The sequence below is a fragment of the Dermacentor andersoni genome, chromosome 1 (genome assembly GCF_023375885.2).
Source record: "Dermacentor andersoni chromosome 1, qqDerAnde1_hic_scaffold, whole genome shotgun sequence".
Taxonomy (NCBI): domain Eukaryota; kingdom Metazoa; phylum Arthropoda; class Arachnida; order Ixodida; family Ixodidae; genus Dermacentor; species Dermacentor andersoni.
This window is the reverse complement of record NC_092814.1, coordinates 348410443-348535017: the sequence shown is the minus strand read 5'-3', so window position 1 is coordinate 348535017 and position 124575 is coordinate 348410443. Positions and strand designations below refer to the sequence as shown.

At 46.7% G+C, this 124575-nt stretch overlaps 4 protein-coding genes across 4 annotated transcripts; all 4 read left to right on the top strand.

The window, feature by feature from the left end:
• The first annotated feature begins 13945 nt into the window (after window positions 1-13945).
• Window positions 13946-35696, top strand: LOC140219509 (muscle, skeletal receptor tyrosine-protein kinase-like). Its single transcript, XM_072289347.1, has 8 exons — window positions 13946-14003; window positions 15180-15312; window positions 15961-16112; window positions 19366-19511; window positions 24163-24295; window positions 31023-31195; window positions 33482-33587; window positions 35632-35696. The coding sequence occupies exons 1-8, from the start codon at window positions 13946-13948 to the stop codon at window positions 35694-35696; spliced, it is 966 nt and encodes a 321-aa protein (XP_072145448.1).
• An 11664-nt stretch (window positions 35697-47360) lies between these two features.
• On the top strand, window positions 47361-53387 carry LOC126516565 (hemicentin-1-like). The gene is made up of 6 exons (XM_072289345.1): window positions 47361-47382; window positions 47794-48123; window positions 48686-48865; window positions 50386-50499; window positions 52211-52513; window positions 53221-53387. The coding sequence occupies exons 1-6, from the start codon at window positions 47361-47363 to the stop codon at window positions 53385-53387; spliced, it is 1116 nt and encodes a 371-aa protein (XP_072145446.1).
• A 1438-nt stretch (window positions 53388-54825) lies between these two features.
• LOC126516739 (hemicentin-1-like) lies at window positions 54826-102243 on the top strand. The gene is made up of 14 exons (XM_072289343.1): window positions 54826-54973; window positions 62116-62394; window positions 67381-67653; window positions 70450-70785; window positions 72997-73287; window positions 78404-78664; window positions 79119-79394; window positions 82185-82328; window positions 83619-83744; window positions 88839-88986; window positions 93882-94021; window positions 97471-97655; window positions 97951-98167; window positions 102020-102243. The coding sequence occupies exons 1-14, from the start codon at window positions 54826-54828 to the stop codon at window positions 102241-102243; spliced, it is 3048 nt and encodes a 1015-aa protein (XP_072145444.1).
• A 15-nt stretch (window positions 102244-102258) lies between these two features.
• On the top strand, window positions 102259-114902 carry LOC140219508 (uncharacterized). The gene is given in 4 exon segments (XM_072289342.1): window positions 102259-102571; window positions 102649-102973; window positions 102975-106227; window positions 114867-114902. Coding segments are annotated over 4 exon segments (3927 nt in total).
• The last annotated feature ends 9673 nt before the right edge of the window (window positions 114903-124575 follow it).

The window sequence follows — 124575 nt, the reverse complement described above, 5'->3', positions numbered from 1 at the left end:
TGACACGCAAGTAAGAGTCAGTAAAAGTGGTAGTATCACATTTTTTTAGTGTAATATATATTGTGAAACATACATAAACAAAAACCTCGACGGCGCGGAGACAGGCCTGGAACACTTAACGCTTTTCTCACTCGTAAAACGCTAGCAATTCTAGAGCAATTAGCTGCAATAAGCTTAGCAGATCAGTTTTGGATGTGCTGCAACTGGAAAGCAAGGCATTTAGTCGACGGATTCTATGCAGATTACATTTACTGAAGATAAGGCACGCAAAAGTGCTGTAAAGTAGATGGCATGATTACGTTGGACGATCAAGAAAACGAGCAGTCCGGTTAGCATTATACATAATGTTATTGATATGTTTGCCAGGTACCCTATTTGGTGTACATGCCGACCAATGGCACCATTTATTCGCTATAGAGTCATAGCATGTGCCCGTACGAGATGTAGTAATTTCAATCTTCTAAACACATTAAGGCATGTAGCGGCAAAGGCTATATCGACGAAAGAACCCCTTTGTTAATTTTTTTAACATGTATGGAGAAGCTGGCCAGAATTCTGTGCGGACAAAGTTTTTTCAATAGTAATGAAATGCATATATCCGCTGTCCTCGACTTTTTTTCAATGTTCTTATCGAAAGTTGAGCAGTTGTTTCGAAGCTTTAGTTTGCAAGAATTCTGCTATCTTAGGAAATCTTGTTGAGAACTTGGGGTTAAAGTCGGCTTTATTACTGTGATTACTGTACCATGGCCGGCTTGCAGCTCCTTCGTTCTGATAGGTATGCACATTTCCGCAGACTATGGTCCTGTTGCTGCCTTTTCCTTTCGCCACGTTTTGTATAGTTATGGGTGTCCCTCTTCTTCAGATGGCAGTGCGCATTAATTTGTACTCTTCTGTTCTCTTCCTTTATGTACCCTGCATGGTTACATCAAGCTTAAGTGCCAGCTCCACCCAGCTATCTCTCGTCCCAAACAATTCCTTTCAACAGCAGCTGTCCCTGCTAAAGTTTCAGGCGCGCCAGCATGGTTGTTCTCAAAACCACTGCTGCGCCTTTCAAATCTTGGTCACAATAAGGAATCAAGGATGCTGTCGTATTTACTTGCATAATTATTGCACTCGCGTAATGATCGCATCCCCCCCCCCCCCCAATGTTGATGTCAAAATTCGATTTTTTTTTCTTTCCCGCGTAATGACCACACGCCGAACTTGTCGCAGCGATATGTCATGTGCCAAGCCTAGATGATGATGATTGTGTTTACCGTGTGTCGAATGCTACGCGAATGACTCTTCGAGAGTTACCAAGCGGTCTGCAGGTACCAAACAGATCCTTAAGCAGATGCCCCATTTCATTCCTTTCATCACTTTCTGCACTTCCATGAAAGAAGAATCTACAACCAAACTTGTCTTGGCTTTATCGTTACTAGGCTTTTTAATGGTTGTAGTCAACAACAACAACAAAAAAGGCTCCTTTCGATTTCTCTCGTCTGCACTCATAGACACGCAACAAATCGCGAGCCGCAACGACTGTCGCCACGTTTACATTGATATGTTAGACGCGTACTTTATTCATACGTCGGCGCGTGTAACACACCTACGATATTCGCCCACGCTTAGAAGAAACGTGGCGTATTAAAATTGTAGTGAAGACAAATGCCGCTGTTCTCGTAGCATGTCCGCCATGTGTTTCTATGTCACTGGCAGCTGAACTTGCCCATCTCTGCTCCTGTCTCCTCAAAGTGGACATCGCTACGTTATTGCCGCAAACTTGCCGATATTAGCGATATTATTCATTACTGATACGGAAGAAACTGTTTCCATGCACGTAATGTACTCACTAGAAGAAAAAAAATCGCGTTCGACGCGTTTGGCTCGCTCTGTCGGCCGCCATTTTAGTTTTGATGTCCCGCGGTGTTCCAGCGACCGCCGCGGTGTTTGTTGAGCTGTTGTCATCCCGCAGCATAGGCGGGTATCGTATATATGGTAAAACTTTAGTCTGGTCCTTCGGAAGGCGCGTCAGCACGTAGTGGGCTGCCCCCACGTCGGTATACAGAAAGGCCGAGTCTATCTGCTGCGTGGCGGGCCCAATGGACAGCTCAGCAAACGCGGGATAAATTTTTTTTTTCGCGGAAAATTTTCCTCGTGTAATAATCGCACCCCTAAATTTTGGTCAATTTTTTTTAAGTGCGATCATTATGCGAGTAAATGCGGTATGATGAGGTCTGAAGCAACTCGTGTCATCAAACATTTCTGAAGCAGGAGCCCCTGCAACATGCCTGACGGATGGATGTCCTTAGCTGCCTCAGGGGTTGCTTTCGTTGTTCCATCTTTGTCGATTCATCAGTTTCAGAATCGACAACAAAACAACGTCGACGGCTGCTAAGGTTCCTGCCATTAGTGAAGCCGTTGGCTATATATCTCAGGAACCGCCTCAGACGTGGACTGCATTTTGTGATGCTAAACGAACACATCGCATTATTTACTCTGCGTTTAGACGAGAACCAATCGCTTATTGCTCATGAGGCGGCCCAACTATACGGGTCTGCCTGGCGACATGGGCATGCACCGCATATCAGTTCATTGGGTTTGCGGACACTCTGATGATGATGAAATTGAGCTCGTCGAAGCATAGGAAAAACAGGTTCTCCGCCAAATTCAGATTACATTTCTATCCCATTTACGAGGGCCGACGCTAACGCTATATCGTAGTACAGTTAAACATCGATATACCGAACTGCAGGGTAAAGGCCTCTCCCATATTTCTCCAACTACCCCGATCATCTACTAATTGTGGCCATGTTGTCCCGGCAAACTTCTTAATCTCAACCGCCCACCTAAGTTTCTGCCGCCCCCTGCTACGCTTTTTATTCATTCATTTTTTATTAACAATTAATACGCTTCCCTTCCCTAGGAATCCAGTCCGTAACCCTTAATGACCATCGGTTATCTTCCCTCCTCATTACTGGTCCTGCCCATGCCCATTTATTTTTCTTGATTTCAATTAAGATGTCATTAACTCGCGTTTGTTCCCTCACCCACTCTGCTCTTTTCTTAACCCTTAACGTTACACCCATCATTCTTCTTTCCATAGCTCGTTGCGTCGTCCTCAATGTAAGTAGAATCTTTTTCGTAAGCCTCCAGGTTTCTGCCCCGTACGTGAGCGCTGGTAAGACACAGCTGTTATACACTTTTCTCATGAGGGATAATGGCAACCAGCTGTTCATGGTCTGAGAATGTCTGCCAAATGCACCCCAGCCCATTCTTATTCTTCTGATTATTTCAGTCTCATGATCCGGATCTGCGGTCACTACCTGCCCTAGGTAGATGCATTCCCTTACCACTTCCAGTGCCTCGCTACCTATTGTAAATTGCTGTTCTCTTCCGAGACTGTTAGACATTGCTTTAGTTTCCTGCACATTAATTTTTAGACCCACTCTTCTGCTTTGCCTCTCCAGGTCAGTGAGCATGCATTGCAATTGGTCCCCTGAGTTACTAAGCAAGGCAATATCATCAGCGAATCGCAAATTACTAAGGCATTCTCCATTAACTTTTATCCCCAATTCTTCCCAATCCAGGTCTCTGAATACGTCCTGTAAACACGCTGTGAATAGCATTGGAGAGATCGTATCTCCCTGCCTGACGCCTTTCTTTATTGTGATTTTGTTGCTTTCTTTATGGAGGACTACGGTGGCTGTGGAGCCGCTATAAGTATCTTTCAGTATTTTTACATACGGCTCGTATACACCCTGATTCCGTAATGCCTGCATGACTGCTGAGGTTTCGACTGAATGAAACGCTTTCTCGTAATCAGTGAAAGCTATATATATAAGGCTTGGTTATAATCAGCACATTTCTGTATCACCAGATTGATAGTGTGAATATGGTCTATTGTTGAGTAGCCTTTGCGAAATCCTGGATGGTCCTTTGGTTGACAGAAGTCTAAGGTGTTCCTGATTCTATTTGCGATTACCTTAGTAAATACTTTGTTGGCAACGGACAGTAAGCTGATGGGTCGATAATTTTTCAAGTCCTTGGCGTCCCCTTTCTTATGGATTAGGATTATGTTAGCGTTCTTCCAAGATTCCGGTACGCTCGAAGTCATGAGGCATTGCCTATAGAGGGTGGCCAGTTTTTCTAGAAAAATCTGCCCAGCATCCTTCAACAAATCTGCTGCTACCTGATCCTCCCCAGCTGCCTTCCCCCTATGCATAGCTCCCAAGGCTTTCTTTACTTCCTCCGGCGTTACCTGTGGGATTTCGAATTCCTCGAGACTATTTTCTCTTCTATTATCGTCGCGGGTGCCAGTGGTACTGTACAAATCTCTATAGAATTCCTCCACCACTTGAACTATCTCATCGATGTTAGTAATGATATTGCCGGCTTTGTCTCGTAACGCACATATTTGATTCTTGCCTATTCCTTGTTTCTTCTTCACCGCTTTTAGGCTTCCTCCGTTCCTGAGAGCATGTTCAATTCTATCCATGTTATACTTCCTTATGTCAGCTGTCTTACGCTTGTTAATCAACTTCGAAAGTTCTGCCAGTTCTATTCTAGCTGTAGGGTTAGAGGCTTTCATACCTTGTCGCTTCTTGATCAGACCTTTCGTCTCCTGCGATAGCTTACTGGCATCCTGTCTAATGGAGTTACCACCGACTTCTATTGCACACTCCTTAATGATGCCCATAAGATTGTCGTTCATATCTTCAACACTAAGGTCTTTTTCCTGAGGTAAAGCCGAATACCGCTTCTGTAGCTTGATCCGGAATTCTTCTATTTTCCCTCTTACCGCTAACTCATTGATCGGCTTCTTTGTACCAGTTTCTTCCGTTCCCTCCTCAAGTCTAGGCTAATTCGAGTTCTTACCATCCTATAGTCACTGCAGAGCACTTTGCCTAGCACGTCCACATCTTGTATGATGCCAGGGTTAGCGCAGAGTATAAAGTCTATTTAATTTCTAGTCTCGCCATTCGGGATCCTCCACGTCCACTTTCAGCTATCCCACTTGCGGAAGAAGGTATTCATTATCCGCGTATTATTCTGTTCTGCAAAATCTACTAATAACTCTCCCCTGCTATTCCTCGAGCCTATGCCTTATTACCCCACTGACTTGTCTCCAGCCTGCTTCTTGCCTACCCTGGCATTCAAGTCTCCCATCAGTATACTGTATTTTGTTTTGACTTTACCCAACGCCGATTCCACGTCTTCATACAAGCTTTCGACTGCCTATGTACCTCTTATTAAGTTTCACAACAAGACATGCGACTCTCTCGTTAATGCTATAGAATTCCTGTATGTCACCAGTTATATCCTTATTAATCAGGAATCCAACTCCTCGTTCTCGTCTCTCCGCTAAGCGCCGGTAGCACAGGACGTTCCCGCTTTTTAGCACTGTATATGCTTCTTTTGTCCTCCTAACTTCACTGAGCCCTATTATATCCCATTTACTGCCCTCTAATTCCTCCAATAGCACTGCAAGACTCGCCTCACTAGATAACGTTCTAGCATTAAACGTTGCCAGGTGCAGATTCCAATGGCGGCCTCTCCGGAACCAGGGATTCTTTGCACCATCTGCTGCGTCGCAGGTCTGACCGCCGCCGTGGTCAGTTGCTTCGCAGCTGGTGGGGACTGAGGGCCAGGGTTTGATTGTTGTATTCATATGGGAGGTTGTGGCCAAGTACTGCACCAGGCTGGCCAATCCTGCTCTGGTGAGGGAGTGCGTTACCGGTTCAGTCACCGGTATCAGGCCGCACTCCAGGCCTGTTTATAGAATTTTTATCAACGCGTGGATTTTGTTAATCCGATGGAAAATTGCGCGGCACCGGGATTCGAACCACAGTCCTCTTGCACGCGAGGCGGATGGTTTACCCCTACGCCACAGTTGCATAGACTCCCAATTTGGGAGTCTGCACCGTTGCAGACTCCCAAATTCATCAAAATGAATTGTTTTGTGATTCAAATTTGCTTTTTTTCGATCGCCCAATAATTCGAATAATTCCGAAGTCCCTTTCCGTTTAAGAAATATTGATCGGCGACTGTACTTATTTGCATAAAATGTCGAATTTCCATACACCGAAATTTTGATATAACGAAGGAAATTGCCAATTTTACTGACTTCGTTACGTCGAGGTTTAACTGTACATCGTGCGTGTCGCAAACGAAAGCTACTTGTCTCATCCAGGCCACCTTCATCGCCGTCTTAAGTTGCTTGATTTTGAGCTACAATTCAGTATACCGTGCCACATCCAAAGAAGCCACGCAAGCTTACTACACAGTTTGAGATTTGGCGTCACCTTTACCCTACACTATCACCATCTTATTCGCCATGCAGACAGCCTACACTGCGATAACTGTGCCATGCCAAACACTATAGACCATGTGATTTGTGTGCGCGCGCTGTGTCTGCGAGAAAGACAATCAATGTGTACATAGGGTCCATTATGAAAGTAATTCGCATGATTTTATTATGACGCGACTATCCATAGCAGCGTAGTAAAACCGGTCGGGAAATGTGGTGACGGTTCTGCCCTACACATGTCCGCATTTGTGGTACATGGGATAGTGACTGAGCATCTGGAAATGCGCAAGGTCTCCACGAAGCTTGTGCCGAAAGTGTTGACGGAAGATCAGAAATAACTTCAAATTTTGTGCTGTCAAGAATTGTTGGATCTGATTCAAAATGAGCTGGACTTTCTTAACTCTGTCGTAACCGGAGACGAATCCATGATGTTCGAGTGCGACCCAGAATCGAAAAGGCAGAGCAGCGAGTGACCCACAACATTATCCCCCGTCCCAAAAAAGTGCGAATGTGCAAGTCTCGCATCAAAGCGATGCTCATTGTCTTCTTTGACGCCCGAGGAATTGTCCATTTTGAGTTTGTACTGCAGGAAAAAACTGTCAACTCAACCTTTTACCTGGACGTGCTCAAGAGATTGAAACGCTGGGTCGCACGCGTGAGGGCTAACATCAAAGACATGGTCAAGCTCCACTATGAATATGCCCCTAGCCACACGTCCTTCATCGTTACCAACTTCTTGGCCCGTAGCAACACCCGGTGGTCCCCCATCCCCCTTACAGTCCCGACTTGGCTCCGTGCGACTTTTTTTGTTTTTGTTTCCCCGGCTGAAGCGAGCGCTGATAGAAAAACATTGGGAGACCGTGGAAAACACCCAAAAGCATGTTACAGCGTTCCTGAGAGACATTCCCGTCGAGGACTTTCAGGGTGCCTTCCAGGCGTGGCAGACACGTCTCCGCAAGTGTATTGATGAAGGGGGAGAGTATTTTCAAGAATTTTAACCATTTGTGCAGGTCCCGTCGATAAATCTATTTGTCCCAAAATATGCGCATTACTTTTGTATTGGACCCTGTATAATTGGCACGCATCGACCACCAAACATTATATGAAAGCTTTCTTTTTGTCCATGGCCAGGTTACGAAGGCCATTTTGGCTTTTTTGAGAGACAGTGAGGTGTATATGCGACTGTGATGAGCGTTTTAGGTTTTTCTTTCATGCTTCTTCTCTTCATATCATCATCTTCGCCTTCTACTTCTCCTTTTGCTCCCCTCCCTCATGTGCTAACCCTGAGCAGCCGGCTAGAACACAGTAGTTCAGAACAACATCTCAGCTTATCTCTTGTAACAAACCCCTCTCTACCCGCCGTTGCAGCCCACTGGCTATGGCTTCGGTTGAGGTCGCGGGCACATTTCTATGGGACGAAATAAAAGAAAACGTCCGTGTATTTAGGTTTAGGCGCACGTTAAAGAACCCCAGGTGGTCAAAAATTATTCCGGAGTCCCCCACACATCGTGCCTCGTTATCAGATCGTTGTTTTGGCACCTAAAACACCAGAATTTATCTTTTTTTTTATTCTTCCTCACACAGCTTTCGATTCTATCACAGTTAACACCAACTGAGATGCCACTTTACAACCGTTACAGTGTGTTTGAATGTGAGCTCCTGGGCGCCAGTGGAAGGGAAGAAAATGGGCAGATGGTTGCTACAAGTGGTGTCAGTGAAAGCGGTCAAATCTAAGACGGCATGGCGAGATGCCTACGTGGGAGGTCATGCATGCAGTCACTTGACATCTGCTCCAGTAATACTTGCTCGGCACGTCAAAGTCATTTGAAAGCTGCCGCTGACAACAGTGCACATCTCCGAAGGAAATTGCAATGCCAGGCTCCTTCTGTTGCAGACATTCAAGGCAGGGAGATGACAACATATTTTGGCAAGCAAGTAATTTCTTGTAGTAGTGATGGTGGCGCTTTATACAGCGCTGCAAAACCTCGTGTAAGTTGTATGCGAAAATACACAGGGGTCACAGAAAGCGGCAGTTGAATCAATCAACAGCGGCCCAGCCAGTCAAGCCTCAGTCAAGCCTCAGCCTCAGTTTCAAGCCCCAGTCATTGTTTCTATGGCGTGATTTGTCTTCGTTCAGGTAACAAGTAGTTCCAATAACAGCGTCGAACACAAGACTCAAGAAGCTGTTCCCCTATGAAACTTTGGCTCCAAAAGGAGGCTTTCATCCTTGCACGGTTTTGATCAAGTTTTTCGCATGAACGAGGAGAGCACTGAAGCTGTCACATTCCTAGTTTTGGAGCATTCCATGCTGCTAAAAAAAAGGTGAAAATGTGCTAACATGAAACTTCAAACGTCCCGACACCAGTGTTGGCAGGGCCAAAGTGCATGATGAGCAACCACTGTAACACTCTTTCCGTTCATACATGTGGGCCGTCAGCCTACGTCGGCTGATGCCAGGCATCAGCTGGAATCTCTAGCGGCGAACTTCGACAGTGCATTGGGACACGGGTGTCACTCATTTTACCAATGTCTGCTCCCCACAGTGCCTCCCCAGATCAGCTCGCTGCCGACGTCAGGCGGCGAGGAATCCGCGCACGACGCATCCGAGAGCGTGCATGTTGTGGCAAATGAGACGCTAACCCTCCAGTGCCGGGTCACGGCACAGCCGGTAGCCACCATAGTATGGATGAAGGAGAGCACACCTCTCAAGGCCGACGGGATCCACCGTCAGGTAAGTAAGCGTAATTTTGTCGACCCACATACTCATTTGTGTTTTCGCGTTTCCACGTCTCGTACAATGCATTTTTCAACGGAAGTCTCACAAACGCTTGGCGAACAGTAGCACAAAAAACCACTTACTTCTGTTGAGCAAGCCTCAGGAAAACGTTATGCGGACCCAACGCATATGTTGGAATCAATGCGACGTGAACCAATGTGATGCGTACAATTGTATTTATTTTCATCCTATGCAACACCGTAACTACCGGCCATTTAAAGAAGCAAAAGTCTTAGGAGCGCGACATCACAGCTCGTCAGCCCAGAAAGCCACTCGAACTCTTCTACTGTAGCCGAAGGCGACAGACTCGGGTGCCTGACTTTTTTAATGCGTCTGAAAGTGCGATCAAGACTCTTGTCTTCTCTCTCTCTCTCCCTTTCTCTCCTTCTTTCTTTTACTCCCCCTCCCCACGTGTAGGGTAGCAAACAGGAGAATGTCTAGTTAACCTCCCTGTCTTTCCTTCCTCCCTTCTCTCTTTCCCTCCCTCTCATGCAATCGTTATTTTTATGTACGGCACAGGTTATAACTTTATTGTGATAGAATGTTTGCCTTTATATTTATGCTCTAAACTGTTCACAAGCTATGCCGCAATGCAAACACCAATTCAGGAGGTTTCACACTGTGAGATGTCGACGCAGAGATGTCACGAGGGCGAAGACGATGATGATGCTTGACGAAGTAATAATTCTGAGGAAAGGTGTATGAATAGAGAAGTACGACGCATATATATATATATATATATATATATATATATATATATATATATATATATATATATATAGAGAGAGAGAGAGAGAGAGAGAGAGAGAGAGAAAACATCTATACACTTTGTGTCAGCGCGGAACATAGCCGCTCTGGAGGACTGGCAAATTATAGGCACATACACAGTGGCACACACACAGTTGACCAAGATTGGGTAGCTGAAATATAAGAAATTTGAGAAAATCAGAAAGCCGTAAAATATTATGCGCTCCCCATTAAAACAATTTTGTCCTTTAGCGATGCCTATGAGCCTACGCTACTTACGTACATGTCGTATGTACAGGATTTCTGTTGTGAGAGGTGCGCTCACACCTTGTCGGTTAAAATTATGTGTTATTAAAGTGGGGAGCATTCAGTGGCTATACCCAGTTAACCAAGAATGCGGTAACCGTAGTAGAAGAAAATTCAGAAAAATCAAAGAAACTGGTGAATACCACGTAGTATACCATTCTGATGGATGTTAATTTAGAGACACCTATGAACCGGCAATCGAGAGGTTTAGGTGAGCGCTTACAGGGGTAGGACATGTAGACAAAGAAAGATTCGCTTTAAAGGTCATCGTCGCTTACGCTATCTTACGCTCAGCGGACGATGTTAAGAATGCAATGCGTGTGCGATAGAATGTGGGCAAGCACTTCACCCAGGGACCTTCCTATGTTAAAACTTCAGACACACACTTTACAGGAACACATGCAAACTTGCGTCTCAGAAGAAAATATTTCTATTGTTTTATGAAAGATCAACTGATTTAAAAAGCTTAACATGGAATGTTTTAACGCTTGAGCCTTCGAGCGAAGTGGTCATGTGCATTTATGCATGGGCCAAGATTCTCCGCTCAATGGTACAAATCCTCCCAAGAGCAAGTGCCTACTTTCTTAGCCATATGCCAGCCTTTTTTTTTCTTGAATTTAACACCTGCTCCACGAAGGAGCCTTCTAAATGGCGCCTACAAAAAAAAAAGCTTTACTTCCATCAAACTCGTTAATTCCTAAAACATTCAGTCAACTGATCAGTCTGAGTGACATCGCTTTTAATTAAAACATGTACGTAACATCTCGTATGGGGCTCTTGCATTGCCCAGGGGGCGCTGCGAAAATGGTGCTAAAAAGCGCCTTCGGTCCTGAACTGGGTAGTACCAAGCTCGGTCGTCTGCTTCGGAAAGCACGTTTACAATATGGACCCGTTACATTCGATTGTGTTGTACCACGCCTTGCAGCGCATATAGGGCGCCGAATATTTTTTCAGGGGTGGCACGCTGCGTAAAGGCAAGAAATTATGCAACGCCGAATACGTGTACGCCGTTCAAGAGGTAAGCGGCGAAGTTTTAGCGCGGTGTCAATCGCAAGCGAAGCGAGTCGCGTACGAAGTTGAACTTCAGGTAAGGTTTGCAAGCTGCTAGATTCAGGCGCACAAACGCGAGGAAATGCTTGCTATAAATGAATTCACAGCAGCGATAAGCAGACATCATGTGTACGGAACTGAGTGAGCGCACGACGGTACGCGCCGCGACGGCAGCGGTCTTTCGACGTGCCGGGAAACGGCGGGCCTCCTGCAGTCTTTGTTGACTGCATGCCGATAGACAAGTAGTTATGCCTGCACTGTAGTAGCGGCCATCTGTCCCTTTAGCAACTAATAAACAACTGATGCAATGCATATGAGCTCGCAGTAACGTACGTGCGAATCGCGCTGCAGCGCGAGCTCGTGTGCTGCTCGCTCGATGTAGCTTTTAATGACAACGCTCGAGCACCGATATGCTGCAATCAATACTACCTTGCTGCGCTGCCTCAACGTGCTGGCTTGAGGTGAAGGATGAGCACATTTCACTCTCTAACCTGTGCTACTTGTAGTGGGGTAGTGAATTGTCACCTAATCAGCCCGACCATTTGTGCTCATTTGCACACACCTGGTCACTTCAGCACTTCGCACCAGTCGAGTTGTTAATTGTCGCTGTGGCCGGGTCTCGAATAGTGAATCACCAGCCATGCCTGCTGCTATGTCGGTCAGCCGTCGGGACTGTAGGTGCAAAAGACCGAATTTTAGAACGCAGATAATAAAGCAAGCTTCAAGACAGACGAAGCAGTCAGCATGGCGCGAAGTTTCGCTTACCCAGCTCGACGAACTGCAGCTATCTAGCGCGCCCGACGCTCCGCTTCGTGAGGCCTTGAAGGAAAACTGTAGAGTCTGATGTTGGGATTGAGGCCTTCTTATTCATGGCAGCCCACGACGCTGCAGTAACGGTGGTGACGCTTTTTTGAGGCTGAGCTAGGTCTCTCTGGATCGGCATCGCCGATTCCTTCTGCTTCCAGCATTACGTCTCAAGTAGAGTCCGTTTTTGTTAAACTGTAGGCTGCAGCTAGCTCGCAGCGTGGTCGGCGTGGTCTGTGAGAAGTGACGAGCCTTTTCGCATTCGCAACAGGGTAGAAAAAAGTGCGAATCGACGCAAAACTCGGGCTAGAAACGTGCTTCGCCACAGCCAGGGCTAAATACTACCCAAGCTGGTACTACCCAGATAACATTTGGCGCGCCGCCACCAGGCGCCGCTACTATACCTCAAACTCCAGCGCAAGACGCCCATATGTATTTAAGACCAAATTAAATTCATGGTTGGTGTCCTTATTTCTTTCATTTCTTTCTGTAATGTGTAACGAAATGATCGACATAGCTGTCACGAAATGTAGCGATGTTGCGAAATATAGCTGAAGGTAGCCAAACCGAAATTACTGACAAGATAGAGGAGCTATTATCTTGAGGTGCCAGGTATGGAGAGGCAACTCAGGGCTCCATAGCGGTCGAGGTCAGTGTGTAGGCTTCATAGAAGTATATCCCACTTTGTATTACACTGTACAAAGATTGTGTAACCAAAAACGTGAACGTTGTTTTTTTGTTATTATTTGCTGATCACCGAAGATGACAGAGAGAGGGACACGCTTCAATGATACGCAGAAGTCACAAAGGGCCACCTGTGTGGCTTTCTTTTTATATAAAGGGGGGAAGTGGAGGCATCCATTTGAATGCAGCGCGTAGCTAGTATGGAATTCTCCAGCTGGACGACCAACCGCGATCAGAAAAAAGAATTTTACACTATCGAAAGGACCTACCGTCACAGAAGAAGGCCGTGCAAGCACTATTACGCTTTTTGCGATCTACCGGCCTTTGTGAACGTCTTTAACTGGAACGCCTTTTGTGTATGTGTGCCTCCGCGTGTGCGTGTTTTTCTTTTAACGCTTTCCTCTCTGTCCTTTCTAACCCCTATCTCCCGTCCCGAGTGTAGGGTAGCAAACCGGAGACTGATATCTCGTTAACCTCCCTGCCTTCCATCTTCATCTCTCTCTCTCTCTCTCTTCTACCGCAGTTGTTTCTCTAGGAAAATTGAATATGGCTTCGCTTTGTAGCTCTGTGGTATCGGTTCATGGGATGCAATGTTTCCGTATCAAGGAAAAAAAAGACAGATATATTCGTGTTTACACTTCGTGTCTGGGGCATAATGAACCTTCACACACGGAATCCCAATAATGAACCTGTTACCTCCGCCAGGTTTCGCCAGACGCGGAGACGCTGACAATCGACAACGTTGAAGTATCTGACCGCGGGAAGTACACCTGCGTCGCCACTAACGACGCTGGAACCGACGAGAAAGACTTTCACGTGAGCGTTCTCGGTAAGCTTAACTAACTTTAATTAAATTATGGGGTTCTATGTGCCAAAACCACGATCTGATTATGATGCGTGCCGTAGTGGAGGATTACAGAAATTTGGACCACCTGGGGTTCTTTAACGTGCACCTCAAATCTAAGTACACGGGTGTTTTGGCAATTCGCCCCCCATCGAGATGCCGCCGCCGGGGCCGCGATTCGATCCTGCGACCTCATGCTTAGAGGCCTAACACCATAGCCACTCAGCAGCCACGGCGGGTGTCTCGGTAATCAAGCTTTGGTACCGGCTTCCGCGCCTCGTCGGGTTCCACGTGACAAGAAAATGTTGCCGTCACGGGACGTCGAAGGCTGCGACCAAATGCAGCACACTTGCTATTTCCGGTGCAGCCATTTACTTTCAAGGAACATAGAGCACACTCTCGGGCTACATGTTGAGCGAGCATATTTGGTAAAGTATTTACTGCCATGGACCTCTTCCTTTGCGTTTCTCCTGTGGACCCACAGCTTCCAACGTCTATGGTTGGTGATGGGCAACATTTTAATCTTTATTACGCTCACAAGGGTTGCAATGTGGGCTTGTTGGTAATGCATCTTGAAGGGGTGTACGGTAGCGCGATTAAAAGACGCGACAAAAGACGACAAAAAGGGACACACAGCGCTACGTGTGTCCCTGTGTGTCTTCTTTTGTCCCGTCTTTTAGTCGCGCTACCGTACACCCCTTTATTATGCTGGTCTTTTAGAACACCATATGTAGAGTTCTTTTTTTTATTGTTATAAAAATAACTACTGTTCAATTCTTTAAATTGCATAATTCCACTGATGCCAAAAATTCTGCCTTTCGCACTGTATAAGACTTAACTATATCATAACATGCTAACAAACACTGACACCAAGGACAATACAGGGGAAAAAACTTTTGCTTAATAACTGAAATAAAGAAACGATAAATTAATGGAAATTAAAGTGGATGAAAAAGCAACTTGCCGCAGGTGGCGAACGATCCCACAACCTTTGCATTTCGCGTGCGATGTTCTGCCAATTAAGGCACACCGGCGCCGTTTCCCCATCCACTTTCTTGCTTAAACATAGATGCTCAAGAAAGTGGGTGGGGAAACGGCGTCGCTGTAGCTCAATTGGTAGAGCACCGCACGCGAAATGCGAAGGTTGTGGGATCGTTCCTCACCTGTGGCAAGTTGTTTTTTTATCCACTTTAATTTCCATTAATTTATCGTTTCTTTATTTCAGTTATTAAGCAAAAGTAATTTCCCCTATGTTGTCCTTGGTGTCAGTGTTTGTTGGCTTCTAATGCTATGACTAATAAAAAATCAGGCCCCTCGGTTAACCCCCTTTCTTCTAGTTTATTGTATACAACTTAAGCAACTTAGCACGATTACACTAATCTCTCTGTCCACGATTCGGCGATTGTTTTTAGCTTACTACGACAAAAAATCATTTTTACTGGAATTCGCGACATTATTTCAGAACATATATTTAGACTACTTTTACCACCGTACGGCCTTATGTGTGAGAGAAAAAAAGGCGGGGAGGGGGGGGGGGGGGCATTTCTCTTGATTTGGCGAAGCTTTTTTATTTTTAATTGTCTAGCAAACGGTATGTATTTCGACAAAGGTCTCCCTATAGTGACAGGTCTAAATAAAAGGAAGCGCACTTGACGAAATTTGCTTGGTCTCTGCGACAGTGCCGCCAACGATAGCAGGCCCCGCATTTGTGGACGTCGACACCGTGGAGAACCGGCACGTGTCGCTTGAGTGCAGCGTTGAATCTCTGCCCCGGGCCACGGTGTACTGGACTAAAAACAGCCTGCCTTACCTGTGAGTTCATGCCTTCCCGCGTTTATTCAGCATGAATGGTGCAGTCCTCGGTACTGCGAGAGAGCATGTTTCCATGCTAAAATAGAGACAGTTCAGTCCAGACGCTTGGAACATATTATATATCAAACATGTCTAACCTTCCCAAAATCTGCTTAACATTTTATTATCTTTAAAACGCAGCTCGCGGGTGGTGCGGCAATCATCTGTGAAGCATCCCAGGACCAAGTGCGAAATGAAATTCGCGGTGGTTTTCTCGTGACCAATCGGGAAGTCCGCTTCTGCTCGTATAAGTGCACTATCGTGTCAGCAATCGTGTCGCATAATCGGCCATTCGATAAGCGGGGAGAATTTCCCGTTACCACGCAGCTCAAATGGTAACACAACTACTCGAAGAAGCCCTGCACTAAATGTTAGTGTTCCCTTTTGTAGCCGTCACACGTTCGAAATTCCACGACCGAGACAGTGGCCATAGTTTCAGCGTCGCGTAGAAGAAACATCACCAGAACAGTGAGGCTACGCGTAAACTACATGGTGCGTGTCGCCCACTTGTCCGTTCAAGCCTTTCGTTCGAGGCTCATGGCGTCTGTGCCTGTTCATACGTAAATGAATGTAAGCGCACGCTACGAGCTTTCACCTCTGTCTTTTCAGCGTAGAAAACGCGGACAGCGAACTGACCGCCAAGTACGGACCTCGGGTGCTCTCGTTTCCGGCGATCCAATCGTCCGATCGCGGCACCTATTCCTGCATCGCCGAAAACGAAGCCGGCCTGGCGGAGAAGGCGTTCCGCATCGAAGTTCACGGTAAGTCTCTGGCGCTATTAAGAAAGCGTGAAAAAAATTAATTTGTTTTGCATAGCAGCAAAGCACGTGGTACAGCGTCAACATAAAGAGTCGTTAAATGTCGGGTAAGTAGTTCAAGCGTTGATGTGGCACACATAGAAAATGAGTCACAAAAGCTTTGTATGGCTGTGCGATATATAATATAGCCCGAAAAAGACCTAACATAAAGAAAGCTTACAAATGTTGCCACCAGGAAAAAATAACTTTTTAAAAGAACAGGCACCTGCATACACTGCTGCCGTGAGTGGTGCCCCTCCAAAATCTAATGAAAACTTGTTTCCCTAAAGGCATACGGCATTCTCGCCATGCCATGAAGAAGACCAGCTATCAAAATGTGCAGGCACTGAAGCAAAGTGCGCTCTTGGCGCTCAATGTTGCTGGAAGAAGAGAGCTTAATTAGTTTCATGAAAGACATCAACGCATTACTGGAAGTGGGATGTTGGTGCCTTTGTCACGACACCTAGTTTAGAGTGAAACTAGATCACACTTGCGTCCGTCGCCAATGCACTTTCGCAAAAACACGTAGACAGGCTGGCGAAACTGTAATTAAATCCTTTGTAGAATTTTTCTAAAACTGCAGAAACTTCAATCAATGCAGTTATGATTTGGTTCGGGGAACAGGCTTAATAGTTGAAGTCGGACACGCCTCCACGGACATTCCACGGGCATTCTGGCAGTCTTACATTCTGTTGTTTTTCAAAAGACCGTGTCTACTCGAACCTAACGCGCATTCTTTTTTTTTTTTCGATAGAACGGGTCCAAAAATTGCGTGCGCGTTAGTATCGTGTACGACCCTAATTGTGCGGTACCATATCGCCATCGACATTTCAAAATGGCCGCCTCGTACGCGCTTCAAGCCTAGCTACCGTAGCTCCCACCGTCCGTCTTCCCGTTTTCTGAGTTTGCTCTATCAGCATGGAAGTGCCGACTGTGAAGACACGCCGAGTTCATCACGATGCCATAGTTAAAAAGAAAGTGATCACGTGTGCGGAGAGGGACGGAAATCGGGCCGCATCACGGGTTTTCAGAGTTGCCGAAACTTGCGTGCGGGACTGGCGCCAACAGGAGAGGCGTTCTACTACGGCGGCTGCTGCGTATACGGCGCGGCCGCGCGGCCCCTATCTTGAAAGCCACCTGCGATGGAGACACAGTCTACGCCCTCTACGATGGTGCTTCTACGCATCTCGTCGCTTAGTCCGCGTTCAAGCGAGAGGCCGCACTAAGGCCAATTCGCTCGCTCCTGCTACCGCACTTCCTCACTCCAGCGTTTTGATAAAGAGTTTCCGCTGTCATTGAGCGAGACGTGTTCATGTTTGCTTGTGCGCGCGTGACACCATGCGTGTTAATTTAGTTAGTAAGCGAATGTTTAAAAGTTTATACGATCGGTAAAACTATTATCCTTACTTTTCGTACAGCTGTCTACTAATTTGATATCGCAACCGATGCTTCGCCTTTCAAGCGAAACTGCGACTTTTTTTCATCTGTGGCAACTTTAGTGCATTGAGAGTAAATCTTGTGTTTTTCCAAATGAAAGGAAGTTGTATTTCTGTATGAAATAATGAGGTGCGCGGTACTGTGAAGGACTTTTCTTTCTTTAGGTCGCGGCAAACGGGTGCGCGTTACATTCGAGGGCGCGTTAGAATCGAGGAATTAAGGGAATCAAATAGGGATCGTATTTTGCGCCTTCAGTAATTATCTTCGTAAATAGTCATGAATACTACGACAACCGCATTTTGTTTGCACTGAAAACAAAATGCAGGTTCAACGTTGTTTTGCCAACGACAATCAATATGAATGTGACATTGGTGTTCACGACAGCATTCACCACGTTTCTTTTCAGTCCACATTACCGGATTTGAAAAAGAAAACAAACGTTATTTTGGTCCTCGATGTTTCTGTCACTTAGTTTGCGTATTGTTATTTTCGCCAAATTTTTGTCTGTGTTTACTTTAAATGAGCTGCTGTAGAGTGATTTAGGTTGTAGCCACATCAGCTAGTTCATTTCTCTTAGTGCGGCAGGAAAAAAGAAACACAAGGTGTCATAAAAAATTTGAAAAAAAGAAGGCTCCCACAGCGCGGATTTAAGTGACCTCCTTGGCCAACTTTGCACGTATGACCCCGTCACTTCTCAGAAGCAGTTTTGATCTTGTCATCGAAGTGGTGCCGAGGTTCTCAGACTTCGCTACCTTATCACCATGTCTACTTTACATGTGCGCTTACAGACACCCATAGAAGCGCTTGAACAGACAGCCACCTTTACACCAAATATCTTCACGTTACGATCCCTGCCTGTAAATCAGTTCGCCTTCTGAATTACGCCGCGAAGGGCGGAAATGCGACAGTTTCGGCGCCACAGACCACAGGACGTGCTGCATAAACATAAGCGGTTCTATTAACCCAAATACTACTGCATTATACATGGCACCTAGTGACCCGAGTATCTCACCATCGCCGTCATGGCGAAGATTCCAGGTGGCGGTTCCACTCATAAACATAGATTACGTATATGCGTGCGAAAGTAGCGACAAACTTAGACCATACGGGTAAGGAGGGAGAGACCGGACCTTCGTAGCTCAATTAAGTATGTAGCACGCACGACATGTGGAGATCATTTTTTTTTTTTTGTCACAGTAAATAGGTTCCAAATATGTTTAGACAACAAGAAAGAACAATAGTTAGACAAATAGTTAGAGAACAAGTTAGGGACCGTGAAAAGAGCAATGAAACGAAAAATTTGAGGCGTAGCGTAATAAGTCAGGAAGAGAGCAGTGTAGATCAGAAAGCAAACGGGATAGCCGACATTCTAGTTGACATTAAGAGAAAAAAAAATGGAGCTGGGTAGGCCACGTAATGCGGAGGGCAGATATCCGATGGACCATTAGAGTTAGAAAATATGTGCCAAGGGAAGGGACGCGCAGTCGAGGACGGCGGAAAATTAGGTGGGGTGGTGAAATTAGAAAATTTGCAGGTGCAAGTTAGAATCAGCTAGCGCAAGACAGCGGTAATTAGAGATCGCTGGGAGATGCCTTTGCACCGCAGTGGACATAAAGAGATTATTATTATTATTATTATTATTATTATTACTATTATTATTATTATCATTATTATTATTATTATTATTATTATTATTATTATTATTATTATTATTATTATTATTATTATTATTATTGTGATGGTAATGATGATGATGATGTCCTGTGTGCTAATATTGCAGTGCCTCCGAGGATTCAAGTGCCCGAGGCGACTGTCTCCGTGGTCGAGCATTCGCCCATCAAGCTGCGGTGCATTGCGTCTGGCGAACCGCAGCCATCTGTTGTTTGGATGCGCGACGACATTCCACTGGATAAGAGGGATAGCAAGGTGCGTTCCTGACATGTGGTGGTTTTGAGCGCTAGAAGCAGAGTGCATATTGGCAACCAATTTGTTTCACAGCGATGGTTGGTAATAATATATTAATAATGTGATGGCTTCGTTCACATATAGTGGCACCTGTCGCAGACATCATACTTTCCACAATCGATGTTATCATGATCCTGTTTCCTTGCAAAATAAATCGACAGCAAACAAAACTCTGCTTGCTACACACTAGGACGACTACGAGCCCTTTAGTACGAGTTTCAGGGGCATCATCCTCGTCGTGCTGATCATTTATCGTTACCGTCGTTTCACCGCTGCTGTTGTCGTCGCTACCGTCGTTCCTGTCTAGTTCAAAGTGTCCTCTTCATTTGTGCCTTCGCCTTCACGACATCATCCCGCCATTCATCGTTTTCACGCAGTTGTCGTCATTGTAGTCGATGTCGTCCGGCCAGCAATCTTTGATATTTGTTAGCACGTCAGGCTTTATTTTGAGCGTCTTTCTGTATTTTTATCCTATAGTAAGGTAAACTCGCTTTGAAACTATAAGTGACGTAATGGAAAACTAAAACAAATTTACCGCTAGATGTTCATCTTCGAAATGTTCAGAACTCGCATTCACAAAAAGCTCTTACGATAGAATGGTTCGTAACATCAAATTCCAGCCAATCCTGATGCTGGACATAATTAGCGGAAACCGCCGGCCAATGGGAACGATTATTTAGGAACGAAATGCTTGGTCGATTCTGCGCCATTTCTGTAGGAAACACTCCAAAAAAGTATATGTAGTTGAAGAAGGTACTACCTCCGACAGACACCATTTCTATAATTGCCAGGAAACCACATATAAATGTTGTAACTTTGTAGCTCGCATTTGTGCAGTGGAAGGGAAGCACATAATTCAGTGGCCAGGCTATCTTCCGTATGTTTGTGTGCTAATACAGTTCAACCTCGTTATAACGAAGCCGGTAAAATCGGCAATTTGCTTCGTTATATGGAAGTTTCGTTATATTGAAATTCGACCTTTTATGTAAATAAGTAGCGTCACCGATCGATTTTTCTTGCACGGGAAGGGGCCGCAGAATTTTCCGAATTATCCGCCAATCGAAAGAAAGCAAATTTGAATGCGAAAACAATTCGTTCTGATAAATTTGGGAGTCGGCAACGAATTATAGTTTGATGCCACGTACGTCGACGATTTCTTCACGGCGGCACAAATTAAGCGAAGCCAGCCACACTTTCGCGTGCACTTCGGCCCCGCGGCTGATAGCGTCGCCCGCACTGGGACGGCACTATCAGGAAAGGCACCGGCAGCGGGAAGCGAATGCATTGCAGGCCCCGTTTTTGTGAAAGACTGCAGTGGCGTTAAGGTGTATATAGGGCTGTTCACGTGGGCAGTAGTTAGAGCAATAAATATTGAGCATCTTGTTGGACTTACTGCAAACACTTTCCTCATGGCCTTCAAAAGATTTTGTGCAAGGCGTGGAACACCGTGAATAGTATACTCTGGCAACGCCACTACATTTAAGAAAGCTGCACGTATAAGCTAGCTTCCATGCACCAGTTGTTGAGGAAAGACGAAGCCAGCCCATATTGCTCTACCCACGGCGTAGCTTGGAAATTTATTGCAGAGAGAGCTCCTAGGTTGGGGGGGGGGGGCTTTTGGGAGCGGTCAGTTAGGATTGTGAAGATGTGCCTTCGCAAGTCATTGAGAAAGGCGTCTGTTGAACTACAGCAACTGAGTGCTTTGCTGATTGAACCTGTTTGGAACTCCAGAACCATAACTTTCATTTACTCTTCTCCTAAAGAGCCAGGCATTCTAACCCTGTCTGATTTTTTGTTAGGCAGCCGTCTCCTGTGTAATCCTAGAACTTCATATGAACGGGGAAAAATGAATGCTGAGCTGCTCAGTTTGTGGCTTCACAGGCAGCTAATACTGGAACAACTGTGGAAGCGATGACTTTGTGAATGTCTCCTGACGCTTCGAAGCGTTCACCGGAGGAAAGCATCAAAAGTTTATTGCATAAATAAAGGTGACGGCGGGATTATTCGCGAGAACAACGCTCCAAGAATGTTCTGCAAAAGTGGCGTATAGTGAGCGACTGCATCTAAAGTAAAGATGGCATCGTTGGTGCATGTAAAGTTAAAATACCACGTGGCCAACCGCTGGTCCGACTTGGGCAGAAACTGTACCCTTCAGAACTCGTCCCCTCAGGCCCCGCAGCGTGTTAAATATTAGAGGAAGAGGAAGACGACGGGGACTAGCGCGTTCAGCAGAGGCGGCGAGCTCGTGTTCACGCGCTTCTTGCCAATATGGACGCGCGGCAATTTTGCGTGTATTCGCGGGCTTCTTTCACACCCGGACAAACACTCTTATGTAGCACGTATTCAACAACAGAAAGCTGTATGGGGAGGTTTTCATGTTCCTTTAGAATTTTATCATCGACACTTTTCGTCTAATTCTAATATGTGATAATTCGAATAATTAATTAAGAATAATTATGTAATTAGACAGAATGCAAGAAATTATCTGAGTATCTCCAAGCGACGGTAAACGACATTACCTTGGTTCTGTCCAGCTACGCGACATTTGCATATATTTAAATCTTGTTGCATAATAGTTGGGACGCTCTGTATATAGACACTTTCCACGGCAATCCCGTGGGCGCTGCCATGTTTGATCACGTGGTAACGCGTCCATTCCTTGCGTAAACACACTCCGTTGCCTCTGTGTTTACGATGGATGTGTATGTCGCCGGTGCGTCTCAGGAAAAGCTCGGTTTCAGCGGATATCGTAGACGGTGACTGAGTGGACGACATCAAGCTTTGACGACGGCTTCAGAGTAGATATAAGCGCCTTCAGAGCTCATTACGCCTGGTTCAAACATTGCGAGCAGCGTCTGTGCTTGTACTAAAAGCGGGGCTCCAAATGTATTCCAAGCTGTCCAAACTCTCCGCTTATGAATTAAATCAGAATCAGTACGCTTTGCTGTTCGTTCTGTATTTGGCGGACACTTTGAAGTAGCGGCTTGTCACGTTTCTGACTCAGTAATGTTCCTCGGTACGATAACTATCGGATTGCTCATTTCCTGCCTAATCGCTCAAGGTTATGCTCAGCGGCGATAGATTTGTTCCTGCTGTATACAAGGCTTGGAACGTAGGTGTTGTGTACTTTGTGATAGCATGTGTAGCAAAAATGTATTACTGCTAGTCACTCGCTTACTCCGTTGACCGTCACGAAACGTTCAGCTTCGAATATTCGTGTGCTGTCGTCGTCGTCGCCATCACCCATGCTTCAGCGCATTGATTCAAGAGTTCGCCCATTCAAGTATTCTTGATACGATGGAGACAGAATAGGCGTAAGTTTCCGCATAGGTTGGGGTGGATGTGTGCAGCTAACGTGTGAGAAAATTACTATGTTAGGAACGAGCGCAACTCTCTTTGTCACCGTGTAACGAGTGGTACTAACACTTGCCGACGTAGGCTCCGTAGTTGAATTCCTTTCTTCGGAACTCAGCGATACAACCCTGACGGATCAGTCAATTTTTTTCTATTCTCGAAGAAAGACGTGCACCGCGAAGGGCCGGCATCACAGGCAGTCCTTATATAGCGGTGCTCTATAAACTTGGCCAAGCAGACTAATTTCGTTCTTAATATGCTAGTCACTATTTTTGCAGTCAAATAATGCACATAGCTTCCATCTATCGCTCCACATTTTGCAGGATGAATGGAGCGCAGTCTGTTGTCGCACACCCAGTTGAATTTCCGACAGCTGGTCGCGCACAGCAGTGCAGAAACGGTAATGGTTTCGCATTCGTGCGCATTCGCTGGGGCGACGTGCACCGCGCCGCCGAAAGCGCCATCTCGTACCTCTAGAGCAAACTGCATCGCGAAAGTGGGCTTATAGCTCAAGCAGCAAAAGCGTCATGATTACCACTTCAGTAATGTGGTCTTTCGCTCATAGCTCGGTTGCTATTCGCATTACCATCCACAGTCATCGTGAGACGAGTTCTGCCGCAATTATCCCTGCTCTATTTTTTTTCCTTTCTCACCCTGCACCAACGCGCGCCTTTCTATACCTCACCCCCTTCACTACGCGGAGTAGCATGTAAGTGCCTACGTATACACAGGTAGAATTATCTGCATTTAAATAAACAGCTTTCACTCTCTCTCTCTCTCTCTCTCATTTGAGAAAAGCGTCGCTTTACATAGACTCAACGTATGCATGAGTTCTTTTTTCTTGGTAATTATTTAATCTGTCCTTGATATAGTAGTATAACTTACGTCCACCTACCATATCGTCCACCTACCCTGCAATGAAAGACAAATCACCTTTCCAGCAAAAGGATTTTTTTATCGTCTAAAAAAACAACAATAAAAAAATCAGCCTGCACATTTAATGCTTGTAGTAGGCAGTCATTGAGTGCAGTTTATTGTGCACCAATCTTTCTATATGCAATCTTTCGATAAGGATTTATGTTACGTACACTCTACTATCTTCCAAGCTGCATAATAAGCGAATTTTTCTTGAACATATGTAACTAACAATGCCAAAGTCGTAAGTGTATCAATGTCTCGCTTTCCTGCCTCAGTTTTCTTCTTTTTTATGAAGTAACACTGGACAGATTTCAGTGTGCGCAATGATATTTTTGCACAGGACGTAGCCTTTGCGGAGAACGGCCAGATTCTGCAGATTCCGAACGCGACTCTCGCTCATTCGGGAAGGTACAGCTGTGTGGCCAGAAACGCAGCCGGCATGGCCGAGGAACAACTGATGCTCACGGTTCTCGGTGAGTTGACGAAAATTATGGATTCCGTATCTCTTCCTCTGAGCACAAGTGTTAGACGGCGTGCTTTTACTATATATTGTTACGGTACATTTGGACAGGACCATGCGCGCAAGAGGGAGACGAAGAGGAAATGGTAGACTGTCTCCTGGAACTGTCACCTTTGTTTGAAGTAGTAAAGGCAAGGCGCAGAAGACCAGGACTCGAGAAGAAGGACACAAACGACAGGACCGGCGCCCTAACAGACAAACGGACAGCCGCCGGTCCTGTCGTTTGTGTTCTTCTTCTCGAGTCCTGGTCTTCTGCGACTTGCCTTTACTACTTCAAGCATGAACCAACTAGCCCAAGCAAGAGTTTTACTTGTCACCTTTGTACCAGCCTGCGCAATTACGACTAACTTTCCCCCATGTAAATAGTCGTAAATACATTTGTGCATCGGGCTTTCTCTTCGTAACACTTGTTGGAGGTGCGGGGTAACGACTCAGATCGGAGCTTCGCGGTGGCCGCCGCGATTGAGATGGCTCAATCCAATTTCACAACAAACCGTAAAACTTGAAGCTTAAAAGTAATGAATTTCTCTGAATTGATGATATCTGGTAATAAATCATTTGGCGTAGATACTAGTAAAGATTTGTTTGTCTAATTAGGAAAATATTATAAAAGTAAATCACTCCCTGCATTACTACATTTTTCGGTCTTCATGTTCGGCTTACATATCATTCTTTGCTCTACCCGGCTGGGGTTGCGCTCCTATCCTTAAAGGTGCCCTGAGCAGTTTTTGAACATAGTAAGGAAACATAGCGGATCTGTTAACGCTCGAGGCTCCTATGATCATGTGAGCCAAATATTTTCGAACTGCACGCAACAGGGAATTCACAATCTCGTGCCAAAGCAGTGAAAAATTGCTAGCCCTCGCTTCCGCAATGTCGTCATGCGGCGTCATTGTAGGCAGCTAGACCCACAACATCTATTCGGTGATTTCTTTATCGCGAGTACATTCTTGGTAGTACACTTATAGTTCGTCTGAGATAAATAAATGAAAAATGCATATGTCTGCTATCTCAAAAAGACAGAAGAGCCATTTCATCTTTGCACTGCCAGTCTACACATGACAGTTACACGTTACTGCGTCAGCTGCGCTTCGCCTCCGAGATGACAAGCGTAGCTTAGATACCGCGGTTGGCACGGGGTGCCCCCACGAGCCATCTCGCCGCCGAGATGTTCAACCTTCGAGCTGTGCCAGCGGGGCATTGCTTCCTTGAGCCCCTTGTCGTATCTCCTGTGTGGCTTCCAGCGCACTAGGGAAAGGTACGGGCACGTGGCTGCTGCACATGTGTTACAGCGCCAAGTAGTCCGGCAGCATTTGACATCGCTTTTGGTAGCGTGGAACAGACGCTGAATCGACGGAGCTTCCACCTGCGACGGTTTCGTACTTCCCCAGACGCAGAAGGGAAAAGCTGTAAAATAAGAAGACCTTTGCACTCAGTGGTGTGTTCTCTCTTATTTAACTATTGCTGATAAGGTCTTTCTGTTTTCTCTTCCTCCGCCTAAACTAACGTAGATTAAAACGCGGGACTCTTTACAGAAGCGCTGTAACTTGTGTGCGCTTTGCCTCCGTAGCTTTCCCTTCATAGCCACAGAATGTTGTCCGCGAGCATCGTGGAAATGATTGGAGAGAGAAAGCCGCTCATCAATCTGATAAGTTCATGCGTGCTTGAAGGATTAGAACAATCTTTTTGCGGTGAGAGATTCGCGAGCCGATGTAGTTTAATAGTGATGTCATTCTATGATTAGTTAATGAAGTGTTTAAGGGCAACCTTTTTTTGGCCACTTGACGATGCCAGCCTTTTTACATGTTTGTGCATGAGTCGAAACAAGAATACATTGATGGCGAGATCGCGCGTAGCTGCCACCTGGCGGACACAAACTGAACCACACATAGTGTGACACGGCAGGTCACGACGCGCGCGCGCGCTCGTCGAGACCGGCCGTGAGTGTGGATGGCTCCTCGCGTCGTCTGCTAGCTCTTACCTGTTTAAATGCGCGCTTGCGGTGTGCGTATCCTTCAAAGGTTTCCTCACCAAGCCCAATTGTCAATTTTAGTTATGCTCTGAAAGTTCTAGAACGTCGTCTAGGGATCGTTTTACCGAAAGCGTTTTTTTTAGATTGATTCATTATTGGAGAAGATAGAAGAAATTTAATGCCCTGTTCCCATACCACCAAGAGGCAAGCGCGATTGCCAGCAGAGAAACTCACGCTCTGCCTCGAGTAGCATCTGCAAGCTACGTTCCTTTCCACCTTATCTCGTACGGGAGCAGAGGAGCCACGTCGGGTTCACATGGCGAGCCCCGCCTCCTTTTTTAATGCGATAGCAATTGTATGGACACTCCAGGAGCATTTTTGTTGTTGTCGCCGCCGTGATGTTCCGTATAAAGTACAAGCGCGATAACGCAGTCGCCGCGCGCCGTATGCTGAATTTGCGAGTGAAAGCACGCGAGGGGAGCCGACGATCGTGGCTCAATCTCGTGGCTCAAGGAAGGCGGAGAGCAAACGCGCCATCTTCCGTCGCGCGAAAGGCCGTGGAGGGATGGGACGAAGGGAGAAAGGGAGGGAGGGTGGGGGTGGCGTTGGGCTCCAGCAGCCACTGCGTATTTTGCGACCGGGCGCAAGTGGAACTGACGATCGCGGCTTAATCTCGCGCGCGAAACGGAGGAAAGTGGAGAGGCAGTGCTGGATGGAGGGGGGCTTCTGCTCCGCCAGCAACTGCGTACTTTGCGCGGCGGCGCGCGGTCGCGCTCGCCGTACCTTGAAAGCTATCTGCGGACGGCCCACACCTTTGTGTGTGCTGCTTTCTTGCGGCTCTTTGCGTGGAAGCCGATAGACAGCACGAAGGTCACATGGCTCGCTGCTGCTGTTGCGCTTGCTCACGCCAGCGTTTTGACAGCGAGTGTCCGCGGACACCGAGTGTGATGTGTTCATGTTTGCCTGTGAGCGCTGACACCATGCTTGTTAATTGAGTTAGTAAATGTTTGCAAGTTTATATGGTCGATAAAACTACTATACTTACTTCGTATGAATGTCTATAAGTTGCTATCGCAATCGATGCATCGCTTTTTGGACGAAACTTCGCGTTTCGCATTGGGCGATTTATCGAAGTAACGTGCAATGATGAGTGACGTTGCTAGGAGAGTGTTTTACGTCACAGTGTTTGCGCGTGTTACCTCGACGGCTCCCTCGCTGGGAGCGCCGCTTCCTCGAGAAGGAGGACGTGCCGCGTTTGGTTTGAAATTTCGCATTTTTTCGCGGGGGGCCGCGCATTGCTGTAATGCTTTGCAGATACAATCGCCAGGGCGTGAAGTATGTGCTCCGCTTGCCTGTTTAAAATGGCCAAACCTGGTGACGGGCGTTTTAAAGACTGTATTTGTTCCGTGGTTGTAGGATAGTCGTAAATGCTGATGTACCTTTTTTTGACGACGTAGAGAACCATATTTGGCTTTGTGCTATAAGTATTTTCCGCCGTAATAACATCCGTGATTTCATGTGTCGAGCGCGCGATGTGTGATCGTCCAGCCCTACATTGGTCACAATCATTTCAAGTTTGTTGCCGCATTGTGTTTCAAGTACATCAGAAGAAAATATTTGGCATCACTCTAAAGAAATGGTCCAGTCACTGCGAGAGGTGAATGCAGCGTTGCGGAGATTCCTTGTTGCGATGTGCTGATTATTCCGCCATCTTTAATTGCGATACCACAAAATATGAACGAGGTGGTGTAAAGATCACTGAGCAACAGGGGGAAAATAATCTTAAGCACTCATGTGATATCGCGATCGAGATACGCTAGATATTAGGCGCACCATTGTATAACTGTCACTTAGTGGTTACGCGATCATCCTTAGCTGTTCCTGAGGTGTTCCATTATTTTTGTGTGGATATGCCACTACGCCAAAATAATTTTGCCTCGCCGGTGAATTTTGGCACTATATGGCACTTTGATTCTCTTCTATAAAAGCGAAGCCGAAATAGTGTAATACGAGAGGAGCATGTGTAACATGACAGCTACGAGACGCAGGACGTCATAACACTGAGTTGCTGGAAGGCTGTTGTAATGAGCTTTTTAGCATGGCGTATATATATCTTCACGGAAGGCAGCACTCATTATTTGCACAACCCGCCGTGGTTGCTCAGTGGCTATAGTGTTGGGCTGCTGAGCACGAGGTCGCGGGATCGAATGCCGGCCACGGCGGCCGCATTTCGATGGGGGCGAAATGCGAAAACACCCGTGTACTTAGATTTAGGTGCACGTTAAAGAACCCCGAGTGGTCGAAATTTCCGGAGTCCTCCACTACGGAGTGCCTCATAATCAGAAAGTGGTTTGGCACGTAAAACCCCATAATTTAATTATTTGCACAAATGAAACAAAAGAACACTTTTCGCCTTTGAAATAATCGAAATTTTTCGTATCGTTCTCAAGCTGTAATAATGCAAGGACCGATTTGTGGCTAAATCCCACCTTTTTACTGTTATCGCAATAACATTAAGAAAAAGAAGGCGTGTGCGCGCCCACATGTAGATCCTGCCACTGCGCTGTCATTCAAAGGGGCATAGCTCGTTCAACCAAATTGAGTAACTGTTTCGTAATTGACAAATAAAAGACGGTTGTGTATGCATACAAGCAGTGAAGTCGAGTCACATTAATATGCTACTTTAGCATTTTGATAATCCATGCAATGATAGCACAAATGTGCGGTTGAGCAACAGCGGTGCCAACACAGTACGCAGAACGCGAAGTTGAGTGCCGGGCTCGGAGCCCACGTGATACGGGCGAGCTGGCATCGTTATCGACGTTGGTCACCGTGAACTGCGAGCTGCTTTTGCTGCACGAAGCGCGAAGCCAGTGGTAGTGCGCAGCGGCGTTGAGGAGGAAGGCAGAGGCATCGAGCAGAGTTCATTCTTTCGAGTAAGCGCTAATGTCGTCGCGGCGCGCATACGCGTAATGACTCGGCTATTTTCACATTTCGCGCATTTTCTTTATGATGCGGAATAGAATAATTACGCGAGAGATAGCACATTGAAAAACAATTGAATCGGGTGTTTTAAAGGACAATGATTACTTTCCAAAGTTTGCGCCCTGAATTCAGTTATTAAGAAGTTCGCTAATTAATCTCATATAATTATCCGTAGTTCAATTCTGAAAAAAGAAAAAACTGGTGCGCTACGTCGCTGCTGACATACCGTTTTTTGCGTCCTCGTATACTGTACACATTATTTTTAAGAGCTTGGTTAACGTTAGCTGGGACAGCCTGTATATGAGTCACGTAATGTTAAACGGATAGAAAGATGTGAGTTTACCGACCAAAAGCTTCGGTAGATATCAGAGAAGTCACAGACTGCACTAAATGGAAAAGAATTAAGCAGGAGCTCTTAGCGCCAATGAAGGCCGCCTATAAGCGCTTCCAGCAGAGAGGGAGAGAAGTTTAATATCAAAGAAAGGCTCAGAGGTGGGACTTCCAAGAGATGCATGCAAGTCTTCAAGCCTGCCGTCTTCAGGGGATCCAGGCAGGAGGCTGATTATGAAACGGAGGTAACCCATTTGAATGCTTTGATCCCTTTGTACAAATTTAAGTGCTCAAAACTGCGTCGCACGTTAGATCTGATTTCGTCAAAAATGTTACCGGTCACATGTAATTAGTTAGTGAAAAAAAGTAATTGAGCTACAGGGAGCGCTACCGAGAAAATAAAGTAATTGTTAAATTACAAAATTACCTCAAAACGCGCTTGATCGCAGGTTATTAAATACATGCATTTCGTTACGTACAAGTCTCATGTAGACAAAGAAAAATCGACGACGATCCAAAACCATTAATGCAGATCGTGCATGGAAACTTCAACTGGGCTCGGAGTGTCTTACACGTACTATCAGTGCCGTGCCACGTACGTATTAATTCTGTAAGCCTCGTGGCGAAGGAGGCTCGGAAGACGCTATCCTTACTGTGAGATCCTTATTTCCTCTCAACATGAGAATCTGCTTCTGAATAGGACTGTCGATGAGAAGTAGAATAGTTTTTTCTAGTAAAATATTTATTTTGTTCGGAAACAGGGTTCAAGGCGTTCCTGAGATATTTCAAGGCTGGCTCAGAATTGTCGCGCCTCAGTGCTAACGTTCGCACAAATTAGGTTCAAGGTGGGCTCGGAAAGCCTGGTAATGTACGCGCTCAACAGTATTTATCTGTTCATCTATGTTGTTAAAGCAATGAAAAAGGTCATCCCCTTGAATGTCATATTTACTCATTTGGAAACGCTTGCTTCCTCAATGGCAAGTTCGTTCCTCTTCGCTTAACATCACGCTTTCGCACTTCGTATGAGCAAAAACATAAACGACGCCGTAAACCGACCATCAGGCAAGTTTTATGGAGAGCAGCTAGTTATTTATGATCTGAGTGATATTTTCAGAAGGAAGTGTCGTCGCAGTATGCCTCAACAGAGTTGTGGGAGATGGAACTTTACCAGTGTTCAATATCCGCATTCCTTGGCATCCTATCTCGTGCACAGCGATCGCGCGTGGGGTAGTTTTGTTCATGCCTTGAGTGCTGGGTAAGTTTGACTTCTCGAGACACAATTTACGGCACTCCGAGATGCGCAACGATTTAAACGACCGGCGGTCTTGGCGTAGTCTGTGTCGGGATTGTGGCAGGAAATGCAAAGTTGGCGCTCTGTTTGTGACGATCGCAGCGCCACCGCACATCGCCAAGCTGCCTTCGCCGGCGCCCGTGGTGCTCGGTCGGCCGGCTCGTCTCGAGTGCCGCGTGGAGCGGGGAAATCCCCGATCGAAAGTCGAGTGGACCAAGGACGGCGAGCTGCTGGACGAGCGCCAGCCGCTGCTGCAGATCGCCGATGGCGGAGAGGTGCGCGCACGAGGCGGCATGGCGCAGGAATGTTCCCTACATACGAACCACTCTTTCACTTTCGCCCCCCCCCCCCCAATCTCCCTTGCTCCTTTGTTGCATCGAGTGAAATAGGCCGTCGTCGAACTGTTACAGTATTAAGCTTGTGCTACGATTACTTTGCCGTTGTGTCGGAGTTGGGATACACCCGAGCCGCCCACCTGACTAGCGTCTGTGCACCTATGGTCCGAACCATAGACCCTTGTTAGATCTTATCGGTCGTAGGCAACCATACATGCATATATATCTTGCATGCAGCCAAGAGTGTGCTTATACACTCATGAAGGATCCGCAATCAAGCTAGTTGAAAAAATCAAGGTTCTTGGGTATCACATAGAAGCAAACAATGCTAACTGTAGAACAACACAACATATCTCGAATAAAACAGATGAAGGCATTAGGTTTCTAAGGAGAATTACCAATAGACATAAAGGCTTAGGAGAACACGGTGTTTTGATGCTAATACACGCCTTGGCTCTCTGTCACTTCGCTTATGTAGCTGAATTATTCAAATGGAAACAGGCAGAACTTAACAATCTTAATGCGATGCTCAGGAAGCTTGTTAAAGTAGCCCTAGGGATACCCAGTAACGCTGCAACCGACTAACTCATGAGTCTAGGGGTGCACAACACAGTAGAAGAAATCGCGGAGGCCCAACAGCTAGCGCAACACGAAAGACTGACAAAAACAAGAACTGGCAGGAACATATTACAGGCAATAGGGGTAGAACTGAATAGATCAAGCAGCCCAATAGAGGCTGAAGTAGAATTAAGGACTGCAGTTAGGAACAAGGTCAGAACTTACCCTCTCCCCAGAAACATGCATCCAGTATATAATATTAAAAGGAGAAAGGCAAGAGCTAAAGCACTCTTGCCGGAAATAGAGCAGCAGAACCAACTGGCAGCTATACTTGATGCTGCCTGGGTGAAAGGCAAAGAAGCATATACGGCGATTGTATCAAATTATCAAGGGAAGGTATCAGACGCTACCACTATATTTACCAAGGACCCCATGGTGGCGTAACAAGCAGCAATTGCTCTAGCCATCAGGAGTAAAAAGTGGACCTGCATTCACAGTGATTCGAAATCCGCTATAAAGTGTTTTGATAAAGGCTATGTAGCTGGAGTTGCAGTTAAACTTTTTGAAAACATTGGGATTATGAAAACTGAAATGCGATGGTTTCCTGCGCGTATGGAGAAAGTGGACGAGACTCGGGTAAACCTCAATGAGGTTGCTCATGACTTGGCACGAGGACTTGCTAACCGTGACAGTCACAACCGAGCCGTTCACCACCAAACCAGGGAATCTAGAGATCATTCAATACCTTATAATGACATTTCCAAACATTACTATTTAGCACGCAGGCAATTTCCATTGCCACATTCAAAACTGAACAGGGCTCAGGCAGTCTCACTGCAGTCTGCAGTTATTGCAAACAGGTACATATCCCACAACGTACCACATTAATAAAATATATCAAGAGAGGGAAATTAAGATGGACTGCAACGATTGTAATGGCATCATTGAAATCATACACATGCTGGCGGGGTGTCCCGCGAACCTCCCCAACTTCGTTGACGAATGGACACAGTGGGAAAAAAAGGATTCAAAGCCCATTGTTTCAAGAGCAACTAAGGGCCATCCAGAGGGCCCATGATGTCGCTGAAGGGCTTGGCCTGATAGTGCCAACGTGGGAGCGGCCCGTCTTGGCTTAAATAGTCGAGCCTCCGGACCTCATTACAGCAAAAGTTTTCACACACACACACACACCAAACATTTTTTGCAGCTGGGCAAACTTCACAATAACAAATGTGCGTTCAGCGGAGGAGGGGTGAGTGCAACGGGGAGGGGAGTGTGCAGCGGGTGTATGGGAGAGGAGGGTGGTATTGTTGTATGGAGTGTGTGCATATATACATATATAATAATATATGGGGTTTTACGTGCCAAAACCACTTTCTGATTATGAGGCACGCCGTAGTGGAGGACTCCGGAAATATATACATATATATATATATATATATATATATATATATATATATATATATATATATATATATATATATTGACTCCATTGGTCAGTGCAGTAAAGCCATGGTTGATCGTATCTTGCTTAAGTTTTGGTTAAGAGGCTATAAAATTGAGCACCTGGGATTTTTGTAGCCGAAAGCAGCTGACAACGGGCAGATGATGAATGCCCATCCATTTTTTTTCGATAGTCACGTCTTTTCGCTCTCGCAAACGTTGCAGGTGGTGCACGTTGTACGCGCCACGGAGGACACGGAAGGCGCGTACGCCTGCCGCGCCACCAACGCTGCCGGGTCGGACGAGCACACGCTCTTCCTCAGCGTGCTCGGTGAGCTGCGTCCATCCGGCCTAACAACTTGCCGCAGGATCGCTCCTGACGGGCTGCCTCGATTATTAACTAACCTTCGCCGAACAGAATATTTCAGTCTGTGTGTAAATGGTCAGAGTATTGGCTTAAAAATGTCGGTGCGACGAGGTCATTTCATTAACTGAGTTATTTTAACGACCTTATCGTAAGGGTTCATACTGCGGGCGGTTGGTAAAGTTTCCGCCAAAATAGCAAACTATTATTATTATTATTATTATTATTATTACTATTATTATTATTATTATTATTATTATTAATATTATTATTATTATTATTCACAGGCACAGCCTTCGAAACCGTTTCAATGCTGCTGGAGCGTTTCTGTGACCGCACTATTGAATCAGCTTTCCTGTTCATCCGCCCACTTTGTAAAGACCTCGTGGCAACATCACAACGGCTATGTGCTTTCTGGACTATCTACAGGCTTACAGTCTGCAGGATTGTAATGATGAATGTTGTTTATTCTAACGTATGCAGGCGCAACTACCCCTATAATATCACAATACCTTAAAAGGCCATCACTGACGTTGTGCCGTATTCCTATCGCGCGAGTGTATAGTTGCACACGTAGACGGCAGCACTGGATGCTGGCACGTGGAGTGGTCATTCACGCATGTACGAGAAATGGCTAATGGGGGCAGGGCGACTTACGCAGTGGCGTTCGAGTGAGTGACACTATCGTAGGAAGCGTCTCGCCATAACCACGTATCATCACTGCTTTTATTCTAAGAGCAGCCTGTAACACACCTTCGCATTTTTGCCACGCGATAACACAAGTGCAGCAAGGAATGCAACCACGAGTCAACCGTCGATCCGGCAACTAGCTTTCATTTTTATTCTTTGATAGGTTTCGTAATATCTTATTAATGGTGACGCAGAAGAAATGGCAACGATAGCAGTTATTTCGTTAAGCAGGATACACGACGCTGCTGCTACTCATGAACGTACTTCTGTCGAAAATTCCATCACCCTTTTCTCGTTATGAAAATTGTCGCGGAGACACGCTTCAGTACACTCTAAAAACAGTTGCACCCTTTGGGGTGTATATTTGTCCCACAACAATAATCGGCATCTGTCTTGCCCGCGTTTCCTTTCTTTAACGCTACGAGCCCGGTACTTCCCAGTCACGAACGGCACGCGCGTTATCAGTGTGACGCAGCATTCTCGACAGGAAAGTAGCGAGCGCCGAGTTTTCAAGAAAGGAAACGCAAGCAAGGCAGATGACGATTATTGTTGTGGGACAAATATACACCCCAAAGGGTGCAAACTGTTTTTAGAGTGTACGTAATTTTACTAGAACAGCAGTCATAATTAAGGAAACGAAACGGTCATGTTCTTTCGTAATGGTTTGGTACAAGCAGCACGTTACGTAGGAGACAGAAATAGTCATCCGACCTGGGAGACCAAACTACGCACCCTATGCCATCAAACCGAGCATACTACCTGCTATAAGCCAGGCGAAGATATAACGCCTGCACTGGGGCGCTGTCAAACGCCACTTCGTTATCCGCCGTGGTCATCTCACGCGCCGCACCGCGCCTTGATCAAGACGTGGTGCCTGCGACTTTAGCGCCCTCCACCGGCATTGGGCTCCACTTGTTTTCTGCCATATTCGCAACTTGGCGAATCAAACTCGGAAACGCGAACAGCAGGAAATAGTCATTGAGAATTCATTTATTTATTTATTTACCTACTTGAAGTCATCGTGCATGGTGGCACCCCTTGCAACCAAACAAACGATTAAACCGCAGAAACCTCTTCTTTTTGAGGAAAGTTGAGTTCAGAGTTCGGATCGCTGCTAAAGGCAGCGCTTTTTGGAACAATCAGAACGCGTTTTCTGTCACGACCTTTCTCGTAATCAAGGCAAACGATAAACGCGCATAAACCTGTGTTCGAAGTTCTCTCACAGCATTAACGCATCCTCTTGGTCTTCATACCATACGCGTGCAACTCTAAAGAGTAAAATGACGTTTGAAATTTTTGCAGTACTGTCCCCCTTGCTTAGACAAATCACTTCTACAGAAATCCGGCAACCCACTCCGGGGCGCTGGCCACAAATGGGACCGGTGAGAGAAACAAGAAATGTACGTTAAAAAAAATCCTGCATATTTTGAAATTAAAAGATGGCCAATGTAGATTTGCGGTTAATAATGGTAGCAAATTAAGTATTACCCTGAAGGAAATTAGACCTGCAGAAATGTTAAATTTGGCGCGCTATTCTTGTTGGCTCAATACACGCGGTTGCCCTAAATCAGGGGAACATATTGACGATCCTGATGGCTCAAAGACAGGAGCCTAAAAGAAGGAGGAGAAAAATTATATTTATTAGTCCCAAAGAGGCCCGCACCTCCTTTGTGGTCCCCTGGCCCATCACATTCTTCGTGGGCTGCGCCAGAAGTAGCAGCAATAATTTTTCGAAGAACACTCCTCCTATCTGCTGTTTTTGATGGTAGCTTTGAAATAAGTAATATATTGTTGCAAGTGGAGGTCGCGTTGTTTATTCGACGGATGTTTACTTCTTAAAGGGCCTAAGTTAAGACAACCTGTATGATGTGGTGTCAATAATGGATGTATTTGTGCTTTCCCTATAATTGAAACTCCCTATTTACAATTAAAGGGCAACTCTGACATTTTTGTTTTAAACCATGTAAGTATATCGTCATTTTCAAACGACATTGACCGTATTATTACTGGTAGGGTGGTTGAGTTTACTTAAAAGTTCATTAATAATCTTAACCAATAAGCGAGATACCGAAGCTGATACGGGTAGCTGCTTCATGTGCTGTCATGATGAGTCGATTAGGTCAGATCCTACACTACCAAAATCTAAACATGCAGAATGCATGCTTAACACGCAGTACACGTGGCGATAACGCCAAATAAGCGAAAATGATGCTGTCCCCTGATGACACAAGGGGCTTTTAGAGATTTTGCAAACTAGACAGCGGCAATTTCAACGACGATTTCAGCGACAATGGCGGTGCAGTCTCTGACGTTACAAACACAGGGTGGCCAATAAAATTTCTTTAGTCGGGAACACACAACCAATCTTTGAAATTCATTTTCGGGAAAACTGACTTGCAGTCATGCTGTTTGGCACCGATAATCAGAGTTCAAAAGAGAACGTACATTCTAAATTTTATTAAGGTAAATGGACATCGAAAAATCGCCCGAGTTGCCCTATTAGAGAGATTGTCCAACAGTCGGGCGTCTTAGGCAAAATTCATTATTGGAATAGACCGTCAAAGATAAATTAAACCAAGAAGAAAAGAAAAGAAGGAGTGGGACTGAACAGTCACGCGCGTATTAAATGATTTGTATGTTTGAATGTAAAGGAAGAAAGCTACGAGAACACAAGGTCTGATAGTCAGACGTCGCCAAAAAAAAAAACGAGTTTTCTGTAGCTTCGTCTGCATGAACTCGTGGGTCTAGCCGGTTGTTGTGCTGGCTCATGCGAACCAAACCATATTTAGATGAATCTTGCCAAGCGGGTTGGGCGTGTCAACTTACGGCACTTGTCTCGACGCTCGGTTGGTGACCAGACCTCGACCCAATGACCAGACCTCGACCTGACAAGCCCACTCGACCACACTTCTTCGGATTCAGGCCTACATTTCTTGTGGCAATGCATGCAACCCTGTTAGTACGCTCAAGGATGTATGCCCCACAGTAAAACGGCACATGGATATTCAAGGGGACGCAAAGCAGAATTTCAGAACCCCTTCACTCTTCTGGACCACGATCCTCTCTTCCTTTCACCTATATGAGGGAAAGAGAGCATGTCAGCTCAGACCCCATCGCAAGCATCTAACACGTACTGCGTCTCGTACCAACGCAGTGCCGCCGCGCCTGGTGACCGACAAGAAGCAGCGCGTCTGGCGTCTGTCCCAGGGAAGCGACGTTCAGATGGAGTGCTTCGTGTTCGGGCGCCCAACCCCTCGTATCATCTGGTACAAGGACAACCAGGTCAGTGGGTCATCATCGTCCACTTTCATTGTTTTTACTGCGTTACCATTAGGACCGTCAAAGTGAAAAAAGGATATATATATATATATATATATATATACATATATATATATATATATATATATATATATATATATAGAGAGAGAGAGAGAGAGAGAGAGAGAGAGAGAGAGAGACCGTTTTACTGAGGGCGCCGCCATTTTGCGATCGCAGCGCCGTCTATTGTGGGGCGCCATGCTGGTATGTGGGATTGCGCTGGAGGGTGCACGGCGAACGTGCTGTTAGTGGCAAGCTTTCGCGCTTTCCAGAAAGTTGTCAACAAGTTGTTTGAATTGCAAAACTTCTTAGCGTGTCGTCACTAAGCTTTTAGCGTCGATATAGCCGCAATATCGAAAGGCGACGAGCCGAGAGGCGCTCCGGCAGGTCTCCCTACGCTCGAAATAGGAGGCGAGTCAAGTCTGAACCTGCAAGCTGATGCCTCGTCCGGGATGACAATGGACAAGTCAGAGGTGCGCCATGAGTGAGGCCGCAATGTTCTGTGCATAAGAGAGAGGGGATCTGTCCCATGACTGCCCCCCCCCCTCTCGCACCGCCTCTATTCCTCGCCTTGCTTTCACATTCAAGCTTTCCCTTTCATCCATGTCACTCTTTCGGAGCCCACCTCCCGAAACTTTCCCTTCTGTGGGAAAGGGGATGGGGGGGAGGGTCGTCAGAAAATTTCGGAGCAGTTTCGACTCCCTAATCCCTTCCACACCTGGCTACGCCAATATGGGCGAGGGTGGGTAATTAGATTTCCGAAAGCTGCTTGAAAATAATTTTTAAGTATCGTCCTATATAATACCAGTAAAAAAATATACCACCTGTTTTATATACAGTGCGTCGCAACTATCATGCATCAAGATTCAAAAGTATGCAAGTACCACGTAGCTGGACGGAACCAAGGTGATGTCTGCGGTAGCTTGAAGATACTCCGATTATTTTTCTGCGTTCTGCCTAATTACATATTTAGTCTTAGTCTTAATTAGCTAATCAACTTTTCAAATAATATAATTCGATGAAAAGTGTCAATGAGAAAATTGTAGAGCAACATGAAAAACTCCTGATACAACGTTCGGTTGCTCAATACGGGCTACATAAAGGTGTTTTTCCGATCGTGAAAGAAGCCCGCGAATACACAAAAAATTGCCGCGCGACTGGCCACTCGAGGAATTCAATTTGCATTCAATTTATGGCACATGTTGCAATTACGAAATTGAAGCCCAGCAGTAGCGACACCTGCTGTCTTAACAAGAATTGTAAATTGAGTATCACATTCGAGATCTTCCTCAAAATTTACTAAAAATTTTATTGGCGTACCAGTTGAGAACACATTCAACTGCTAGAGCAAGGCTTCAGGGAAACTAAACTAGAATTCGTCTGTATTTCTAGCTCATTTTCAGGAAAGATATCTTGGGAGTCATGCCACTGTTAGGATTTCTGCTAAGCAGGCATGACTTCCCTATTGCTCGGCTTCAGTTTTGCAATTGCAATATGTGCAACAAATTTAAAAATGAAATAACATTTAGTGAATCTTTTTAATTAGCCACCTGGACATTTCAGTTTGTCATGCAAGTACCGTCTGCCCCTTCGGGAAACCGTCCTGAAATTTAGTTGGGGGATGAAGCGCGAGGAATACAACGACAAAAAACACAACAAAAAACACAAAAAAAAACGGAACAGTAGACGAGCGCTGACCTATATCTAAACATAGGCCTATCTACCGGAGGGGCAGGCGCGTCACTTCCCCCCCCCCCCTCTACCGGAACTGGCGGCGGCAGGGGGAGTAGGTCATTCCCCCCCCCCTCCCCCCTCTTTGAAAGCCGGGAATACGGCACCTGGAGTTCCAACCGTGATCACTTGAGTCTAAAGAACGCCACTTGAAGCCCTCATAATGTGGGTCTGGGTTCTCCACTAGTTACACCGGGAGCCTTGGCCACATTGGTTCTTAAGCGCCCTCATAATCGGTATGTATATAGCACACAGGGTCTGCTCGGTTCCAGCGGGCAAATTTCCCCACCTCTGCAAATCTGTAGTCTTTCGAGTCTTGATCTAGGCAATAAGTCGGGCTACTTGGTCTGCCAATAGTGAAATTGAGGTTCCCAGTACTTTCAAGACTACTTTCATTTATTTGGCCGTGAAAGGTGTTCTCACGGTGAAATTAAGGCAACACGATGCGTTCGATTCTCACTGCCAGCGCTCTTCATCGCGCCAGCGTTATGACAGCGAGTGCTCGTGGTCATCGAGTGAGATGCGTTTATAATTTACCTGTGCGTGCGTGACACTATGCATGTCAAAGGCGCATCTACCAGTTCTGGGGGAGGCGTGCCCCTACCCCCCACAGTCAGAAGTGAAAGGGAAAAGTAGGCCATTTGCGTCCCCCCCCCCCCCCCCCCAACATCCACTCTACACACACACACACTTATGAAAGCGAGCACTGTCGGCTGCACACTGAGAAATACAACAAAACAAGAGCTTATGGCAAGTTTTCTCACACAATTGCGCTCACATAAGTACGATTTCTTTATTACCTATCCGCTGCTTGGGCAGCTAGAATTGTTTTTTGGGCGTCGCCGCCACGTGCTGTAGCAGATGAGGCTCGGCTGGCCGCACTAAGCAGTTAAGGGTTACCGTACTTCTAGGTGTGAGACGCCTGCGGGACGTGCCTTACAAGCCTGAATTGCTGAAAACGATGTCGCTAGGCCGTCCAAAATAGGTTTAATCTACCAGCCCGTGCTTGTTCGGGCCGTTTAACCTAACCATCTTTGAAGACACAAAATCAGACTTGCTATTTATAATCTACCGGTCCTTAATCAGCGTTGCTATTTTAGCAATCTTGTAGCTAGATTTAGTGAGTGTTTTGTCTGTTTACAGCAAAGTTTTCTATTTAGCAACGAGAGACACTTTTATTGACTTGAATGAACAATTAGCCATACTGTAACGACTTATAAGTTAAAAAGGTTGTTTGAAAAATGGCCTTCTAGAATGCAATTTAGTATTCAAAAGGTACACGTAAGCAGCCGAAACTCGCTGTACGGCGCATAGGCTGCGAGACCATGATGAAGCAATGGTTGTCTTCAGACTAGTGTCCTTCACATTGTTGTTATTGTGCTTCACAGCACAGTGGTCATCATAGCCATCATAGTGCTCATCAAATTGAAGTTTCTTTATTATTTACAAAGCCTATTTGAATGCGTTGAAACGCTGCAGGTTCAGCGGTGTCAGTAAATCCGCTCGATTGGTGCACGTGCGCAAGCATGTCAGAGAGCTAATTTACGAAAACCAAATGGAATAAATTTTCTGTTCAGATTTAGAACTCAGCCGCTGAATAAGGCATGTAGACTGCGTGAAAAAGGCGTAAATATCGGAACAGCTCAGCTCGCTCACGCGCGTCTTAATAAATCGCTTCCGTTTCTTACGACTTTTCGGAGCAGTCCGTACTTCACGGCGGCTTTCAAATAGATCAAAGGCAAAAATGTTGTCTCTGACCTGTAGAAAGCTCGCATAATTGTCATCGCCGCGTTGACAACACGCGGCCAAGCGCGTTCCGCGGAACTTAGTTTTGCTACCACAAACGTGGAGAAGTACAGACAATTTCGGGATAATATGCAGACTAAGCGCATTTTCACGCCAGAAAAACTACGTTGCTTGTGTTCTTTTGAATCGAGCTGTATTTGTAGCCTTCCAATCTGACGCTAATAAAAAAGTTAAGCTGTCACAATCCGTTATGTGAATATTAAAGGTAGGAGATCGAATATCGACTTTTTTCGACTACGCATATAATACGAATCATAAGTAGCTCATACTGAATCGAATATCAACTAGAAAAGCGTAGACGCACGTATTTACAGCAGGAATGTATATATATATATATATATATATATATATATATATATATATATATATATATATATATATATATAATTAGGAGCATCCTCGTACTGAACAGATAGTCAACTCTCACGCACAATTAGGATCGTCCCAAACACAAGATCACTACAACCGTCATGAAAAGAACTGCATGAATAGCGGCCTACAGAGCATGGTGGCAAACAACCTTTCCAAGAATGACAGGCTGCTGTGTGACCTACTTTCCAAAAACTCAAAATAAATTGTTTTGAAAACAAAATATCAGAAGTTATGGAAAAGGAAGAGTATGTGTCTGTCCTAGACACAACAAAATGCCTGTTACAAGCAAAGCATCGCTGGTTGTAACGTAACAGATTGAACTGCTACGCGGCTAGACTGCAAGAAAGATTAATTGGCAGGTCAGAAGCAAGAATAGCCTGTCGTCATGTTTTGGACGAAGAGAAGGCGAACTAAGGGGCCCGGTTTTGTAAGAACGCTCGCACATGTTTGTTAGCCAGAACCATATGAAACCAGCAAACAATGAAGAAAAGGAAAGCATAGGGGAAATTATTTATAGTGTTCAATTGAAGTGTAAAAAGGAGGAACTAAAGCGAAATGGAGGAAAAAAAAACAAATTGCTGGCTGTGACCGCCGAACCGACATCCTCCGAATTACGCGCGCGTTGCACTACTCATTGTGCTACGGCGACGACGGCAGTTCCTACGTCCTTGCATTCTTGACTATTTATGTATGTGTACATGATCTAACCCGATGGGTGTTAACGAACGCCTCACTTCCACCGCAAAACCGAAAATAGAGCTTGCGTTACCAATCTTGTTTCTGCATTGCGTCAGAAACTTCGTCGCTGTTTTACTTCAGATAATTGTAATTTACGATACCCTGTTCAGTAGGTGGAAAACAGTAACCCGACTTTAACAGTCGGTTGCTGCAAAATATCAGGTTGGTTTTGATATTCGAGAATACCGAATAGTTCATTTTTGAAGAAAAATAAAATATTACGCACCAATTATTCGTATTCGTAACGTGGAATGTTCGCCCGCTCTATAGTAAGTACTTTGCTAAAGCTAAAGCCGTCTATACTCTGCTGGTAAATTCACCGTTTCCCTTCAGCTGCGCAACAGTTGCAGCTGCCTTCAGCTGCATTAGCCCAACATGACACGGCTAGGTAAATGATCTATTTCACGTTAGCTTATATGAGAGCGTTTCAGGACACCTACGTGCTAAAATGTCTACTTCATAGCTATAGCAACAATTTTAGTAACTTTTTTGTGTCACTTCAGCGACGTGCTTCAGAAAATATTGGCAATACTAGGCTATTATGGTTCATAACGTGGAATCTAAAACCAGATCTGTAGATGACAAAGATAACGTTCACAGGCAGATATTTGTGCCTTTCTAATTGCACTGCAAATCGGGCAAGCTGCAAAGGCAGGCGATCTTTACAGCACGTGCCATCTGGGCCCACTCTCAGTGTGCTTCGCGCAGTCATGAACTTCTGTGTAAGCGCCCATGAATATTTTACAATAAATGAACATGTAATTAACACAGTAAATAAAAGTATGTGTCATTGTTTATTGGTCTGCGGCCCCTAAGGCGGCATGTACCTAACCTCCCTCCCACCCGCGCTGCGCGACGGCTCGCTAAGCTCCGCTTGGCAGGCATCCTCCGCGTCGGGCTTTATATATATATATATATATATATATATATATATATATATATATATATATATATATATATGTATATATATATATATATATATATATATATATATATATATATATATATATATATATATATATATAGACAGAGAGAGAGAGAGAGAAGACAGCCAGGGCTGAGTTAAGGCAATTTGTTATCATACCCCGCTTCACTAACTTTGAATGAGCCTTGCCAAAATGTAATGGGGCCTTCTTTGACCTTGAATGAATGAAACCACGTTTATTCCACATAAGAACGCGCCGAGGGCGCTGCGGTGGAAAGGGAGGCGTATTATTGTAAAAGGGGAAGGGTGAGGCTGCCTTCGTTTTATTAATGAACGTCCTGGAGGCAGCTAAATGGGGGCCGCATGACTCTTGTGGCTGTCGCGGAGCCGATCGCCACAAGTCTTTATGACAACGAATGCATGAAGACTTTGACCTTCGGCGGTAATCCCAGCAACCGTGTTCGGCGGTAATCCCAGCAACCGTGGTCATGAAACGGATCCTAATGCCTAGAAATTGAAGCTTTAGGTTGGCTGGCAGTTCACACATGTATTTTAGTCCCTCGCTTTCATCCTTAAAAATGCACCCAATATTATTAATCATCTGGGATAAGTTCACGCCCATAGCGCCTTTCAAGATAATCAGAAAGTGATTCACATATGTACATATATTCACGACCATTCCGGGATATTCCTTCACCCATTCAGTAAGCTGACATGGTGGCTATCTTGGACCGCCACCACATATTCGCAAAATTGCATATGCACTGCATGGCTTCTGCACCCTACTGGCCACTCTCTTTTTAAAGCGCTAAAGTTGCCATATAGCTGCCATGGACAAACAAAAGTATTAGTCGATAACGATGGCAGCTGCACGTCGCGTTTCGTCATCTTGATCAAATGGCAAAATTGCATTTTGCAAAAGTTCCGCTTCCCGGCACAAATTTCAAAACACGTGACCTCTAGACAGCCAACCGTTTTCTTCCTTGGGGTAAACGCTGTTGGACAAGTTATTGCACACTGCACTAATGATCGGTTTTTGAGTGTGAACACAAAGCGAGAGCACAGACAAAAACAAATTTTCTGTTCAGCGACTGCATCCATTGACAATGTACCCAATTTTGCAAACTGTTTCATACCTTAACTTGGCGCATTCTCTGTCATTGCATTGTAATTGACTGGCCTTTATTGTTGCTCAGTGGCAATTCTTGCTTCTCTGTCATTGGTTTTATTTTCATAGCCTACCAGTGCACAAATATGTACGGCGACGGAAAGACGGAGTGATAAAAGACAATTGTAGTGCTATTTCAACAAAAGTGTATTAGAAGATATGCATACATACCTATATATACATGGTACTGAAATAAAAACGCGCAAATACCGACACGAATAGAACCGAAACGACGTCGGAAACGCCGTTTTTACCGTTGTGCTTTTCGTTCTGCTTGTGTACGTGTTAGTGTGCCTGCGTTTCAGTACCTTCAATCCTTGTTGCCAACTTGCACACACGCACACGCACACGCACACACACACACACACACACACTCACTCACTCACTCACTCACTCACTCACTCACTCACTCACTCACTCACTCACTCACTCACTCACTCACTCACTCACTCACTCGCTCACTCACTCACTCACTCACTCACTCACTCACACACAGACACACACACACACGCGCACACGCACACACACACACACATCTAGAGAGGGAATATACACAAAGCTGCGGGAGCGTTGTCATCACGGTTGGCTGCAGCAAAGTTATTCAGATTTTTACAATATTGAAATAACGGTCCACAACCCTTCCAGTGCGGAATAAGGTGTCCTGTTGCGCTAATTCAAGCGTTCTTGCAGTATTCTCTGTGTCTATTGTTTTTGAAGACAAGGTCGTCCTTGATGACTTCATGTGGGTTAGATAGCTAGGGCTAGATAGATAGGTTAGATAGGGCTATCTTAACCTCTTAACAAAGCAGGCAATTCAATTACTTTGTAATGTCGAAGCGATTCGCAAAAGTTATCACAATGTATGTCTGAAAGAGACGAAAGCTATAATTAGTAGCAGAGTAGGTGAAGTTTAATGGTATGGGCGTAACTAGCGTCAATATTGTCGAAAATTAACCGCATTGCACCAAAGACAGCACTATCTTCCGGATCGGCCCACCAAGCCTCTTGGTGAAGAAAAGAACGGTGTTTCAACCAAATTAGGCCCGAAAGAAGGCAATTCGACGTATAGGCACGTAAAGAAAAGCAAATGAGAAAACTCGACGTGAGTAAAACAAATTTAGGATGCGGAAAGAAAAATATGTACGTTCTGATAACGGTACGAAGACAGTAACGCAAGTAATAATATTCGAATAATGCAACAGTGCTTCTTCTTAAATGCTTCCAATTTAAGTATACATATAAATGCGTATACCCTGTACGTCGACCTTGTTTTATTTCGCGTCGACTTTGGTTGACACGCCTTTCGCACGACTGAAATGTATATTGACCGAAAACGTGCATCGACTCAGACAATTACGATACCCAACATCAGAGTTTGCCCCCCGCGAGTCCCTGTCTATCGCACAAAACATCAACGAAAACATTACAGTGGCCCCCGTACCTTGGAATATGCACCGCGAACACCATAAAGGCAGGCGCGCTGCACGTGCAATGACACTGCACCGAGCACACGGCGACGACCGCGACATCTTCTATACAGACGCCACGTGCTACCCCGAGAGAGAGAGAGAGAGAGAACGGAAAGACAGGGAGGTTAACCAGAGATTATCTCCGGTTGGCTACTCTGTACTGGGGGAGGGGCAAGGGCATGCGATAGGTGAGAGAGAGAAGGATTGAAAATGCATTGCAGCTAAAGTGGTAGCGGTGGCCGACTGGAGGGGCGAAACAGTACTATCAGCCACAATACGTACCGACAACTGCTTCCATGGAAGCGGAAGAATGTGCCATAGCTCTCACCATCAGCGCTCAACCCCCAGAGTTGATAATATATATTCTTACAAATTCACAGCAAGCATGCCGAAACTACGCACAAGGCCGTATTTCCCCGATGGCTCATACATTGCTGCACAAGAACCAACTATCCCACTAGTTCACCTAGGTTGGTCACCTGGCCATGCGTCTCTCCCTGGCAATGAGCGCGTTCATGCGACAGTCCAAGACCTCACCCTCCGGGCGCCAGTGGAAGGCCACTCCAACCCAGACAAGGTGTAAAAGATACCTTTTACATACACGCATATACTACAACACTACGGACTATCCCGTATAATGTTCCCTCCACCACACGTGAAACTAAACCGTGCAGATGCAGCCGCTTGGCGCCAGCTACAGACTAATACGTTCCCCAGCCTTCCTCTCCGCCACGCTTTTCACCCTATACCCAGTATCCCGACAAATGTCCTTTCTGTGGAGGGCACCCAGACCTCTACCATTCTACGTGGGATGCTCCAAACCATCCGGCCTTCCTTCAATATCCAATGCCTCCCGATCCCAGTGGGAAGCCGCTCTTTCCAGCATAGCCATGGACGACAAGCGATACCTGATTCACGGGGCCAGCCGGATAGCAGCAACAAATGGGGCTCTGGACTTAGGGCGCCACCCTCTGGGACTTCCTCATCAAATAATAAAGTTTTCTACTACTACTACTATTTCTATGTATTTCCCTCCTGTGTTTAGTATTATTTCAATGTGCAGCAGCGTGCTCACGAAGCTTTTGGTCTCGCTCAAAAGCACCGCTATTTTTTCTTCGCACATATCTGGCAGGAAGTGACGGAGAAGCCGGGCCGCGTGAGCCTGCTGCAGGACGGCCAGACACTGTACGTGACCCGGGTCTCGAGGCACGAGGCTGGCCGCTACGCGTGTGCAGCCGAGAACGTTGCCGGAAACGTCACCGCAGAGTTCGAGGTGCACGTCCACAGTGAGAGGGCCCTTTTGTAATATTCGCGCAATCCTGCACGAGAGCTGAGGCTCGAGGCCCACCCGCACGCCCTGCCACCGCCGGAAAACGGCACTTGTCTTGCCACTTGTTTTTGTCAAACGGCACTTTTCCCCGATGTCGTGCCAAGATATATATAGACCTTTCTAACGAGGGCTCCCTGGGCACCGCCATAATACCTTCTGGACTCCTGTGAACCCGGGTCAGGCCCTGCTCAACATGACTGCAGAAGCGATAAGAAGTTCGCCTTGTACTCACGCGCAACAGTCTAGAGAGAAGGAGATGCTGTCTCTGCTCGAGAGGCACTGCATTGTGGAACCTTTCTTGAAATACCCGTGCAAATAACTTAATAGATGCCGAGGGCGAACAATTGCCGTACGAGCATGCTGGCATTTTGTCGCAGTTGTAGATTCCGCCTATACACTCGCCAGACACGAAGCTCCAAGTGTGTACGCACGTTCACTGTCGCATTCTCCTTTCCGCTCGTGTGCTTTTATTTAGGTGTGCGTTAAGCAATCCGGCGTGGTCAAAACTAGCTGGGAGCACTGCACTTCGGTGTCCCTGAAAGCACTGGAACGTGAAGCTTGATTAAGTACTGTCGTTTGCTCCACTACCGTGTATTATTTCGCAGTGACAGCCTCGCTCTCTGCAGGTCCCCCCGAGATTGAAGGAGACTCGGCTGAGACCGAGTCATCGAGCACCCAACTGGGAGCGTCGCTGGAGTTGTCCTGCGTTGCCACGGGAGATCCTGAGCCCGTGGTCGCTTGGGTCCGCGAGGGTGTCGCGTCGCAGCAGCTTTTCTCGACGGCCCCGTCTTCCGGTGTCCCCACCGCCGCGGACCCCTTGGTCAGGGTCCACGGTCATGGACCACGCGCCACGCTCGAATTTAAGCGGGTGCGAGCCTCGGATGCCGGCAATTACACCTGTGTCGCCACCAGTTCGGCGGGAGTTGCGCAGAAGCGTTTCCTCGTTGACGTGTCCGGTCAGTGACCCACGTTATGTTATACGCGATAAGGAAATTACACAGAACGTATTTTGCATTTCTGTTAATGCAAAGAGCTGGACGCTCATTTGTTCCCTATGTTTACACTTTAGGGCCATTCCAGATGATTGTGACATCGGGGAGTAGCGTTTCTGGCATTTTAAATATGAAAGCAACATTCTTGCCAGGCAGGGAAAGTACAGATCTTCCTTCGCCTGGAAAATTGATGGGAATAAACACGTCACGGCGTGCAATACCAACGCAGTCCATAGGAGTAAGCAACGTTGGAGTTGACGGTATAAAAATTTAATTTCCGTAATCAATGTAGCTTCAAGTAGGCTTGCCGCTCGGTGCATTTAATCGTGCCAACGAAATGTGAGCCCAGTGGAGTACACTTCCTGTGATATTCTGTCATCGTCTGCTGTCGATTGCTGATGGTTTTGCTAGCAAGTTCACGAGCTAGCTCGTGTTTAGGTGTGTTCTGCCTGGAAGCTACCGCATACACATATGCATCGATTCATTCGTTCATTCATTCCTTCATTCAGTTTCGGCCTCGTTGCAGTGCCAGCATCCATAACGAAGCCCAGCGAAAAAGGGCGCGAACTGAGCGTCGCCCTAGGAGAGAGTGCGAAGCTCGAGTGCCGAGTCACCGGTTCCCCGGAGCCCTCGCTTCGCTGGATGAAAGACGGCGCACCGCTCTTCGCCAACGACCTCCAAGATTCGCGCTTTACCTTCCTCTCAGGTAAGACAATCGACTGTGGCTGCCACCCAAGGGACCCAACCGTGTCTTGATGCCGAATGGCCTTGATCGAGGCTATTGACAAATTCGAAACATGCGCCTTCGTGTACGCTTTTGTGACGCGCTATTAGAACAAATTCAAAAGCGAATAATTCTAAGACGACTGGTTTGCCTCATTGCGCTTCAAGGTTCGCCCACATTTGTAACACTGGCTTGATGTATGCTACAAAACGCACTTTAGACCTACGCTGTGCTTAGGAACCGGATGCATATAGCGATGAAGTGTCGCACTCTTGTGTAATTACGCGTAAGAGGCTATATAATGAACAGCTTTTTTGTATGTTCAGATTTCGATTTATGCTAACGACACGTTCGTAGGCCACATTCACAAGACCACCATGAAAGCACCTTCCTGTCGCGTCTCTCGTCTAGACTGCCCACAGCTTATGTCTTTTTTGTCAAGCACTAGTTAAACCTAACCTGAAAACTTTTGCTCTTAGTTACCATGACTTTGTCCATTTGTACTTTGGTACAGAGAACTAATCGGTACAAGAAGTGGTCAGTTGCATCGAATGACATTATTTTTTAACCCTACACTGAACCCGCCTTCTGATTATTATTCTCGACGCCTTCTTATGGTTCACGTGTGCGTGTCTAAATTTCACTGGTATGTTTCAAGATGAGACGCCGTGGGTCATCATAGCAACAGGGAAGCTCAGCTGCACCTTTATGTGTTCTCACACCTAAAAAGTGGAGGCTCGTCTCTGGTACTTTTGTGTAAGGGCATATTTGTGACAAGGCTGTGTCAGACTAACTTTCTTCGTCATAACAAAGCGGCATAGGAGTGATCGCCAAAAAGCCTGTTTCGAGCTCTGACAAGGGCCAAAATTCTGCGGTCCATAGTTTCGAATTCATCGTTCGGCTGCTACTCTTCTGATCGGAGAGCATAGCGATAGCCATTGAGTAGTGAACCTCCCGGACGAGCAGCCTCAACAAATGCGCGTAGCCCGAGACTAGTGTATAATTGCACACTCACTTTAAAGGCCCCGACATCTCTGTTTTTCGAAATACCATAATATACGCGAATTAAAATCAATGTCATTCACAGTCTTCCTGCCTAGGCACTAGGTCCTGTCAAATGTGGCTACCACGGGGCCATTAAACTTTGCCATGTGTTCATGTTCACGGAACGCTGCCTGCTCGTAGATACTCGACGTCCATCAGTAAAGCAGAGTTTGGTGGCCTTAATAACGAGAGAGCTGGTCGGCTTGCACCGACACTGCTACACCTTGGTTTATCTGCAGTGGTATGCATCTTATCCCATTACTTAAGTCCGATCAAATTACAGCTATTTGTAGTATTTCAAAGCTGGTTTACACCGATGATTTCATCTAGCTGAATAAATGTGAAGCAAAGCGTGGTGGCTATATACCATGTTGTACATTCTTTGAAGCGTAATTCCAGGTGGTACTGTCAGCTTGTGTGTCTAATCGGGCTTGGCGAACATTTCCTTATCGTTCAAGGTGGACAAACTTTGCTTGTACAAGTTGCCACGGCTTCCGACGCTGGTGTCTACGAATGTGAAGCGTCTAATCCTGAAGGCAGCGACGAGCTTCAATATGTTCTGTCTGTTATTGGTAAGCATGGGCATGCACACATGTATAACAAATTTATTTACTGTCTTGGATCTAGTTCTGGTCTTGGCGGATCTCTCATGAGTATTTAGCGTTACAAAATTATGGGCGTCTTTATGTGTGAAACAAAGTGAGCAGCCAGAGACGTGTTCGGCCTGCTGTATGTACGTATTATCCATAAGGTTTCACCCATTATTTCTTCTATTACATGCAGCTTGACGTCTCGTTCCTGCCACATGTCGTTTAGTTCGGCCTCAGAATGTATGCCCGTATACAGGTTGTCCCAACTATCATGCGCCACGTTTTAAAGATATGTAAATGCGACATAGCTGGACAGAACCAAGGTAATATTGCTTGCCGTCGCTTGGAGATACTTAGAGTGTTCTTGCATTCCGCCTAATTGCATAATTAGTCTGAATTTTTAATGAACGTCTCCAATATTATAATTCGTATAAAAGTGTCAATGAGAAAATTGTAGAGCAACATGAAAAACTCCCGATACAGCTTTCTGTTGCTCAATACGTGCTACATAGAGGTTTTTCTGTAAGCGTGAAAGACGCCCGCGAATAAGCGCACAGTGCCTCAAGCGGCCAGTCGCGCGAATATTTTGCTTGCATTCACGGGCTGCTTTCACGCTCAGAAAAACACTTCTATGTAGCCCGCATTGAGCAACAGAAAGCTGTATCGGGAGTTTTTCATGTTGCTCTACAATTGTCTCATTGACACTTTTAATTTAATTATAGTATGCTAGACGTTCGTTAATCAATTCTACGGCCGTTCTGATCGACTCAAAAACGACGTACTTGCAGAATTTGACAATACGACGAAATCGGACAGCGCCGCGGGAGAGCAACTCTGTTAGCTAAGGTGCAGCCGCACGCGCTTCCATCGCAGAAGCGCTGACATGTGCTTGTATAGCGCAGGAGCATCCACACATATGACGCGCGAGGATCGACAGGCTCGCACACAACGCAGGGGGCCCGTCGGTCACTCTGCGTCAAACATTTATACGCGTTAACTACGTAACATTCGCATTCCATTGTTTCTCAGACTAATGCCCGCATCATTCCCAAAGGTAAGGTAAGTTCTACGCGTTGTGGCATTAGCTGTGTGATGTGCTGTATTACTAGTGGTCTACTGCGACATTGGATATCCGAAGTGGAACAGTTCAATTATTCATTATTGAGCAAATCCATGAAATAAAATCTTCATTGAAAAGCCGTAAGGTGCGCTGCGAGGTACCTGAAACAATATTGCTCTACCAGTTCCATTTCTTTCTGTCGCACGCGAAGCCTTTGTGGCTCTCTCTTTATTCGATCAGTTGGCTTTCAGTGATTCTGAAGAAAGAAAACGAAAATACATGAAAGTGACTTCATCACAAAACAGCTGACACAGTGTTCGCCAATGCGCCTGGCGCCATCGCAATGAACAACGCTGTCTTTAGGTATTGTTGAGCAATGGTTCTGTTTTTCTTTTCATGTGACGCCCTCGGCAAAGATACGTTACGACCTCATACACTGCTGGTGGCGGAACATTTGCGTTCACGCGGGAAAAGCAGTGTTCTTAAATTTCTCTGCACGTACATAGTAATTCCAGGTGTACTGTACGGCGCGAAAATGGGCTTCTGGTCAAGGCGTCTTTCTCAGTCAAGGTGTCCTTCTCCGGACAGTCAGGAACGTTAGGCGCGTTGCTGATTTCTTCGTTCTGCGCCCAGAGCCACCGGACTTCGGCGCCAAGACGGGCACCACCGACGTGCTGATGGCGAGGCAGGGCGACGACGTGGTCGTCCGCTGTCCGTTCCTCACCAAGGACGGGCAGCTGCGGTCGGCAGTGTCCACCAACTGGCGCCTGGATGGCCGCTCGCTGGCGCCGGACCGGCTTCCCGCAAACCTGGCTCTGCCCACGGCAGACGAACTCCGGGTGAGCCACGTTCAGCCCGAGGATGCCGGCTACTACACGTGCACGGCCACCAACGCGGCGGGTGAAGCCAGCTTCACCACTTTCCTGGACGTCCTGGGTGAGCGAGGCTTTGTCGCATATGACGCTTGTGTTTCTGCGAAGACTTTGAGTAATATTTAAATCTAGCAGTTCTGAAATACAGGATGGTTCATTTGAGGACAGGCCGTCAGTGGTAGCGACCATGGGGCGACGGGTGATATGTGATAATTAGTGGCTGATTAGCAAACATCCATGGATTAACGTTCGCGCTTCTAATTTCAGCGGGGACATCGTAATCGGTAAATTGAATCGAGCTCTCTATATAAGCCATATCAACTTTTGGATCTGCAAAAATGCGATTACCCCCATAATTGTAGCACGACGAAAAACCGTGACGGGGGGGGGGTTATGCTACACGAGCGCAAAGCCACGACACTCAAGCCGGCGTTCAGCTTACGTCGCCCAGCAGCGGGCAGCCAAGGCGCTGCAACGCGCTGGCTACCGGTAAACAGAACGTCGGTGACGTTCTGTGAAAAAAGTCATCCAAACGGCTCGTCGCCTTCGAGGACGCGGCTTTGTGCTCGCTGTAGCCTCCCAGTTTGTTTCGCGCGCTGCGATGGCCGAAATTGTTCCCGCTTCTTGGCGGGGACATCCATTATTGCCGGTTCTGACTGTGTAATGGCTAATTGTCGCTAAGACTGTTACGGGAGTCGGAGTGATGCAAAGAAATGTTCCGGGATAGCGTCACATGAGCTTATGACCTCAATCGATACTTCCGATTTTCAGTGCCGCCTTATTTTGAGGAGCCAGACGCGGAGGAGGTCTTCGTCGTGGAAAGCGGCAGCGTGACGCTGGAGTGTTTTCCTCGCGGAATCCCCGAACCAGTCGTCTCTTGGTCGCTGTACGAAAACAAGGCGAGTGCCAGGCTCACCATGTCTCCCGACTATAACTAAGATACTACTCCATCACTGCGTTTTCGCGTAATAATGTGCGTGATTCCGCAACTATGACAATCTTTCAGTTGGGTAACTTACTCAATCGGTCATGGGAGTCGCAATCAGTGCTTGAAGTCGGGGGGGGGGGGGGGGTCCAACAGAGCCCGCCCCGCCCCCTCCATTGTTTTAAAGGAGGGGATCGCCTCCCCCCCCTCCAAAGCAGGTCAACTGTAGCACTGCGGCACCCATTCGAGAAGCGTTGGAGGTGATTTTATTACCAACAGTGCCTTGTGCGGAGCTATTCTAACTCTCAGATTTTTATTACTTATTTATACGTTATTAAACGGTTGATGTGGCATGAGGAAAAACATGAAAGAAGGTATAGTTGTACTGCTGCGCGCATTTCCCCGAGGCACCACTGATTCATGACACAGCATGCTTTCACACGAGCCACCTGAGCGTGAAGCTACCTGCTCGTGAATTAGGGAAGTTTCACCTTGGTTCCGTTAGGTTACCAGTTAATTTTCATTCCTTTAGTTGTGCATTATGAGGGCTGTGTTATACCAAAGACTCATGCATTTTGTCCAGTTTTATGGGTAAGTAGGTGCCAAGCCGTAAAATATATTGTTGTAATGCCTGAGGTTGTCGACGAGGCAAGGCAAGTAATGTTCTGTGTTGCAGCTAGACGTATTTGATTTGAGTTCACATACCTTTAAGCCTTTGCCTCCAGAGTTATTTTTGAAAAATCGTTTCAGAATGCCATTTTTCAAAGTGTTTGATTGAATCGCCGCATTAAATAAATGCCCGAAATAGACCCAGAATAATATGTTTATTTGCTCTACACCCATAATAACTTAATTCTAGAGAAAGTTGGCTTCACTACACTGTTAGAAGTTGGCTTTTTCAGTGCCAATAAAGTAAACAAACGTGAACATGAAAGTGAATCGCGCGCCCACCCGGGTCGCTGTATACAAGCCATCTGCGACATGTACAGAGTCCGCCGCGCACTCTGTTTTCGCTTAGTTCGCTTTGATGCGGGCGACAGCACGAAGGTCAATTCGCTCGCTGCTGATGGTGCGCTCACTCACTCCAGCGTTTTGACAGCGACTGTGTGGTCATCTTTCATGTGTGCGCTGCTATTGCGCATATCGCAAATTGGAGAGGCCTCAAGCCAGGGTAGGTAGTGAAGGTGGGGGAAACGCTTGTTTTTTATTGCTTTCTTTAAACCATGTTGTTCAACCGACGCTGGGCAAGAAGCTGTCGGTTCCATTTCTCCCTCTTTTTGAAGCACAATTCTTCTGGGTTTAAGACGTTCACTGCATGCTAGTGCAGTCGATATACAACATTACAGAAACGCTGCTTTCCCCATCGGTATTATTGAAGCTTCTGAAAAGCCGCCGCCGTTACGGATGACAGGAATAATCTAGTGTAACACACGCCGCTCCGTGTAGGAGAGATGATTAACGTTTGCCTCCTGCAGCTTCCCGATGAAGGTTCTTTCTTCAAGCTGCCAAATGCGAGCGCCGAAGACGCGGGCCATTACGTCTGCCAGGCATCCAATGACGCCGGAGTGGCCGAGAAGGACTTCATCCTCGTTGTCCTCGGTAGGTCGCTTTCCTTTGTACGACGGTGTGCACGTGATAAATGCCTGCTGCACTGGTTCTTACGGAAAAAAAGAAAGGAGGAGGTTTCCTAGTTATCAGGAGCAATGACGCGAAGATCTAATGCGATGTCCTTCTCCCGTAACACAAGTGATTTGATATGGGTCCGGATTCACAAGGCCTATAATTCTTAAGAACTGTTTGTCATTGGCCTGCAGCCTTCAGCAACGTTACGTTCATTCACGCGATTGCCTAAAGCCACTTCTTAAGAACCGCTCCCGCAAATCGCTCTATATTGTACAAATTGATGAAAAGAAAAGGCTGAATCTTCCTCCACTTGGCGGATTTCCGTGGAAATTATTCGCAATATTCAGTGTACAAATTGCTTTGTAATTCTGTCCCACATTTTCTTTTCTTCCTGTACCAAGTTTGTGTGCAGAAATAATGCGCACCAGTTCATAGGCTTTCCAATTACCTTGCAAGCTTACCCTGCTGGAGTTAGAGCACTGCACAAGCAATTTTTTTCTGGCCCGGGCCAGTCCCGAGCCCGAAAGTGCGATGCGCAGGCCCGACCGAGTACCGCCCAGTGGTCTTAAACCTGGCCAGTACCGGGCTCGGCCCGGTTCGGCCGTTACCCTCTGAGCCTGAACGAAGCGTGGTGCAGTTCTCGGTTATTGTGAAGATGCCAGCTGCTCAGAGATTCTTCGCTAGACATCGATTTGACTGGTATCAAGTTTCTCACTGAAGTTTTTGCTGACAAAGGCGCAGTTAATAAAGAAAGAAAATTAGATCGTCTATTCATTATGCTCGTGCGTTATTGTGCATATGAAAGCCAGTGCTGCATTAGCCAAATAGCTGTCCAGCAATACATAGAGCGAATGCATAGGTGACTACACTCGTACACACCACTAGCCATTTCGTCTCACTCTTGAATCTTGAAGAGCTATTCCAACATACAAGGCTACAATTCTACCAAATTAAATTGGCCTGAATGTAAATTTACATACGTTGGTCTATTGGCATCTTCAGGATTCCATGTTACAGCGCCGCTAGAAGCTGCTCTAGCTCCATTATAATGTAGTCAGACGATGCGCAAGCGTAACACGCATGTGCGACACATTCTCACATAGAACAAATAATTTCTATTTCTTTTCTCTGATCAGCAGTTCAAGTATCGGATTTTCGTAATGCGAGGTAATTCCTGCTGTTTATTTTTTTTAAACATTTTGGGTGTTCAACGCAGTGCATCTACAGTGTTGACAACGCACTTCTTTCTTTTTCTGCCAAGATGGCACACAGCGAGCTGGCGTTGTGTGTTGCAGGTCGAAGTGGCGTTTAGGGCAGGAATCCTCCAGCCACGTTAATGAGTGCGTCTGGTAGTAGGAATGAAGGAAAAGGGATTTAGTTTACATTATTACACTGGCTCCAGATACAGAAGCCCACTCCGGGAAGGAACGCATCGTATGTGCCATGCAGCAGGAGGCGACTGCACTTCTCTACGAGCGCCTAGGGCACCGGCTGCTCTTTCACACTGGCGGCTCTGTGTCGAGTGATGGCTCCGGTGCTGCTGCGTGCACGGCGCCGGACATTTCCGCTACGCGACAGTGCCGCCTTCGGTTTGCTTCGTCTTCGACGGTGGCCGAGCTCGCTGTGATCGACCTTGCAGCTGACCTACTTCTACAGCAGAGCGGTGTCGTTTCCGCTGCGATCTTATCTGACTCGCGTGCGGCACTGTGCATGCTTGCTAAGGACTATGTCGGTCTTCCGCTTGTGCAGCGGGTCGGTTCAGAACTCCGCCATCTCGTCGGCCGGGGCTGCGATTTGGCCTTGCAGTGGGTCCCGGCGCACATCGGCTTACTGGGAAACGAGGCGGCCGACGCCCTCGCTAAGGACGCTCACTCCGATCGCTTCCCCATCGCCATCTCCGTCACCCCCTTCGACGTAGCCAAGACGACGATCCTGCGCACGCTCCGCGCGCAGCACCTGGACCCGCGCGTTGCGGCAGGTACGCCCCCTCGCTTCCTCCCCCGTGCCGGACTCCCCTGCAAGGACCGTTCGTTCTTCCTTCGCCTGCGTGTCGGCTGCTACATGACGGCCACCAGACTACATAGGCTGCAGGGAAAGGGCAGCCCCGTGTGCAGCAACTGTGCCGATGTGGAGACGCTCGGGCACCTCATACTTCACTGTCCTGATTTCAGTGTGGAGCGCACGGACTTGTGTTCTTCGTATCGGCGTTTGGGACTGCCTTGCGACACGACCAACGCGCTGCTTTTTCCTGTTGCCCACTCGTCTATCGTCAAGAGTGCGCTTGCGGCACTACTTGACTTTTGCAGTTAGACACAACTAAGAGCGCGGCTCTGAGCCCCGCATTCGCTTATGTTCTTTTCTTTTTTTGCCGCCTCCTCCTTTCCTCTCTCATCTTTTTCTCCCCACACCCCTTTCCCCGTGCAGCGCTGTTGAGGTGTCCTCCTGTGAGAGACAGTTACGGCACTGCACTTATCTCTTCCGTTATCTCTAAAATCACTACACACACACGGGAAGGAACGCATTAAATGACTGAGTTCACATCAGGACTCGTCAGCCCACGCACCAAAGGTCACCGCTTTTAAAACCGTCGCCTTCCCTAGGCGACTAAACTAGGGAATATGACTATATCTCGGCCAATCACAATCGTCGAATCGGTCGCAATATCACTCCCACGATGTCGCACCGTTCCGCCTCCTATTTCGCACGCTCACCCCCGCAAATGGCGCAAGCGCGTAGCGATCTGTGAATCCGAGGTCGACACTGTTCCCACGGTAGCCTTCGACGTTGGCCCCTTTCATCAATTAGTTCAGCTTGTCAGGGTCAGGTTCAGGTAGAGTGATCTTCGCGGTAGTTGTCACCTCCAAGAGATCTTCTTTGTTTGCGCGTCACAGTCTGTGTTGGGCCCCAGCGTTGTATGGACGCGCGCTGATGAAAGGACTGCCTCGTGGAAAATGTCTAAGGAATGCTCATCATCCTATTGAGATGTAACAGGTTCCAGAAAGAACAAATATAAGGCAGTGAACACGCGTAGGCGGCGCCATTTAATACGTCAAAACTTATTTAAAAATGCATTGGCAGATAACTTTTTTCCGGTGTTCTGTTTTAGTTTTCATGTCTCCTTCCCCGACATTGCAAGATTTAGCGTCGCCCGTGTTGATTTCAAGTATTTATCTAAGAATACTTGAGAGGCTGAGTTCAATTACGTTGGACTAATTTATGCGAGAAACCACGGTCCCTTATTCCATTCACTTGAACAAAGAGTGAAACTAAATAGAAACCAGTAGAGACGTTGCACTACGCCTTAGCACGGAACATAATCTGTGAACGCATATGACAGAGAATTTTTCTGCTGCTACCTTAGTGAATTATTTCGTTGCTCTGAGAAAGCGTGCAAAATGTGCATTATTTTGTTCTTGCATCAAAATGACCACAGGTAAGGCCTATAATTCGTTGCTGCCATTATTCATTGCTGCCAAAAGTCTTCGTATTTTTGTGCAAGAACTAAATTGTATAACGACTCTGCTTTAAGTCTTCTCTTCACGAATGCAACCAGCTTCACCGAAATTTATTTGACTGCTTGCACAAGTGGCTGCTATACGAAGAATGGATTGGTGAACTCAAGATAGTCTACGGAATATTTTTTTTTCTGTGAGCCTTCTACTATTCTAGCAGGTGTGGCATCTCGTTAACGCCATCGCAATGCAAATGTCTAACTCCGTGCTGTCTGGCAAATACTTGTCTAGCGCCATTGTCTGTTGACTTATCCTGTGTGCTCTGTTTGGTGCCCTTGACACCACGATGAATCTAACACGTCTTCATTTGGTTACAATTCTGCGTCGTCTCGCCGCTCGTGAAATCCTTCCTTCGCCGCGACTCCCCACCCGGCCAATGCACTTCCCCTTGTTGCCTGGCAGTGCACTGTCACTCATTTCGCAACCGGTATTAGAACGTCGGGTCGTCTATCTCTCATCTGAGCACACAACTCACCCCAAAGAACACGTGGTCGTCATAATCTGAAAACTACGTTGACCATAGTTTTCCAGTATGACGAAGACGGAAAAGAGTGGGGTGTAGGTGGGCGCCAGTAGCCACTGGTACCTTTTTGCAAAAGAGCGAGGTGCGGCGCGAACGTATAACTAGCGGAGTGTACCCCTGATGTTTTGCGACCTGCTTGCCCCTGCTTTCTCATAGGCCGTCAAGCCCCACTGAGCCTAAATTCTGTAAGGGTGTCAATATTTATAATCGACAGTTTGACTACATTTCATTATCGTCATTTCTGCTTCATCAGCTGACTTTCGTCATACCATCGTCGCGACGCTTTTCACGCCGACCCAGTGAACCAAGTTGTATAATAGCTTGGCACACTATAGTTATGTGATCGTGGTTCAAATGCCGCCGTGGTCATTGCATCATCGTCATTCTAACTTCGTCATCCGAATCTCGTCATTCCCTCTACGTCACGCCGTCGCATTCATACGGTAGTCATGAATGTGTTGTCATACCGTCGTTGTGAGGCCGTTGTTGGCATCATTTCAGCTTTATCTTCTGATTTCCTTTATGCCGTCATCGTCACGCCTTTCACGCCGACCCAGTGAAATAAGTTAATAGCTTGGGCCACTATCTGTGTGCTCGTGGTTGTGAGGCCATCGTTTTCGTTAATTCGTCGTCATTCAAGCTTCATCATCCGGCTCTTGTCATGCCATCTTCGTCACGCTATCTTCGTCGTCCAGTCGTTATGTATTCGTTTTCATACCGTCCAAGTGATGACCTCGTGGTTGTTCCATTGTCATCACTCCATCTTCGTCATCCGATTCTCATTATGCCGTGGTCCTCACGCCATCGTCGCCATACAGTTGTAATGCCATTGTAATCATACGCTCGTAGTCGTCCCATTGTCACCATATTGTTGTCAGGCCATCGTCGTAATTGTGCCTCTATCATAAAATCGTCGACATGCATTCGTTGTCATACTGTCGTCGTGATCACGTCCTCACGCCATCGTCGCCATACAGTTGAAATGCCATTGTAGTCATACGCTCGTAGTCGTCCCATTGTCACCATACTGTTCTCAAGCCATCGTCGTAATGTGTCTCTGTCATACAATCGTCGGCATGCATTCGTTGTCATACTGTCGTCGTGATCACATCCTCACGCCATCGTCGCCATACAGTTGTAATGCCATTGTAATCATACGCTCGTAGTCGTCCCATTGTCACCACATTGTTGTCGAGCCATCGTCGTAATTGTGCCTCTGTCATAAAATCGTCGACATGCATTCGTTGTCATACTGTCGTCGTGATCACGTCCTCACGCCATCGTCGCCATACAGTTGTAATGCCATTGTAGTCATACGCTCGTAGTCGTCCCATTGACACCATACTGTTGTCAAGCCATCGCCGTAATTGTGTCTCTGTTATACATTTGTCGGCATGCATTCGTTGCCATACTGTCGTCGGGATCACGTCGTGGCCATTCCGTCGTCGTCATTCTGACTTCCTCATCCGACTCTCGTCATACCGTCGTCTTCACGCCATCGTCAGCACGCCTTCGTTGTCATACCGCCATCTTCATTCCATCGACGTCATTTTTATCGTAATTCTATCGTCGTCACTGTGTCATTCTCATAGAGTTGTCGTCATGACGTCATGCTCATGGCCGACTTTGTCAAGCGAATTCCATAGCAACGTGGCCCGATATCTGAGAACAGTGTGTGCGCATATACCCATGACAGCACAAGTCTCAGAACGACCACTGCACGTTGTAAATAAAAGCCTTGTCATAAATAAGTTGTGTCGCTACAATGCTTGAATGCAAATTTCATTACAGTCAACAGTCATCATGAGATGGCTGCTGGCTGAATGTTTTTTTTTTGTAATTTCGCGGGATTTTATTTTATGTTGGAAGGAAAGACACACAAGACCTGCGTTGCTTTAAACGCTGGTATCAATCATTTCTCCACATCCACCACAAATTTCCCATGGGCACCTTGTCGATTAGGCAAGTTATCAAAGTTTAGCTAATTAAATCCATATACATATTCTTTTGCAAAATACTTTTGGCAAAAATATACTGATGAACATGAGCAAAGCCTATTCATTGCCCGCCCGCCTTTCTTGCAAAGGCATGCATGTTTTCTTTTTGTCTTTTTTTTTAATTCTTGGGGACATTTGCTTTACATTTAGTTTTTTTTTATCTAGCAGAATTTAGCATACGACCTCCAAAACGATAGTGTCATTCAGATTCTGCAGATGTAATACTTGTAGAAGCACGATGTGCAAATCGCTACTTAAGAACATTTCATCGATAGCTTTTTTTTTAATTAATCAAATACGGCCACATGTAAGCGTGAACGCGAAGTTTCAGTGAGCGCTCAAGGCATGTTGATTAGGATCTATTCAGCAGCCCTCTGAAACAACTGTTCAGAAATACATTGGTGTGATTGCAATATTCTCCCCAAAACCTTCCTCACGAAGTGTAGGATGAAACTGCAATGAGCGCTTATATATTTCGTGGCAAACATCTCGAAGCTTCTCTGCACAACTATCAGCATTCAAAGCGCACATGCCTTGATGCATTAACCGGCTTCAGTGTCACAACTATAGCATTTGGTCGAAGCGATAGGGAAACTTTCTGAATTGACTAAATGCTCTTTCCAAACTGCCGCTCAGTCATTGCCTGTCTCTCAGAGAAATACAGCTGAAAGAGGCAAAATTACTCTGCATTCTATCATAGATGCTCTGTTCAAAAGAATAAAGATATCGGATGGCGTTTTGAAGAAGGCGTACCTGCCACAACTGAGTGTATCAGATACTTCATTTCATGTTCTTGAAGCTAATGTTCTATGAGAAACTGAGCACCGCAACAGAATTTACATTTTGTCTACTCAACAGATAGGAAGACCGCCACTCTTTCGGCATGTGTCTAAAAGCGATGCTGCAGATATTAATCAGCGTTTTGCTCACCCACGTTACGCAACTGGACTGCAGTACTTTCCGACGAGCTGGAAAGTTTATTGCATCGCTTGCACGATAAGGGAAATGCAGTATGTCCAGAAGCGTACTGATTCCAACATTGCAGTTAACAGCACTTAACCGATGAGAACCCCACCTGTACCACAGTGCGTCCTGGTTTCAACCTGACGGAGTTGCGCACCGACATCAGTGTTTTGGAGGGCGAGGAGGTGCAGCTGCCGTGCCCGGCGACTGGCGTTCCCGAGCCCCGCCGCATCTGGTACCGGGAAGGACGCCGCCGCGTCTACCCGGGCCCCTCGGTGCAACTGTCGAGCGACGGCACGCTAACCATCACCCCTGCGCGAGTCCACGACGCGGGGAGCTTCACCTGTGTGGCACTCAGCGAAGCGGGAACCGCAGAAATGAACGTCACGCTCACTGTCTACGGTGGGTTCCGGAATTAGCTCGACAGGTTGACTCAATTCAGGAGCGCTACCGTGACTTATGATTTGCCTGTAAACACATCTAAGAAGTTACTTTTGGCATTTCGCAAGTTGCTTTCTTTTCCTTTGTGTACTTTATTTTTCTTTTCTTTTTTTTTCTCATTGAGAGGTCGTAGCAGTTGCGTGGGTGTCCTGACCAGACGCGATAAGAGCAGAGGTCCCAACTTAAAATGAGGCAGTGTGAACACCGCGCAGTGCATGGAGCCTGCCGGATCTCGGCAGGCTTGCTTTCACAAGACTAGCTTTCAAAAAGGCACAGAGAGTACTCCGTACTGCTACATATACAATGCAATAGAAGTCAGCACCTCCAGGGCACTAACACATCTCTTCACGAGATTAAGAATGGTAACAGATCGATCTGCAGGCTCCCAGATCACTTGACTGCGCACGGCGTACAATATAGACTGCGGACGTACGTCTTCGATATATCAAGGAAAACAGTGAGTTAGACTTTGGCATTCGGTGCACTGTGCCTAGATCCTGGGCTGTCGGCTGCACACTACAAAAATGTGCGCACGTGCTTCGCGTTGGGAGTCACCGGCCGAATTCACAAAGCTTGTTGTTTGTAGGTGCTGTTTTCCATTGGCTGGGGACCTTCGCTAGTTATATAGGGGGCATCAAGATTCGCTGGTAGCAGCTCCTACGAGATTTCGTGTGAGAATTTTTTTTCAAACGCGGCTTCATGGTTCTGGGCCTGGTGTCCTCGCAGAACTTCTCTAACATAGTGCCGTCCATGATTTATTGTATCTATGGCAATCACGTCGTTATCATGCCGATCTCTATCAAGTTGCTGCGGATACACGGCCGCCGCCCAGTGAGAAAGCTCTTTTATGTATAGAGGTTTTGAGAATACGTGTCCTGGAGCCGCGTGTTTTGGCGTCGAGTTAAACGCTGTTTTTATTATTTATATGATTCACAGCCGCCGTTCGCTGGTGTGCCGGCTCATGGGAAGCATGCCTGTGTCGCTGTCTTCTTCGCAGGTCATTACGTCTAGCATGCCATTCGGGCGTTGGCCAGGCCCGTACTGCTACAGCAGCTTCAACTATTTTGCACATTAGCCCGGACTGTCGCAGCTGCGGCGCAGAACATGTTTCTCAGGTTTTGCGGCTAGAATCGCTAATTGTTCGCAGCGCGAGAAAGAGGCTTCAGAATGGACGCAGTGTGTTTATCACTGTATTGGTAACAACTTAAGGGCACAAGAAAACACGTACTCACATGCATACTCAAGAAACGGCGTCCTCTTTTTGCGTGGGTGTATTTGTATGCGTGTAGTGTGCAAGCTCTGAAGTTGTTGCCAAGATGAATCGCCAACTAGCTCAACTACCAGTTCTTCTATATAGATCACTGAGCGGTGTGAAAAGATGTCAGCCCTGGCGCACGCAGTGGTAGGACATGGAGAGAACGGCTCGCAGGTGCTGTGTACAGAGTGGCGCGGTCACGAGTGAAAAGCACGCTGAGGGCTCAGTTTCACACCATGCCACTCATTGAGCATGAACTGTGGACTACGAAAGTTAAGCCTTCACAATATGTTAGCGCGTTATCATGCCGCCGAACGTTCCAGAGGGCAGGAATCCGCTATTTAAGTGGGTTCACACACAGTCCGATGCAAAGCTACCTGAAACCGCTGAACTCGGGCTACTTTTACTCAGGAACATTACCGCTAACCAAGTGGTATTGCAAGTAATGCTAAAAAGAAAAAAAAAACGTACCTAAATACTTGTTATGAAGCCAAGTCTCATAAGGCAGAGCGAAAGAGCCGTAGAGCTTAAATCGTCTCTCACCAGGTTTGGTCACTGCAAGCAAACAAGCTCTGTGCAATAATCACGAAGTGATGATTGTGTCTGCGAAGTATTACACCTGTATATACGCCGAGAACATAGCTGGAAACTGAAGCGAAAGCCCTCGTGCCATTGCTATCAGAGTATGCTCGCCAGAATTACAACGTCACTGGTCACTCCTGTCACATCATAGGTAAGTCCTGCCTGCAGCAACAGGGAGACGAGATTTCCCGTAAAACGCAGGCGGCGCAAAACTTCCACTGAACCGCGCTAAACTTTTGATCAATCGACTCATTGATTGTAACATCCCAAAGCAACACGGTCTATATGCCAGACGCCGTATAAAGGGCCTTAGGTTCTAAAGCGTAGACCAAAAGTTCTATACAAGCGCGTGATTGCAGCCGGAATATGGCCGCCGCGACCGGTAATCAAACCACAACTTCGTTCTTAGCAGCAGAATGCCCAAGCCATCGTGGTGAATCAGGAACCATCGTTCAAGTCCCTTTGCGGTGTATGGCAGAGAGTCTGCACTTTATTTTACACCGTTAGACCATTAAATTCGTTGGCTCCAGTTATTCTGTCGTCTTCCGCAGGTACCGCGACGTTTATCGTCATTGATGTTTATTGTTTAAAGGTAACCAAAAATAATAAAAAGAAACCCTGAGGGCCCACTCTGAGTTTTCTATACCGCTAACACACACGCACACGAAACGACTCCACTGCACTGTCTTAAAAACTAGGCCAAAGCTTACCACCACTTAGTTTGTCACGTTTCGCCAGCTGCGCTTGCTTGTATCAAAGGCAACCTTGAATATTTTCTTTTACACAGTGACGTTTCCATACCTGGCATCCCTCAACAACTTCCGATTTCGCTGACACTGTGACGCGTTCGCGTACGCTCAAACCACCTCGCGTTTTCTGTTAGATACCTACAAAGTAGGCGAAGCCGAGAGGAAAAGGGGGACAGTTATCATCTTTGTCAATGCCTCTGCCCCATTGTCAAACTAAACGCCGCATGCAACAGCCGCGTCACATCACGGAGCAGCTTTGCGCCGATCCTAACTGTCTTGCATGCGTAATCATGCAAACGACAATTAAAATTTGCAGTCGGATATATTGGAGCACAGACACGCTAGAAGAATTCTTCCAACTGATACTTTGCAGAAACACGACTGCCTCTAACTTTTCAATTCAAACATACCCACTTACTGCTTTCAACAAAAAGTTAACTATTCAACTTTAGTTAATTGGGCTGTTGACAGAGATAATTATCATCTCACTTTGTGTCCCTCTGACCACATAACTTATTTTCACAGGTGTTCTTCCCGTGCCTCCCAGTGCCCAGTTTTAAGAAAAGCATAAAGCTTAATTTTGAACACCCTGTATAGACCCTTTTCATGGCGATCCTGTGGGCACCGCCATGTTTGATCACGTGGTGATGCGTCCATTGCTTGCCTCAGCTGATTCCGCTGCTTCCGTATTTAAAATGCATGCGCATCATGCCGATGCGGCTGCGCAAGCCTCTGTTATCGTAGCCGGTGAATGGGTGGACAACACGAAGCTTTGTCCACGGTGTCAAAGGACATGTAAGCGCTTTCAGAGCTCAATACGCCTTGCCCAAATGGCGAGAGCAGCCTATACGGTGTGTGTTATGAAAGCCGGGCTAGAAATATATTCCAAGTTGTCAGAATTTTCCGGTTATGAACTAAAATAGGGATCTGTGTGTTTTACTGTTTGTTATTTATTTGGCAAACTCTTTCAAGCAACCATTTGTCATGTTTCTGACTCACTAAAGTTCCTGGGTGTGGTCACTGTCTCATTGCTCATTTTCTGCCTAATTGCCTGTGGTTCTGCTCAGTTGCGATAGATTTGTTCCTGCTATATACAAGGCTTGGAACGTAGATGTTCTCTACTTTATAATAGCATGTAGGAAAAACGTATTACGGCTAGTCACTCGCTTACTCCGTGGATCGTCGCGAAACCTTCAGCTTCGAACATTCGTGTGTTGTTGGTGTAGTCGCCGTCCCTCATGCTTCAGCGCATTGACTCAAGTGTCACCCATTCATTTATTCTTGATACGTTGACGATATAGGGGGCGTAAGCTTGCGTGTGAGGCAGGGAACTCTGCCTAGAGGCTATGCCATGGACAGTTCAGTCGGGCAAGAATCCTAGATACTTCGTCTTTTGAGATTGTCGTTAAACGACTGCAATGTGGCATGTCTACAGCCACCAACGACACCATTGCTTAAATCGCCGTTGTCATCGTGAAGCTACACAAAGCGACATCAAGCGACCAAGCTGTGCCACGATTTCGCTGTTTTGCTAGTTGGTTCAGACGGCAGTCATCATGGCTCCATTTTCTAGCCCTAGGCTCTAGGAATGCCTGGAGGAATGTGGGTTTCAGCCATTTCACACATTTCCAGTGCTTAAAAAAGGCAGCAAAAATGAAGAGAAGAGGGAAGACGCAAGGACAGGTAGGACGCTTTAAGCCAGGTACCAGCCTCCTATTGTCATTGCGTCTTTCCTCTCCTCTTACTTTTTCCTGTTGCTTTAAAGTGCTGGAAATGCTTGAAATGTCAGTTTTCGAACTAGCGCAGCTGTGCGCTTTAGATATCAGCCATTTGACTTTAACACGACGAACATTTTGGGGTAAAGTCGGACACTATTAACCGTTATGCCAAAAGGTGATTGTCAGGATTACAATGAGTAAGTTAACTTATAAAATCGACATGAAGAGCTTGAAGCGTGTGTCCAACTGAGCCGCTGTTTAGCTGCAAGAAATTGTAGCTAAGAGAAAATTTCACTATTTCGCGATGTATATCTACGAATAAACTGGTTCCCCCTCCTCGAATTTAGGCTTTTAGCATCCTTGAAATCCTTGAATTGTCCTTGAATATTGCTTCAAATGTTCTGTACAAACCCTGGTACTACTGCCCTAAATTTAATCCTCGCGAACTTTATTGTTTCTTAACTATGCCACTAGAAAGAAGACAAAAATTGGAATGTCTTTCTCGATACAGTGGTCAACAATATGGCTGGAGTCCTGCTCCCATGTAGTGCACCGTCATATTCTTAAACCTTGGCTAAAGTTAACTGGCACGCCTTGTGCACATTGTGTAACATCTATCCTTGGTGACCACTTTTTCGTTCAGTGCCTCCAAGCATCCGACCCACAACCGATCCCGGTCCAGTGGTGGCGGTAAAGGGTCACCCAGCCAGGCTAGCGTGCGAGGCGAGTGGTGTGCCAGCGCCCACGGTGTCGTGGTTCAAGACGGATGCCCACGGGCTCGCTAGGCTCCGCGTCGGAACTGGACCGTTCCTGGACTTCACTGGGGGTGTCTCGTCCGAGCACGAGGGCTGTTACGTGTGCCTCGCTGAGAACGAGGCAGGAAGCCAGGAACGATCAGTTGTGCTCATCGTCATAGGTAAATAAATGCTCTTTGATATTGTTAAATATTTCGTTGTTTTTTTTCTCAACCACAAGCTGCTGCGCACATCCGAGTGTATCACTACAGGACAACGGTATTGTTTTATTGTATGCAGAAATGAGATGACGCCGGAGCCTGGCATTATTCAGATTTTCACGGTCATAGGGAGATTGCTTAAACTGTTTTAAGCATGAAATTATTTTAGCTCCCGTTGTCGGCAGTTTCAAGTGACCTTGAGCCGATAGCCTGAGCCGTTATCCGGGCGTCGTTGCCAGAAAAAAACGAGATCATCCGGGCAACCAGTCAAAACTTAAAGTAATGCTGTCTCTGGCCCCCAACACATCGTACAGGACCACATTACATGCTCTACTTACTGCCCAAACAAGTTACAAAAAAATATTGCTTCCGAGTTCTTCCTAATGTTTGTTCACAATATCACTCAAGCTGTGACTTCTAGTGCCCTGAAATTTTATTTGACATTTCCAATAGCGACGTTCAAGAATGTAGATACCGGGTACCATATACTTCATTGTCTTCTTTTGAACGCCAGTGGTCCGTGAGTTACGCTGCGCGGGTTTTGCGTTGCCTCGAGAGATGGCGACACGCAGGCGCTTTGCTTCTAGCTGGACAGTGCGCTCTGTCTCCCCGGCGTCTTTCGCTGCCTGTCGTGCCGCCTTCAGCCGGTTTTCTTCTAGCTGGGCAGCGTCCACGTGGACCAGTGCATAGCATGGCGTGGTGCGGTGTGGTGTGCCGTTGGGAACATGCGTTACACCCATTTTAAGATAGTGGCTAGTATAATCTCCAACCAATATGCTTTGCCTTAGCCATTTTATGCTTACATCTGCACTCGATCTCAGGAGAGCCAGCAATTTTTGTACAGAGTGATGATTTTTAAACTTTATGACATTTTTAAAAATAGTCTCGCAGCATAATTCTTGTCCTTGAGCTGGATTATTTGAGCAGTCGGACATTACTAGCACGAAAAATTGAATAATTAACTTCCTAATTAATTACTTAATTGCACATATTGCAATTTACGAATTGTAGCCGGCGACGTTCCAAGACGTATCCACTAGCAATGAATTTCCAGGATGACCCCAGTTTCAAGATTCACCCCAAACTGTGAGACGAAATACATGGGCGTCCCAGTTACTTTTGTGCTTCAATGCATAAAACATCGTTTTCTTAAAAAACTTTGCGGAACAACAGTGCGCTTTTGAGCAAGGTGAATGGCTCATATCTCCGAACTGGCGTCATTCTGGAAATTCATTCCAAATGGATACGCCTGGCAATCTCACCAGCTACAATTCTTAAATTGAAGTCTGTGCCGTAAAGTAAATCGCTTAAAAGAATATTTGTGAATTTTTGTTAATTAGTTGAATATGTGTTTCCATTTCTCGGGCAAGTCATACCCGCCTCTATGAATATAATTCAATTCAAGGACTAGAATTTTGTTATCTGTAAGAGGTAAGTTTTTAGAATTCCATAAAAGTTAAAAATGATCGCCCTGTATAGCACTATCATTCAGTAGGTCAGATCCGGTTTGGCAACTATGGTGCGTATTCAGGGAGACCTCCCTGTATAAGGTATAACGATGTGCCGCCAGATACATTTTGATACACCAATAGCAACGGTTATGTAAAAGAATTAAGGAGTCATTTTTATACTTCTTTATTTTTACTTATTTGTTTATATTTTGTAGAAACCTTAAAAGACACAGCAAATGAAGCCCGTTAAAGATCAGCGGCTACTCAGGTTATTCGCCTCTGCTTCGGCACGCTCGGCGCTGTTGCAAAGTCGGGAGGCCGTGCGGCCAACGAAGTTTCAATGCATGGTGCCGCGCCAGGTGCCGGGAGAAAGAAATTCCGAGCGACGTTTAAGAGAATGAAAAAAAGGATTATATTACAAAAAAGTACATGGTTGAGTGTTGCAATACGGCTCGAACTATCGGAGCACACTATGGTAGCGTCTTTGCATGTCCGAGTGTCTCACTGTTTCCGAGCGTACCCCTCCGCTCTGAAGGGCCGCCAGGTACCACAAGCGAGCCGCCTTGAAGCAAACGATGAGGCGTGACAACTGCATGTCGCCGGGGTCGCATTCCCCGCTCTGAAGGGCGCTGGGCACAACGGTGCCGGTGGCCCGGGTGCGGAAGGCTACGCCAGCACCCGGGAACGTCGGCACCGTTCCGGAACAGAACGCGTTCTCAGTTGATGCATTCTGGCCGAGACTTTTTCGAAATTTTCACAATCCAGCATTTCGTATGAGCCGTGTAGTATGAAAAAAAAAAAAAACTACGGTTTTACGTGACCAAACAACGATCTCATTGTGAGGCACTCGGTATCAGGGGACTCCGGATTAATTTTGACCATCTGTGGTTCTTTATCGTGCACCCAATGCTCGGCGCACGCGCGTTTTTTGCATTCCGCCCTCATCGGAATGCAGCCGCAGCGGCGGGTGTCCAACCCCGAGACCTCGAGCTCGGCAGCGCAACGGTAGCCACTGGGCTACCGCGGAGGGTTAGTGCTATTGAGATCGGACAGTATAACTAACGCAGCTTCCGAGTGCTTGTACTCGTGATAAGTTTTGTGTATCTGTTGTTGCTCTTCTTTTAATGGATTGACCTTTTTTTTGTTTTTCGCGTTTTTCCTATCGCTTCCTATTTGAGACAAGCGAACAATGTGCCCTTTTCGGGGGCAGTCGCCAGCTCGTCTCTCCGAGTATTTCGTTTATATTGGCTTCGCGATAACACAATCAATCTACAATAACCAATCTGCGGCCCACAATTCTCCGCAGCGCCACCGACCGTGGAGCGCGCCGATCCCGTTGGCGTCACCGTGCAGGCGGTGGTCGGCCACAACGCGTCGCTGCGCTGCTCGGCGTCAGGCAGTCCGCGGCCGGATATCACGTGGCTAAGGAACGGCGCCCCGGTGCCGGCTGTTCCAGCAGAAGGTGTGCTTCGTACTCCCTCCCCCGAGGCTGACCGCACGCCCAGGGTGTTCGCGTCCGGAGAAGGCGCAGAGAGCACGCTCAACATCGTCGCCGTGGAAGCGGACGACGCCGGACCGTATCTGTGCGCGGCGACCAACAAGGGCGGCACGGCGGTCGTCGAGTACCACGTCGACGTGGTCGGTCAGTAATCGGAGCCGGAGGGGAGGGGCTTCTTGCGAAACTACCGCGAGAACTCCAAGGGTGAATTCCTCTCTGCAGCGAGATCGTTGAAGCAGGAAATAATTACCAGCCGTACTCTTCATTATAATATGCTCTCCAAGCAGCTGAAGCTCACTTGTTGTACTAGGAGTATTTGAATAGGGAAATTTCGCATCGAATCAAATATGAATATTTCAGGAAGACGACGATGGAATACCGTATCGAATATCGAACATTTCTATTATATTAAACAATATCAAATGTGACGCTTGCGCGGAGTCCGTGTTGCAATATACACAGTTAAACACACGGGATATACACAGTTAAACCTCGATATAACGAAGTAGGCAAAATCGGCAATTGCGTCGTTATATCGAAATTTCCTTGCATAGACATTCGACCTTTCATGGAAATAAGTTCAATCTCCGATCGATTTTTCTTACACAAAAGGGGCAGCAGAATTTTCCGAATTATCGGGCAATCAAAAAAAGCAAATTTAAATAAAAAACAATTAATGTTAATGAATTTGGGAGTCGGTGACGAATGATGTGGTTTCATGGCATGCCGACGATATCTTCACATCGGCGGTACGAATTAAGTGAAGCCAGCCACACTTTCGCGTGCAATCTGCCCCCGCGGCTGATAGCGTCGCCCGCACTGAAACGACGCTATCATGAAAAGCGCCGGCAGCGGTGAGCGAATGCTTTGTCTGCCTCTCACTCCAACGGGTTGGCGAAACTCAAGATCATGCAACCTCCAATACTGAACGAGCAGTAAGATAGCTTACATGATGCCACGCCGTCTCAGCACGCTTACTCTTTGCACACGCGGCAGATTGCCTCTAAAGCAAGGCGCGCGGAAGCATATGCGCTCAGCCGCGCGCCTTGCTACACAGCCATGTGTAGCCACGGCCGAGACGCGCGCCAGTAATCGCGACGCCACCCTTGTCGCCCGGTGCGCGATTTGAGAGGTGCGTTTTCAAGCAGCCGCTTGTAATTGAACCATTTGACCATGGGCGTCCACGGAAGTTTCCCTTTATTGCCTCGGCATCCCTTTGCGGCGGAAGCGAAATTTCGTTGTATTGAAATTGTATGCAAACGCACTTCGTTATACGGAGGTTCTAAATACATCATGTTCTATGGACAAGAGGTTATGAAAAGTTAAATACTTCGTCCTATCGAGAATTTAGTTACATTGATGTTCGTTATGTCGAGGTTTAGCTGTATATACATTATTTCACACGTACATGTAATACGATTAGCAACTCTATATGCTGAAAAGTGACGACGTTGTAAATGAGAAAAAAAGGTTTTCAGTTAAAACGTGGCATCATTTGCAAAAGAGAAGTGCGATGCTATATACAGCACACTTTATGGTTTTAAGGTGACGAAAACATGGTGAGACTGACGAAATAATAAGTCAAAATACATTTGTACATAAGATGCCTAAATTTTTATTGATTGACAATAAATTATTAAGCATCTGCCACGTGCAATCGTTGGGGACCACCTCTGCATAGTAATCGCTGCTGAATCATCAGAAACAGTCAATGGTTTTGTCGGTATTGAGACTCCAGCAAGTGTCAGACATTTTGTATTCGAAAGAAATGAGTTTTCGTTTGCTTCGAATAGCAAATTCTGGTATCGAAGTCCAATCGAATAGCAGATACTATTTGTTTCGCTTCGAAATTTCCCATATTCATACAACCCTAATAAATACCTTTAAAGGGTTCAAAGAAGAGCGTGACTTATACTCTCAGCACATCCGCACTGCGTCCGTGGATGCTGTAAGGCCCCGGCGGGGAGTTCTCATTTCTTCCACTTTCGTTTCGCCCCCCCCCCCCTTTTTTTCTGTGAAGCTTATCCGGAATGTAACCCCCATTCATAATTAATTCTATGTTTCAAACCAGACAAGAAGAAACAATTATTTTCCCTAAGGCTTTCCTTCGCTTTATTGTATGTCGACTTTACTTGGTTTTTCACTTAATACTGAGCTCCTCGGTGAAATTGGTTTCCTTCTCTAATTGCAAACATACCTCTACTGCGGTGTAGTAGGAAGAGCTGCGTCATGACTGACAACGAGTTGTAGCGCGGGCAGTATCTTTAAGCACCCGAAACGGAATTCAGCGTCTGCATTGTCTGTAGCTTACTCGTTCCTTCGCCCCCCTAAACCTCCTCCTCTCTCACGGCACAGTGCCTCCGCACCTCGTGAACGGCACTTCCGAGGCAGCCCGAGACGTGCCCGCTCACACAGTGGTGCTCGCCCAACACCCTTTCTCTCTGGCCTGCGACGCCGACGGGGTCCCGCTGCCCACCTTCACGTGGAGCCACGACGGGCTTCCGCTGCCTCGCGAATCGCTCACGTCAGTTCGGGGCAACTGGCTGCACGTGAGCGCGGCACAGCCACACCACGCGGGCCACTACCTCTGCGAAGCCAGCAACGTCGGCGGTGCAGTTCGGATCGCGTACAACGTTACCGTCTGGGGTACGTATACGAGAGAGAGCCGGTAATAATTCGACGCGCTTAGCCCGGCGAGGGTTGCTCTATCTACAGCCGGTCATAAATGCTGACAGGTAAGAAACGTGCCTCGACAAGAGAGTGACAAATTCTTGTCCCATCGCATGCGTGTTTCTTTCGCGACAATCTTGCGTCCTAGTCCACCAAAGTCTCAACGCTGAGGTACGCCTAGTGTTTTAACGTGAGATAACTCCTAATCATGCTTGTACTGCCATGCAATTTTTTTTCGCCTCCCATCACGGTTCCCTAACGCCGGAACACCAAGATATCCAGGTATATGGGACATCTGGCAGTTCGCATGCTGCACCACTACGTGTCGGTCAGGTGTACTCCTTTTTCACCTCGTTCATAGTCATCCTGTGTCTTCGATCTCTGTTGACTGAGGATTGGTTTCTTCATTGTTTCGTAATTTTCCCCTCGGAAACTCATTTCGCTTTGTTAGTTCTCAGGTCAACCCTATGAACCTTCACTGCATTGCACGAATACTTTGCGCTCCTATAGCAAGTTAGTGCATCGGCTGTAGCTTAGTGTCATCTTTTGACAGCAAATTAACTATTTAAGTGTAATGTAGTATGCCACAAAGGAACAGACACATAAACAAGATAAGCACTGTCTCGGGACAATGCCTGTCCGGCTTATTTTTTATTTATTTACAATACCTCAAATACTCCTGCTGGACATGAGGGGCGAGTACACAAATTAGCAGAAACATGATACAAACTGCAGTAAGCACAGAAATGAGTTACAAAAGCAGCAAGGGAAAAAAACCTTAAAAGCAAGAAATCAGCGCATAGGCTAACAAAGAAAAAAAAGAAAGAAAACGCAAGAACTTATCGAACATAACAATCGACAAATATTGAATGTAATGTGTACAAAAAAGTGGCAGTAACAAATTTCTAGGTATGGAAACACGGTAAGTAAAAGGCAGACAACTCGATAAACTCAGTAAGATGTCGACAGAAACATGGTAAGGAGAAGGCTACAGATACTACGAACAGATGACTTAATCAGGTAAGTGATTCCATGGCAGACTTAAAACACGCAAAGTGAGCATGAACAATGACGGTGACTGGAATATTATTCCAAATGACGGCTGCTTGAATAAAGAAGGAACGACGATTCATGGCGTCATAGTCTTCCTTATCATATTGTGTTGCTGTTTTAGTCCTGGTGTTGTAGTGGATCGATTTGCATTTGCACGTGCCGTGAATGACTGCGTCGTCGCTGATGTTAACGGGGAGAAACTGTCAGGTTGATGGGGGGTACGTTATCACAAAGTCAAGAATGTTAAAAGACTGCGCTGTGCGCCTCGTTGCCGAGTTGATTAGTTGCGATAGGCCAAATGTAAGGCACGTGTTTGCAAAACTGACTTTCTTCATTTTGTTGTGATATTGTGTAAGCTAGGTCAGACAAGGTAATTAATGGAAAGTTAAAATCGCTAAAATAGTGAAAGCAGCCTAGGGATACAGAGAAGTTACCTTGTGTGATGCATCACGAAACAATGACGTAAGAGAGCGGTCACTGTCTGGGGGACGGTAGCAAGCCCCGATTATAATGGGTGTGCTCAAGGCCTTGCAGATGACGAAAATAATTTTTAAAGAGGAAGGAACAACTACAAGGGCGTGCTCCCGGGAGTGGGAAGCACTTATAAGAACATTGGTCCGAGTTTGTTGTCACGGCCATGTCGAACTAAATCACTCGGGAAGTATGAAATCAAGCTCTTGGTCACCAATATAATGAACTTGTCAAAGTTTCGGTAGGTATTACGACGTTAGATGAGATGAGGACGACTCAAACAGCCTGCCTAGGGCATAACTTTTGGGTAGAACAATTCGATATTAGTAAAAAGAAACAACAGATCAGTTGCAATTGCTACTACCAGACCCGCCGTGGTTGCTCAGTGGCTATGGTGTTGGACTGCTGAGCAGGAGGTCGCGGGATTGAATCCTGGCCACGGCGGCTGCATTTCGATGGGGGCGAAATGCGAAAACACCCGCGCACTTAGATCTAGGTGCACGTTAAAGAACCCCAGTTCGTCAAAATTTCCGGAGTCCTCAACTACGGCGTGCCTCATAATCAAAAAGTGGTTTTGGCACATAAAAGCCCATAATTAAATCATTGCTATGACCCGACTTTGACAACGCTTGACTGGTACGGTGGAATATGTGGGTATCACTTCCAATTATTAGTTTGTTATAGCGAATCCTGAATGAAACATTCTGGCTCTTTCCGAAGTCGACAAAACGTTTTTTCAAGATAACCGACATTTTACCGAGTACTATTGCGTAATGCTAATACCGGATAACTTCATTCTATGTCCCATCACTAAAACAATCTCTGCTTGAAGTGCAGAAATTTTACTACCACATGATATTTTCTTTCGGAACAGAAAGTGACATGGCGGTGAGTGCATTCAATGGTCAAGTGGTGATTAAAAACGCAGCGATCTATCAGTTTTTTCCCGAATATGCCTAAGTCTCTCGGCCTGTATGAGCAAGCTCTTAAAATATCAAGCTTTGTCTGCGCGCCCTCTCCTTTGCCTCGTCTGCGCGGGAGGTTAACGCAACGAATTGGGTAGCTTGACTTTCGGCAAGTGTCTGAAGACTTTCGACCCGAGTTTTTATAGTGGCAAAAGAACCACCATCTTTTTATATTTTACCAAATCGTTTTGGATGGTGTGAAGAATTTGGTCGCTTTTACTTAGCTTAGTTTTTAGAGATCTTATTTAATGTAAAAGCGTTGATTGTTCGGACTTCAGTTCGCTGAGACCCAATGCTAGATCGCAGCGCTCGTCACATGCGGCAGGATTAGCTTGAGTACCGGTAAGACCGGGATTTTCTTCAGAGTCTCCTGTCGAAAGGAGCAAGAAAGAAAGGACATCACCATAGTCTATAACTATCGTGCAACTTTGTTGTGGGCCTGTCAGCACAAGACCAGCATAACGCGTACGTGGGGAGAATAAAGAAGTCGTTTGTTACCTGCATGAAAAGGACAGGATTCGAATGAGCATAACCTATCACTGGCGCGCAACCAAGCCCACTGAAGAGATTGCTGATTCCGGGATGTATTTTATCGAGTAATAGGGGCGCTGGTGGTGGTGTGAATAGTGGCCCTCCTTGGAGCATGCACAGGTAGGGATGCGATGTGTGGCCGATTGTTGACATCACACAACTTTTCCGTTGATTCTTGAGTTGTTCAAGGTTGCGCCTGAAACTGCGAAGCTTGTGCTGTGGCGACGAAAGGGTATCGATATTTCGGTTCGTAAAACGCAAATGGATACGTAAAGCGCGTAGGGTATTGTCATTGCGGGCGCAATGATGATGTCAGAACGGTAAGCTGCTTGAAAAGCACGCGATTCCACTGAGCATAACCCATCGCTAGCGTGCCACCGAGCCCCCTCTTATGTCAGCTCATGTCACTGGATTGCAGCGCATTGTTTACAGCTCCAGCAAACGTAGCAGTGGTGTTGGGCAACGTTTCCATTTTTCTTGGCTTCATGACGAGGGTAAACCGGAGGATGACGAGACTGCCTAATGATGACGCGATAACGACGACGACGGGCATCACGTTATCGGAAGGACACATGAACGCACAGTTCGGAACAGACGAGTGACCAGGTTTCAACTGCCATCACAGTAAAAGTGCTCATTTAAAGCTGTCGCTGGACAGACGGACGGAGGGACGGACGGATGGACGGACTTTTTAGTGGATACTGGAGAGGTCTGCCTCGCGACCTGCGTGACATGTCACTCCAAATGAATGCGATGAACTTATATGCACTGTGCCCGTCACAGATATACAAAATACACAAAGCACATTTCAACATGCAACATTCAATCTAAAGTATATATTCCATCTCATCTGAGTAAAGTACCTCATCTCATCTTAGAGACCAGTGTCTCAAAGGGGGGCTAAAGTGCTTTCGTTGCGCTAGATGCACACGCAGCATTAGTCCATGGATAACAACAATAACAGTGTGTGATGAATATTCAGTGCAGACATTACGGCTGCGGTCACTTTGCAGTAAACATTCAAAATTTTGATACAGTCTAGGGATCGGTTTACAGCGTACTTACGTTAGCTGAGGTCGGCAACCCAAAATAACATTCTTTGGGGGTGCAAGTGCTTACCCCCTTTCAGGTCGCTCCTGCCAGCTCCCTCACAACAGACGTGGGAGGAGTTGCTCAGAACGCCGGATCAAAAACTACAAAAAGCCCTCGTTGCCTGGAACGAAAGGGATGGCCCTCCTCGTGAGGGCCATCCTAGGACTCGGGCCTGCCAGATCATAACTGAGCAGAATCTCAATAAAGTTGTTGAGGCCGGCAGATACGGCAGCTGAGGTCGGAGGTTTGCAGACTCACATAGCTGATTCAAGATTGACTTCGATCCACAAGAAAATATACGGGAGAATGGCGCCACAGTAACTCGATGGAAGGGCATCGGACGCATAAATGCGGAGGATGTAGGTTGGGCTACCATTTACGGCAAGTTACGTTTTCGTCGAGTTCTATTTTCCTTGTCCGTACTTCTTTATACATTTTAATTTTAATGAAGAGTTCAGTTTGCCTGTGTTTTCGTGAATTTATTGTTTATTGGCTTCATGTGGTTGTCACTAACAAAATCATGAAGAGGGCCTCAGTTCTCCTTATTCTTCTGGCCTAAATAAAGAAAAACAAGGCACGTAATTTATCATTGCAACAAGTTGTCGGTGCATTCAAAATTGAAGTGTACAGTGCTCACGGAATCAAACGCGTCAATTTAGGGCTAAGTAATGCGCATACTTTCGCTTCAACCGGCTGCAGTTCGTGTCACATCGACGTAAATCTGGCGCGTACACTTACATCGGAGCCCTCGTCACCTTTGGTGACCAAATTTCTAGCGACATGACATTGTGCTCTCGCGTACTTTGCACATATGTAGGGTTGTACTAAATGCTCCGTGTCCTATTTCAATCCGTGAGCACTGTACATCTGTGTCCATCTTGTAGGATACACTTGCGTTGTTTGGCGAACATTTAATCACGCCAAGATTACAGACATCCATCTAACCAGCATGCATGTATTTCATGTGTTCCTTCATGCAGAGGCGCCGCAGATCTCCGGCAGCCAGACTCCAGTTCGTCTGTCCACGGTCCTGGGTGAAACGGCCACCCTTGAATGTCCTGCCGTGGGAACACCGGCTCCCGTGTTGTCCTGGACCAAGGACGGACATCCCTTGGAGGCTTTCAACGCAAGCGAATCTCTGACGCTAGACGCGACTCGAGAAGAAGACGCCGGCATTTACGCCTGCACAGCAGTCAACGATGCGGGAGTGGCGACGCGAGAAATTTCACTTACCATACTTGGTAAGGGGCTGATACACTGGACCCATTGCGCTAGCTTAGTGGCTATGGCCTTGCGCTGTTGAGCAGGAGCCCGAGGGTTTGATCAGGGGCCGGAGTGCAAACACGCTCGCGTGCTTATATTTAGGTGTATTTTAAAGAACAACTAAGCGGTAAAAATTAATTCCGAGTCTCGGACTACGGCTTGCCTCATAATCAGATCGTGGGTTCTGGCACGTAAAACTCTCCCTTTTTGAAAATTTTGCTTTAATATTTAACGCACTCAGGCGGTATAATGTAACGATACCTCTCACTCAATTCTATTCCCTGATACTCCAATGCTCATGGCCGTCCCATCGTGGTGTTGATGCATAGGCGGAGGTCCTCTCGGATCATTGACGTTGAACCGCGAAGAGCCAAAGATTTGGAATAGTATTGTTGGATTATCCTGTCCCTTGTGTGTTAAACATCGGCCCAGTGCCGCCCAGGATACGCATTCGCGGGGACAGCAGCGACGGCTTGGTCAAGGTGGTGGCCGGGAGACCAGCGCTGCTTGAGTGCATCGCGGATGGCTTCCCTCGGCCCCGAGTCTCTTGGTCGGGTCCTCTGTTCGTGGATTCGGCGGCCTCCTCCGGCCACCAACACGGCACCTTGAGGATTGCCCGGGTTGGGAAAGAGCACGCCGGCAACTACAGCTGCACGGCGACGAATGAGGCTGGCTCTGACACCTTGTCCGTGACGCTCACTGTACTCAGTAAGCCTGTGTTTCGTTTTATTTGTTTACTTACTTACCTTTTGTGCCAGTTTGTAAGCTAGTGCGTGCGTGTCATTATCATTGCTTTGGATCACTGCAGCTGATGTTTGCCCTATTCCGGAGCATCCAGCTCGTAGCCCTCAATCGGCGAATGTATTGCACGAGCTGGCATTCAGTATATCCTCATGGCAACGCAACAGCCCAAAGCACTGGCGTCGAGTGTCCTGTTGCTTCCCTTTGCACATGCATGCGATATGCGCCCTCTCGACCGTGCCTTTATATGCAAGTAAGAACACAAATTCTGAGCTAGGAAATGGACCGATCGTCGATGGACCCTTTTTACGGCGCTCCCGTTGGCGCCGCCATGTTTGATCATCTGGTGATTGCTTGCCTCAGCTGCTTCCGTTGCCTCATCGTTTACAGTGGATGTGCGTGACGCCGGTGCGGTTCAGCAGACTTATGTTTTGGCAAATACCGTAGGCGGTGACTAGGTGGACGACACGAAACTTTGGCCACAGCTTCAGAGGACTAATTACGACTTGTCCAAACGGCGCGAGCAGCATATACGCTGCTTTTACTAAAAGCACATCTAGAAATGCATTCCAAGCTGTCCTAACTTTCCGCTTATTAATTAAATCAGGATCAGTTTGTTCTGCTCTTCATTCGTTAATTGTCAAGCACTGTGAAGCAGCGGCTGGTCATGTTTCTGACTCAGTAAATTTCCTCATTGCTGTCACTATCCGTTGTATTTTTCCAGCTTAATCTCTCGCAGGTGTGCTTAGTTGCAATAGAGGTGTTATTGCTGCGCACAAGGCTTGGAACGTAAAGGTTCTGTATACTTTGTAATAGTTCTAGAATAGCGTTTGTCGCCTTACGTACGTTAAACGCAAGCACCTTTGCGGGACATTATGATGTGCGTCCCTTCAAGACTTTTAGTTTAACGTACGGAAACGCAAACGTAAGGAAGAGTTAGAAGACAGAGCGTCGTCTGGTGCCTCGTGACAAACGTATCTAATTCAACGCAATCTATAATAATAATTATGTTCTTGCTGTGCGGACGCGTCTCGTCAGGCTCACGGACGCCGGAATCGCCGAACGATCTCAGAAATTGGACGTGCTATGCGCTCATAAGTAGCGTTTCAGGTAAGTTTAGAGAACGCGAAAGCTGATTTCAATAGTTGCTGGCGATGAGACAGAGTGAGAGTGTAGCCATCACGAGAATTTGCGGTGAAGCGGGAGACATGGGGGCCGCCATAGTCGGCAACGTTATTTCGTAGCGTCCGCAAGCATTACGAACCTCACTCTCGCCAAATAACCTGCATTATCAGAGCGCACGCAAACCACAGAACCTCAATAACGTTCGGCGCATGCACACTGAGGATAACGCTATTTATTTACGTACGTAATGCACTTACTTTGTTTGCAAACATACTTTAAAACTAATATCTTCTAGCAAAGACGTATTATCGCTAGTCACCCCCTTACTCAGTGTACCGTCGGGCAAAGCTCAGCTTGAAACATTCCTGTATTGTCGTTGTAGTCCTCCACCTATCCTTCGGCGCATTAATTCAAGAGTGCGCGCATTGTTATTCTTGATACGCTGTCGATTGAGTGGGTGTAAGTTTGCATATTAGTTCGGGTGGATGTGTGTAGATAACGTGTGAAAAGCTTTATATCCCAGGAAACGGGACTACTTCTTTTGTCATCGTGTTATGAGTTACACTGGCTCTTGTCGACGTTCCGAGATTGAAGTCCTTTCTTTAGCGCTTAGTAATACAATGCTGGTGTATGAGTCATGCTTTTTTATCCCCGAGGAAAGCCGTGCGTCGCGAAGAGTTGCCGGCAACACAGGCGCAGTCCTTATGTAGCCGCGGTCCGCGTACTTGTTTACAATGATTCCTTCCATTCATTAATATGCCAGTAAATATTTTTGCAGCCAACTATCGTACACGTCTTCCCTCTATCGTTCCACATTTTGAAGTGCAGCGTGACTGGCCGCTCGATGCACTTGGCGTGCATTCGGGGGCTTCTTTCACGCTAGGAAAAACACTTTTATGTAGCACGTTTCGAGCAACAGAAAACTGATGGTGATCTGGTGAGTCAAATAGAGCGCCGCATGCTCGTGTTCTTGGTCCAATGATTATCAGTGGGTGTGGCCGGTACTTGGAGGACCTCGAGTTTCACCAAACATGGGCCTTTGTATATAGCGCCCCCGATTTCACCACAGATCTAGTTTGTATACGAGTCAAGTGGCCTTCGCGCAGGGCGCAGTTTGAGGTTATGCTTCATATAACATTGATTACCGCAGTACGAGGAACTTGTAGAATTTCATAGTTTTTTTTTTCGTTTTAGAGTCCGTGACGCGATCTTATTCGCTATTAACCCGCTGTTGTATTACGACATAAACACACTGCCTTCTCTGCAAGAGGAGGAGGAGAAAAGAGAGAAAGCAGGGATGTTAACCAGAGGTGCGTGTGGTTGGCTACCCCACTCTGGGGGACGCGAAAGAGAGAGGGCAGATGAACGAAAAGGCAATTGCTACGGCTAACTAGCTTGCCAACTTGCCTGCTGCCTTCGGCGAAAGCTAGCTTCGTAAGTGGGTGTGTCTGTGAGATTGCAGTGCCTACACTGGCGTCGTCGTCGTCAACCAACAGCAGCATTCATTAGCCATCCGGGAACCAGTGTTATAGGTTTTCGTGGCTGATGCATAGCAAACAGCACAAATTCTTCCAGAGCTGTGCCTTTTTTCACGATATCATGAATACGAGGCCTTTGTTTTCTCCTACACAGGTGCCCCGTCGGTAGTGAAGAGCGCGGACGCTGTCGTTGTTGTGGCTGGCCAGCCGGCCATTTTGTGGTGCAACAACACTGGCGACCCCGAGCCCCAGGTCACGTGGCACAAGGGCGACCAGAAGCTGGAAGACGATGACCAAGGTGTGTGTCGGGTCAAATCAAATCGTTTCTGCGTGGCCAAATCGAAGAACGTGGCAGCGGGTGAACAGTGGGACACGCAGGGCTGTGTGACATCCATGTGCAGTCTCATGGCTGTCGCGGAAACGAACGTGCTGACGCAGTGGCACAATTTTTCACAATTTTTTTTTTAGAATAGCTATACGTCAGGCGTATTTCTCATGCAAAAACGGGCCACTGCACAATTTCTGTTTCATTTAATAGAAAAATTGCTACCGCATGGCTCGGCTGGCTCGTTATGAAGTCACAGGGCGCAAGACGTCGCAGAGTCGATGGACATCAGGGTACGTCACTGGGCAGTCCTCTCATGGCCTTATCAAATGCCTCTGGCGTTTCCATTAGAGGTGTGCCAAATGACGCGATGCTCATATAGAGCTCCATGGTTGGTGAAAACCAAAGATTATTTAAACTCCTGTCTATCCTTTTTGTTGTTGTTAAATAGCTCCTTTGAATAAATATTGCAAATCCAATTTATATCCGTCTTTTCTCCTCTTGCCAGCATATTTGACACACATGCTCACACACATACACGCACACACCCAGACAGACAGACAGACAGGGGGGGAGGAGCAGGAGGAGAAGGGCTTCATAGCCACCTGCAAGTTCGATGGCAAGCACGTGATGGCCTCGTTAAAGCAAAATATGGAGGCATCTGAAGGATGCATGTAATTCGAGCGCATCTTCTTCCTGTCCGTTTAATATCGCTCGACTAAATACGAGCACTTCGTTTGAACATGGCGCCCTTTGCCTGCCATTTGCCTGCCATTTGCAGGCTCAGATACCTGCAGACGTTACTAGAGTGCATAAGTGGCTCCCTGATGCCTCTTCTGCAGTTCTCACCTACATCTCTTTTCACCTAGACAGTGCTAACATTGAGCTGTGATTTTGTCGGAAAATACCGCGACTGCTGTTAGCACTTACAGCAAAAAAAAAGGACGACGTGCTGAAATTTGGTAACAAGACACTTTCAACCTGTTTGCATTTAGTTGCCGCAGACTGTGAAGCATTTGTAGCACTTCACTACTTCCTGGTAGCATACCATGCAATTGATATTGTGCGCCACTGAAAGTAAAAACAAATTGCTTTACCAAGAATTATCGAACCTTACCGAAATGCTCTGAAGGCCGAAAAAATAAATTGCATGCCCCTCGATTCGGCACGAAGCTAGGAGGAATGTGCCAGTGCAAGCTGCTCGAAGGACAAGACTATAGACCTACAGACCTGCTTTCTATTTGGCGCTGCTTTCTTTTTCAGCGTTCGAAATCTTGCCTGGTGCCCTGTACATCTACAGCGCCAACGTGACTGACAGTGGCCGCTACGTGTGCACTGTCCAGAATCATGCCGGATCCAGCCAGGCAGTGAGGAACCTCGACGTTTTGGGTTAGCACATTTTCACAGAAACATATGGCACTACTAGCATCGTAAAATGCAGCTTACGTGTCACTTAACTGCAAATAAGTTCTTACCGCGCAAATTTTTGCGCTATGCGAACCTCTCATAGGAGCACAACTATTGCGATTGGATCACAGTGTCGATCTGTGTTTCATTTGCCACATTTTTCGTGATAGGTTTCTTCCGGACCCACATTTTTTTTACTATATGCTCTGTTCACTGCACCTCCTTCTGTGTTTTGTGTATAGCCTTTATTTTGTTGTATTTAGTTTTGACCTCTGGCCTAATCATACTCTTTGTTCGTGTGCTCTACTCACATGATATCACATCAAGGCCAAGTATTTATCAGCCATTCCAGTAGCTTTCGTTCAGTTTCGTTTCGGCTGAGTTTTAGCTTGTGTCTGACAACTTCTTAATTTGGGCACTATAGTTTCGGGTGAGAATAATGTAGTCTATACATTTCTGAAGTTACTAAAGGAGGTTACGTCTTCAAGACACATGACATCAAAAATATGGTGCCGCGACATTAAAAAAGGACATAATGAATTGTGAATGCAGTGATTGCTTTTTCTCTGTAAGCGACCGTTCAAAACAGGGCCCACATCAACAACGTAGTCCGTGCGCCACAGTGGCATGTGAGAGTAGGTGCCACTCGACCGACATGCATGTTATTAGCGATGCAATTTGACAATCAATAACAATCAGTCCTCGCTAATGAAATATTTGTGAGTTGTGCCCCGGGGGCCGTTCTCTCTTAAACGCAAAGCGTATTCCGAGAATGATAGTAATACATCAGTCACTCTGTATTAATTGTGCCTATGCAGATATCGGCAGTTGGTGCGATGCTGGCAAATGCATCAAACTTGAGCCAAAGACAATCGGCGTGAGTTCAACATCAGTCTAGGCCTTAACAGTGCCTGAGAAAAGTGGTCGCCGTCATAAGACTATTAGTGCATGGCAAAGGCCACGCTTCGCCAACTCCACTTTGCAGTCACCTGTTACATATAATGCTTGACGAACGCTCGCCTAGTCGGCCATTCTAATGGCACCCTTGTGTAAAAGCATGGACTCCGGCCACATAATAACACTAAAATGTTAAAAGAATGAGCTGAGAATGTTACCGCTGCCGCAAGGGAGCCGAAATGTTATTTGTTCTTTCGATTTACAGCCGGGGAAGGGGGGAAGGAGGGCTTGCACGCAAATATTCTACAAGCTTAGAGTGGGTGAAGGAAAAGTCTAATAAATATGGCAATACAAGCTATGAAGGAGGCTTATAAGAACGAGCACTTCTTTTGCCGCATTCTTTTTTTTTATTGTTGTTGCTCTGTTGCATGGTTTCACCGTTGTAGTATGGTGGCTAAAAGGGGGCAGTGGGATGGGCGGGAGCCGGCAGGGCGCACAGAGGAGCGATGAAAGTTGTAGATGGCGCTACTTGCACCTCGTGCGCAGCTTTCGCAGCTTTTGAATGGGGCAGCGCACAGGTGCTAGCACGTGCGTCGCGTTCACTTCGTGTCGCATTTGAATTTTTTAAGTGTGGTGCAAACATCATGAAGTGTTTGCAACACATATATAGATGCATTATTAAAAAGGGTGGCACTGCTTTGGAGAGTAGAGAATGGAAAAATTCGTTATTTGCAACATTGGAAAAAATTAAATTATGGGGTTTTACGTGCCCAAACCACTTTCTGATTATGAGGCACGCCGTAGGGGGGGGGACTCCGGAAATTTCGACCACCTGGGGTTCTTTAACGTGCACCTAAATCTAAGTACACGGGTGTTGTCGCATTTCGCCCCCATCGAAATGCGGCCGCCGTGGCCGGGATTCGATCCCGCGACCTCGTGCTCAGCAGCCTAACACCATAGCCACTGAGCAAGCACGGCGGGTTGCAACATTGGAATGCACAGCAGATGTTTAGCCGTGCGACTCAAAAAGAGTAGGACGATCGCATTTGAAAGCCACTCTGGACCAGTTGATTTCTACTAAAAGGCTTGGCATTAGTGCAAGTTAACATAGGCCATCGATAAGAACAACCCAGAACGGCGCCTTTCATCTTTTTTTCAGTTCGCTTATCTGCGACGAATATAGTCGTTGCCTGCAGAGAAAATTGTAAACGCAAACAGACAAAAACAATGCTGGGGCTGCGTGCAATGAACTGAGAAATATCATCACCACATCGATCACTTTACTCTCCACGTCCGCATGCTCCAGCAACGTGCCCTTTAAAAAGCTTTAGCTTTGTTAAAAACAGAAAATATACATATGTGGGTGCTTTGGCAAACCTCGACATACACTAAATATTTTCCATCACTGCTTTTTTGTACAGGTCCACAAGATGAGAGGAAACACTTAATTGCATAGTACAGTAATCCACATGCACGTATCAGACCGAGCTTAACAGTAGCCTCTACTTCAATCTTCTTAATGTCAAATGTTACTGGCACTCCCTTTGAAGAGTCTTGTCCTTGTCCAAAGATTTTGTGAAAAAGTGAAGCCTAGGTAGCACCACAAACTAGATCATTTTTGCAGTGAGTGCTTTGCGATGGAGCTCATTCCTATTTGGCGGACTGTTACGAAATCATGCTACTGAAAGCATAAAGCATCTATGCTGAAAAAGAAAAAAATCTGAATGCCCCTTCTAGCACTTTAATGAGCTCCAGGGCACAATAGGCCTCCCCTGTCAAATTTTTTCATGAACACGCTGTTTGCATTGCATTCAGCTGCTTCTCTGGTAACTGCGAGGCCACAGGCACGTTGGCAAGAAATTTTGCCACCAAATTATGCAAAGCACGCTCCCGATTTCGACGCAATGAGTGCACGCCGCATCATCTAATACATAACACAGGAACAGCACAATATCATGCACTACGGACCTAAAAATAATCACAGTGGCACATGTGCAACGCTTCCCAGCTTCCAAGTGATCGCCATGCAAAGAAGCACGGTCAACAAGCCTACGCTTGCCCGGCAGACCTCGCTAGCGCTACACTGGCAAGGGCCGCACCGTGGCTTGTGCTTGTACACCAGCGTGCTTCAGTGCCCCTAGAAGCACCGGGAAACTTCATTGTTCATCACACCTCTCCCTCGCACGGTGCAGTTACGCCGCCCGATACTCTGCCCCCTTCTATATACCATAGTTGGAGTATAGTAACAGGAGATTGAGCAGATGACATAGTTTTACAAGCTGTTTATTTCCCACCATGACATAAGTTGATTGAATAATGCATGTACAAAATTGTTGTCCGGTGAGATGATTGCCCTCGTTATTTTCTATGTATCTATTTTATTAACTATATATTTGTCAGGATGGATTTAGGACCACCCGTCACAAAGCCACTCGTCAAAGGCCAACTCGTTGTCACCCTCCGCGGTGGCTTAGTGGCTATGGTGTCACGCTGCTAAGCACGAGATAACGGGATGGAATCCTGGTCGTGGCAGTCGCATTTCAATGGGGGGGAAATGCAAAAGTGCCCGTGTCCCATGCATGGGGGCACGTTAAGGATCCCCTCGTAGTCAAAATTAATCCGGAGACTGCCACTATGGCGTGCCTCATAATCAAATCATGGCTTTGGCACATAAAACCCCCTCATTCAACTCGTTGTCACCTTTTATTCCATATATCCCTTTCCCCAGCACAGGGTAGACACCCGGCACTTAAACTGGCTAGCCTACCTGTCCTTTGCTCTCTTGTCTCCCTTCCCTTTTGTCGTAGGTAAACTTGTCAGGAAGGCCAACATGTCGTAGGGCATGTCGTACGAGGATTTTTCGTACCGACCGACTCTTCGTCACACGAAAAGCTTGAGTTAAGAACTGGGTTCATGATATGTAACAAGCGATTTTGTTGGCCTGTCACACATCAGAGCGGGTGCACACATGGGCCGACTCAGTGTATGTTCCGCCTAGCCATGATCATGAACTTCAGTATAACGCGAAGATGGTTATTTTACAGTAAAACAAATTCGCAGCAAGGATGTGTCATTATTCATTGGCCTGAGGCCGCTGAAACGGCATTTACCTCACCTCTTGCTCGTACTGCGTGCCAAGTCGCTCCGCTGCTCTTGGCAGGCACCATTCGCGTCAGGCGTACTGGTGTAGTATAGGAAAAAGGAACACGGACTGCAGAAGTCAAAAGAGGGAAATGATATAATAATGCAGCATTATTAAAAAAAAAGTATCTCCTGTGCATCAGCTCTCGTCTCTCCACAATGTGTGGCTGCGTGCGCCTATAGCTTTCTATGTGCCCCACCCTTCCTGCATAGACAAGAGTAGGAAACAACAAAGAAGGAAGAAAGTAGCTCCCATTGTCAACACGAAATCCCCATACCCACTTTCAATACCCCTCTACGCTCAGCGCTTGCGTTCGCAAGGTCGCGGTGAAATGAAATCCAAGCGACGAAAAGGCTACCACCTTGAGAATTCCTATCTAGAGAAGGCACCGAACCAGATTTCTCGATCGATGGCATCTAGACCAGTATCCCTATGACAATTTTTCCGTTGACTAGTGGGATTGGGACAAGTGTGCTTGTTCGCTGTCAGGGCGACTGGGTTGACAGCAGTCACTTCTTTGGTCCACCACACTCGTGCACCACACAAAGCGTCCGTTCGTCTCGCGTGCATCGCTTCCACTCTTCGGCTCAAGGTGCGCGTCTCAGCTCACGTTCCTCAGCACTCTCCTACGCGGGGTGTAATGTGAGACGGTTCTGCAGCTGCTCCAACTCTGTGGTGCGGCGCGTTTCTTCGAGGTCTTCTGCTATCTCTCTTTTATGTTGTTTTTTCGGGCTGGTCACTGTGGACAACATAATTATCTGCTGTATGCTTGAAACTAGGAAAACTGATTGCGAATGTGCTTCATGTTTTCTTGGTGATTTGGAGAGCTGAGCTAGTGATTGTAGTTTTTTATTTTTTTTTTGTGCAATCCAGGTGATGCTATGCGAGCGATAAAGTTTTCCGTGTTGTGAAATCGAAGAAAATCAATACAGCCTTGCAATTAAAACTCTACAGATTACGCACTCTGCAGAATTATGATGCTATACTTTTGACCGAAGGCACAGCAGTCGGAGTAAAAGAAAGTGCTGTTCTTTCAGATCCCCCAGTGATCACAGTATTTTATCCCGAGCAAAAGGTAGTGGTCATTGGCGATGAAATTTCGCTCATCTGTCAAGCGAAAGGGCACCCCAAGCCGGCGATTTACTGGGAGCACAACGATGTTCTCATCAGTGATCGAAACACCAGGTAAGCGGTGACGCAGATGTCAAAGTACATCCTATTGCACCTCCCCCCCCCCGCCCCCACACACTCTATACCCTCTCTCTCCCTTTTCTCTCTTCCCCTTCCCCATCGTAGTGTTACCCAACTGGACTCGAGTGATTAACATCCCTGCCTTGCTTAAATCTCTCTCGCTATCCCTCTCCTCCTTAATATGATTTTCTCTACAGGGTCTGCTTTTGTTTGTCATGTTTCAGGCGCTAAACGCTTAGTGATATGCCTCTGAACGGCTAGTTTTCGATGTGAATGCACCTGCACCCACATCGATGAATCGACACGCGACACCTTTATCGCTTGCGTAATCAAAAGCAGTGCGATAATTTCTCGTGGTCGTGTGGACGTGAACATTTGGTCGTTATCACTGAGAACAATTTCTTTAAAACATTTCGGGCAGAGCTCATCTACGATTACTATCCAACTATGCGAATAGCCGAAACGCGTCATGTATGAGGCATGCCAGGCTCTTCTCTCACGCCTCCCTCTAGACACGCTGTGCGTTTTGGCGGCGCCGCCGTTCATTCTGCGCATACCCAGTGGCACATACATAGCGATCCTAGTCGTCATCAAAGAGGTTCATTGAAGAGCAGCAAATACCCAGTGTCACATACGCAACGGCACATACTGACGGAATGGTTCACATTTTGGCCATGTTTTAGGTGTGATAGTCAGATAGCCGAAAAGAAAAATGGTTTGACAATTCAAAGCAATCTCACTAATCTAGGTGACAACCTCAGAATTCACCCACAAAGCCGCAGTGCAGCTGCTCTATGTGCCTCCGCTCTCCGAAACATAGTATGCGCGAGTGAGGTGAAGTCGACACTTGCCCTGACTTCACCGGCTGCGCCAGCTGGAGTCCGCTTAAGTGCTATTGCCCTGCTAATGTAAATGCCATGCTAATTCAAAAAGCACACGTCATTCCACTGCTGTGAAGGTGGATTACCAGCGAAGCTGTTTAGCACACGACACAGACGTGACAGAGAATTTAGATGAAAGGCATAGGCAAATTATATTTCTGTTGAGCGGGGACGGCGGTCATCTCACACACACACACACACACACACACACACACACACACACACACACACACACGCACACGCACACGCACACGCACACGCACACGCACACACGCACACACACACACACACACACAAACACACAAACACACACACGCGCACGCGCACACACACACAAACACACACACACGCGCGCGCACACACACGCACAAACACACACACACACACACATTTATTTAAGGTCAGCGGCACATGAACACGCGCACACATTTTCTTGATGGCTGTGTCTTAGTCGGTGGTCTTAGTAGGTGAACTTGGTGCTCAGTGCTCATCATTTGGTCGTGACGGTAGTGACGATACCCTTGTGTTCGCTATTGTACACACTGATCGGCTTTGGCGCAACCTTAGTCTTTGCCAGAGTGAGATCTATGCACAACCCGTGGTGAGTGTTTGGAGTTGCACAATTAGGTGGCAGTCCAAGCAAAAGCATTCGAACACAAATTGTGGAAACCACTTTTTTTCCGGCCTCGAGATATCGATGTTAATATTGTTACGTTATGTTAATGTTATATGTTAATATTGATCCTCGAATGAACAAAGCTGGGCCAAAGACATCCCACGTGGCAGCACTTGTGTCGTCAAGCCAAAGTTGACCACTGGCAGGCAGACGCAATTCGCCGTAATAGATAAAACTGTATTGGGTACTGTGATCCCATGTGTAAGGAGGACGTCTTGCATAGGAGCCGCGATGTAGTGACCGTCGGGGACTGGTGGGGATGACACTAGGTCAACGTAGGTCAGTGCCGAAGGTGGCAAGCGAACGAAGTCGGCGGAACTGAGGCGACTGGGGTGTGGTTCAGCAGGATCCAGAACAGGCAGGTCAAGGCGGAGAGTACTGGCGGAACAATCGATGAGAGCAGAATGTGCGGAAAGGAAGTCTAAGCCGAGGATGATGTCGTGGGGACAGTGGGCGATGACTGTGAATAGCACGATTGTTGAGCGATCGGCGAAGGAGACGCGGGCGGTACACATACCAATTACGGGGGCTGTTCCGCCATCGGCGACACGGACAACAGGCGTCGTGGCGGGCGTGATAATTTTCTTGAGCCGGTTACGAAGGTCAGCGCTCATTACGGACAAATGCGCCCCAGTGTCTATGAGAGCAGACACAGAAACACCGTAGACTTGCACGTCAAGAAGGTTCAGATGAGTGGGCAAAGTCAGTAGAGGATTTGGCGGCGTAGGGAGCAATGCAGCGTCACCTCGAGGCGCTGCATCGTCTAGTTTTCCGGCTGGGAGCGGCGTCCGAAGGGAGTCGGCGAATAGGAGCGACGGGGCTGGGGAGAGCGAGATTGTCGTCGTTGGGGCGAAGGCGAACGAGAATAGGGGCGGTTCGTTGCAGGAGAATCAGTGGCGGCATTATCGGAGCGTGCGGCATAGGGACGAGAAGGGCCACCTGAGGGGCGAGAGTAGGCAGTATAAGTAGGCCGGCTCGGGGAACTCCAGCGACTACGACAGTGCCGAGAAATGTGCCCGATTCGATGGCAGTGGAAACAAATAGGCTTGTCGTCAGCAGTGCGCCATTCAGATGGGTTGCGGAAACGTGGTGGGTAAGAAGATGCGGGACGGGGCGAAATCGAAGAAGCCGGGCGGGTATTAGGGCGATGGGCCGAGCAGATGGTGTGAAGACCCATGTTTTCAAACTCCTGGCGGACAACTGCCTGGATCAGTGAGACCGTGACTGCAGATGTGTTGGTGGGACTGGAGTCGAAGGCAGCCGGATAGGCGGCCTCGATCTCACGCCGGACGATCCTGGTAACATCGGCAGTGTTGTTGGGACGAGGAGCGTCGGCACAGGAAGATGTCGCTGGGGTGTTGGGCAGACGGGCAAACTGCTGGTCAATACGTCGGCTTTTGGCGAGTTCCAGGCGGCGGCACTCTCTTATAACAGCATCCACCGTCGCTACGTTGTTGCAAACGAGCAAGTTGAAGGCGTCATCGGCAATGCCTTTGAGGATGTGGGAAACCTTGTCTGACTCAGTCATGTGGGTGTCAACTTTGCGGCACAGAGCCAAGACGTCCTGAATGTACGTGACATAGGGCTCTGTTGACGTCTGCACACGGCCGGAAAGCGCCTTCTGCGCGGCAAGTTGTTGACCGTAGGGGTTGCCGAACAAGTCTCGAAGCTGTGTCTTAAGTGAATCCCAACTGGTGAGCTCATCTTCGTGCGTGCGATACCAAACTCGAGGTGTGCCACCGAGGTAAAAGACTACGTTGGCGAGCATAATAGTAGGGTCCCACCGGTTATTGCGGCTGACGTGTTCATACAGGCTGATCCAGTCATCGACGTCTTCCCCATCTTGGCCCGAGAATACGCCAGGATCACGGGGAGCGGGGAGAGTGATGTAGGTCGTCGAAGTGGCAGCAGGTGTCGGAGCCGGCGGAGTCGGGTTGTCGTCGCCGGGAGCCATGAAGGAAGGCTCGACGTACCGTCCACTGCGAAGCTCCGTGACGAGGTACAGGGAACGTCCACCTCCACCAGATATGTTACGTAGGAAGACGCAGACGAAAAGCTATGTAAAAATATATTTACAAGGAAAATACGCTGCGCTTGGCCAAGAGGCAACAGCCCGCGCTAGCTTCTAATCGTCGTCGTCGTCTTCACACTGCTGGCCTTTCGTGATCGCGCATATTGTGCCGTAGCAATATTAACAAGTATTTTGGTAGCTCTCTGCTGTGGGCAATGTATTTTAAATAAACTGTAAATGTATCTGCGTCGTTCAAACAAGTAAATTTTCAGAAGGCTGATAAAGGTGTGTGTGTGTGTGTGTGTGTGTGTGTGTGTAAGGAGGGGTCGGTGTCAGAGTAGGCGCGGCACTACTAAAAGGGGTCATGTACTGGAAAAGAACAATAAACATTGTTTTCAGCGTCACTGCTAACAAGAATTTAAGCTCCGCTTTATAGCCATATTGCAGGCCACCAATTAAAATGTAATGTTTATAACTTTACAATACCATTACATTGCACATTTTAAAAACAACGTTCCTATAACATTTAGCGACACTTGGCCTTCGTGCCAATAAAAACAATTGCATCATCACCATCATCATCATAAAACCGGTGAGACAATTATAATCTGCGTGATTAAATTAGGTGTCCTAAACTCGTGGGAAAACAGAAAGCGATTGACGTCATGGAAATGATGGAACGTAATTGACTGGTTCAAATATACAAATTCTCTTTGAATTGGACAGCGGTGAATGTGACACCGCATTCTTGGGCTCTGTCTATTATAGAAACGTTCGCAGTGCTAACAATTCACTTAGCTGAAGTCTAAAGAATTGCATAAGAAATTGTACCTAAACATATTCATCACAAGCGGAACTGAAGTTCATCAGCATTGGGTATGCTACGAACATCGCTAATTACGAAGGCTTTAAGTAGTGCGTTGCAAATGTGATGACACCGTAGAATGTTAACCTGCCCTTGAGGTTGTCTTTATATATTCGTGTAACATAACAGTAGTCTTAGCTAAATGTTCATGTCCTCCTATGAGCAAAGTGTGCATTGCACGCTAGCATTTAAACTATATCGCGCTTGCCTTTTCTGCAGTACATGTCGCGCATCAGGGGCATTGCCTATGCAGCCTTTGTTCAGTGGCTTCTAAGTTGAGGCATTCTTTCCAGGTTGTTTTTTTTTTGTGCTCAAAACCGTACTTCGTATCCTCATAAGCATGTTTTACGCAAGTCAGTAAGCTACGACTGCGTGCCATGCTCCAAGTGGCCAACAATAAGCGCAAGCGAAACTTGCCCAATCGCGCAGCAAGTCATGTTTCCGAACCACTCGCAGCCTTGACCAGCGGTACATCTTCGTGGCCGGGGGTGAGCTGAAGATTCCCGTGGCCGAAAGCAGGGACGCCGGCTTGTACCGGTGCAGGGCAGAGAACCAGGCAGGCTGGGACAGCCGCACCGCTACCGTTACCGTGCATGGTGAGCAGGCATCGCACGGAGTGGCCGAGATGTGGGCAGCAGCCTCGCAACCATCCTTGCGTTCATAACAGCGTGGGCCGATCTTCGAAGAAGCCCATTGCGCGTCGGCATACAGGGGTCGTGTGTTACGATTGAATCTCGTGTGCGGTGTCACTTGTTGAGCGTGACGGTTAAATCATGGAAGCTCACGTGATGAAGCAAACATAATTGGGGACGGGCAAACTCGCACAGCATCGGCGTTATTTTCAATTTCCGTAGTTGTCGAGAGCCTCGACATGATTGGCAACGTCGCGGCGTCAATGTTTCCCCTTCCATGCAGCGACATATTCTGCTGCAGCATTACGTTACTGAAAATTGATGGTGTCGGTGAAAAGTAATCCAACAGATCAATCAACGATATCACTCATCAGCCGCTCACTATAAACGTAAAGATCATACCAAGGGGCAGATGATTACAAGTACTTCAGAATATACATCAAAGACAGAAACAAATACATAAAAAAATACATGAACGGCCAATCTAGTGAAAAGGAAACGAGGTCGAAATGAAAAAGAGAGTGCTATGGAGGCACAAATATTAATGCGAGAATTCTTTGGCAAGGAATAACTCGGGGATATGCATGCCTTAAAATCTGAAGTGCACTTGGGAGTGGACTGTCTTGTTTGTGGTTTTTCCTTTATAAGTACCCAATGCTAACCTTCCAGCAGATCAATCTCCATTCCCATGTGCACTTAAGATTTTAAGGCATGTATTTTTTCTTTTATGTATTTGTTTGTCTTTGATGTATATTCTGAAGTACTTGTAATCACCTACCCCTTTGTATGATCTATACATTAATGGTGAGCGGCTGATGAGTGGTATCGTTGAATACTACCAAACGTGCTTCCTTTACAATAAATTACACTCCACGTATCTTGATCCAAAAATATCTCAGAGGAGCTAAATATATATCTACCTCTGTCCACTAAAAAAACAATGACATCCACGTAGATTTAGCCTGGAATACACCACTCCACCACCACCACATTTATTTCGTTTATGTAAAATAATATAACCTAACTTACATCTAACGAGATGGCACACGCAGTCAAGTTGAGCGAAATGTCCAGAGCTTCCGCATTTGTAAAGAAAATTTGTTCGCGGCAGTTTTATTATTTCGTTGATGTCTTTAGATACCTGTATTTTGCAGTAAACATGATAGGCTAGTCAGCCTTATAATGTGTCCGTTACACTAGACTTTGTTCCTAGCTGGTTAGAATACAGTAGTTCAGGCCGGCCTCTCCACTTTCCTTATGTACTAAATTTCTTCTTCGGGTGCAAGTTTGTGGCTGAGCGCCGACTCCTATATAAAGCATATTAAGGAAGGGGGACTAAGTTAGGCACTGAACTGTTCTCAGGATGTCCAAAGAATTACACTGTCTCACTTTCTAAATTGCACAACTAGTTTATTTACGTACAGGACACTCGGTATACGCGACTTCCTTTTTCCGCATTTTTCATGTCAAGGGCCCGGGAGAGGTAAGTGGGAGCCGTGTTAGAATGTCACACAATACCGAACTCCTCAACCACGACTGGCTGGCTTCCTTGTCTACTTTTGTGTGTGCCTTGTACATGGGCTCGAGTTAGTCCGTTCTTTTTTTTTTTCCTGTAATGATTATTATCACTGGCGCAGACCAAACAACTCATTGGAATCGGCGCTTTAGGAATACCGCTAAGTGTACCATTCGCCCTCCATTCTCTTTGCACTTTGGCTGCCTGTATAGCTCAATGGCTAAAGCCTGCCACACCGGCATAGCCATTGGTTGAAAAGACCTCTCTTGAGAAAAATGAGTGGCATTGTGTATTGGTGTAGCTGTGTTGATGCGCTTTTTATTCTGTATTTGGGTGTGTTAGTTTGACTTTCGTTGCATAACCAGTGATACTCACTGGGAGTGATATTTTCAAGTTATTCGTAGCTCAGCCTCCCTTGAAAGTTATGACTTCGATGTTGCACCATCAGGATGGCTCTCGACTTTGTCCCTCTTTTTAGCAAGGCTACTCTAAAGGCTGTAGAACTCTATTTAAATTTATATCCGAACAGTGTCTCAATTTATTTATATGCTACCAACAGTTAGCCATGTACATCCACCATGTCCATGTGTTAAATGTAATGTTTTAGGCCAGTGTTTCTCAACCTGCAGATCATGACCCCCAAATGTGTCATGAGCCTTTTTTCTGGGGCTCATGGAGGGTCGAACTATATGTCCACTCTGCTTGCCGTAACAGAAATTAATTTTCAGACTTGGTATCATTGCTCTTCAAGCGCTGTTTTCACTGTTATGTATCATATCTATATCACTGCTGTATCATATTTATAACAAAAATTTGTCTTGGTCCGGGACAAATTTTTATTCAACTGCGAAGCTTTTCTTTCGAGGAACCCGTATGGGTTTCCTTTGTGGCGCTTAGCTACGTTTGGGTGGATGTCTCATTTTCTCTTTATTAATTACTTCTCTCCAGCTTGCGGGTTTCTGCAGAACTGTTACTCAAACTCTTGCCGTTGCTTCTGAGTTGTTGATAAATTCGACTTCGCCTGCCATCTGCTAGCCGCCTGGTTAGCTCAGATGGTAGAGCGGCTGCCCCGGGAAGGCGGGTTCGTGTCCCGGACCAGGACGAATTTTTCTTCAACTGCGAAGCTTTTCTTTCGAGGAACCCGTATGGGTTTCCTCTGTAGCACTTAGCTACGTTTGGGTGCATGTCTCACTTTCCCTTTATAAATCCTTGTTAATAAACATTAACGAGTATTTGATAGATCTCGGCTGTGGGTAATGTCGCTTAAATAAATTAAAATATAAATCTATCTGCGCCGTTGAAACAAGGAAATTTTCAGAAGGCTTATGAAGGTATGTGTGTGTGTTATACTCCACTGAAAACTGTTTAGTATATACAGCAGTACAGCTTCCGTATAGGAGCCCATGCAACCAGAAACATGATTTGAATCATTAAGCTAACGTGTGGCGTAAATTCATTCCATTTTGCCAAGTACAGTAGGTGATGACACAATTATTTCGACAGAATGCTTTATTTTTCTTTAAGAACATTGGTCTAAGGGATTTTTTCCGGCTGTAACCCGGTGACTGCGGCATTAAAGTCGGCCAAAAATCAAGTGGTGCGATCTAAAACATATTGAAATTATTTCAGAGCACGCGACAGCAATACTTTCAAGGAACGTCGCGGCGCACCCTTTCCCCCTCGCCCGATAAAAATATCTATACTTGTCAGCCTCTAGGGGGAGATCGCGGTGAGGGCTAACTCCCCGCTCAAATTGTTCAGAACTGAAGTAGCAGCGTGTCTCGGGAGTAGGAGGCTGCTGCCCAATCTTTCTCTGGTTGTGTCACACTAGTTCCGCTACTTGTATCACATGAGTCAGAGCGAGCGCCAACGATGTTCCTCTCTGTCAAACGCACAGTTCCCCCACACATTGACGATGGCTCCGATGAAGTGAGTGTCCAGAGAGGCGGCACAGCAGTGCTTCATTGCAAAGCTCAAGGTCACCCAACTCCACTGGTCACGTGGTCGAGAGAGGGCGAACCCGTGGACTCTCCCAGGGCTCACCACCAATCTAATGGAGACCTCGTCATTGCGTCAGCTGAGGTGCAGTAGCTCTTTGGTCTTCCTAAAAATGTACGTCCTCTCTCATACCGATTGTGGAGTCATTCGCGTACGCCAATAACTCGGCAACCGTGCTGTTGCTTGCAGTGTACGATTATTCCTCATGCAGAAAGAACGCGATGAATTCATTCAACGGCGTGAGCTTTTCTTCCTGAGAGGAAGATTGTTTTTTTAGGGGGACAATATTTTGTCTTGAACAACTAATCATGTGTGACTGAGATTATAGGCTCTGTGTCATAACTCTTTGTTTGTGGGCAACTCGCGCATGCTCTCGCAGCCGGAGGACAGCGGCAGCTACTTGTGTTCGGCGGAGAACGCAGCCGGCGTCAAGCTGCGGCTGGTCTCCCTCGAGGTCCTCGTGCCGCCAAGCATCAGCACGCTGCCCCGGGACCAACAGCTGGCTGCAGGCGAGGCGCTCAGGCTGGGCTGCCGCGCTAACGGCACTCCCGCTCCCCGCATCACTTGGACGCACAACGAACAGCCTGTACCGGAAGGCAGGTGCCCGTCTGTCTCATCCGATGGGGTGAAAGGTTGCACGCATTGCGGCGGCCGTTGCCCCCACTGCCGGTGCCAGAGCGTAACGATGATGGCCCTGGGAGCCAGGAAATTATGGAATTCACAATAAGTTTCATTATCAGCGATTCTAGCGAAGCACCTTGTGGCAGATACAGTGACACAGACTCGGAGATATCGGCAAGACACGATGCGTGCAAGAAGCTTCCGGAAACGTAACACATTCCATGCGTAAGCTCAGTGAGCATCGTGAACGTCGCTGCAGTGCAGCTTCATGCACCAATTCCACATATTCACGCGGGCCGACTTCATTTCATTTCATTTATTTCGTTACTCTCAGGGTTAATAACATTACAGAGAGAAGGGCCTAATTTGGTGTAATTGCATCAAGTGAGTAGAAATGGCAAACTTAACATTCTCATCGATCATGGAGGCAATGGCGGGAAGGTGGTTCCAGTCCCAGCATGTGGTTGGTACAAAAGAATGAAAATACATCTTAGTACGACACTTAAGCACACAAACTTTGGACCGGTGGTAGTTGCGTGAAGAAATATAAGAGGGTGCTGTGAAGAACGAGTTCGATCGGGTTTAAAGAGGTAATATGGTTTACAGGCCGAAATCATTTTCTGATTATGAAGCACACCGTAGTGGGGGACTTTGGAATAATTTCGACCACCAGAGGCTCCTTAATGTGCACCTAAATCTAAGTATGCGGGTGTTTTCGCCTCCACAGAAATTCAGCCGCCGTGCCCGGTGCTCGATTTGGTGACCTCGTGCTTAGTAGCCCAACACCATAGCTACTCAACAACCACGGCGGCTGTAGATTGGGCTTGGAGCGGTATATTTTATGGAAACGACAGTGTCGAGCAGATTTTATGGAAACGACAGTGTCCAACAGATTTACATCGAAGTAAAAGATCAGGCAGGTAAAGGGAGGATTTCATTGATGTAACACTTGCAGTGCGGGAATAGATTGGCAAAGTAAAGCGAGAAGAACGGTTTTGGATGGGTTCGGTGCAGTTTTGAATGAACTAGTATTTCATACAAAAGCAGCTTTGGATGAAAGTGGCGGTTTATGTATCCAAGAAAACGATTAGCTTTACTGACTATCTGTTGAATACGGTGACTCCGGAAGTGTTTTCTGAGGGGGGAGGTTGACACACGGGCAACGCAGGGCAGGAAATGGCACCATTTTTGTGTTCCTTTTTTTATGAAAGAAAAAAAAAGGAAAAATGTTGTGCTTGTTATATTTTATTTGTAAAAAAATGCATGAGATGTTAGGCTCATATTATTCATGGAATATTTTCTTGCCGTACATCTCTTGCACTGTAGTACATTTAGCCTACACGGCTATTGCAGCTAATTGTTCTATAATAGCTTATATAAGCACTAATTATGTGCTTGCTTCATCTGGTAATTTTAGAAAATGTGCACAGGTGCACACACACAAAAATAAACACCTGAAGAAGAATTTGCAGTGAATCACATTTATTACTCTGCATATTTGCGCATTTTTATTCACAAAAGTACTTGTGCTACAAGCTCTCTTTAAAGGGACACTAAAAGCAAATACTAAGTCAGGAAAAAGTGGTAGATTAGTGCTTGAGAATCTCTAAGGCATCAATATTATCGCGAACAGAGCCTTAATAACTGACAAATTGAGGTATATGCGGGACGTGATTAGAGACTCCCCTGGGACATCAAGTACCTGTCCGATGACGAAAGCACCTCTCAGTTAAATTTTGTCACTATTACTCGTTGCAAAAAACATACTTGTATTATATGACGAGATAAAATGCTACTTGTCCATTTCTATTTCATTTTTAGAAAACAGAATTCATTGAAATTACCCTTGACAACGACACGGGTGGTCGAAAGGTTTCGATTTCACTCGACTCTGTGCCGCCCACGCTTTCGCATTCCAGTAGTTTCGTTATCGCGTAGTGCTGCGCTCGTTTTGCTGGCTCGCGATACTCACACAAACTGTAAGCAGCAGAGAATTCAACTTCCATATGATGTCGGGGGATGCCTGAACAGTCTACGCCACTTGACCAAAAAGCAGCTGCAGCAGCGAATCCACGGCTCTGCCTTGATTGGGTACCGCCGTCTGTCGGGCGCCGTTTTACTCACCAAAGGCAGCAAAGGGTGGTGATGGTGTATTCAACGTCACCACTCCCCCGGTTGGGTGATGAAAGATTTGACTTTCAAAAACGTATTTGTACCCTTCAGATGTAATTTTCTCGTAAACTGATTGTTTGCTTGGCACGAAACAAGCGTTGCGAAGTTTCTGGAATTTGATTTAAACAGTCCATGTCGACTTAGTATGGCCTTTAGTGTCCCTTTAAAAGTATGTGCAAACAAAAAACTACATGACTAAAATATAGCATAACATAAATAAAATAGTAGCACCTTTATTCTTTCCATTTTCTTACCATCAGGTGCAGATTCAGTGTAGAATTTAACAGGATTTGTTGAAACAAGCATTCGAAATACATCATCATTATCATCAGCCTAGTTACGCCCACTGCAGGGCAAAGGCCTCTCCCATACTTCTCCAACTACCCCGGTCATGTACTAATTGTGGCCATGTTGTCCCTACAAACGTCTTAATGTCATCCGCCCACCTAACTTTCTGCCGCCCCCTACTACGCTTCCCTTCCCTTGGAATCCAGTCCGTAACCCTTAATGACCATCGGTTATCTTCCCTCCTCATTACATGTCCGGCCCATGCCCATTTCTTTTTCTTGATTTCAACTAAGATGTCATTTACCCGCGTTTGTTCTCTCACCCAATCTGCTCTTTTCCTATCCCTTAACGTTACACCTATCATTCTTCTTTCCATAGCTCGTTGCGTCGTCCTCAATTTCAGCAGAACCCTTTTCGTAAGCCTCCAGGTTTCTGCCCCGTTGGTGAGTGCTGGTAAGACACAGCTGTTATACACTTTCCTCTTGAGGGATAGTGGCAACCTGCTGTTTATGATTTGAGAATGCCTGCCAAACGCACCCCAGCCCATTCTTATTCTTCTGGTTATTTCAGTCTCATGATCCGGATCCGTGGTCACTACCTGCCCTAAGTAGATGTATTCCCTTACCACTTCCAGTGCCTCGCTACCTATCGTAAACTGCTGTTCTCTTCCGAGACTGTTAAACATTACTTTAGTTTTCTGTAGATTAATTTTCAGACCCACCCTTCTGCTTTGCCTCTCCAGGTCAGTGAGCATGCATTGCAATTGGTCTCCTGAGTTACTAAGCAAGGCAATATCATCAGCGAATCGCAAGTTGCTAAGGTATTCTTCATCTACTTTTATCCCCAATTCTTCCCACTCCAGGTCTCTGAATACCTCCTGTAAACACGCTGTGAATAGCATTGGAGATATCGTATCTCCCTGTCTGACGCCTTTCTTTATTGGGATTTTGTTGCTTTCTTTGTGGAGGATTACGGTGGCTGTGGAACCGCTATAGATATCTTCCAGTATCTTTACATATGGCTCATCTACACCCTGATTCCGTAGTGCCTTCATGACTGCTGAGGTTTCGACTGAATCAAATGCTTTTTCGTAATCAATGAAGGCTATATATAAGGGTTGGTTATATTCCGCACATTTCTCTATCACCTGATTGATAGTGTGAATATGGTCTATTGTTGAGTAGCCTTTACGGAATCCTGCCTGGTCCTTTGGTTGACAGAAATCTAAGGTATTCTTGATTGTATTTGCGATTACCTTAGTAAATACTTTGTAGGCAACGGACAGTAAGCTGATCGGTCTATACTTTTTCAAGTCTTTGGCGTCCCCTTTCTTATGGATTAGGACCGCGTGAGCTGGGCTGATGCAGCAAGGCACGGTGCCAAGAAAGCACAGGGGGTTGCCACCACCACCACCACCTCCAATACCGCAACGACCACCGCAACGACCAAGACCATTAGCACCAGCAAGACCGTCGATGGCAACAACAACAGCAAGACGGGGGAAGACGAGGCGATGAGGACGTTGAAGGAAGCCAACGAGGCACTCAGGCGCAAAAAGAACGAGCTCGAGACGAAAGTCAGTAGGCAATAGGCCACTATTAGCAAGATGGCAAACGAGATCATGGAAATCAAGAAGCTTCTGACGACCCGTTCCACCAATAACGAAACGCCCCAAGCGGTATCATGTGAACCAACACCCAGCATCAGCAGCGCTGTACCATCAACATCCGCTGAGAAGGAACCGGCACCCAAGAGACGAGCGATCGAGAACCTTAAGGAACGCAAGCTCAACGACCGGGTGGACAACCTTAAAGACAAGGTCGACCAAATCGAGGAACACCTCGACGGGCTCGAAGATTATATTAAGACAACGTTCACCACGATGATCAACGACAGGTTCGCCGCCATCGAGCGGACGTGTCAGCAGTTAACGAACGCAATACAGCAAATAACGCGACAGTACAATCAGCAACAATCATGGCCGCTCCAGCAACAGCAACAACTACAGCAGTGAAGGGTCTCGTGACCTGGCACTGGAACTGCAACGGTTTCGCTAGCAAGAAGGCAGTCTTGCAGCAACACATAACACAAGTAGCAAGCAAGCCTGATATAATCATGATACAAGAGACTCGCACTGATGCAGTGTCGCTACCCGGTTATCGGGTATACGCCAAGTCTCCAAAGGTCAGCGGCGGTAGAGGGATATGCACATTGGTTCGCAAGGGACTCACCTTCATTGAGCACGAGTTGCACAATAGTAAAACTGAATACACTCTCATCGAGGTCGTTACGGGCAAGAAACAAAAGAACAGCACCTTTCTTTAACGTCTACAGTAGCCCTTCACACTGGAAGCAAAAATTCAAGACCCTCCTTCACAGAGCCAGCACCGTGGCGGGGACTCACAGGCTCGTCGCCTGCGGGGACTTCAACGCGGCACACCCGGCATGGGGATATAACAAGCAATTGGCCAAGGGGCGAGACCTGTTCCAAGACTCATTAGACCTGGGCTTCACCCTCATCACAGACCCGACTGATCCTACAAGGATTGGGAACTCTGTGTCCAGGGATACGACGCCGGACCTCACGTTCGTGAAGAACGACGAGAAGGGGAATATCTCCTGGCGCAACACGGGGTCAGAGCTCGGCAGCGACCACTACATCGTAGAGGTCATCATACCGGATGAGGTCAAGGCCTCGGAGGACACCAGAAAACATAATTTTACGGATTGGGATGCCTTCCGTAGCCTGTTACCAACGGAGATGGAGGAAATCGAGAACATAGAGGAATGGTCAGCCCACATCGCAGGGAAGGTCAAGGAGGCGACCAAAATCATAGAAACGGATGAGCAGGTCGACAAGGTTGACAGCCGCCTCGCGCACTTATTCGAAGCAAAGCAATTTATCCTAAACAGGTGGAAGAAGCAACGACTAAATCGGCGCCTAAGGAAGAAGGTGGCGGAGCTGAATCGCGCCATCGAAGTTCATTGTCGGCTGCTCTGTACGCAACAATGGAATGAAATATGTAATGCTGCGGACGGGCAGATGCATTGCGGCAAAACCTGGAACTTGATGCGGCATCTGCTCGATGAGACTAAAACAAAATCCCACCAACGCGACCGCCTCGCAAAGATCATTCACAGAGCAGTCAAGGAAAACGGGGAAACTGAAGTAATCAGACGCATAAACAGCAAGTACCTTCCGGTTACACCCACGGAAAGGCATCCTGAGTACGGCGGTCAAGCCAACGAGAAGCTTGACCGCGACATCAGCGTCGAGGAGGTGCGAGCGGCCCTGCACGAACTAAACAGCAAGTCGGCGGCCGGCCCGGATCACATCTCGAACAGAGCGCTCAAGAACCTCAGCGATGTGGCCATCGAAAACCTCACCGGTTACTACAACAAGTGTTGGAGTGCGGGATCACTGCCCCAGCAGTGGAAGACTGCCAAGACCATACTCATCCCCAAACCAGGCAAGGCGCCGAACACAGACAACCTCCGGCCCATCTCGCTCACGTCCTGCGTGGGCAAGGTGTTGGAGCACGTCCTCATGTGTAGGTGGCAGTATTACCTGGAGGAGTCGGGACTATACCCCACCACGATCATCGGGTTTCGGCGTTCCCTCGGCACCCAAGACGCGATGATTCTGTTGAAGAAAGATATCATTGACGATGACACCCTAACGAAAGACAACAAGGCCATTCTGGGGCTGGACCTGCAGAGCGCCTTCGACAAGGTGAAGCACTCTGCGATCCTAGCCCAGGTGTCCAGACTCAACATGGGCGCAAGAACGTACAATTACATCAAGGACTTTCTGACGGGGCGGACTACCGAGCTCTGCGCCGGCGATCTACGGCTCCAAGAGAAGAGGCTCGGCAGTGTCGGGACCCCCCAGGGCTTGGTCATCTCGCCGTTGTTATTCAACCTCGTTATGATCGGGGTGGCCAAGCGACTATCCCGCGTCGAGGGCGTCCGGCACACCATCTACGCCGATGACATCACGCTGTGGGTTCCGGGAGGCAGCGATGGTCACATTGAGAGCACGCTGCAAGAAGCCGTCGACGCGATCGAAGACCAGCTGAACGGTTCCGGTTTGATCTGCTCACCGAGCAAGTCAGAACTGCTGGTGTTACCACCGAAGTACGTCAGACGTAAGAAGAGCGAAGCGAGGGATTACGAGGCCATCAAGATCGTGACGAGGAACGGCCACGTGCTCCCGGAAGTCGACAAAATCCGGGTGCTCGGCATGATTATAGACAAGCGACGGGGCAACGGCGAGACTATTTCCCGCCTTACAGCCAAGATTACCAACGCAATACGTCTCATCAGACGGGTTGCCAACCGCAAGGCCGGGATGAAGGAGGAAAGCTTGATTCGGCTTGTGCACTCCTTCGTAATCAGCCACGTCACCTACGTTGCAGCCTTCCACAACTGGATGCAATGTGAAAGGAATAAAATCAACGCCCTGATACGCCGAGCTTACAAGGCGGCGCTCGGACTATTCGAGTGTACGAACACCAACAAGCTCCTGAGCCTGGGGGTACACAATACCCTCGAGGAAATTGCGGAAGCGCAACGGACCGCCCAGCTGGAGCGGCTCTCTATGACCGAAGCCGGCAGGCGCATACTCCGATACTTGGGCTTCACGCCCGGCGCGAAAGCGGCGAGTAGCGATGTTTCTGTCCCGGACGCAACCCGGCGCCGGATTCGGGTGGACCTCATCCCGAGAAACATGAACCCGGAGTATAACAAGGAGAGAAGAGCGGCGAGGGCCAAGGCCCTCATCGACTTTCACGTCAAGGACGAGCACGCAAGGTTCGTGGATGCGGCAGAATATCAGGGAGACTGCGCGGCGTTCGTAGCTACCGTCATCGAGGCGTCGTCCGGCGCGACCAGGGCAGCGGCGAGCTTACGGCTCCGCGACGCGTGTCAGGCGGAGGAGGTGGCCATTGCCCTGGCCATTGCCGACCCCGGGTGCGAGATAGTGTTGTGCGATTCGCGAAGTGCAGTGCGGAATTATGCAAAGGGCAAAGTGTGTGGTGAGGCTGTGCGCGTTGTGTGCTCGGCTGACCTGCAACGACAGAATCGGTATGTTAGAATCAGGTGGTTCCCGGCGCACGCGGGCAACGATGCGTCCGAGAAGCACGATAACCACAACGAGACGGCACACGCAGTGGCGCGAGCGCTAACCAACCGCGCCGCTGCAACCGACCGTCCAACGTGGTGTAGTGCCAAGGATCGCATGACGACGTTCAACGAACTCACACAGTTCCACCGCCTGGCTCGAAGGACTTTCCCACCCCCGCACCCGGGGCTGAGCCGAGCGGAGGCGGTGCTGTTCAGACAATTGCAAACTGGTTCTTTACCCACCCCAGTGTTAATGACTAATCTATACCCTAAATTATATGTGAGTGATGTGTGCCGCGTGTGCCAGCGGGAGAGGGCCACCCTGACGCACATCCTATGGGATTGCACCAAGTTCCCCAATGAGGCTACGACAAGTACAACGATTCCGCCGCGACTCGCGGCTGCGGCGGAATGCTACGAACACGAAAGCCAAACCTGGGCCGTCCAGCAGGTCTCGGCGGCTCTTGAAAGACAAAGGCCGAGCGAAACCGACGGAACGTTGCCCCTCAGGGCGACCGACCGCGGGAGTAACACGCGCTGGAGTTGAGTAGAGACCACCCGCTGAGAAGACGTCAGGGCCCGCGTCACGGCGCCATTTAGTCATGGTGTCGTTCTGCAGGCGACTAAATGAAGCTGTCTCTCTCTCTCTCTCTCTCTGTCTCTAGCGTTCTTCCAAGATTCCGGTACGTTCGAGGTCATGAGGCATTGTGTATATAGGGCGGCCAATCTTTCTAGGACAGTGTTCCCACCATCCTTCAACAAATCTGCTGTTACCTGATCCTCCCCAGCTGCCTTCCCCCTTTTTTTTTCAGTTTCAGTTTCAGTTTATTGATGCGTTTGAAATGTTTACAGAAAAAGTAACTCTAGGAGGTCCCATAGTCAAAGACTGGGGAGGGACCTCCCCAGTCTTTGAGGCATAGCTCCCAAGGCGTTCTTTACCTCTTCCGGTGTTACTTGTGGGATTTCAAGTTCCTCTAGCCTATTCTCTCTCAGCTTATCGTCGTGGCTGTTACTGGTACTGTATAAATCTCTATAAAACTCTTCAGCCACTTGAACTATCTCATCCATATTAGTAACGATATTGCCGGCTTTGTCTCTTAACGCACACATCTGATTCTTGCCTATTCCTAGTTTCTTCTTCACTGCTTTTAGGCTTCCTCCGTTCCTGAGAGCCTGTTAAATTCTATCTATATTATAGTTCCTTATGTCCGCTGTCTTACGCTTGTTGATTAACTTAGAAAGTTCTGCCAGTTCTATTCTAGCTGTAGGGTTAGAGGCTTTCATACATTGGCGTTTCTTGATCAGATCTTTCGTCTCCTGCGATAGCTTACTGGTTTCCTGTTTAACGGGGTTACCACCGACTTCTATTGCGCACTCCTTAATGATGCCCATAAGATTGTCGTTCATTGCTTCAACACTATGGTCCTCTTCCTGGGTTAAAGCCGAATACCTGTTCTGTAGCTTGATCCGGAATTCCTCTAGTTTCCCTCTTACCGCTAACTCATTGATTGGCTTCTTATGTACCAGTTTCTTCCGTTCCCTCCTCAAGTCAAGGCTAATTCGAGTTCTTACCATCCTATGGTCACTGCAGCGCACCTTTCCGAGCACGTCTACATCTTGTATGATGCCAGGGTTCGCGCAGAGTATGAAGTCGATTTCATTTCTAGTCTCACCATTCGGGCTCCTCCACGTCCACTTTCGGCCAACCCGCTTGCGGAAAAAGGTATTCATTATCCGCATATTATTCTGTTCTGCAAACTCCACTAATAACTCTCCTCTGCTATTCCTAGAGCCTATGCCATATTCCCCCACTGACTTGTCTCCGGCCTGCTTCTTGCCTACCCTGGCATTGAAATCGCCCATCAGTAGGCTGTATTTTGTTTTTACTTTACCCATCGCCGATTCCACGTCTTCATAGAAGCTTTCGACTTCCTGGTCATCATGACTAGATGTAGGGGCGTAGACCTGTACAACCTTCATTTTGTACCTCTTATTAAGTTTCACAACAAGACATGCCACCCTCTCGTTAATGCTATAGAATTCCTGTATGTTACCAGCTATGTTCTTATTAATCAGGAATCCGACTCCTAGTTCTCGTCTCTCTGCTAAGCCCCGGTGGCACAGGACGTGCCCGCTTTTTAGCACTGTATATGCTTCTTTTGGCCTCCTAACTTCACTGAGCCCTATTATATCCCATTTACTGCCCTCTAATTCATCCAATAGCACTGCTAGACTCGCCTCAGTAGATAACGTTCTAGCGTTAAACATTGCCAGGTTCATATTCCAATGGCGGCCTGTCCGGAGCCAGGGATTCTTAGCACCCTCTGCAGCGTCGCAGGTCTGACCGCCGCCGTGGTCAGTTGCTTCGCAGCTGCTGGGGACTGAGGGCCGGGGTTTGATTGTTGTGTTCATATAGGAGGTTGTGGCCAAGTACTGCACCAGGGTGGCCAATCCTGCTCTGGTGAGAGAGTGCGTTACCGGTTCTGGTCACCGGGATCAGGCCGCACTCCAGGCCTGTTTGTGCAATTTTCTGAACACACGTTTTTTTTTTGTATTTTCCGGTGGAGAATTGTGCGGCACCGGGATTTGAATCACGGTCCTCTTGCACGGGAGGCGGATACTCTACCGTCCCCGCAGGAGCTAAATTAAAAATTAAATTATGGGGTTTTACGTGACAAAACCACTTTCTGATTATGAGGCCCGCCGTAGTGGAGGACTCCGGAAATTTCGACCACCTGGGGTTCTTTAACGTTCACCTAAATCTAAGTACACGGGTGTTCTCGCATTTCGCCCCCATCGAAATGCGGCCGCCGTGGCCGGGATCCGATCCCGCGACCTCGTGCTGAGCAGTCTAACACCATAGCTACTGAGTAACCACAGCGCGTCCCGCAGGAGTTGTACGCCTCATTTAACCTACAGTGGTGCCGTATTTGATCAGTCAAGGAGGACCAATCTGAGCTCGGTTATACCGCACGGATGGCACTCGGCTAGAGAACCTGGTATTTATGACCTGCATATGTGTGGCCATACATAATTGAAGATATATATCTTTCTTTTTTTTTATTTTAGGAGGGTTCCCGTACAGTGATAAAATAAAGGAAAAGACATTAAAAAGAAAGAAAAAAAGAAAGAAAAAGGGGGAAAAAGGAACATAACAGGTGATTTGAACTCGTGACCGTTGGATGTTGCCCGGAAAGATAGCTCAGTCGGCTGGTTCGTCAGGCCCCAGGCTACTTTCAAGCGCCATAGCTCCTGCTCAGAGCCTCATACTTATGTCTAAAGGGACTGATGTTGTCCGCGATAGTCGGTTTACTTGGAAGGCATACTTTCTTGGAAGAATGGCCGCCCGAGGAGAAGAGCGAACTCGAGCGGCTTTAGAGACTAGAAAAACTGCCCTAAAATATTTAGACTTGAGGGAAAGCTTCGTTATCAAACGATAGCACGGCAATCAGCACTCGAATACGACGAGAGAAATTATTGAGACGTGGAAAATTCCCTTGAAATAAATATGGTTTGCGAGACAAATGCTTGTAAGTATTGAACCTCTTAAAAGATGAGGGGGGGAATATGCGCTCACCGAGAGGGCATCGTGGAGGGCTCTGCGGCCGGAAACAAAGCCTCCCTTCTCCGCCGGCCAAGAGGGGAAAACGCGCTTTCCGATCGCTCAAGGTTGCGCGGACATAGTATAACTCTAGCGTCTAGGAACAGCTTAACCAGGTGCGGTGGCGGCACGCATAGCGTGGGAAGCTAGCCGCCGGAATAACTATCTCAAGGACTGTTGCTGACGAGGGCGAAATACCTTCGTGTAATTATATTAACCCTAATAGGACTACTTCCGAAAGAAAAAAGGAAACGGCCCAGTAGGCTATACTACGAGAGCTATGACTGATAATTTCCTATATATATGTTCATCTCATCTATGGGATCGCATGCGCACGCTGTTGCTTTGTCTCTGCGTGTAGTAGTTAAGAGAGCCAATTTAAGGGCGGAGAAGAAGGAAGGAAAGGAAAGCAATATTGCAGCGCCGTAGTTTTAAAGCGCACCCGTGGTAGAGAAACGGAAGGCGATATAAGCGTGCGTGGCCATAATACGAACACGACAAACTGCCTTAAAACATTTAGACTTGAGGGAAAGCTTCGTTAACAAACGATAGCACAGCAATCAGCACTCGAATATAATTATAACCCTAATAATTGTAAATATTCATCTCATCTATGGGATCTAATGCGCGCGCTGTTGCTTTGTCTCTGCGTGTAGTAGTTAAGAGAGCCAGTTTAAGGGCGAAGAAGAAGGAAGGAAAGGAAAGTCTCTGAAGCAAAATTGCAGCGCCGTGGTTTTAAAGCGCTACCGTGGTAGAGAAACGGAAGGCGATATAAGCGTGCGTGGCCAAGATACGCACACGACAAACTACCTTAAGATATTTAGACTTGAGGGAAAGCTTCGTTATCAAACGATAGCACGGCAATCAGCACTCGAATACGACGAGAGAAATTATTGAGACGTGGAAAATTCCCTTGATATAAATATGGTTTGCGAGACAAATGCTTGCAAGTATTGAACCGCTTAAAAGATGAGGGGGGGGAATATGCGCTCACCGAGAGGGCATCGTCGGCACGCACATACACACACATACATACATACACATACATACACATACACATACACACATATACACATACACATACATACACACACATAAAGTCTTCCGCTCTTTGAGTCTGCTTTTAATACAGTATTACATGAAAAACTAGACGTTTCATCAAGTCGGCGTACACGGAATGAAAAAAGTTAATGAATAGTTTTTTTATACTACACACATGCACGGTACCTATACATATGAACATCTCTAGATTTTTAATTGCGAGAGGTACAAAGATCAATGCTCCGCAGGTGTAATTACAGCATTTGCAATAAATACATGTAAGGATGACGCAGTGCGTCGGTTTACAAGTGAGAACTTTGGGGATATGAGTCCTCCTGTTCGTCACGCGAAGCACAATGAAATACCAAGTCTTTTTGTTTTCTGCTTGAGAGTGCTGTTACAACCGGTGTTCCCATCTTCCCTGCGCATGAAGACAAAATAGCGCTCGAAGAGGGACAGGGAAGGGCTGTGCGCAGGAAACCCTCGTATGCATTGCTCGCAGAAGAATCATTCTTTATGCGCACAAGCTTATTCAAGGCAGCGCTGTTTCATCATACGGCTCCAAACGGCCTGGCGGTAGACTCGCGTGTGATAATTCGAGGAAGAGGTAAAGAAATGAGTCAGTTGGATAGCTGTACATACTTAGTGCACGCAATCTACTCCAGATTTCACAACTCTAATGACAGAAGCACACATTACTGATCGCCTCAAAAACCAAAATTAGCTCTTCGCTCAGCAGTCCTGGTGACAAATTCTTTGACTTACGTCTTGTAAGTTGAGCGTGACAGTCCTTTCATTGTAAACGTTCCTTGTGAACGTGCAAAGTGGGAAGATGTGTTAGCCTCCTCTGCGTCTTGCGGTTCCTCAAAAAAAATTTCATGCGGCGTAAAACTGCTGAATGAGCGTTCTGCCCAAGCTACAGATGCAAGTACAGAAAGAAGTTGCATGTATTTGACGACATGGTATTGCAGCTCATGGACTTGTTCAGATTTTGCGTGCAGAGCCTTCGAAATGGTTTCATTTGATAAAGACTCGACATTGGACAAAATAGAAGGAAACTTAAGAACTGCGCCGACAGAAGGTTTAGATCGAAATCAGCTGCGTGCATGCCCAATGCTGCGTGCAGGCCGCGATTGTGATGACTATGATGATGATGATTTAATGGCATCCACTTTGAAACGGGGCAGTGAAAAATAGTCACCTAGCCTGCTTGATTTAATCAGGTATGCTATGCTTATTTTTTATCTAGCATTCTTGTATTTCTCTCATTAATCTTTTTTTTTCTTCAAAAGTACCTTGTACCGCTAGCCATGACTGTAAGAGATCAGGTCGTATTAATCTCTTCCCTGGTTTTTTTCCACCAATACTCTAAACGTCTCTTGCGTATCTGGATTGCTGACCGGTTGACGCTTCTGTCCACTTTAAACCCAAGCTCTTCTGGAAGGTCTACGTTACCTACGGTTCTCACTGGGTGAATCCCTTCGCATTCCATTGGGATGGGCTGAGTGGTCTCAGGATTTTTGCTGCAGCGTACACATGCCTCAACAAGTTGCGAATATTTGCTCCGGTATGTTTTTGTCCTTAGGCGACTGGCTCGAGCCTCAAATAGCAAGGCACTGGCCATTGTGTTATAGTACAGATTTTCCTTTCAAATTTCTTTCTTTTCATTTTTCTACATCTTTATGGTCCTTTTTGTTTCCATTCTTTGCATCCAATTAACTGTCTCTGTTTCACTCACTTTCTTTCTGATGACTCCTGGTTTTCTATTTACAGATTCAATTACCTCGTACTTGGTTGCAAACTTTCTTGACCTGTTCCTCCATTCTGTGTCCACGCGTTTCACATGCAGATACTTGTGCACTTTAGCTGCCCATTTATTTTCATCCATGTTCGTGAGTCTTTCTTCAAAACTAGTTTTGCTCTGTGCTTCTCTGACTTCAAAAGAGGCCCAATCCATGTCACCCTGCACTGCCCCATTTGTGGTTTTATTGTGGGCTCCCAAAGCCAACCGGCGTACCGGTCTTTAGTAAACTTCCAACCCAGACAAGATATCTAATTTGAACCATAGAATGGCATTTTCGAACGTTAGCGCTGGCACCATTACTCTTTCCCTGATTCCACGCACCACCTCATACTTACTGTGGCCCCACAATGCTCCGTGTTTCATTACTGCAGCATTCCGCTTCCCCTTTAGTTTCACATTCTGTTGGTTGGTGCTTGAGTAAGTCTTTCCTTCGTTGTATATGCCGAGGCAATTGTATTGCTTGATTATGGGTATGACTCGCTGTTGAATATACACCACGTAATTACTCGTATTTTCATTAAAGATTATAATTCCCGATTTCTCTGTGCTAACCTTGAGGCCTAAATTTGTCGCTGCATTGCCAAAGATATTTGCAAGTGTCTGTAAATCTCTTTTATTGTATGCTAGTAGCACTATGTCATCCACATACATCAGTCTAGGGAGCTCGTGTTGCACCATTTGTCCATTACGCATGTCGAATATATCAAACCCTAATTCGCTGCTTCCAAGTCGTCTTTCTATGCCCTTTATATAAAGCGAGAACAACAATACAGACAGGACATCCTTGCTTCAGCCCTTGGTGAATTCCCACCACCTCATTACCTTTTCGGCCTTCCCATACAACTTGCACTTGGTTGTCTCTATATATCTCCGTCAGCAGCTCCACGAAATCGTCCTCTATGCCTTCGTGCTTAAAGGGACCCTGAAACAATTTTGATGATTTTCTACAAACGTACTAAGTCGTTAGAGTAGGTCTTTCTGATCATTAATTGACGCATCTAAGTGCTTTTCGTAAAGCGTGTAATTTGTTATAAGGTTATACAAATGTACATCGCTGCCAATGGCAGCACACTGCTCAGCGGAATTTTCAGCTGCTCCTACCCATATGACGCAATCACCCCGTTGACGTCAGTAGGGCAAGCTATCCGATTGGCTGCCCAGGGCGCGTCATCGATAATTTTTCCATCTTTATGGTGAACAAATGATGTTCGCAATAGTTCGAATGTTAGTTAATTTGTTTCTATAAAAAGAAACTAACAGAAAGAGAATGCACAAGAACAATTTCTCACTACACTTAAGCACTTCCGGCACACAGCAATCGTCGTTTGCTTGTGTTACAACATGCTCCATTTGACGAGAGCTGCACGGTCAGAGGCGGTCTCAGTCTTTTCGCGAGCACTATGATTTGACTTTGTTACGTTATGGGCTGCAAACGTAGCGACTCGCAATATTTCAAGCTGTGACATCGTGTCCCTCTGCAACGCAGCAGACGAGCGGACTGGCTACAGTGCATCGGACTGCCGCTATCCGATCAGCGCCAGGATTTGGGCGTTTGCTGCCGTCACTTTACAGCGGAAGATTACTAACGCAATAGCATTTTGCGAGTCCGGTATTAGGGTACTAAACGCAAGCGATGTGATTTGTGTGCGCCCGCTGTGTTTGCGAGAAAGACAATCAATGTATATATCATAGGCGTGCATCGACAACCAACCACTATATGAAAGCTTTCTTTTTTGTCCATGGCCAGGTCACAAAGGCCATTGTGGCTTTTTTGAGAGACAGTGAGGTGTATATGCGACTTTGATAAGTGTTTCAGGTCTTTCTTTCACGCCTCCTCTTCTTATCATCATCATCTTCGCTTTCTACTTCTCCTTTTGTTCCCCTCCCCCCTGTCCCGATGCGTAGCAGCCGGCTAGAAGGCAGTAGTGCAGACCAAAATCTCAGCTTATCTATTATAACGAACCTCTCTACCCGCCGCAGTAGCCCACTGGCTATGGCTTCGATTGAGGTTGCGGGTTCGATCATGGCCACGGCGGGCACATTTCTATGGGACGAAATAAAATAAAAAGCCCGCGTATTTAGATTTAGGCGCACGTTGAAGAACCTCAGGTGGTCAAAAATTATTCTGGTGTCCCCACACATCGTGCCTCATTATGAGATCGTTGTTTTGGCACCTAAAACAGCAGAATTTATCTTTCTTTTATTCTTCCTCGCACAGCTTTCGATTCTATCACAGTTAACGCCAGCAGAGATGCCACTTTACAACCCTTACAGTGTGCTTGAATGTGAGCTCCTGGGTGCCAGTGGAAGTGAAGAAAATGGGCAGATGGTTGCTACAAGTGGTGTCAGTGAAAGCGGTCAAATCAAAGACGGCATGGCGAGATGCCTACATGGGAGATCATGCATGCAGTCACTTGACATGTGCGCCAGTAATGCTTTCTCGGCATGTGAGGGCCATTAAAAAGCTGCCGCTGAGAGCAGTGCCCATCTCCGAAGGAAGTTGCACTGCCAGGCTCCTTCTGTTGCAGACATGCAAGGTAACGAGATGACAACATAATATGGCAAGCAATTTCTTATAGTAGTGGTAGTGCCGTGTTATACAGCGCTGTAATAGCCTCTGTAAGTTGTATGCCACAATCCACAGGTGTCACAGGAAGCGGTACAGGGCCTGGCCGTTTGACCGTGTCGTTTCGCGGGATGAGCATAGAGCAAATGTGAATGGTCTGCATGGTGCAGTCACCTGGTGGCACAGAGCTCAACCACACACAGTAGCAGTAACGAAATGTATTCTTCTTTGCTGTTGGTGTAAATTTTTCGCAGGAGTGTAGTCGTCAACACTTTGTTTTTGTAAATGCTTAAAATGTTTTACACTTGGTTAGAGCAACATTAGCTCTTTGTTTGGCTGGTTAAGCTCTGCGCCAACAGGTGGATGGGCCGTGGAGACCGATCAGGCAGCTCACGTATGTCTACGCTAAAGTTTCTTCATCAGCTTGAGTTTATGCCTCGACCGTTCCGTCGAAACGCCCAGCTCGCCTGTCGTCACCGGAATACCAGACACGTTCGGCGCTGCGACAGAATGCTCGCAACGCACGCTGCTTCGATAGCTCTCGCTTGGAGTCGTCTGCCAAGCAGCTGGCGTGAGAGTTTGGTGAGGCTTGGCTAGGTCGCTCCTGGAGAACTGGAAGTCGACGACACGACGTGCCATCATGACGCAGAGCCAGTGAAGGCGGAGCTTAGCCCCAATCACTCGGCGAACGAGTTGAGGAGAAAATGCATGACTATGCAGGAGGGTAACTTGCAATCATCCGTAGCTCTCTTAATATGAGACGTTTCACACAAATTGGGGTGTGAATGATTAACTTTAGCTGTACCCTACGCGTCTACAAAATTCGTCCGAACCGTTACAGGGGCCCTTTAAGAGTATCACATAACAATTCCCTCTCTATGTTGTCATAGGCACCTTTAATATCAAGAAGTGCTATCGATAAAGACCTATCCTGAGCTACTGATATCTCTATAAACTGAGTTAGTACAAACATTTTATCCTCTAAGCGTCTGCTTGGCCTGAACCCATTCTGCAGTTCCCCTAGTGCATGCTTGTTCTCCACCCACTTCGACTGTTACAATTTTATGGCTTACATTGCCATTCTATGTTTCACCCATGTTACTGTAACTTGAAATCAAGAGTTCGACGAGAACTCGTCTGGTCGCGATTGCTCATAGTCAAGGGTAAAATGGACGTCGACCAATAACACGAAAAGAAAAAAAATGAGACGTTTCGGCTCCCATACGGGGGCCTTGTTCACAATGAAAGTAAACAAAAGGGGGGAGATTATTATGTACGTCTGAATAGATGGCACAAACAGTGGGCATAAACGGAAGGAGGGCTGCCGTCATTGCGGTTCAGCGTGGTATCAGTAGTTTGGATTAGTAATGACTCGAGATGCAAACGCGAGGTTAGATTGCTTGCAGTGGCCAGCACATGCGTCCTGCCCCAGTCAATATCATATCCTTCTGTTACAGAATGCTCGGCAAGAGCGTCAGAACGCTCTTGCCGATGTGCCTTCTAATTTGACTAGTTGCTCCATGTTGGGCGGATCAAAGCGCTGCTGCATTTCGCTCGCACTACGGTCAATCGCCTCAAATGTTCTTTGCGCAGTGATGCTGTGGGGTCGAGACAGAAGAAAGGGGAAAGGCAGTGAGGTGAACCAGAGGGGAACATCCGGTTTGCTACCCTACGGTGGGGAGATAGGGGAGGGGAACGTAAAGTGACAGGAAACGACAGAAGAGAGGGAGAAAAAGCGAACACCTGCTGCCGCGGTATTGCGTGAGAGAACAGGGATAACACAGCTTCCCTCTCGGAAGCTTGTGTTATCCGCGCGTTCCTTGTCTGCGCAAGCTCCCGCCTGCGTTCTAACTGTGCCTTGGTAAGGCTAAATCAAAACGCGTTTGCTTGCCCGCGAGGCGTTCATAACTCGAAGGACCGTTCAGCGACGTTCAATTTGACATTAATGCTTTCGCATTCGCAACTCATAAGAAGTCCTTAGGTGTCCTCGTTTTTTTTTTTCTGCACAGGCCGAGAGCGCACACGCTCTGAACACGTTTCACACATAAGTTTAAGTGGGCTCGAGGTGCTTCCTTCAACTTTGCACACTCTGTCAGGGGTGAAGCAACAAGCATATGTCATTTCTTTTATTTTTGTGAATGACGACCTTGTTGTGGCGTAGCGTAAAGCAGTTGTAAAGTGTGTAACTTTTTTCGCGTTGCACGCATTGCCTTGCAAAAGTCTACACCAAGTGACACGCCGGTCCTTCGAACTTTTTACTTTTGTGGCAGTATTTCTTTCTTTCGCTTTAAATGAAGAAACCTGAGCAATAGATGTCCAGTATTTCTTCAGTAGATATGACTCTAAGCAATGAGCGCGCAATGTTCCCTAATCAGACAGATGCATGCTGAAGTCCTTCAACAGAATTTCGTGTAGTTTTTCTTCGGAACTCGCCCATGTTTCTGTCGTGCAATCAGCGATGTCGTACAAGATGACATTGCCCCTTCGTGCTCTATTCTCTTAATCACGTATACGTGCCTGCAGTGCTGCATTTTTCCTTACAACTCCCGCTTCTGTTCTAAAAGTTAAGTCGTCTAGGTTCGAGTCATCAAGACTGTTTTCGAGACAATGAACATTTTTTCAGCGTAGTTAGCCGAGATGTCAAATCTGAAACTTTGGCATCTAGCGGCTTTTGGTAATCCTTGACTTGATCAATGGATTTTGTGAGGTCGTCATAATGAGAAGTAAGTAAACTATCAGTTTACTAATAGCTGCTGGACTCTCAATATTGTGTTTCCAACATTTATCATCCTGAGGTCCACGGGTGATCTAGACATTGCCACAGAGTACAAGCATTTTTGAAACATCAACACATTCAGCAATCATCGACACTAAGACGTGCGGGCATGGCAATAGCAGCAACGTGTTCGGTTTTATCCATGGAGCACGTTTGGTTTTGGGGGGTATTATAATTACACGAAGGTATTTCGCCCTCGTCAGCAGCAGTCCTTGGTATAGTTATTCTGGCGGCTAGCTTCCCACGCTATGCGTGCTGCCATCGCACCTGGTTAAGCTTTTCCTAGACGCTAGAGTTATGCATTGTCCGCGCAACCTTGAGCGATCGGAAAGCGCGTTTTCCCCTCTTGGCCGGCGGAGAGGGGAGGCTTCGTTCCGGCCGCGAAGCTCTCCACATCTCTGTAAGGTGCCTTGTGGTGGTCTCGTGCTCACGATGCCCTCTCGGTGAGCGCATATTTCCCCCCTCATCTTTTAAGAGGTTCAATACATAAAAGCATTTGTCTCGCAAACCAGATTTTTTTTTCAAGGGAATTTTCCACGTCTCAGTAATTTCTCTCGTCGTATTCGAGTGCTGATTGCCGTGTTATAGTTTATTAACGAAGCTTGCCCTCAAGTCTAAATATTTTAAGGCAGTTTGTCGTGTGCGTATCATGGCCACGCACGCTTATATCGCCTTCCGTTTCTCTACCACGGGTGCGCTTTAAAACCACGGCGCCGCAAGTTTGCTTCAGAGACTTTCCTTTCCTTCCCACTTCTCCGCCCTTAAACTGGCTCTCTCAACTGCTAAATGCAGAGACAAAGCAATAGCGCGCGCATTAGATACCATAGATGAGATGAATATTTACAATTATTATTAGGGTTATAATTATATTCGAGTGCTGATTGCCGTGCTATCGTTTGCTAACGAAGCTTTCCCTCAAGTCTAAATATTTTAAGGCAGTTTGTCGTGTGCGTATCATGGCCACGCACGCTTATATCGCCTTCCGTTTCTCTACCACGGGTGCGCTTTAAAACCACGGCGCTGTAATTTTGCTTCAGAGACTTTCCTTTCCTTCCTTCTTCTTCGCCCTTAAACTGGCTCTCTTAACTACTACACACAGAACAAAGCAACAGCGCGCGCATTAGATCCCATAGATGAGATGAATATTTACAATTAGTATTAGGGTAATAATTATATTCGAGTGCTGATTGCTGTGCTCTCGTTTGTTACCGAAGCTTTCCCTCAAGTCTAAATATTTTAAGGCAGTTTGTCGTGTGCGTATCATGGCTACGCACGCTTATATCGCATTCCGTTTCTCTACCACGGGTGCGCTTTAAAACCACGGCGCTGCAGTTGTTGATTTTCTTTCCTTTCTTCTTCTCCGCCCTTAAACTGGCTCTCTTAACTACTACACGCAGAGACAAAGCAACAGCGCGCGCATGCGATCCCATAGATGAGATGAATATATATATATATATATATATAAAGATATATATGATATATATATATATATATATATATAGAAAACTATCAGTCATAGCTCTCGTAGTATAGCCCTCTGGGCCGTTTCCCTTTTTTTTTCTCTTTCGAAAGTAGTCCTATTAGGGTTATTATAATTACACGAAGGTATTTCGCCCTCGTCAGCAGCAGTCCTTGGTATAGTTATTCTGGCGGCTAGCTTCCCACGCTATGCGTGCTGCCATCGCACCTGGTTAAGCTTTTCCTAGACGCTAGAGTTATGCTTTGTCCGCGCAACCTTGAGCGATCGGAAAGCGCGTTTTCCCCTCTTGGCCGGCAGAGAGGGGAGGCTTCGTTCCGGCCGCGAAGCTCTCCACATCTCTGTAAGGTGCCTTGTGGTGGTCTCGTGCTGACGATGCCCTCTCGGTGAGCGCATATTTCCCCCCTCATCTTTTAAGAGGTTCAATACATACAAGCATTTGTCTCGCAAACCAGATTTTTTTTCAAGGGAATTTTCCACGTCTCAGTAATTTCTCTCGTCGTATTCGAGTGCTGATTGCCGTGTTATAGTTTGTTAACGAAGCTTGCCCTCAAGTCTAAATATTTTAAGGCAGTTTGTCGTGTGCGTATCATGGCCACGCACGCTTATATCGCCTTCCGTTTCTCTACCATGGTTGCGCTTTAAAACCACGGCGCTGCAAGTTTGCTTCAGAGACTTTCCTTTCCTTCCCACTTCTCCGCCCTTAAACTGGCTCTCTCAACTACTACATGCAGAGACAAAGCAACAGCGCGCGCATTAGATACCATAGATTAGATGAATATTTACAATTATTATTAGGGTTATAATTATATTCGAGTGCTGATTGCCGTGCTATCGTTTGCTAACGAAGCTTTCCCTCAAGTCTAAATATTTTAAGGCAGTTTGTCGTGTGCGTATCATAGCCACGCACGCTTATATCGCCTTCCGTTTCTCTACCACGGGTGCGCTTTAAAACCACGGCGCTGTAATTTTGCTTCAGAGACTTTCCTTTCCTTCCTTCTTCTCCGCCCTTAAACTGGCTCTCTTAACTACTACACACAGAACAAAGCAACAGCGCGCGCATTAGATCCCATAGATGAGATGAATATTTACAATTAGTATTAGGGTAATAATTATATTCGAGTGCTGATTGCTGTGCTCTCGTTTGTTACCGAAGCTTTCCCTCAAGTCTAAATATTTTAAGGCAGTTTGTCGTGTGCGTATCATGGCTACGCACGCTTATATCGCATTCCGTTTCTCTACCACGGGTGCGCTTTAAAACCACGGCGCTGCAGTTTTTGCTTTTCTTTCCTTTCTTCTTCTCCGCCCTTAAACTGGCTCTCTTAACTACTACACGCAGAGACAAAGCAACAGCGCGCGCATGCGATCCCATAGATGAGATGAATATATATATATATATATATAAAGATATATATATATATATATATATATATATATATATATGTATATATATATAGAAAACTATCAGTCATAGCTCTCGTAGTATAGCCCTCTGGGCCGTTTCCCTTTTTTTTTCTCTTTCGAAAGTAGTCCTATTAGGGTTATTATAATTACACGAAGGTATTTCGCCCTCGTCAGCAGCAGTCCTTGGTATAGTTATTCTGGCGGCTAGCTTCCCACGCTATGCGTGCTGCCATCGCACCTGGTTAAGCTTTTCCTAGACGCTAGAGTTATGCTTTGTCCGCGCAACCTTGAGCGATCGGAAAGCGCGTTTTCCCCTCTTGGCCGGCAGAGAGTGGAGGCTTCGTTCCGGCCGCGAAGCTCTCCACATCTCTGTAAGGTGCCTTGTGGTGGTCTCGTGCTGACGATGCCCTCTCGGTGAGCGCATATTTCCCCCCTCATCTTTTAAGAGGTTCAATACATACAAGCATTTGTCTCGCAAACCAGATTTTTTTTCAAGGGAATTTTCCACGTCTCAGTAATTTCTCTCGTCGTATTCGAGTGCTGATTGCCGTGTTATAGTTTCTTAACGAAGCTTCCCTCAAGTCTAAATATTTTAAGGCAGTTTGTCGTGTGCGTATCATGGCCACGCACGCTTATATCGCCTTCTGTTTCTCTACCACGGTTGCGCTTTAAAACCACGGCGCTGCAAGTTTGCTTCAGAGACTTTCCTTTCCTTCCCACTTCTCCGCCCTTAAACTGGCTCTCTAAACTACTACACGCAGAGACAAAGCAACAGCGCGCGCATTAGATCCCATAGATGAGATGAATATTTACAATTATTATTAGGGTTATAATTATATTCGAGTGCTGATTGCCGTGCTATAGTTTGCTAACGAAGCTTTCCCTCAAGTCTAAATATTTTAAGGCAGTTTGTCGTGTGCGTATCATGGCCACGCACGCTTATATTGCCTCCCGTTTCCTTACCACGGGTGCGCTTTAAAACCACGGCGCTGTAATTTTGCTTCAGAGCCTTTCCTTTCCTTCCTTCTTCTCCGCCCTTAAACTGGCTCTCTTAACTACTACACACAGAACAAAGCAACAGCGCACGCATTAGATCCCATAGATGAGATGAATATTTACAATTAGTATTAGCGTTATAATTATATTCGAGTGCTGATTGCTGTGCTATCGTTTGTTACCGAAGCTTTCCCTCAAGTCTAAATATTTTAAGGCAGTTTGTCGTGTGCGTATCATGGCTACGCACGCTTATATCGCATTCCGTGTCTCTACCACGGGTGCGCTTTAAAACCACGGCGCTGCAGTTTTTGCTTTTCTTTCCTTTCTTCTTCTCCGCCCTTAAACTGGCTCTCTTAACTACTACACGCAGAGACAAAGCAACAGCGCGCGCATGCGATCCCATAGATGAGATGAATATATATATATATATATATATATATATATAGAAAACTATCAGTCATAGCTCTCGTAGTATAGCCCTCTGGGCCGTTTCCCTTTTTTTTTTCTCTTTCGAAAGTAGTCCTATTAGGTTATTATAATTACACGAAGGTATTTCGCCCTCGTCACCAGCAGTCCTTGGTATAGTTATTCTGGCGGCTAGCTTCCCACGCTATGCGTGCTGCCATCGCACCTGGTTAAGCTTTTCCTAGACGCTAGAGTTATGCTTTGTCCGCGCAACCTTGAGCGATCGGAAAGCGCGTTTTCCCCTCTTGGCCGGCGGAGAGGGGAGGCTTCGTTCCGGCCGCGAAGCTCTCCACATCTCTGTAAGGTGCCTTGTGGTGGTCTCGTGCTGACGATGCCCTCACGGTGAGCGCATATTTCCCCCCTCATCTTTTAAGAGGTTCAATACATACAAGCATTTGTCTCGCAAACCAGATTTTTTTTCAAGGGAATTTTCCACGTCTTAGTAATTTCTCTCGTCGTATTCGAGTGCTGATTGCCGTGTTATAGTTTGTTAACGAAGCTTTCCCTCAAGTCTAAATATTTTAAGGCAGTTTGTCGTGTGCGTATCATGGCCACGCACGCTTATATCGCCTTCCGTTTCTCTACCACGGTTGCGCTTTAAAACCATGGCGCTGCAAGTTTGCTTCAGAGACTTTCCTTTCCTTCCCACTTCTCCGCCCTTAAACTGGCTCTCTCAACTACTACATGCAGAGACAAAGCAACAGCGCGCGCATTAGATACCATAGATGGGATGAATATTTACAATTATTATAAGGGTTATAATTATATTCGAGTGCTGATTGCCGTGCTATCGTTTGCTAACGAAGCTTTCCCTCAAGTCTAAATATTTTAAGGCAGTTTGTCGTGTGCGTATCATGGCCACGCACGCTTATATCGCCTTCCGTTTCTCTACCACAGGTGCGCTTTAAAACCACGGCGCTGTAATTTTCCTTCAGAGACTTTCCTTTCCTTCCTTCTTCTCCGCCCTTAAACTGGCTCTCTTAACTACTACACACAGAACAAAGCAACAGCGCGCGCATTAGATCCCATAGATGAGATGAATATTTACAATTAGTATTAGGGTAATAATTATATTCGAGTGCTGATTGCTGTGCTCTCGTTTGTTACCGAAGCTTTCCCTCAAGTCTAAATATTTTAAGGCAGTTTGTCGTGTGCGTATCATGGCTACGCACGCTTATATCGCATTCCGTTTCTCTACCACGGGTGTGCTTTAAAACCACGGCGCTGCAGTTTTTGCTTTTCTTTCCTTTCTTCTTCTCCGCCCTTAAACTGGCTCTCTTAACTACTACACGCAGAGACAAAGCAACAGCGCGCGCATGCGATCCCATAGATGAGATTAATATATATATATATATATATATATATATATATATATATATATATATATAGAAAACTATCAGTCATAGCTCTCGTAGTATAGCCCTCTGGGCCGTTTCCCTTTTTTTTTCTCTTTCGAAAGTAGTCCTATTAGGGTTATTATAATTACACGAAGGTATTTCGCCCTCGTCAGCAGCAGTCCTCGGTATAGTTATTCTGGCGGCTAGCTTCCCACGCTATGCGTGCTGCCATCGCACCTGGTTAAGCTTTTCCTAGACGCTAGAGTTATGCATTGTCCGCGCAACCTTGAGCGATCGGAAAGCGCGTTTTCCCCTCTTGGCCGGCGGAGAGGGGAGGCTTCGTTCCGGCCGCGAAGCTCTCCACATCTCTGTAAGGTGCCTTGTGGTGGTCTCGTGCTCACGATGCCCTCTCGGTGAGCGCATATTTCCCCCCTCATCTTTTAAGAGGTTCAATACATACAAGCATTTGTCTCGCAAACCAGATTTTTTTCAAGGGAATTTTCCACATCTTAGTAATTTCTCTCGTCGTATTCGAGTCCTGATTGCCGTGTTATTGTTTGTTAACGAAGCTTTCCTTCAAGTCTAAATATTTTAAGGCAGTTTGTCGTGTGCGTGTCATGGCCGCGCACGCTTATATCGCCTTCCGTTTCTCTACCACGGTTGCGCTTTAAAACCACGGCGCTGCAAGTTTGCATCAGAGACTTTCCTTTCCTTCCCACTTCTCCGCCCTTAAACTGGCTCTCTCAACTACTACACGCAGAGACAAAGCAACAGCGCGCGCATTAGGTCCCATAGATGAGATGAATATTTACAATTATTATTAGGGTTATAATTATATTCGAGTGCTGATTGCCGTGCTATCGTTTGCTAACGAAGCTTTCCCTCAAGTCTAAATATTTTAAGGCAGTTTGTCGTGTGCGTATCATGGCCACGCACGCTTATATCGCCTTCCGTTTCTCTACCACGGGTGCGCTTTAAAACCACGGTGCTGTAATTTTGCTTCAGAGACTTTCCTTTCCTTCCTTCTTCTCCGCCCTTAAACTGGCTCTCTTAACTACTACACACAGAACAAAGCAACAGCGCGCGCATTAGATCCCATAGATGAGATGAATATTTACAATTAGTATTAGGGTTATAATTATATTCGAGTGCTGATTGCTGTGCTATCGTTTGTTACCGAAGCTTTCCCTCAAGTCTAAATATTTTAAGGCAGTTTGTCGTGTGCGTATCATGGCTACGCACGCTTATATCGCATTCCGTTTCTCTACCACGGGTGCGCTTTAAAACCACGGCGCTGCAGTTTTTGCTTTTCTTTCCTTTCTTCTTCTCCGC

Excerpts from the sequence above, each read along its gene's own strand:
- LOC126516739 (XM_072289343.1), top strand. The coding sequence starts at position 54,826 with ATGATTAACGTTTGCCTCCTGCAGCTTCCCGATGAAGGTTCTTTCTTC. Across the intron at positions 94,022-97,470 it reads CGCTACCGTTACCGTGCATG|TTCCCCCACACATTGACGAT; the intron begins GTGAGCAGGCAT and ends TCAAACGCACAG. Across the intron at positions 98,168-102,019 it reads CGAACAGCCTGTACCGGAAG|CAAGGCACGGTGCCAAGAAA; the intron begins GCAGGTGCCCGT and ends GGGCTGATGCAG.
- LOC126516565 (XM_072289345.1), top strand. The coding sequence starts at position 47,361 with ATGACTGCAGAAGCGATAAGAA. Across the intron at positions 47,383-47,793 it reads GACTGCAGAAGCGATAAGAA|GTCCCCCCGAGATTGAAGGA; the intron begins GTTCGCCTTGTA and ends CGCTCTCTGCAG. Across the intron at positions 52,514-53,220 it reads CACTTTCCTGGACGTCCTGG|TGCCGCCTTATTTTGAGGAG; the intron begins GTGAGCGAGGCT and ends TCCGATTTTCAG.
- LOC140219509 (XM_072289347.1), top strand. The coding sequence starts at position 13,946 with ATGGACCTCTTCCTTTGCGTTTCTCCTGTGGACCCACAGCTTCCAACG. Across the intron at positions 14,004-15,179 it reads GCTTCCAACGTCTATGGTTG|TGCCGCCAACGATAGCAGGC; the intron begins GTGATGGGCAAC and ends TCTCTGCGACAG. Across the intron at positions 24,296-31,022 it reads ACTGATGCTCACGGTTCTCG|CGCCACCGCACATCGCCAAG; the intron begins GTGAGTTGACGA and ends TGACGATCGCAG.